This window comes from Hoplias malabaricus, chromosome 8, assembly GCF_029633855.1.
Source record: "Hoplias malabaricus isolate fHopMal1 chromosome 8, fHopMal1.hap1, whole genome shotgun sequence".
Taxonomy (NCBI): domain Eukaryota; kingdom Metazoa; phylum Chordata; class Actinopteri; order Characiformes; family Erythrinidae; genus Hoplias; species Hoplias malabaricus.
Genome location: NC_089807.1, coordinates 28,813,151 through 28,957,329, shown reverse-complemented (window position 1 = coordinate 28,957,329; position 144,179 = coordinate 28,813,151). Strand labels below are relative to the sequence as shown.

The 144,179-nt window shown below is 37.4% G+C and overlaps 5 protein-coding genes and 1 pseudogene across 8 annotated transcripts; 3 read left to right on the top strand and 3 right to left on the bottom strand.

Moving 5' to 3' along the window:
• Positions 1 to 42,652: 42,652 nt before the first annotated feature.
• Positions 42,653 to 44,034, bottom strand: LOC136705051 (uncharacterized; annotated as a pseudogene).
• Positions 44,035 to 67,461: 23,427 nt separating this feature from the next.
• On the top strand, positions 67,462 to 116,838 carry mcph1 (microcephalin 1). Of its 4 annotated transcripts, none has more exons than XM_066679260.1 (15): positions 67,462 to 67,706; positions 68,275 to 68,348; positions 69,644 to 69,735; positions 69,834 to 69,952; positions 70,834 to 70,921; positions 71,021 to 71,123; positions 71,259 to 71,390; positions 71,531 to 71,617; positions 74,630 to 75,622; positions 76,696 to 76,790; positions 84,903 to 84,937; positions 85,559 to 85,721; positions 86,467 to 86,544; positions 115,772 to 116,009; positions 116,705 to 116,838. In XM_066679260.1, the coding sequence occupies exons 2-15, from the start codon at positions 68,312 to 68,314 to the stop codon at positions 116,755 to 116,757; spliced, it is 2,313 nt and encodes a 770-aa protein (XP_066535357.1). In that variant the 5' UTR covers positions 67,462 to 67,706; positions 68,275 to 68,311; the 3' UTR covers positions 116,758 to 116,838. The 4 variants fall into 4 exon arrangements, with proteins under 4 accessions (XP_066535357.1, XP_066535353.1, XP_066535354.1 ...); XM_066679256.1 differs by having other exon boundaries at positions 84,900 to 84,937; XM_066679257.1 differs by having other exon boundaries at positions 67,462 to 67,729; positions 84,900 to 84,937.
• Positions 88,266 to 106,304, bottom strand: angpt2a (angiopoietin 2a). Its single transcript, XM_066679261.1, has 9 exons — positions 105,877 to 106,304; positions 99,216 to 99,371; positions 96,519 to 96,640; positions 95,730 to 95,962; positions 94,753 to 94,880; positions 94,270 to 94,371; positions 93,917 to 94,083; positions 92,877 to 93,007; positions 88,266 to 90,290 (listed from the first exon to the last, which is right to left on the bottom strand). The coding sequence occupies exons 1-9, from the start codon at positions 106,144 to 106,146 to the stop codon at positions 90,130 to 90,132; spliced, it is 1,470 nt and encodes a 489-aa protein (XP_066535358.1). The 5' UTR covers positions 106,147 to 106,304; the 3' UTR covers positions 88,266 to 90,129.
• Positions 116,839 to 118,021: 1,183 nt separating the features above from the next.
• On the top strand, positions 118,022 to 136,436 carry agpat5 (1-acylglycerol-3-phosphate O-acyltransferase 5 (lysophosphatidic acid acyltransferase, epsilon)). Its single transcript, XM_066679390.1, has 8 exons — positions 118,022 to 118,979; positions 122,818 to 122,887; positions 123,079 to 123,194; positions 123,304 to 123,393; positions 123,937 to 124,027; positions 125,242 to 125,403; positions 131,560 to 131,683; positions 131,814 to 136,436. Exons 1-8 carry the CDS (start codon positions 118,758 to 118,760, stop codon positions 132,037 to 132,039), a joined length of 1,101 nt encoding a protein of 366 aa, XP_066535487.1. The 5' UTR covers positions 118,022 to 118,757; the 3' UTR covers positions 132,040 to 136,436.
• Positions 136,437 to 137,581: 1,145 nt separating this feature from the next.
• Positions 137,582 to 139,081, top strand: tmem14a (transmembrane protein 14A). The gene is made up of 5 exons (XM_066678616.1): positions 137,582 to 137,756; positions 137,872 to 137,960; positions 138,157 to 138,258; positions 138,423 to 138,510; positions 138,943 to 139,081. The coding sequence occupies exons 2-5, from the start codon at positions 137,885 to 137,887 to the stop codon at positions 138,974 to 138,976; spliced, it is 300 nt and encodes a 99-aa protein (XP_066534713.1). The 5' UTR covers positions 137,582 to 137,756; positions 137,872 to 137,884; the 3' UTR covers positions 138,977 to 139,081.
• Positions 139,080 to 141,099, bottom strand: gsta.1 (glutathione S-transferase, alpha tandem duplicate 1). Its single transcript, XM_066678614.1, has 6 exons — positions 140,852 to 141,099; positions 140,724 to 140,775; positions 140,464 to 140,596; positions 140,227 to 140,368; positions 139,965 to 140,090; positions 139,080 to 139,684 (listed from the first exon to the last, which is right to left on the bottom strand). Exons 1-6 carry the CDS (start codon positions 140,936 to 140,938, stop codon positions 139,553 to 139,555), a joined length of 672 nt encoding a protein of 223 aa, XP_066534711.1. The 5' UTR covers positions 140,939 to 141,099; the 3' UTR covers positions 139,080 to 139,552.
• Positions 141,100 to 144,179: the final 3,080 nt, after the last annotated feature.

Here is a 144,179-nt window from a genome sequence, read left to right as displayed (position 1 = left end):
TGAGGGCATGAGAAAAAAAGTCAAAGACTAGCCTTTAGGTTACACAGTTTCCAAACAAAACAGTCATTTAGATGAAATGGTTTTTTTTTTTTTTTTTTATGAAGTAGAAAATGCATAATTTGCAAAGCGCTACACAACAGACACAACAAATAAATGAACAAAATCTGTCAGTATATAATGTGTCTATTCTTTACTAATGTGCACCCTACTGCTACTGTAACTTTTCATCCTGCCAGTCTTATTAACCAATTGATTACAGCTGACATTACAGGCGCCTTCAAAGAGACACATACATTAACACAATCAGTGCACTTCATACCTTAGCTGCCCTTCCACATTGCCTTCTCAAAGTAGAAAACATCAATTATAAATAACCCACCAATACAAGAATGTGTGAAAATCAAAGACAAATATGTAACAAACTGCTGGAATTAAGAAACTGATTAAAATATAGAGAGACAAACAATATTACCATTATTGTGGGGCTATAGCTTGATCATTTAACAGCAATTCTGTTGCAGTGTAACACAAAATCAGGGGATAATCCAACGCTACTTCACACTCTGTATCACAGTGTAAAATGTCTGTACTATTAGATATAAAAATAAATATATAAAACCAAAACTACTCATTCTAAAACCTGATTGGTTGGGCCTCATTCTGTAAATTGTGCAAGATCTGAGGTGTATTCCACAAAGCTGGATTTTTGCCAGATACTTAAACCTGTCCAATAGGAAATGTGTTGGGGACATTCTTATTTAACGATACATTGGGTTTAAGTTCTCAGACTAACTTTGTGGAATACCACCCATGTAGATCACCACAGATCTCAATTTTCTGTGAGAAACTAGGAATCCAAGCTGCACTCTCTCTCTGTCCTTCCTTCCAGAGTGAGAGGGCAAATGGGCAATATGGGTCTGAAAAGATGTGAAGCTGTAAATAAATCTTTCTTGTAAGAAAACAAACAGGATGTCTGTAATGTGGAGGTTTTGTGGATTTTTGCTATAGGTATTATTTACTGGTGTGTTATTTTGTGTATGGAGACCTGATTCAGTGTTTTGAGGGTACTCACCTTCCTTGTGTGTGTTTTTCTTGTAACTTTTCCTGCTTTTCTGGTTGTAGTCATGGTCATGGTGGGGACATTATAAAGGCTGTTGGTGGTTGGCAAATAAACCCAATCAGTACATATGTTCAAATCTCTCTCTCTCTCTCTCTCTCTCTCTCTCTCAGCAGGTAGTGTCGCAGTCACACAGCTGGAGGTTGTGGGTTCGATTCCCGCTCCGGGTGACTGTCTGTGAGGAGTTGGTGTGTTCTCCCCGTGTCCGCGTGGGTTTCCTCCGGGTGCTCCGGTTTCCTCCCACAGTCCAAAAACACACGTTGCAGGTGGATTAGGGACTCGAAAGTGTCCGTAGGTGTGAGTGTGTGAGTGAATGTGTGTGTGTCTGTGTTGCCCTGTGAAGGACTGGCGTCCCCTCCAGGGTGTATTCCCGCCTTGCGCCCGATGATTCCAGGTAGGCTCTGGACCACCCGCGTCCCTAAATTGGATAAGCGATTACAGATAATGGATGGATGGATGTACTGTAGTAATGTAGTACTTTATTAATTTATTCTGTTTAACATAAATGTGTATCACATCTCGATCTATTTTATAATAGACAAGCGATGGTCTTTTTATTCAAAGCACAGGCGTGATCAGTAGGGATGGTCTATCATGTTCTCTTCTTGACTTATAGCCAGGAGGGAGTTATTTCATTCTGAGCAGCAAGCCACCAAAGCAATCACATGAAATTTGCAATTAACCGCGAAAGACTTCTGTAAATATGAGATCCGTGACATCCTAAGCTTCTGAACTGAAAGCACATCCTGAATCGTGGCAGCTATAGCTTCCTGAAGAAGGAACCTGTTTGTCTTTCCATTAGCTTCCGAGGTTAGCCATCTTGTTGTACTGAACTGAATTTAGCCTGCTGCCGGTGTGCCGTAGATTTATAGTGCCATTCATTTCATTCAAGGACTGCAGATTAATTAGATGATAATTGCTATTTCACATCATTAAGCACGAGCAGAGCAGTTCTGCAGTGGTCCATAAAACCCCTTTTTTTCAAGGTAGAGGACACTTCTTCTTTCTGAAGAATCAGTAAACATTAATAAAGATGTGATGACTCATTGTCACATGTCAGCAAGCATGTTCTTTGGTGTCTTTTTATCATTGATACTTAGGCTTAAGTCTAAGTCTGCTGAATGCATCTGTCAACATAGCCCGAATGCAAGCAGAAAAACCTAAGGAAATTCAAAGGGAAATCCAATCTAGTAAAGCATGTAGGCTTTTAAAGTGAAAGGAAATGCCTGAAAGTAATGTACCATGCAAGTACTTCTCAATCATTATGACTAGATTCACAATTGATCAGTTAAAGCAAATATATGTAAAATTACATACACTGTGGAAAAATAATCTGTAAAATTTACGGTAAAAAAGCGGGGAGTTGTGGTTGTCAAATTGCATATGACATTACAGTACTATTTTTGGCAAGCGTAAATATTACTACATTCAAGAACTTGTAACTTTGTTTACAGCACTTTTCTGTTAAAAAAAACATATACACCGTAAAAAATCCATGGTATTTACAAAAATAAACCAAGAAACATTGCTTTGTCATACAATTAACATGTAAATAGTGTGACAAATGAGAATGAGAGACCATTCAGAGACTGAAATATAGCCATGCTGCTAATAAACTATATTCAGCCCTTAAAGTATTTATGGTATTTCACTGTTAAAGAAAGTTTTTTCCAACCTTTTTAGCATTTACAGTTATTTACTCTCATGGTTTTACAGTTTTTTACCATAAGATTTGCAGACAATTTTTACAGTGTACAATGCATGCTTGATTTTCTAAATGCTTATTCATAGGTTGAAGTAATCAAGACAAACAGAGTTATGTGCTTCTACCTGATTTATATAATATGACAGATTTATATAATATAACAGAACTAGCATTCTCCTGCAATATGTTGAGCTGTCCAACAACTCTCCATTTATGGAAGTCTGAAAGATGCAGTGGTGCTCCAAATATATTTGAGAATACGTGTTCTAGTCTTTATGCTCCTGGTTTTGTGGTATTGTGTGATTCAGGGAGTCCTAGATGTCAGGCAAAGTCAGCAGTTTTTTCATAAATACTAGCCACACACACAAACAATGCAAATACAATGGCTTCTGTGGGTCCTGATAGGTCCCAGGCCACAGTCAGTTTTATGCTTCAGATGCACAAAAACGTGACACTGACACATTGTGGCACTGCCCTATGTATCACACATTTTCCATGATACTGGGTTGAAGGATGATATACTTATAAGTTAACTTCGTTTAATTATTAGTATTCACAGACCAGGACGTATATACATTTTATAAGCAGTGTAGTTATCCAAACACTCTCTTCACTATATTTCACAAAGTAAGTTGATAGCTACAAGTCAGTGATGGTTAACTGCATGATTTAAGCACAAAGTATCGGTATGAAATGAATTACATCAGAGGAAAACTTGCAGACACATTTTTGTTGCAAATAAAAACCTGCAAATAAAACGGCACACAGGTACCACAGGTAGTGTTACTTTCACACAGCTCCAGGCTTCTGGGTTCTATCCCTGTGTCTTACTGGGTCTCCTCCAGGTGGTCTAGTTTTGTCTAGTATATTTCAAAAACACATGCAGGGTGTGAAATTGCCTATAGGTGTGAGTGTGTGAGTGACTGGGTGAATGTGCAATATCTTATGACAAGACTGGTGTTTTCTGGCTTGTGCCCCATGATTCCAGATAGGTTACAGCAGGTAGGATACAGTACTTACAGAAAAAGAATGAATGAATTAATTCTACAAAGAGTCAGTGTTTGTATGTTCAAGCTGCTCAAAGTTAGGAAATCTTATCACCATGTAAAATATTCTCAAGGCTATCTTTATTGTTGGATGGACATTTTATTTATTTTTATTTTTTTAGTGAGTGTGACAGCTTATTCAGAGCATGGTTTGAATTAGAGCTTATGCCTGTTTTGTTTAATCAAAGTAATTCTAAACAGAATCAATATGTTAATTATATTCTTATATCTGTGTTTTATTGTTCAGAATATTAGTGAAATTTGGTACAAATATGTTCCATAACTAAGGGTGCTGAAGACATATCCCTGAGGTACACCACATTAACCTAGCCTAACCCTTGCCAATTTCTCAGAAGCACTAGAGAAAGCTAGAATAAAACCTACCTTCTTGTGATTAGGCTAAGGTCAGTGCTCATGGGCCACCCTAAAAAAAGACACCAGCCAAAAATAACATAGTAGCAACCTGGAAAATGCTGCTCTTCTACCACAAATGTCACAGAGTTGATGCATTTCTGCACGGAAGCGTGAGGAAATCTCTTTCTGCACCAGTGCAAAAGACCTGAATACATTTCACATCTGTTCATCTGTTTATTTTAAACATAAAAAAGACACGAATGAATGTTGAACTTCATCATCTGTAAGCAAACACACAATGGAACAATGATCAAACATTTTAATGGAATGTAACTACTGAACTCAGTGGCAAGAATCTTAAGGGCAGGAAGCACAGACTGTACAGTGGTAAATTGCAGAGGATGTGTCTTAAAGGGCACAGAAGGACAATGGCAGTCACGCTGGTAGTCTGTAGGCTGTAATGTTCTTGTATCTGTGTACATCTGCTTCAGCTGTGTCCTTCATCAAGTGCACTTAAGCTGCTCCTGCTGCCCTTTATTTACTCAAGCCTAAAAACACTGCAAGTTTTACAATAATATATAAAGCAGCTGAGAGAAAGAATTTACTACACTATGTCCAGAAGTTTGTGGACATCATCTACAAAGACATGGTAGCACCAACGCATCAACTTGAAAAATGACAAAGTATCATTCAATACTATTTTTGTTACAGAACTAGTAATCTAAAGTATGTACATATCCCTACTAAGGTTTTCATAGCCGAAAGTGATCAAATCCCGACTCAGCTGTAAAACCTTCTAAGAGGAATAGAGTACAGCAAGTTGGAACAAGCTCCCATCCATTGACTCCAGAAGAAATGTTGGATGAACAAGTGTCCACAAACCTTTGACCAAGAAAGGAAGAAAGGACATATGGATGAGTAAATTTTACACTTTTAGCCCATGAAAATCTCAGTGCTGCTAAGGCCTGTGCATTTGTGTTTTTACATATGGTCAACTTTCCAGCACTATTTCTTCAGCTTATTTTAGAGCAGCCTGCACTTTCTCTGTATTTATCACCTCCCATATTTATTTTCATTCCTCTCTCAACAAGATGTGTGGAGAAGGAATTAACCCAAGGGAATAGATCTTTAAACATAAATAGATTGATGAATACACAATATTAGTACTAAACCTCACCCCGTGTCTTATCATACAGATGCTGAATGTGATGTGGCTCTTGGGAATAGGAATCTGAGACTTTTTCGATGCACTTTGACACGCTTCATTAGCTCGTGTATTGATTTAGCTAATTATTCCTGATGGGGGTCACTTGAATGAATGTGCGACTGGAGTGATACTGTGTGTGTAGCTCACTTGTCAGCTCTCTTAGCACTCTTTCCTGCTGTTTAAGAACATTAAGGAGAATTTAGATTCTGTCCTTGTTGGATCTGCCAGGCTGTAGGAAATAAACATCTGTTGCTAGGTTTAACGTTGTGGTTAATTGTCTGGTGGAAAGCAGTCTTTCATTAATCAATCTGTATCAAGATGTAGTCACGCTGAGTTGATGTCCAAGCAATGAACAAAAAGATGAGACAGCTGATGTCTACACTGGGGAAAGGAGTAAGAAATACAATTTCAGCGTCAGTAGGCCAACACTAGAGTTAGAAAAGGAAGATCAAGAGCATTTGTGCTACTGTTACCAACTTTTTTTTTCCTCCAGATTGCAAACATGGATCAACTTTTGGAAATAAGGAGATGCAGAAGACTACACTGTACGCTCTTAGAGGGTGTCACCATTGCTCCTTGCACTTGTACGACTAGATACGCTCACAGATGTCATCACAGTTCATTCTTTGGTTTCCACTGCAAACAAACAATTTGTTGTTGGTGGAAAAGCACAAAAGCTCATCCCACATTGGTGGATAAGTGCTAACTAGTTATGAATGCAGCTAAGGGCTTGCAGCAAATACATAAACTGATATTTGCTATTAATCCTGGTAATACCCTGTAAAATCTAACTTACATTATATTTCATTTACATATACAGTAATCCCTCGCTACTTCGCGGTTCATCTTTCGCGGATTCGCCCCTTTCCACTGTTTTTTCAAGGGGGCTTATGGCCGCTTTATCGCCTACAAATATCATTTTCTTATGGTGTGTAAATTAAAAGTATTTTTTTATTATTAACATGTATTAGACTAGGCCTGTAGGTGACAAAATATATCATTTACAAGTATTTCTTATGTACAGTACATATATTGTTCATGTCCACATCCGAGTGAAATTTACTTACGCTAAATCACAGCTTAGGAATTACTCTATTAAAGAAACTGGTAGGATATCACATGTAGTTCCAGCTGAAAAACATTATAGAATGACGGTTTAATACAAAGGGTGGGTTTTTTAACAGTACAGGGAGGGTTTTAAAAGTCCATATACTCGTTAAATACATAAAAAAATATCTTTCCTCTACTTCACGGAAATTCGTTTTTCGCGGGTGGTCTTGGAATGCATCCCCTGCGAAAAACGAGGGATAACTGTATTTAATTAAATTGAACTGTTTAAGTCCAAAAACACACATTGCTAGGTGGATTGGTGGCTAAAATGTGTCTGTAGGTGTGAGTGTGTGAGTGAATGTGTGAGTGTGTGTTGCCCTGTGAAGGACTGGTGCCCCCTCCAGGGTGTGTTCCTGCCGTGCGCCCAGTGATTCCAGGTAGGCTCCGGACCCACCGCGACTTTGAACTGGATAAGTCGTTACAGACAATGAATGAATGAATGAACTGCTTAACCAACAGTTTCTTGCAAAATTATATCCCCAGGTAAGCAGGTAAGTCCCCAGGTAAGCAGGTTCACTACAACCCTCTGTCCAACAGCCCTAGTGCGGCGACACTGACACAGAAATCATATCCAGTATAAAATTATCTTGTTTTTAGCATCCAAATACTGTGCAATTCACTATTTTTACAAGAGCTTATATGGGAGGCCAAATAACTTTTCATGGGGGCTATAGTCACTGCAGAATACAGCATGGTAGCACAACAGGTGGTGTCATTGCCACACAGCTTCAGGGGTTTGGTGTCATGTCTGTAAGGAGTTTACTGTGTTCTCCATGCATCTGCATGGCAAGTGTTCCCTTTTCGTCCCACAATCCAGAAACACATTCTGGAAGGTCAACTTGCTATGGGAAATTGCCCACAGTTTTGAGTGAGTGACTGGGTTATGTTTGTGATACCCAATGATGGAGTGGTGGCCTGTCAAGCGTGTACCCGCATGACTTGTGCTGTCACCTCTCTACCAAATAGCTGATGTGTGTGGAGGGTACTGGTGCGGACTGGCTGCTGTCACATCATCCAGATGAATGCTGCACACTGGTGTTAGTTGAGGTGACTCCTTAATGTTCTAAAGAATGTAAAGTGCTATGAAAGTGGAAGTGTAAACAAGTAAAGAAGGACATGTTGGGCTTCAAGGTGAAGTTAATTTCTAGCCCTGACCATGGCTAGACTTATAAAAGAACACAAGACAATATTGTCCCACAGGGCTGCTCAAGTTTTGAACACCTCAATGTCACTGCTGTACTTGAGGAATGGTATAGTTTACCAAACAAAAATATCCAAACGTGTCCTGTGGTCAGCATCCTGTGACCAGTGATGAAGGACAATATGATAATAACAGATGAGTTACTGTCTCTAACTTCACATCTACATGGTGGACAAACAAGGTATGCGTAGACTGTGAGTGGACATAGTCTTTAAAAACTCCAGCAGCATTGCTGTGTCTGATCCACTCATACCGGTCCAACACAGATTTACACTCCATTGCATAAGTGTCATTGCTGGACCCTGTCGAGGTCCTAATCAGTAACAGTGTGAAAAGAGGCTAACTAAGGGCATAACTACAACATGCTTCAATGAGTGTAGAAACACTGAGGTCATTTTAATGTTTTAGCTCTATTTTAGCAGTAAAATGTATGTATGTATGTAAAATGTAATAGAGGTATGGGGTAAAAATGTGACACACCATGACCTTGTTCCTCTAAAGCATTGTGTTGTTAAGAACTTTGCAGGATTGTAGAGGGACTGTCATTCGAAACCTCTCTCTATTATTAAACCGATCTTAGACCCGGGACACTTTTGAGAGTTGCCCCAATGGATGTTTACTGTGAAACAACATTGTTAAATAGTCTGTTTTGCAAGTGGCAGAAAAAAAAGATGAGAGAAGCACTCTTGTTAAAAGCATTACCCAACACGACAACTGTATAAACCAGTGACTGCAACAATGAAAAATCGCTGGCCCATGAAATGCACAGCATAATAGCCCTGCTATGAAAAAAAGAAGCAAAGAATGCAACTGTCAGCGACTTGTATAACTTTCAAAAAGCTTCTAAAATGGATTGGCTGCATTGACAGAGTTCTGCTATTGAGGAGGAGGAACAGATAACATTCCAAGCCAAATAAGAAGCCACTCAAGGCTGTGTAAAATAGTTTGTTGTTTTCTTACTTCTTTTATGGTGATTGCTAAGGCCATTGTCCACAGCCCCCAATGCACTCTGCACTATGCAAAACACTGATTCATGCTTTGGGATTGGGATCAATGGATTCTACACATAAACCATTGATCCAAAATATTACCAGCAAAAATGCATGTGTTCTGGAAGGAAATTATATTTTATTCTCATCCTAATTAATGCTGCTAAACAGCTGAAAACACACCCTGAATTTTTGATGACATATCCTGATCACTAGCCATACCTACCCTCTTACAGACACACACATACAGCACTATGTTGGGTGAGGTTGTTTGGAAATTTACTCTTTCGAAAATACACTGACCTTTTAGGTAAGGAATTAAATGCAGAGCTGATAAATTCATCATTCCATTACCTGATAAATGCTTCAGGTTCTGATGCTGATGCTAACCTTTAGGGTGGTTAGGAATTAACAATTTCAGCTAACTTACCTCTGTGACAGAATCTGGAGTCGTTTGGAACAGCTAATTTTAATACTCTTATACAATGGAGCAACATGTATTTACAGGGCACTTTTCAGACTGCTAGCAGCTCCAAGAGAAGTATAGTGCTCTGGGTGATGTGTAACCATGAAGAAAGTGAGTGAGGTATGTCAGAGCTCATAAAGATTTAAGCCAAATTTATTGTCATACCTTCTGACAACAAATACGTTTAATAATAAGCTACAAAACAATTTTGTACAAGAGGAATGGTACTATCTTTAGAGGTGACGTTCTCGATATTAATAAAAAAAAAAAACACTTAATAACATTCTGAGAATGTTTCCTCACCATTTGCTAGCTCTCCAAATGTTTTGCACACTCTAAACAGGTCTAATGTGTTTACAAAGTCCAGGTGTTTTTAAATGGGTAAAAACCACAAAATGTATTGGTCTTGGTCTAGAAAAACAGTATCTATAGGTTTTAAAACAATGATTAGACCATAAACATTGAAAAGCATGAACCGAGATGAGAATATTGCTTAATTCCTGCTCTATAGGTGGGTAATAATGATTTTTTTTTTTTGCAGTAGATGGAAATGACTTTTCTTCTTGATTTGGGAGAGCACTAAATGAGTGAAATTAAACATAGACCAAACGTACAACAAAGCTAAACAACTCAAGTGCTAAATGAGATTCTGTGGAAATTGAAACAGTAAATTACTGTGAAATTATATGTTATATTTAAAACAACAGTGATTCCCACTGCATTACTTATCCCAATCCACACACCAGCACACTGCATATTGTATAAGGCATTACAGCACTATTAGTAGGGCAATCAGTAGTTTAGGAAATAAAGTGCAGGAAAGTGGGGTTTGGGACACAGCATTAATCCGCCAGCTCAAAGAGTTCAACCATTTAAGGTGCAATGGAAAATGTGAATAAGTGGCTACTAAATAAATAAGCTTTGCAAATGTAAGCAATGTACATGTTCTGGCCTAGACACAAATAATTAGAAGTTGTAAATATAACATAGTAAAAATGAATCTGTCCATTCAGACACACGCTCCTGAGAAACCCTGAGAAACGGCTGTGCAGAGGGGTATGTGTCAAGCAAATTGGTGACGTTCTGTTGTAATAATTTTACCTCTACCATTCTGAACCAACTGAAATCTGTTAAGAAGCAGTCTGCTCATAGCAGAGAAACAGATCCTGGCGGTGCTTAGACAGCTGAGAGAAGTCCAAATATCCAAGCAACTAAAGACATGAAGATATTTCTCCATTCCTGCCCCATAGGAGGAAATTTTGACTTGCTGTTCCAGATTACTTAAGGTAGAACCGACTCTAAATTCGAAGACCACAATCCAAATGTGCTAAACTAAGTTACAAATGAGTTTCTATGGTATTTCAAATGGTGAAGAAAAATTAGAAGTTAACCTTCAGCCACACACAAACAACAGAATATTTTTTGTCAAACACACTGTTCCACTTTTAAAGGCATGGAACTTCTGAACATAAACAAAACAGAGAGAACAGCAGTTAACCTGAATCACCCACATTGCCTATAAGAGAGTAGGAGTTGAAGTAGCTGTATGCTTGTAAGTGGATATGTAAGCAATCCTGTGTCTTATCAACTTATTTCACCACCACTTCAATATCACTACAGTGGAGAATGATCCAGCACCCAAATAATATCTGCCCTATGGTGGTCCAATGGGGGTCTTGACGTTTAAAGGACAGGGATAAAGTGGGCTATTCAGAGCGACAGATAGAATACAGTCTCTAACTTGTGAAACTATAAAGTGCACTCGTATGGTAAATGGAGTTGATAAAACTTTAACAGAGTTTAGAAAGGCAGTCATTTTAATTTTATTGCTGACTGGTGTATGCATTTGTAGTAGAACAGCTTATCTTTCAGGACAAAACATTTAATTGTCCTTACTCCTCATCTGAGTATCCCCAATCACAGCACTGGACCCACATTTTTGTTGGAGGACAAAGACATGCTTAATCAGAGCAAAACAAAAACAGTGAGTGTGGAGAAATAATATATTTAAAAACAAGCAACCACAGCATCTGCTCCTCACTCCTCACTCCTGGGATCTTGTGCTGTACTGAGCTATGGCCCATTCTTATTTAAAAGAACTAGCAAAGAAACAGGAAAATCTGAACGGGGATGTTCATACATGACAATTTTAACTTATAATATAAATTGAATTTAACTTGTAAAAATTCTGCTTTTTACTACTAGATATACATCTTTGTGCACTGCATGACAAAACAGGCCTACAACTTGTTCCAACATGGCTCTAATTAAACAGAGGAGTGGAGAAAAACCTGTGGAATTGGGAGTGCTTGACAAATCAATTTCAATTCAAGCCTGCCCAACTGAGACACCTTCATCTCTTTAGCTAATAGATTCTTCCTATAAGACGTTGCGTTTTTTTCATTATCGACCTCCGCTCTGATCGTCTTTTGACTGAATGGAGGGAGAGTTTTCATTCCATGAGTATTGAGTGGGAGTGTTTTTCAGATACTGTCTGAAAGTTGATGAACTGGTTAAACCCAGGCCAAAACTACTTGACTGACTTGTTTTGTCATGTGGCAGAGGTCAATTTCCAACTTATTGGGATATAATCTCACTGACCTATCGATCGGTGCCTGGAACATCAGCTGCTCACTAATCCACTCCCTCTGAACAGTCAGGCGCATACAAGATTATGAAAGAGAACGACAGGAATAGGATGGCACTGTATTTTTTACAGCCTAACAAGAAAACAGCAAATCATTTATGCAAATGTAAGTTTTAACTGTGTATTAAAAGGAGAAATAATTAATTTTCTCCAGTGATTTATATTTTTATTTATTGCATTGAAGTCATACTGACACCTAGTGGATGGAATTTACTCAAGATGTTCTACTAAATACATTTAAAACATGGCCAATCTCATACAGGGAGACCCACACTAAACTGGTTCATTTAGTTGCTTCACAGCAAAAGTATTGCAGTTTATAGAAAAATACAAAAGTGCTTTTTGGTGGGAAAAATAACTCAATAAATTGCTTTCATTAAATCTTAAGAAGACACTGCTAGTGAAAATGTGTTTAAGCAGACACATTGTTCAGATAGTTATTGTGCTTCTGGTTTGCTTTGGTTTATTTTATTTTTCCCACTGGCAGATTACTGAATTACAGAACTAAAGCAGCCTCACAAAATGAAATCAAATATTGAAACTTTGCAGCCTCACTTATGTTCACTTATGGCAGTGGTTCCCAAACTTTTTTTCTGCCATGCCCCCCTTTGTAGATGAGAATATATTTGTGCGCCTGGTATGAGCTTGCTCTGAGATATGTCTCATCATATTTTCTTGTTTTCCCCTGTTCTGTTGGAATTTGTGGCTTGAGAAAATTCATCATCTGCTGCACGTTTAGCCTTGCACCGCCCCTCCACAATCCGCCTGCAATAGCTCCACACACCCCACTTTGGGAACTACTGACTTATGGCATTTAGCAGATGCTTTTATCCAGAGAGACTTAGCAAAGTGCTAAGCTTTTGGTTGGACACTGTATTCCGGCTAATACAAATAGGTTAGAGTCTGAATTACCCTTCAGTCCAGACACTGCCAGTGCAAGGCCAATGCTAAAACCTAGAAATAAAAATAGAGAATTAAGACAGAATAAGTGCAATAACAAACAATGCTTATGTGTTCTCACCTAGAAGAAAAATTAAGACAGTAAAACTGGTATAACAGAGGAGGTGTGATTTGCCTCAGTGCTGCAGTGAAGCCGTCGTGGTGGTAGTTTGTTAGTGTGTGTTGTGAAATAATGAGTTAAGAACCTCAAATCACCTACTCTGAGTGTGCTGTTTCAGGCTTAATTTTGTTTCAGGGTTACATAATTTTTTTTTCTGTCATTGATGTCTGAATGAACCCTGAAATGTATTAAGCGGAAAAGAATATGGGGGAGTTGAAGTGCACATTTTTTTAAACTATTGAACACTGCTTTTTCAAACCCTGGTGCAGATCAAGCCACTCTTTAGTTTGCTTGTTAGGGTGATTGGGCAACACACCACTAAAAGGGAAAGGGATTAAATTTTTTCAGTGTCACTCAGTAACACTAAGTGTTTCAGTAGCTGTGCCTGTTCTAGACAAGTTGTCCTGACTCTGAATATCATAGTCAATTCAGCATTATTTTTTTTTTACCTCTACAGTACTGCTCCTTTCAGGTGATTTCAGTACAGTTGAAAATAACCCAGACAGCTATAATATTTAATTGCTGGGATGGAAAAAAACTCTTTATTACTTAATTTTCCAATTTAATGGAAGTCAATGTAAAAATATTTTATTCCAAGTAATTTTGGAGCATTTCTCTTAGTTCATTCTTCATGAATTTTTCACACAGTTCTTAGGAAAGCTACATTTTTCAAATGATGTAGCAAACTAAGATTTGACAAAAATGGAGATACAAGGTTTTCTTTGGACGTGCTTTCATTATACATAACCTGAAGTGTATTTGAAATCACCCCTACTCTCTATAGCATGAATAGGGCACTGTACAGCACAGGGAAAGAGAGATATTTATATTACCATCTAGTGGTTAATGGTGGTAATGCTACATGGGGTGACCAGAAAAATAAAACTGATTCACCACTCTCTTGTGTGATTTGACTGAAATATAAAGGCAAAATGGACAGAGGATGTCTAAAGGGACCAAACACAGATAGAATTGTCATGTCCTCTGTCTTCTGGACAAGAATGTATTTTTTCATCTTTTCAGGAGCTTGTGGGTACTAAAATGGATAGGATTGGATTTAAAATGAGACTGAGATGCATTGATGCTAATTTTCAACATGGTATTCATGTATATGACCACAAACCAATCACAAATCTTACACTGTATTAGTTAAAACTGTAATTCAATTGAGGCCATGCATTATACAACTTTCACCTCACTCTGTGTTGTGTTAAAGCCACAGGGTAATGTATTTTCTCATGGATTATTTCTCAAAATGGGAACAGACAGAAGAAGACAAATTTAAATCCCACAAGCTCAGATAAACCAGAGTAGAGTGTGGTCTCTTCTGCTCTGTGAACGCTCAATGAACCATGAGTAAAAGGGAAGTGTATCAGGTTCTGTTTCAGTTTGGACCAAGGCACCAAGGACACAATGCACAATAAGCACAGACAACTCTGGACACATCTTCTGATACATATGAAGTTTACCAGAATATCTTTGTGACATAGCACTGATAATTACAAAAAGCGTAAGGAAGCACAGAACATTGCACAAAACTTCTATGCTACCATACACAAGTGGCATTCATTAGGATCAGTAGATAATATTGACTAATCCTGCAGGTAATTTATAATTTATAAAGTGAGCCTTTCTGAGAATATATAAAGAAAACATCATCATTAATATTGCAATTGCTCCCAAAACCGATGAAGGTTAACCATGTTAATTCCAAGGAATTAGTCATTATCCCTACAGCCCAGGCTTAGCCCTCAGTGATTTTTACCTGTTCCCAAATCCGAGTAGATTTCTGATGATAGCAATAAATTATCATTTTTCAAGTAAAGATATATTTATTCTTTTGTGAAAATATTGTTGCTGTCCAGTCTCCAAAGAAAGCATGTTTACAGGAGAAGGAAACAAATTCTTACATTTCAATGAAAGTCAGTGTAAAAAGATTTTATTCCTTTTAAGATTTGAATCTTTTATTAAAAAGATTTTATAAGTAATTTTGAAGCAATCCTATTGGTCCATTCATCATGAAATATTTACACAATATGAAGGACAGCTGCTGGGTTCAAAAGCTGTAGTAAATTAAATTTGACTAAAATTGAGATACATGTTTTTGATTGGACAGCAAATCAAAATCAATGGTGTGATTACATAGAAAAATAAAAATATAATACAATTCATGTGTTTTACTTCATACCTAAACTTATTGAACGCCCCTTGAATATCCAAATATTAATAGCTTGAAAACACTTACCAGAAATCCCTCATTGGTAGAGGTGTCTGATTGATAAAATACTGTTTAAAGTCAGAATGCCTGAATTGTTTGACCTGTTTTGATTCACATATGGTATTGTACAATATGGCAAAGGTTGTGGACAGCATGCCATCTTATTAGCAATATATTTTAAGTGGTGACAAATCAAACTAACTTCTGAATATGAGTATTGCAAGTCTTTCGAAATATTTATGAGCAGTGTGTTTAAGGCTCAGTTCATGCATCTGTAATAGATAGGGTTCTAGTGTTATGTTACTTGGGAGGGGACTGGAATTGCCTGAGTGTTAAAAAGGCTGTCTTTGCCTTCTGAGAGCTGAGGAAGCCAGTATAACAAAGTTTTGCAAGTGCTTGGGGATATTCACATTGTTAAAAAGGTGCTTTAATAGAAGTTTTTTTGTATCCAACTTTCAGTCAGAAAAACATGTGAATATTTGAGCTAGGCCTTGGTTTGAGTCCAAAGGACTCTACTTTTAGGGTAAGGCATGTTACAAGCCCTATGGGATTACACATGTGTGATAGTGTTGTTGACATCAACATGAGAGTAAGGACATAATCACACAGACACACAAACACACTTCCTGCTAAGAGCAGGAAGCATGGGGCCAAATAAGTGCAAATACCTAGAATCTTTCACCATGAATCATTTACACCAATTGGTCAGAAATTTAAAATTACCTTCTTATATCTATACTAGTTCATTTCAACTGATCATATAGGTGCATTTTGTAGTTCTACACTGTAGTCCATCTGTTTCCTGCATATTTTATTAGCTACCTTTCCACCTTATTCAGGGCAAAGTTTCCGAAAAATATCTTAAGATTATCTTAAAAGGGAGAGAGAGAGTGTTTGGTGTTATGCTTAATCTATCATTTAAGAATTTTCTTTGTTCAAAGATTCTTTGTGGAATCCCAGCATTGGTCGTTTTTAATTAAATGTTTAAAAAAAAAAAGAGCAGTGTCGCAGACACACAGTTCCTAGGACCTGGAGGTTGTAGGTTCAAGTCCTGCTCTGGGTGACTGTCTGTGAGAAGTTTGGTGTGTTCTCCCCGTGTCCATGTGGGTTTCCCCCGGGTGTTCATGTTTCCTCCCACAGTCCAAAAAAACATACGTTTAGTAGGCAGATTGGTGACTCAAAAGTGTCCTTAGGAGTGAATGTGTGTTGCCCCCTCCAGGGTGTGTTCCTGACTTGCGCCCAGTGATTCTCAGTGGGCTTCAGACCCACTGCGACCCTACACTGGATAACGGTCAAAAAAATTAACATTACTGTTTATTCACTCCCTGCAAACCTTAGCTAACTGATTATTAATCTTAAGTATACAAGGCACCGTTTAAAGGAGAAGGAAAACCAAAGTACCACAGCATGAAAATATGTAAAATACGTAAAAGTTAACACATTAATTATGTGCTAACATAAATATATATTTAACCACACAAATGTTGTAAGCATTAGTTGTTTGTCCCTCTAACAGCAGCCAAAATAAGTGCACTGTTCCTTTAAGACCAATGGGACCTGGCTTTATGTCCTCACTGTAGCTAATAAAGCTTGCAATATTTGGCATCTACAACACATGTTTCATGTCTTTCCTGTTCATTTCACCTCACCAAAGAATTTTATGTTTGTGCTGGGTTTTCTCTGTCCCCGTTAGAAAAGAGCCCCCCTCCCCCAACCCCAACTAACACATCCTCAACAATAAATCTAAAGAATATAAAGGGGTTCCTAAAAGGCCAGTCTGTGTTGCTCTGTAAGGGAACTGTTTTATGTCTTGGAGTTCTGACCCTTCAAACATAAGACAAGTTAAATATAAAGTTACTGAATTATTAAATGTTATGATTAAAATTGCAATTAATTGCTACTTACCTCACAAACCGATGTGATTCATAACACATAATTTTTAATCATTTGAAACCTACAAAATGTTAAAAGTTAACTATTTAACTAAATCATTTATTTTGTTACATAAGGACTGGCGCCCCCTCCAGGGTGTATTCCTGCCTTGTGCCCAATGATTCCAGGTAGGCTCTGGACCCACCGCAACATTGAATTGGATAAGTGCTTACAGATAATGAATGAATGAATGAATTTTATTATATTTCAAACTAATGTAATTAATCCTGTGTCTCTGCATACTTTCCTATCCCCATGTCATGCTGCTCTTCAATGGTCAAGACACATCCACCACAGAACAGGTATGATCATTCTCTGTGATGCAGTCACACTGACATGGTGGTGGTGCGTTGGTGTGTGTTGCACAGGTACGTGTGGATCAGACACAGCAATGCTGCTGGAGGTTTTAATTTAATTTAGCAGTTAATTGACTCTGTTGGAAGCATAATCAAGGAGGTAATGAAAATGTACCTGGCTCCAGGGACCAGATACCAGATTTGGCAAGTGGAAAAGCAAAAGAACCAAGCCAAGTTGAGTCAAGTCAAGTCATGTAGGTTCCGTACAGTGGAAAAGTGATACACCTAAGGTTGAAAAATTCTGGGAATGTTCAAAGTTGGGAAATTTACCATGGGAATTAATGGGAATAATATGGGATTAGTCAAAGCTAATCATAAGAAACTTACATATAGTTGGTAAAAATTATACTGAAGCAGGATCCTGGCTAAAATAATTTGATATGATACCAAAACAGTTGAATAGCAAAGTTGCTCCCCAATCCCAGGCACTTGGCACATTACATACAGAAGGGTTTATTGAGACCACACCCCCTATTAAAACAACACTGCTGATTCTTCTGTAAGATTCTGAGCATGTATGAAGCATCTTCAAAAGCCACCTGTGGTGCAACACTGAATGTTCACAGGCAAAACCAGTTACTGAAATGCTAATCTATTCTTTACGTCTTACATTACATACTGAAGGGTTTATTGAGACCACACCCCCTGCACTGTTCATTCCTCCAACACATGTACAGCTAATGTCCAGAAAATTTCTAGAAAACTGACACATGCCACTACTGAAAGCATATATTTGGACCAAAGGACTACCTTAAGTCAGGTATGTTTTGACAAGGTTCATATTTTTATTGACAGTAATAGCGTTTAACATTTAAGCAACTGTTAAATCAAGGTGTAATCTCACAGTTGCTTGCTATCTGGTAAATCAGAAAAGCTTAATGAGCAATTTAATTTAAGAGACTAATTTACCATGGCTAGCAGGCTAGCAAGAGGTTAGCTTACCAAGGCTAGCTACACAGATTTTTTGCCTCAGTGGGTTTCTGTAACCAAGAATGAATACTATTTAATTATTTATTTAACATTTTGAAGACTATTATCTTTAGTGTTTTTATGTAATTTTATTCAACAGAAGAATGCCACATGCATCAACTGTGACAACACACTGCTGATTCTTCTGTAAGATTCTGAGCATGTATGAAGCATTATTTCCTCCTCTCTTCAAAAGCCACCTGTGGTGCAACACTGAATGTTCACAGGCAAAACCAGTTACTGAAATGCTAATCTATTCTTTACGTCTTACATTACATACTGAAGGGTTTATTGAGACCACACCCCCTGCACTGTTCATTCCTCCAACACATGTACAGCTAATGTCCAGAAAATTTCTAGAAAACTGACACATGCCACTACTGAAAGCATATATTTGGACCAAAGGACTACCTTAAGTCAGGTATGTTTTGACAAGGTTCATATTTTTATTGACAGTAATAGCGTTTAACATTTAAGCAACTGTTAAATCAAGGTGTAATCTCACAGTTGCTTGCTATCTGGTAAATCAGAAAAGCTTAATGAGCAATTTAATTTAAGAGACTAATTTACCATGGCTAGCAGGCTAGCAAGAGGTTAGCTTACCAAGGCTAGCTACACAGATTTTTTGCCTCAGTGGGTTTCTGTAACCAAGAATGAATACTATTTAATTATTTATTTAACATTTTGAAGACTATTATCTTTAGTGTTTTTATGTAATTTTATTCAACAGAAGAATGCCACATGCATCAACTGTGACAACACAGGTGTAATACTGTTGAAAAAAAATGTACACTGATGATAGTGTATGATATAGTTCCTTTAAATTATCCAATATTTACAATTAATTCCAATAAATTACCATAAATTCCCAAAGTTCCCAAAATTTCCATGTAATTTACTGGAAATATATCTGACATTTTCGACCCCTTTGCAACCCTAGACACACCTACCTAGTTAGTCCACCTTGTAGATGTAAAGTCAGAGGCAGTAGCTCATCTGTTTCTGACCAAAGTGTGTTAGCTGTCCTGTAGTCAATCACTGGACACATGGCACTGTTTGCTGGTTATTTTTGGTTGGTGGACTTTTCTCAGTCCAGCAGTGACACTCAGGGCTTTAAAAACACAGCCCTGCTGTGTCTGATCCTTTTGTACCAGCACAACACACACTAACACACCACCATATCACTGCAGCACTGATAATGATCTACCACCCAAATCATACCTGCTCTGTGGTGGTCATGTTGAGGTCCTGAACATTAAAGAGCATGGTGAAATGGGGAAAAGAAAGCATGCAGAGGAACAGGTAAACTACAGTGTGTAATTGTAGAACTACAAAGTGCTCCTGTGTGGTCAGTGGAGCCGATAAAATGTAGATGCTCCTAATCCAGTGATCGTTCAGTGTGTAGTACATAATGTGTTACGTTTCAACACTCTTCTACACAAAAGCAATCATTACAAGGACTGTTGAATGAGGAAAAATAAAAAATATAAACCCATTACACTCAGAAACACTATTATCATTATCATTATCTGTAACCGCTTATCCAATTTAGGGTCGCGGGGGGTCCAGAGCCTACCTGGAATCATTGGGCGCAAGGCGGGAATACACCCTGGAGGGGACGCCAGTCAGAAACACTATTAGAGCTATTAAAACAACACTGCTGATTCTTCTGTAAGATTCTGAGCATGTATGAAGCATTATTTCCTCCTCTCTTCAAAAGCCACCTGTGGTGCAACACTGAATGTTCACAGGCAAAACCAGTTACTGAAATGCTAATCTATTCTTTACGTCTTTGAGCTGAGGAGAGAAATAGACAACATTCGTTTTTGTAGTCACTGTAGCCAACAATGCTAGACACCACTGCTGCAGGGCTGGGAGAAAAAATAATGTTCACCGCAACCTGCTCTGTGATCTCACCCTCAAGTGCTGCACTATTTATGGATTTGGAGGAGGGTGCGATCTCATTTTATCACGTCAGGCACCTTGGGTGACAATACCACGGCAGGTAAACATCCACACAATTATGGGAAGGGAAGGGGAAGTCAAATCAGAATACCAAACACATACAAACAGTGGGACACATTGCTGTGCAAAACAATCAGTCAGCATGATGATCCCCAGACTATGGTACGGGTATAACAGTGATGTTTCTAACGGGCCTCGGGTCAATGACAACTTCTGGGAAGCTCTGCTCAGGGCCCTGAGCCTGTTACCAGCCCTGTTCTCTGATTGGTCACCATTCAAAAACATGAATAAGCCAGAAACACCCATTGGCCAGTATTCCTCAGGCTCCATGTGTACAAATTAGTCTTATACTAACTGACACAAAGCATTAAAGCTAAAAGTATGCTTTCACGATTCTGATCTCCTGCAACAGTCAGAAAGGCAGATTGGATTAATATGCATTAGACATTGTGTGCTCATTTGCATTTTTAATTTGATATTCATTGTACTAGGCCATTTATTTATACTGACACAACTAATTGGTGCTTCTCTCCCAGAAGCCACCTCTAGCTATGCCACTTGAATACATCAGAGAGTTGAGAAGCTTTCTGAAACTTTTTACAAAAGTAAGGGTACACCAGCAAAACATCTGAAGAACAGAATGGATAATGGCTGATAACACTGCACATAGATTGCATGCTTTGTTTGATAAAATGACTGTCTGATCTTTCATTTTTGTGAGAAGAAGGACATTAAGAAGGACATTTTTTGTTTGTTTGTTTGTATGTTTACCCAATTACCTCTTCAATTTAACAATGTCCCAATTCTTCTTGTTAGCTAGGGTCTCCCACATGCATATAATGCCACAAAACTGGGAAGGTAGAAAGCTAACATACTTTCTTCAGGACATGTAAAGCCAGGCAGAGCTTTTTATAAAACTGCTACTAACACGGTGCCGTTGGATGGCTGAGCTTGCTTGGAGGGGAACACTAACTGCCCAGTGTAGCCATGTTGGCTACCAATTGCCCAGGATGGTTAGCATCATGTCGAGTGTTGTGGGAGAGGGCTGGCCAACTCAGTTCCCTTGTATTCATGATCTTGGAAATACCCAAGACAGAACTTGCAGTCTCCTATTGACAAGGCCAACTGTCAGTTGTTGTTTTGAAGAAGAACAATGGATTATGTATTGGCTGATATGTAAGATCTTAGTTGCAGAAATGTGCAGATGCACCTCAGATCTATAAGCACATTCATGTATAAGAAATCCTGTAAAGTTACTATTCTGGAGATACAAGTTTTTAATTGGACAGTGACTATATGCTTTATTGCAGTGGTGTGCTGGAGTGATATGGGACACCAATGTTCTACTCACCAGTATAAGGGAATATTCTCTTCCATAATAATACAGGCCTCAGAACTGTCTTTCAAAAAAGACAAGAAAGAACACCTAGTGGCTCCCACCTCCCCAAAACTGCTGGAGGAATCACCAAAATTAATGAATAATTCAAGGATGTTGAGCCCACCATAAGCAGTCTGAACCCTGCCATCACAGCACACAAATACAAACCACCCTGGCCTTTGAGATGTGTGGCCATCTTTTTGTTTCAATACTCACTGTCCATTCTCTCAGCTCCATACAGTAGCACTTTGTAGTTCTACAATTACAGGCTGTGTTCCATACTTTGTTTGTCTCCTTTCTTGAAGGGTCAGGACCCCCACAGGACCACCACAGAGCAGGTATGATTTGGGTGGTGGATCACTCTCAGGGCTGCGGTGATACTGACATGGTTTTGATGTGTTAATGTGAGTTTTCTTAAGCCCTCAGTGTCACCAAAAATATCCAACCAACAGCATCCTGTTTCCACTGTTAGACTAGAGGACTAGAGGACGACAACACAAACTGTGCAGCAACAGATGAGCTACTGTCTTTGACTTTACATCTACAAGGTGGACCAATGAGATGTCTAACATTATGGACAGTAAGTGGACACAGTGTTTAAAATCACCAGCAGCACTGCTGTGGTGGTCCTGTGGAGGACCTTATTATTTATGGACAGTGTGAAAAGGGGAAGACAAGGTATGCAGAGCAACTGATGGACATTGTAGAACTGCAAAATGCACCTGTATGATCTGTGGAGCTGAGAAAATAGACAGTGAATGTACAGACAAGGAGGTGGCCATAATGTTATGGCTGATGAGTGTGTATTTATAGCATATAACCCACACTAGCAGTGCACAATCCCTAATAATAATGCTGTCTTAGTGCACAATCCCTAAAATTTGCTGGATTAACCACAAAGTCTCAGCAAACAGTTTTTAATTTAGCTGGCGGCTTTGAGAGGGGAGTCAGGAGGAGAGCTGTTTAATCAGCTCCTCTTCTTGTTTCACAGTCACGATGGGTGGCTTAAGCTGAAGACATAAAAAAAAATGATGGAAACTTTTTATGAACTTCATTTATGTGTTGGCTGTTTGATCAGAGGAAGAAGAAGGTAGAGTTAGGGTTGCAAGCCTGGAGTTAAATAACATGTCCATAAAAAGATGTTGAAACGCAGAAAATGCAACCAACTTTTAACTGAAGTTTTGAGGCATAGAAAAGTATCTGCAGATATTTTTTGTACATGTAAAACAGGCTTGCTGAAATGAACAGAAGCTGTACTAAAGTTAAAAGATGCCATGTAAATGCAGGGGACAATTTCTATATTACATAGAGTTCCTATAGATAGAGGCTTTTGTTTGGAAGTGCTAAATATTTTTTAACATTAAAATGAAAATAACAACTTAATGTTTTGTATATGGGAGGAAACCCACGCAAACACAGAGAGAACATGGAAACTCTAACCAGATAGGACATGAACCCAAGTTAAATATATTGATTACAAATTTTCAGTAAAGTATATTTATAACCCTAGTCGGTCACGGTGGCACAGCAGGTAGTGTCACTTTCACACAGCTCCAGGGTTGTGGGGTTGTGGGTTCGATTCCTGCTCCGGGTGACTGTCTGTGAGGAGTTTGGTGTGTTCTCCCTGTGTCCGCGTGGGTTTCCTCTGGCTGCTCCGGTTTCCTCCCACGGTCCAAAAACACATGTTGATAGGTAGATTGTTGACTTAAGTGTCCACTCGCGCCCCATCCACTGTGTTCTCACCTTGCACCCAGTGATTCCGGGTAGACTCCAGACCCACTGTAACCCTGAACTGGATAAGTGGTTACAGAAAATGAATGAATGAAAACTATATTGTTCTGTAAAAAAGGAATAATAAAAAGTAATTGGTGTTGTCCTCTACCCTAAACCCAGCACATATTAGGTTAATAGTGGAAAGAGAGGGTAGAGTTTGTGTTGCAAGCTGCCATTAAAAGTGCATGTCTATCTTCTACTGAAAAGAAAAGGAATACAAATACAAATATTTATACTTTTTTCTCATTGTACGAACCCTCTTCTGAGAAAGATTTACACTAAACAGTTGTTGTGAGAAACATATGGCATTTAGCCATAAGAGCATTAGTGTGGATCTCTTTTTTCCTTTAGGGGAGCTGTAGTCTATTATTTCAGAAGATATATATTTTTTTGTAAAGTATGCAGGCGGGAACAGGAACAGATCGTCGGACAGGAACAGGAGCCGGACAAAGGATGCTTATTTTTGAAGGGAGTGGGATGAAATATAGTGGGAGTTATTGGTTAATCACTGGAATCCACCTAGCTCCATTTCTAGAATACAGTGGCTGTTTTGTTTCTTGGACATTATTTCACTTTAAATTGCTCATACGCAAGGATCAAGGTTGGAAACCACTGGATCGTGGAAATGGCACTCCATTCTGTGGAGTCTCTTCTGCCCTCATCCTAGAGCCTTTTCTTTTCTTTGTTTTATGTTTCACTAAGGCTTTCATATGTGCACTATACCTTTTTTTTGTACTGCTTTTGACCAAGAAAGGTGGAAGGAGGAGATTTGGAGCTTGATACACATTGGCTCTACTCTACAGCCCAATACTACAGACTATACCAGGGAGATTTACACTTGGCATTGGACATAGTGACCTTAAGCTCATTAAGTTTCCTCAAAGGCATTCTATTTTTTTCAGACTAACCTATGGTGATTACAATGGGTTTATAATGGGTGCAATTCACTTATTATTTTAAGTGGTGTCTACAAAACTTATGCTTATAAAGTGTATACACATGCTAACATGTTTAAAGTACAGATAATTAGAAATGTTAAATACAATTAATACAGACAATAATTCTAATTCAATAAATACATGTTGAATGCACCTATAAGTATTCACTCTGTGACAAGTACACATTCTGTATCCTATGAATATACTCCTGTGGTGTTGTATTATCCGTTTGCAGCCTGTACTGTGAGAATGAATAAGGAGTAAACAAGGATGCCTTTGTTTAAGAAGAAAATTTTGGTTTGAACATTTTAGCCAGAGTATTCTATAATCTTTCATGTGAGAACAGTGAGATGTGCTCACCTAGTTCCATGGGACATATATTTTTCAGTTGCATCATGGCAGCTTGGGCTAGTCTGATGATGCATCTTTGATCATTCCGTCAGTCTGGAACTTGAGGCTGGAAGAAGTGCAGGCCTGGGTGAGGAATTACCAACGAACACATCTATATCTGCAGCCAGTAGCAGAGAGAAACGCCTCTCATAAACATTAACTCCATCTGAGCAAACAAGCCTCGACTTCAAAAGAAGAAACCAAAGAGCTGAGGGGAGATCTGAGAAAAACGCAACATCTTCTGCAGCCGGTTTCCATACTTGTGCCTCGTGCAACCGAAGCAGAATCAATATTTCATCTATGGGGGAGACTGGGGAGCGTTGGAACATGGGTGAAATTGGGGTGGGTGTTGGTTTGCAACTTGCCCCATCAGAAATGAGCTATGGGGTATCATTACAGTGCACACCCCGCTGACGTTTTGTTAAAAAGTCACATGTCACCAAATCCAAGCAGTGGCTGTAGACAAGTTGAGTTTCTGGAGTACAGCTTTCATTAGCACTCATTTAAATAGATCTTAAATATTCTAACTGCCATATTCAAACACAGATAATTCATTTGTTAGGAGATGTGTCTGAGGAAGGACGGGAAGGTCAAAGAAAGATCAATATAAAGATTAAAAGATTAGAGAAAATTAGAACTTCTACCAACCATGCAAGAACAGACCCCTCAGGATTATTTGGAAAAACAGAAAGCAAATCTCCCTAAAACTAATGAAGCTGTACGTTTGTAAAGTCAAACTTTGGACACAATTAAGAGTGAAAAATTTGCTACTGGTGTTGTGTGCTCCATGATTCTTGGAGCTTTAGTGTTGAGGCCTGGAAAGCTGTTCCTATCATGCCCTGTGATCCCCCCTTTTTTTTGTGAAGATATTTTAGCAGTTCGCTGTACTCCCACTTGTTTTTTTCCAAACTAGCCCCTGCCAAACCACTCCTCCCCACTATTTTGTGTAATGTAAGCACTGAAAAAAACCTTTCTCTGTTTTTGCAAATAGATTGCCAGAGGAACAAAGGCATTTTATTTGTATCTGTTACGATGCAATTCTCTGACACTTAATTCTTATTTTAATCAGATTTTTTTTAACCAATATAAGAGAAATGGTCCTTATTCATTGTCTGTAACCACTTACCCAGTTCAGGGTCACTGTGGGTCCAGAGCCTACCCAGAATCACTGGGTGCAAGGCAGGAACACACCCTGGAGGGGGTGCCAGTCCTTTTTGAGTTGCCAATCCACCTAACGTAAGTTTTTGGACCATGGAAGGAAACCCACACGCACACAGGAAGAACACACCAAACTCCTTGCAGACAGTCACCCAGAGCAGGACTTGAACCCACAACCTCCAGGACCCTGGAGCTATGTGACTGCAACACTACCTGCTGCGCCACCCTGCCACCCTGTCCTTATTCATCTGTCTCACTGTGTTTAATAAGGTACCAACTATTCATCGTCTGATTCAAGGAAGTAAAACGGAAACAGGCAAAAGTTGGGGCAAAGTTGATGAATCAGGTTCTGTGCTTGAAACCAAGCGACAGCCTAGTAATAAATGAAGCACACACTTATTGTACTGCTGTGATTGCACTACTCCCCCTACTGACCAATCTTTATACTGTCCATTACAAAGACAGGAAATAATCAAATGTGAAATGAAAAAACTAATTGATTTAAGATCATAGAATTATGTGATTGTTTAATATAATTAATACTGTAATATATTTTTTAAAAAGTATTTTTGGGGGAGTTCAGTATTATTATTGTTAAATTATTATTATAGATGTTGATTTTTTTGATTGCTTAACTGCAATAAAACAAGCCTTTATTCATGTTGTTGAAATGTCAACTTTTCATGAATCTATTTTACAGGTATTTCGGAAATGAAACTAGTGAAACTTACACATGTTCATTTTATTTTACAGTCAAATTAAACTGTCTGCAACTTGAAGGACTTTGTACACTATGCAGACTCACATTTGTTACAAGAAAAAACTCAAGTCAGGAAAGTCCATATAAAACGACATCACCAGTAACTTCACCTGTAATTCCTTCCCCTCAAACTGACACACACACACACACACACATACACTCATCCCCATTGTTCTGTAATAACAATGGGGATATATATATATATATATATATATATATATATATATATATATATATATATATATATATATGTGTGTGTGTGTGTGTGTGTGTGTGTGTGTGTGTGTGTGTGTGTGTGTGTGTGTGGTGTGTGTGTGTGTGTGTGTGTGTGTGTGTGTGTGTGTGCTGATGATAGTAATTGTACTTAAAACAATCTGCCCGTAAATTACAAAAAAAAAGTATTATCTCAGGCCTGTAAACTGTAGAATTAATGCTGACTCATTCGGCATACCTAAACATATGGCTTAACGTAGTTATGAGAAATATTTAAATTTAATTTGACAGTACTTCATATTCCCTCTGATTCCCATATCAGTAGACATACTGAGTTTGCTCTAAATGTGTGCGATGCATTACTGCTGCTTCCGTTCTGTTTGTTGTACCTAGAGCTTTGGCAGCGATCCATTAACAAAAGCTCCATGTGAAGTCTAGCATACCATTTTCAGTCTCTGACTTTATTTTCTTTTCATGTCCTTAGCTCTTCCATGAGAATAGCTTCTAGCCCCCCCCCACACACCACCCCCCAACTCCTTCAGTGAAAGCCCCTCGCTCTCCAAGTCTGTCAAGCTCTCTACCTTTGAAAAGATCAAAGCAGCCTCTGCAACTTTTTACATTCAATATATTAGACATTAATATTTCATTATGCCCTTTTAGCGCTGCAGCTTAGGATGCATTGTCTATCTTCATGTAAATATTGTTTTGCCTTGTTTTATCAGTTACTCCACTCTGTAAAGAGTTCTTTTAAAATAAATTAAAAACTTTTTAATAAATCAAATAATTGAAAAGAAATGGCTGAGAATAATCAGATCCTTGGGGATCTGACTCTGTCTTTTCTAGTAGAAGTACAAGTATGTAAGGTTTTCTTTGCTTTCATATTTCCTTTGAATAAAATATCACTGCTTAATCAAGCCTGCTTTAGATTGTGCCACATGGGGTTAGGCCAAAACAACAGACAGAACATTTGAAAAAGCCTGTTGTTTTTGACATACGTAGGTGGGTCCTATTCTACTGAATGCAATTTAGAAGTGTTTATCAATTAATTATTTTTTTATTAATGAGCTTTGGCCATCAAACATATCACAGGCTACTTTTCAAAGTTAATACGAGACAGCAAATTTCCACAAAGCTGTAGTTTTCAAAACATTTCTTTAGCTCCCAGTTATGCCTCAGCTATCCGAGACTGGGATTCAAACAGATCATACTAGCTCTACTAGATCATACTAGATAATCCTCTCTGGGTGGGTTCGGAGGTACTCCCTCTTCCCCTGACATTCACTGCTAATCAAAACAGGCATCAGTTATCCTGTGGTTTAGTCCCACATGGACAACTTCTGTCATTCTTTCCAGAGTGTGTGCTCTTGTTTCAGGAAAGGTTCTGGGTCATTTTGCACACTGTAAAATAAGCCCAGGAGGTTTTTTTTACTGTTTTTCCCCAAGAATGGAGGGGCTGGAGGAGGCATTTAGTGACGTGATGCATGGCGATCTTCGGGTGTTTTGAAAGACTCTCCACACTCAAATCCACAAGGCAACCTAAAGGATCACTCAGAGGACTGAATGTGGGACACTGAGTTGGTGGGCTGTTCTCAGAACTGTAGACAATATGTAAATCATTTACACCAAGGTTTCTCATCTAGTGTGAACCCATCATAAATATTACTGATATATTGTGGTAAAATGACATTACTCCCTCTCCTCATGTAAAAATTAATTCAGTCCAAACTGAGTTTAAACAGAAGCATGTGCTGCCTTCACCCTCCTGGCTTGGAAGTATTGTGTGATAGGAAGAGATGTCTAGTGGTTGCAATTCCAACAAGCATTATAAATAAAAGCTGCTTTACTGAATTCATTCATTGTCTGTAAACATTTATCCAGTTCAGGGTTACACCCTAGAGGGGGCACCAGTCCTTCACAGAGCGACACACACTCTCACGAGTAGCTAATCCACCTACCATCGTGTATTTTTGGACTGTGAGAGGAAACCGAAGCACACCAAACTCCTCATAGACAGTCACCTGGAGCAGGACTTAAACCCACAACCTCCAGAGCTGAGTGACTGCGGCACTACCTGTATGTTTTGTGTAGGCTTATCAACACATATTTAAATTGAAACAGAAAAAATAATAATAACATTAAAATAAACTAGAAAAATATCTAAATATCTTGTTCATTGTCCCAGTACACATCTTGTTTTATCAAGTACTTAAACTATGTTTACATACATGTGGCTTAGAATTCCCAGCAAAATTTTGAAACTTTTTTAAAAGCTGTTTACTTGCCTTTGGTATTCTTTCCACAGCAGTACCTGAACGAAGAAATTACATTTGAAAAGGTCAAGTATAAATGCACTGGCTTGACTGGATAATGATCCCATCATCATAATCAGATCATGACGATCCGTTGTCAGTGTCAAGCTTAAACATGGTCAAGTATGCTTTTGGAAAATAGACCGAATATGTTATTGGAACCACAAGGACTTCCCATCTCAGAGGAGATATTCGATCTGATATTTCCACCTCACCACAACATGCATATGACGGTAAAAAATGTAGTTTACAAACATCTGGAAAGCTCACTGATCAAAAGTGTCATGAAATTAATAATGAATAAATTCACTTTACTCCCTGCAGTTACAGACTGGTGTTTAAAAGAATAAAGGCGATCGATGGGCTCTGTGCTGTTATCTCAGCTGCTGAAATGAATGCAAGAAGAGCGCAAGCACAAAGGAAGTCAGAGCATTTCCTTGCGGTTAAAAAAGGCTGATAAACGTGCTTCTGTATTGATCTCTGAGTGCTCACCTTGGGCTAATGCAGTCCTAGTCCTGGGGGAAATAAAAACTGGAGAAGGCCTGAGATGCTCCTGACAGCAAGCTTCAGCTGGGGAGATGTTGTGGAGATGTGTTGTCTGCTTAAACTTGCCGAGCTGTGCTAGGAACGGGCAAAAGATCAAAATCTGCCTGAGATTTTCCATGTTGCTGGGTGATTTGAGGTCACACACACCTCTCTGATGCTGCCAGTCGCTCAACTCTGCCAGGATGTTTATTTCTTCCCCTACTTCTTCTTCTACTGGAGTCTGACTGAGAGCCTGGAAGCCCTCAGTAATGTTTTATAATAAGCAGGAGAGCAGATTGCATTATGAGATCTAAGATGTGCTAGGCTGAAAGTGATTATCCTGCTCTCAAACTGGGGGAAGAGGCAAGCGGAATTGGGTTAAGTTTAATTACCTTGTTTTTATTCACCAGTAACCTTGAGAAAGTGGGGGGAGGGCTCTGGTACTTAAGGCTATTAGGTAATAAGTTCTCACAACGCGGTCCGTCTGCTTGAAGAAGAACTTTTGTAATGGATTTCTGACGGAGCGAACGCTATGGGTCATGTCCTCGAGATTCAATAAGAGCCATGTACACTTCCTGAAGACCTACTTTAGAGCTTTAGAGAGAAATTTAAGCAGATATGCCTCACAGGCTCAGGACTGTATTTATTAGGCCTTCTGTGGATGCTTGTTTACAGAAATTGACTTTGAAACTCTTCATGACTTGACATTGACTCAAAATGCTTCTTCATAGGTTTATATACATATTGGCCCTGAGAGTCAAAATGCACCCATATTTAGAAAGTAAAGGACATATGAGATCACAGCAACAACAATGCAGAAAACATACATCATCATCATCTGTAACCGATTATCCAGTTCAGGGTCGCGGTGGGTCCAGAGCCTACCTGGAATCATTGGGCGCAAGGCGGGAAAACACCCTGGAGGGGGCGCCAGTCCTTCACAGGGCAAAACAGACACACACTCACTTTTTGAGTCGCCAATCCACCTACCAACGTGTGTTTTTGGACTGTGGGAGGAAACCGGAGCACCCAGAGGAAAGCCACGCGGACACGGGGAGTGTGACTGCGACACTACCTGCTGCACCACCGTGCCGCCCAGAAAACATACATAAAATGTGAAAACAACAACATCAAAAAAAACTGGTACATTAAGGTAGATTATACAACAGTGGGGAACACTGAAGTGTTCTACTTGCTTATATTTTTCAAAACAAATAATTGCTTTGAGACATACAGAAACAATATTTTTTGGCAGAAGAAATTGCATTTATTAGATAAATAGATAGATAGAAAGAAATTTAGCAATTAATTAAATTTTGTACTATATCTTACTTGCTGGGCGGCACGGTGGCGCAGCAGGCAGTGTCGCAGTCACACAGCTCCAGGGACCTGGAGGTTGTGGGTTCGATTCCCGCTCCGGGTGACTGTCTGTGAGGAGTTTGTGTGTTCTCCACGTGTCCATGTGGGTTTCCTCCGGGTGCTCCGGTTTCCTCCCACAGTCCAAAAACACACGTTGGTAGGTAGATTGGCGACTCAAATGTGTGAGTGTGTGTGTCACCCTGAGAAGGACTGGCACCCCCTCCAGGGTGTATTCCTGCCTTGTGCCCAATGATTCCAGGTAGGCTCTGGACCCACCGCAACCCTGGATAAGCGGTAACAGATAATGAATGAGTGAATTAACTTATTTGCTTTTCTTGAATTTTATTAAAATATTTAGTAAAAGCAGCCAAACAAATATCATTCATTTTGCATAACAACTGTTACATTTTTGCTCTGTTTCATGTGTTCTTGAGTTTCCTTTTTGCTTTTCTAAGTTTCCGAGTTGCTTTTGTTTATGAGAGCCCATGTTGCTCTGATAGTGGCCTTCAGCTCTTCTGCATTGTTGGGTCTGGCGTATTGCATCTTCCTTTTCACGATACACCATAGATTTTCTATGGTGTTAAGGTCAAGCGAGTTTGCTGGTCAATGAGCAGAATTTCAACGTCACTAGCTACTTTTCACAACTGCATGCATTCTTGTGTGTTTTTACGTTCTTGTGTTCTTCAGAAACGTCATCAGTCGCAGCCCTAGTACTGTTCGTTTTAAAAGTCTACATCTAGCCAAATACAGTCCAAATAACCAGATGTGTTCTTGCTCGACCCGTATTATTGAGGATGCATTTGAGGACGTGACTTCTGTAGACTCAAGAGAGTCCGATATCCCAGAATGCATTTCACACCAACATCACGTGATTAATTTTTTAGACGGTGACTCATCAAATACGTCAGCATTTCAATTACAGAATGACCACAGCATCCGTGGGAGTTTGTACTCATGAGTTGAACTTGCCAAGTTCATACTACCAAGTACATCAGTTCGAACTTGACATACTTTGTATTGAGAAACAGACATGGTTTACATTTAAGTCCCTTCAACATTCTACTGACCTGTGGTCACTGGAGTCCATTTCATGCTGAAAGGTGATTGGCTGAATCAGTTCTATGATTGACCCCAACATTCCATATTTGGCAATAGGATTCAAACAAACACAACACACACTGAGACAACACACACAAAACTACTGCTCCTCTAAACCCTTCAATACAGCTTTCTACAACTTCAAACAACGACGACTTTCTTCTGGAAACATCTTTTTCAGAAATGGTGAATTTACCTGTTGCTTCAGTTTCATTTAGAGTCATGTTTGTTGTCAAAAATAAAGAGTTTTTGTGTAGCATGTGACTTTAAGATGACGATGTGAGGTGGAAATTGTTGTTTCAGAATCGTGACAGTCACAGCTCTCGGGGTCTTTATGGGATCCGAAGGAAGAGAGAACCCCCAAAGCATCTGAGGGACTACTTCCTTGACGGAGAACTTCCACCTGAGAGTAAATATTCTGATTTTTATGGACAGATGGATGGATAGATGTTGGTGGTTCTACACTCTTTACTGGGCTGTGAAATTAGATTAGATTTAAACATAAACACATTTATTCCAGGACATAATTTTTGTGTTTTAAACATAATAAGAGATATGCAATGAGTAATCAATGTCCCGTAATTATTCTGCAGGTGTATCTAAGGTCATCACAGGTAGCAGGAAGACACGCTCCAAGGCTCGACGAGTGGCCACAGGGACCAGAGGTGAGTAAAGTGGCTTAAAACCACAATCAAAGTATTGCATAGTGTTGTACAGTAAAGAAATACTAGCCAACGATATCCTGCCATTAAAACAGCACAATATCCTATTTTATTGTTATGTACTGGGAGCTGTATTTCGAGCAGTTGCGACAGTGTGCCACAGGGCGGCAGTGTGTGCAGCGCAAAGTATTTCTCTATGGACAAAAGATAAAACAAGGGCGGCAAGGTGGCGCAGTCACACATCTCCAGGGTCCTGGAGGTTGTGGGTTCGATTCCCACTCCGGGTGACTCCGGGTGAGGAGTTGGTGTGTTCTCCCCGTGTCCGCGTGGGTTTCCTCCGGGTGCTCCGGTTTCCTCCCACAGTCCAAAAACACACATTGATAGGTAGATTGGCGACTCAAAATTGTCCGTAGGTGTGTGTGAGTGAATGTGTGTGTGTGTGTGTTGCCCTGTGAAGGACTGGCGCCCCCTCCAGGGTGTATTCCCGCCTTGTGACCAAGGATTCCAGGTAGGCTCTGGACCCACCGCGACCCTGAACTGGATAAGCGGTTGCAGATAATGAATGAATGAAAAAGATAAAACAAGAGTCATGGCTAACATTAACATCCCAGTGCTTTACAGAACTTCCATGGCTTGTAGAGAACATACACAAAGCAGAATATGGAATTATATTATACACAGCCGCCAGTCTCAGCAAGTCTGGAGAAAATGTTTAATATTTCCTCTAGGACATATTTTTTTCAGCAGCAGGCTGTTCCTCTCCCTATGGAGAGCAGTGTGTGTGTGCGTGCGTGTGTGTGTGTGTGTGTAAGCACTGATGCCTAGAAGTGCAGGGAGCCAGTTCTGTGACCGCCATGAGTTGTTCTACTGTAAGATTTTCCCTTGCGTTTCTGAACTGGAGCTCGCCACCTATGGAGAGAGATTAGTCTCAAAATACTTTACAAATGCGTAAATATTAATCCACAAATTAAAAAAATATGTCACAAATATGTTTCACTATTCACAAATGAACACATCCCAATCTGTGTCTCACGGTCTGCAATTTGTACAAATACAGTTACATTTATAAATTCATGTTTTTGGGTTTCATAGATATATCATAATTTTATGAGAAAATAAAAATATTTGTTTAAATGTACATTGCATATATTTCAGACTTTCCTTTCACATTTCAGCCGATCCAAATACAAACGTATGGAAGCAAAGCTGTCTCATCAGACTTTGAAATATTACCACCTTTGAATTTGTAGGACTGAATGTTTTTTTGCACTGAAATTATCTGAATTTTGTTGCTTTTGAATTTAAGTCTTCAGATTTCCACGTCTGAATATTTTGCTTCGCTTTGACACTTTGAAAATAAAGAGATAATATCCGCGGAAGGAAGCTAAACGTGTATTTTTTCCAAGGTATGGAAGTTGTGTTTGTATTTCGCCATCTAGCGGCAACAGTATGTAACTAGTGCACCATTTAAGGTGAAACAGAAAATCCAAATGAGTCGATTGCTTATCCTTTGTATCCCGGATGTGTATCTGAATTTTTTAACTCCTATTTTGGAATCTGAATTTGGGCTATCGAATTTGAGCAACTTCAAAATATATTGTCTTTTTAAGTTTGAATTTTTTAGCTGCATTTATTAACCTTGAATAATAACAGTGAAAACGTGTTCTTCAAAATTCACGAGTTCAATTCAAGAGCAATTATATTCAGATGCATAATTGCAAAGCCAAATATTCAGACGTGGACATCTGAAGACTTTAATTCAAATTCAGTTGCATAATTCCATTGCAAAAAAATTCAGTGCTACAAATTCAAAGGTGGTAATATTTCAAAATCTGATGAGTAAGATTTGCTTCCATACAAACGCAGCCTGATCGACAAATGTAGAGGTTCGAGCAAAAATAAAAACACCCAATAAGCTGCTGAATTCAGCTTCGTATCACAGACGATTACTGTGAAACCCTTCTAAAAGTGCCCTAAATTTAACGACGTTAAAATCCTGAGGTACTTCCCTAATTTCGCTGCAGACTAGGATTGTCAAATAAAATACTTTTAAACAATCCCGTATTTGGAAACTAAACGCTGTGTTCCATATTGGACAGATATGGGACGCGTTGTGTTCTGTATTTTTGAGATCGGACTGGTAAAGCGGGTGGTTTGTTTCAGACAGGTGCTTGCCCTCAGCTGGAATGAGAGGCAGACACCCCACGGCTCCTAAACAGAAAATGTGCTTCTCATTGGTCATCGCCTTTATTTAGCCAATCAGCAGTGACAGTTAACTGTCAATCATTTAGTGCCGTAGCCAATGGAGTCACAGTCCCGCCTACAGGGGGTTGTTTTGCTGCGGCCCTTAGAGCAACAGGTCAGTCCTGAAACACTAGGGAAAACAACAGTGACACCTGGCGGTGGCTTGTTCGCCTGCTGGCCACATTTGTGGATCAGGCTGCATTTGTATTTGGATTGGGTGAGATGCGAAAGGAAAGTCTCAAAATCCAAAAACGCGCGAAAAGAAATGAACAAATGCACGTCACAGAAAACATGTGAGTGACTAGATTAACAAAAGCAGATTTAGCAGAAAACTGATTTAAACATACGCAGACCAAGGAGCCAACACAAACAACTTGGAAAAGCATAAGCATGTGTGATGGCATACACGTTTTCTTTTTGCCTGTTTGTTGTTTTATTAATAAAATAATTGAATAACACTTTATAAAAATAAATTCAGCACAACTGCAGTTATAAGAAGTAAATTATAAAATACAAAAGATTTGTAACCAGAATTTTAATCCTAATATTAATTAAAGTGAAGATAGGACAAAAAGTAAATAAACAGGAAAAACATTTTTATTAGATTTTATGTGATTTAATTCTGTTATCGTGACAACACTGTTGTATCTGTACCTCTATTTCTGTGCAGACATATGGGATTTACTATGTTACGCTAGTTTCAAGCCTCTGATAAGTTGGTTTGTACACAGTTGTGATATTTGAAAGTTGTAAGACATAAAGTGTCTCACTGGCATTTGCAGCCAACTTTATTCACTGACCCTTGTCTGTAATACACAGTAATGTATAAAATAGATGATTGTCTCCCAAATACTTGAGTATATTGGAACTGATATTGTTTTAATTTGTTACTCATCAAATGCAACGTAAATGTAAATCAATGTAACAAGCTCATCTCCTGTAACAGGGACAGAGGGCTCTCTGCAGGATCTGGAGGGAAGACCTGTCTGTGACAGGGCTGAAGGACAGAGGAACCCTTCAGACACCAGCATCCCCCAGTTTCCTCACTCCTCCTCCAAGGTACATTCATTCTCACCAGCATCCACCATAAATACTGATTACTAATATATATATATATATATATATATATATATATATATATATATATATATATATATATATATATATATATATATAGAGAGAGAGAGAGAGAGAGAGAGAGAGAGAGAGAGAGAGAGAGAGAGAGAGAGAGAACTATAGGCAAGCCTAGTTCAGCCAGACTGTCATTAGCCATACAACCATTGTCACAGAGGGTTTTTCTGGCATTTCGAAAACAGGAAAGCCCAAAGTACATGCACTTGCCATTGAAAAGTCTGGAGAAGATTTGGTGCTTCATATCAATATCTTTGTTTAAAATAACAACAAATAATAATAAACTATAAAAATAGTTCATCTTGTCAGTTTCTGACAGTGTGTGTATGATCATGGAAAGCCTGTTATTGTCAGGAATCGCGGGACGGACTGACGGAGGCGGACGCACACGCTAAAACACAGTGAACTTTAATTTACAGACAAACATGGACTGAGATGAATAAACAGACAGAGAAAGCTAAGCAAAATAACCTTGACACAGAGATCTAAACCTGAACACGGAGAGCTAAACAGACTGTACGGTATTGACAACGAGAGACACAAGGAAGGAAACAGACAGAGAACAAACTGAAGCGAGGGACAGACAGATTGGACTGAGCAACATGACAACGGAAGCAAAACAGCATGACTAGGGAGAATGAAACGACAAGAGGAAGTGAGACAAGGGGACTTAAATACATAACACAGACGAGATGCACCTGAGACAGATAACGAGGGGGAGGAAGAAAGGCAGGACATGGGCGGAGACATGGACAACAACAAACAGAGCCATGTGCTAAGAGACCATATGGCGGGGAAAACAGACATGACAGGACGAGGGCGTGACAGATGCCCCCCGCCCTGAACGCGCAACTCCCGGGGCGCATACACCTAAACCCCCCAGGAGCTGGCGCAGGAGAGAGCATGGAAACAAGACAGACCAAGACAAGACAACTAACAAAGGGTGACAGGACTCAGGACAAGACAGGAACAGACACAGAAGCTGGGGACAAGACAGGACCGGATATAGGACACTGGACTCGGGACAGGACAGGAGACTGACAAAGGGGTGCAATGGGAGACCAGACAGGGGACTGAACAAGAGACTGGAAGGGAGATTGAACAGTGGACAGGAGACTAGACTGAAATGGACACTGGACCGGACTAGAAACAACAGACGGGACTCGGGACAAGACAGAGGACAGAACTGGAGACTGAACTGGAGACAAGGCAGGAGTAGTTACACGTGACTGGACAGAGGACAAGATAGGGTGCTGAACATTGGATGGGGATCGAGATTGGACAGGCGTAGACAATGGAGACAAGACTGGGGACAGAACGGGACTAGAGACAGAAGGCTGGACAGAAGAAGGTGACAGAACAGGGGACAGGACAGTGGACCGGAAGGGAGACAAGACAGGTGACTGAACAGGGGACAGGACATTAGATTGAACACTGGATGGATACGGGGACTGGACATGATTAAATACTGGGGACTGGAATGGAGACTGGACTTAAGACAGGACAGAGGGTTGAAATGGGGACTGGACAGAGCTAACAGGGGACTGGACAGGACTTGGCAGGGGAACAGGGACCAGGACGTTCACGGGGAGAGACACAAACACAGTGACAGGGACAGGAACAGATACCAAGGCAGACAGAGTTACAGGGACGAAGACAGAGACAGGAACTAGGACAGGAACAGACAGAGGAATCAAAACAGGGGGGTGCCCAGGACTGGCCAAAGTCTGTGGGGAGGTCCGAGAAGCTAGTCTGAGCACAAACTGGAATGTGAAATACGGCTGAACTAACAACATACGGTGTAGTGGTGCCACCTTAAGTTCTCTTTGTGAAATATGGCTGAATTAGCAGTTCCTATTGTGCTTGCATATTTCAACATTAGATGTCAGTCAGTCAGTAAGCACATATGCCTCTTCTAGGCTGGCCTGGCAAATATTGCCTCTAATGGTACAGTACAATCAGCTAGCAGGCTATTGGATGTACTAATGTTATGTAAACAAAGTTGAGACACTTTGGTTTGGCCCTGAATCTAATGCCTTTTTGACAACAACATAGAGAAGGTCCTTCACATGTGGGCGGACATGTTTAAAATGAGTTTAGTACAGAATCTTTGATACATCGTGATGCTGAAAGTTGCTGTTGTGCATATTTATTCAGACTGCAGAGAGGAAGAGGAAGATAGAAGAACTGCAGGAGAGTGAGCAGGACCTGAAGGAGTCTCTGGAGGAAAATAAGACCAACACTGCTCCTCCACTCCTGAGCACAGGTGAGTGGAGAAGTCTAAACCTAATCTGATAACATTGTTGTTACTGGGCTAAAATAATTACTCCAGTAAAAGTAAGAGTAACAGACTTGCCGAAAAGCAGCTTAAGTCAGAGTACAATATTATCCACTCCAGAACAATATCAGCACTGAGTAACTTCCAGAACAGTGGCGATCAGCATGTGTAACAGATGTTTAATTTTAATGTGACATTTTGAACTTACAACTGACTCTGTACTTGAGTAAATGTGACTCTTCTTTTCTTCCAGCTCCTACTCCTGCCTCAGACACAGAGAAGAGCTTCCTTCCTCTTCTGACTCTGGGACACACCAAGGAGGATTACCAGAAGATATTCCATTCTGTGGTGGACCCTATGGTCCGATCGCCCTCTGGCCGCCCTCGTCCCTGGAGCTTGGAGCTCAGCCTGAGCGTTAAGCAGCGTCTGTGGGAGACACTTCGCTGTCCCACTATCACAGAGAAAGTGCTACCTGATGGCAGGGTCACTTTCACCGAGACCTACACTGACCCAGGCTTCAAAACTTTTGCTCCTCGTTATGAGCTGGACATCAGTTACGAGCCCCTGCCCAAGAAGCCAAGAGTGTGACCTCAGACAGACCCTCTACAGGCAGTGTTTACCATCACTGTGACTGCTGTTTTTTACTATTCTTCTTCTTCTTCTTCTTCTTCTTCTTATTATTATTATTATTTTTTTTTTTTTTATTATTATTATTATTGCTAAGTTTCATTTTGTTTCATTGGTAAAAGTTTCATTTTCTTTTTTAGAATAAGTTTCCTTTTGTTTTATTAGAATAAGTTTCATTCTGTTTTATTAGAATAAGTTTCATATGGCATTATTAGAAAAAGTTTCATTTTGTTTCATTAGAATAAGTTTAGATTAGTTTTATTAGAATAAGTTTCATTTTGTTTTATTAGAATAAGTTTAGATTAGTTTTATTAGAATAAGTTTCGTTTTGTTTTATTAGAATAAGTTTAGATTAGTTTTATTACAATAAGTTTCATTTTGTTTTATTAGAATAAGTTTAGATTAGTTTTATTACAATAAGTTTCATTTTGTTTTATTAGAATAAGTTTAGATTAGTTTTATTAGAATAAGTTTCATTTCATTTTATTAAAATAAGTTTCATTTTGTTTCATTAGAATAAGTTTAGATTAGTTTTATTAGAAAAAGTTTCATTTTGTTTTATTAGAATAAGTTTAGATTAGTTTTATTAGAATAAGTTTCATTCTGTTTTATTAGAATAAGTTTCATTTAGTTTTTTTAGAATAAGTTTCATTTCATTTTATTAAAATAAGTTTCATTTTGTTTCATTAGAATAAGTTTCATTATGTTTTATTAGAATAAGTTTCATTTACTCCTCCTAGGATCACCACCTTAACGTGGTGGAGGGGTTTGCGTGCCTGCGTGAGCCTAGGAGCTATGTTGTCGGGGGCAATAGCCCCTGGTAGGGTCTCCCAAGGCAAATTGGTCCTAGGTGATGGGCCAGACAAAGAGTGATCCATAAAGACAAGGATGAATAAGTCAAGAACACGGCCACAGCCTCCCTTGCTCAGAGTAGGGTTACCGGGGCCTCACCCTGGAGCCAGGCCTGGGGGAGGGGCTCCTTGGCGAGCGCCTGGTGCCTGGACTTTCAGTCATGTGGTCCGGCCGGGCTTAGCCCGAAGGAGTTACATGGGTCCACTCTCCCATGGGCCCACCACCTGTGGGAGAGGTAGTAATCCGGGTCTGGTGCATTGAGGATCGGGTGGCGGTCGGGGTCGGGGGCCCTGGCGTTCTGATCCTCAGTTACTGAAACTGGCTTTTGGAACATGGAACGTAACCTCTCTGGTGGGAAAAGAGCCTGAGCTGGTGCGTGAGGTTGAGAGGTACCGGCTAGATATATTTGGGCTCACCTCGACACACAGTATGGGCTCTGGAAACAATCTCCTTGAGAGGGGCTGGATGCTCTTTCACTCTGGAGTTGCCGACGGTGAGAGGCGTAAGGCAGGAGTGGGCTTACTCATAGCCCCCCAGCTTAGCGCCTGTACGTTGGGGTTTACCCCAGTGGACGAGAGGATAATTTCCCTGTGTCTTCAGGTTGGGGAAAGGGCTATGACTGTTGTTTGTGCTTATGCACCAAACAGCAGTTCAGAGTACCATACCTTCTTGGAGACCCTAGAGGGGGTGCTGGAGAACACTCATTCTGGGGACTCCATTGTTCTGCTGGGGGACTTCAATGCTCACGTGGGTAATGACAGTGAGACCTGGAGGGGCGTGATTGGGATGAACGGCCCCGGTGAGAACATGGAAAACGACTTTCGGTCGGCTCCGAGAAGTTTCTGGCAAACCATCAGGCGACTCAGGAGGGGAAAGCAGTTTTCCACCAACACTGTATATGGTGGGGGAGGGGAACTCTTGACCTCGACTACGTTTAATACGTTTCATTCTGTTTTATTAGAATTAGTTTCATTTTGTTTCATTAGAATAAATTTTGGTTAGTTTTATTGGAATAAGTTTCACTCTGTTTTATTAGCATAAGTTTCATTTTGTTTTATTGGAATAAGTTTCGTTTTGTTTAAATAGAATAAGTTTCATTTAGTTTTATTATTCTGTTTATTAGAATATGTCTCATTCTGTTTTATTAGAATAAGTTAGGTCGAGCTAAGTAAAGTATCCTTATACTTGAATAAAATTTTTATGTTAAGCTAAGTAGTGTTATTTTGTGTTAAGGGATGCTAAATTATGCTAAATATGTATATTTGTATTTGCAGTGCCTTTCCACAGTTTGTTCTTTTCTTTGCAGGTCTCCCACATTTTTTGTTGTCTCCTATTTGTTGGATGTGCTGTAAGTGAGCTACTGAACTTTAAAGTACTGTGTGTGGATTTATGCTCTGACCCCACATTTCTCTTTTCTCATTCTATCTCGTCACGTCTGTACACATCTTTGTGACTGAGCCTCAACACTGCTGTTCACTTTGAGCCAGTGGACAGGAAAGCATAATGGAGACCTGCAGACCATAAGGTACAACAACATCTGTGTATCTATCAGTGTCACTATCTGTCATTACAGTGTCATCTGCTGGAATTGCTGCAGGTCTCCGTGTCCATTGTCTATATGATAATCAGGAAGTTTCCACACTTCTGAAGCATATTCTGAATTCACTTTCTTTACTCCCTTCTTTTAGCCTCAGGAGTAAAGGAGCTTCACAACTGGCAAAAAAGGCTTTTCTTGCTGTCAAAAGAAGAGAGGTGAGCTATTTCTAAAAAGATCAAAAACACAAGTAACTTCTTGGATATTGATATTGGACTGGTACATGTGAGAATTCAACGTGATGTACTGATTGAAACCTTCTTCACTGTTTGTTTTTAGATGGGAAGCACCTCATGGACTTGGATTGTAACAAACTGACTGACTGACTGACAAACTGACATCAAACTGAATGACTGACTTACTGGCAGATCAACAAACTGACCTACAAGTGGAGGTGGCAAAAATGCACGCCCTTACTTAAGGAAATAAGAATATTGTTGTGGAAATACATCTGATGATGCATGTGGACACATCGTCAGTGATGTTCCTGGAATCACTGGGTGTTTTGGGTCTTCAACATAATACACCCTCACCCAGGTGACCTTGCCAGGATTGATCAGACCCCAGCTTGTGTCTAGCTGGCTAACTACCTACCACACCCCCTTGGTTCTCCTCTCTTGAGCCACAGCCTTCTTGAGGCCCTCTCTACTGTTTTGATGGTATTGCGGATGGTTCTCCTCTTTTGCTGTCCTCTTTCACCGTGAAACCTCTGCATCCAACATCCACTGGGAGGCACGAGAACAATGTCTAGTCGAAGGGTGGTAACAGCAACGTGGCTGGGGAATTTCAGCTGCTGTTCAAGATCCACCAACTGCTGCCAGTGTCTAGCCGAGGTTTTCTTGGAGGGACGCATCCACATTCCCTTACAAGTCCAGTGCTGGTAGCTTCAGCCAAGCCCCAAGTGCTTCTCCAAGTGCTGTAGTACAGCAGCTGAGGATGTGCTCTAGGGTACATCCATTGGAACACAATGGACATGCTGGTGTTTCTGCTAAGCCCCAAGTATGCAGGTTAGATGGGTTTGGAAGTGCATCATAAACTGCCTGGATGAGAAACTTAATGCAGTGAGGCTCTGCTTTCCAGATCTCAAACCAGGTCACTTTCCAATCATCCACCTTCTCTCATCTTGTCCAAGCTCCTTGTTGCCTCATTCCCACTTCTTTACATTAACTTGTCTCCTCCACAGGTGCTCTCACCTACTCTTGAACAAGGCGCTGCCATTCCTTCCCTCTGGTGTTCAATTGGAAATTTGGAAAGAATCCTAACCCTGCTGAGCCTCTTGAGGCCACTCCCACCTGGCTCCTGTGACGCAGCCTTGCCTCAGCCTCTTGGACAGCATCCTCCACCCTCCACTTCCTGCTGTGCTCTTCCAGCTTTTGCCACCTTCGGTTCACTAGAGTCCCTGTACTGCACCACTTCTCTAGCTCTTGTAAACTTGAATTCTCTGTAATCATTGGAATGGCAATGCCTGCGATGTTAAATCTGAACTTGTCCTTTACCATACCTACCCTCAGCACCATGGATCTTGATTTGGCAGGTTTAAAGCTCATCAATGCTCACTCCATAAGCTTCTCGCGTCTCTTCAGAATCCACTGGCAGCCTGGGACTGATTCTGTTGTGACTGTAAGGTCATTCATGAATGCCCTGATGGGTGGCTGCCATTGTCTGGAAATCGTTCTGGGCCCTCTACACTTGGCTCAGCAGACTTACTGAGAATATTCATGGCCAGGGAGAACAGAGTCACAGAGATAGTACCCCCTGTGATGATATGATCTCCACCATATGCCAACCAGATGTAGTTGCTCCAGAAGAGACCCTCATCCTGATATTGGCCTATCCATCCAGTAATCAGCGATGAGGTCTCTACACCTACTAGGGACATGATATTTTATCAGAGTGAGCTGGATTAACTTATGTGGTATAGAGCCGAATGCATTTGCCAGGACAAGCCATAAAACTGACAAGTTGCCTTTGTTCTCTCTGGCCTCACAAATTAGCGGTGTGTCACCACACCAGTATGCTCCACGCAGCCCAGCATTCCTGAAATGCTGCCGTTCTGGACTGATCTATCAATATAGGTGTTCCTTGTCGAATAGGTGCACAGCTTCTTGAAAATAACACTGAGGAAGATCTTTGCCTCGACACACAGCAGGGAGATGATGCGTAACTGGGTGGAGTTTTCCTCCTTGGTGTTACAAACCCCTTCAGCCACTCACTGTTGTTGTGGGGTCTTCCCCTTTCTCCAGTAGACTCACAGGATTTTCCACAAACACAGTTGGGGTTTGGGACATTTTTATACACTTTATATGAAGTGCCACTTGTTCCTGGAGCAGATCTCGCCCTTGTGAGATCTCGCCTTCTCTGACTTCCTTCAGCTGCAGCCCCTACAAGTCGATCTTCTTCCATCTTCCTGATCTTCTTCCATAGGACATACATTAACTGCGCTAGGCCAATGCGTTCCTCTACTCCTGCCACCTTGTGTTGGGACTTTCAAACAGAATTGCGGTTTGAACCTCATTAGGTGCATGAATAAAATTGCCAGAGTTAAAAATACATGAATAAATAGAGATAAAGTAGATAAAGAGATTGTTAAACCTATAGTAACAAACCTGTATGGAAAATGTAGTGAGTAAAAAGAAAATATTAACTAACAAATATAAGTAAAATACAGATAGCTAAAAAAGTACTTAAAGGGGATGTCTAAGATGGTGGGCAAACACTGTTCTCTCTGGTTTACACTGGGGCTTTATAAACACATAAGACCAGTACTGAGCATGCAAATAGATGGTAGAGCAAACAAATGGTGAGAAGAAACTTCTTCAGAATTTTATAAAAGAGTTTTGGATTAAAATTGTAAATGTCACCTTTAACTACAGTAATGAACTACATGTCATTTGTTATTTACCACCTCTGCCTATAGACCGAGTGTCTTAAACAGACCAACTGACTGACTCTCTCATTGATCAACTGAAAATCTTGTTTCGGATTATTCTAACAACATCAGTTATTAAATAAAAATTTTACATAAGAAACATTTCTGTTTAAATATAGTATAACCTCCATTTAATTGATATTTTTCATATTCATAGCCAAACAATTTTTTACACAGTAACCACACAATAAATAAATAAATTATTAATGAACACAGATTGTTTCTTTGTTCAGTGTTGTGATGTTTATTTCTGTGTATTCAGATAAACATGGAGGGGTAAATGGCACTGGTAGCTGTAGATATTCAACCCTATAAACCCTATTCCGGACTAGGAGAGAGAAAATATGGATGAAACAGTATACAATCACTTCCCCCATCCTGTCTTTCTGCTATCCCTTCACTCAGATGAAAAGCACAGGATAAAAATAATACTGATCTTTAATTAAATTAGACACAAGGAGAACACACAAAACTCCTCACAGACAGTGACCTGAGGTGAGGCTCAAATTCTAACCCCAGGACCCTGGAGCAGAACAAATCACAAACAAATGACTTAGTAGATTATTATCCAAAACCAGTACTTGAGTTAAGCTTTACTGGAAGATAAATGTTAAACTTTAATCTACAATTATACAGCACCCTGCCCTTGCCTTAACTGAAAGAATCCCTAAAAATAAATCTGTGTGTGTGTCACGCCCTTGTCCTGTCGTGTCTGTTGTCCCTGCAATGTGCTCACTTGGCACATGGCTCTGTTTGTTATTGTCCATGTCGCCGCCCATGTCCCGCCTTTCTTCCTCCTCCTTCTAAGTGTCATTTGTCATCCTGCCCCCTCGTTATCAGTCCAGGTGTCCTTTGTCTGTGGTGTTCATTTAAGTTCCCTTGTCTCTGTGCTTCTTGGTTGGACATTCCACCTTTAGTTTGCTTTCTCCAGTCTGTCTGTCTTGTCTGTTACTCATTCCCTTTAAGTCAGTCTTTGTATCTCTCTCTTGTCTCAGGTCTGTTTGTGCCTTTAGTCTGTTTAGCTTTCTGTGTTCAAGTTTATTCTGTTTAACTTCTTTGTCTAGGCCCTTGTTAAGCTCTCCATGTATTGTCCTTCTGTTGAAGTCTCTCTGTCCAGGTCATTCTGTTCAGGTTTCTCTGTCTTGGTCTTTCTTTGTTTCAGTATCCTGTCTCATTATCCTAGTCTGTCTATCTGTTTTTTATCTTTTGTAGGAATAAAAGTATTCTGTGTGTCCGCCTCCGTCAGTCGCCCTGCGTTCCTGACAGTGTGCACTAATTACATTCTTAGACCTGGGCTTCATTATACAGGATCATATGAGTGCATAGAGACTAACCACAACAGGTGAATACATATAAATGTTTACAACAGACTTCAAAATACATGTCATGTGTTACTCATTTGTGATTCTAGATGCTAAGTACTAATGTCAGTATGTCATATAAACACTTTAATACAGGCAAACCAATATGTTCCTGCTTAAACTGCAGAGAGCTGAATGCAGTTAAAAATGTTTAATATAGAGCATTAACATTTCTTTTATTAACTCTTAATACATCAAAGGGTCCAATTTGGTGTCTAACAATGTCATTTTCTTTAGTTCATGAGTCATTTAGGAGCCTAAGCACTGGGTTTAGAGCAGTGCAAATGATGGTGTATTCAGTATATTTGATGATTTTGAGAGGCATGTTTGATAAATAATCTAATATTTGATACTAGACCTAATCATACAACACCAACACCAGTTTTCAGTTTTGTTGATGAAGGTTACTATAACAAAGGGTAGTAAACTCCTTATTAACATGATCGATATCTAAAGGAACACTAGAAAACAATATTGTTCTGTGCTAATAGTCCTATGATAAGACGTTTGTGTTTTTGTATGATAGAGGCAGTTACTTCATTTATTAAAGAGCTGTTTACTTTTTACACATAAATACCTGTGCAGAAAGGCACCTGTGCAAAAGTGAAATAATGCAGAACGATTTGCTTCCCACTGTTATAAAGTCGTTTACTATAGAAGAATGACCACCAGACATTTTTTTCATCAACAACAACATTCAGACTGCAAGGACCAATGAGAAGACACCTGAGCACAATTTCTTCAGGATCATGTTCTGTTTAGTTTGAATACAAATTGAAGTCCCAAAGACACTTGTGGGAATTTAAATCAAATAGGTATTTAGTTTCATTCAGCGTAACATAAATTGGTTTAAACAAGAATGGAATACTTTTTAACTCATCAGCTGTTAGGTCCAGTTCCTTACCTGGTATTAATGAGTCCTGTGTAACGTGATCTTACTGGGAAGCCCTAAGTACAAGTTTGAACATGGTTGATGGTTACAAGTAAACATGCTAAAAATCATTATTAATCATTTATAACACAATATAGTGTTATTTGGCAAGTAGTGAACCCAGAGTTGGAATGTCCTGTCACTACACATGCTGCGCAGGGCGCCACACTGCACATCGCGTCGACAAAGACCGTGACGGCTGTGATTGGTCAGTAGCCGGACAGACATTATTTATGCTGAACCAAAGCAGTACAAAATCATGAACTCCTCTCCACACTCAGAGATGCAGACAACAGCAAATGTGTAGTGAGAGATTTCCTCAGACATGTGTGTCAGGGATGTAAATTTTGAACAAATGAAATATTTGAAGGTCTCCGGGAAAATAACTCAGTGAGCGATACAACCGCAATAAAAATTTGCCGGGTTTGTATTAGTTACATTCCTGGCTGTCCCAATCAACAACTTACTCATTAAATAGTGCATTTTAAAGATTTATAAAAGTAATTCTACTACACTGCATTGTGTACTACATAGAGAGGAAGATGTTTAAGATTCAGCCCTAGTGGTGTGGCGGTGTAAATGCAGAGCAACACAGACACCAATGCAGAAGTATAAAAGCTCACAATGGCATAGCCTCTGCATCAAGTCATTGCAGAAGTATAGTCCCCATATTGAAATATTAATTATGTATTTATACTAGTTTAAACTTTAAAGCAGAAAAGTGAACATATACTGATGTTTTATACTGTCTAGTACTTGTTTAAACTTCCCAAATACTCTAGAGCCAGTATTCTGTAGAGTTGTGCTACCTTGTCAAAATGTGCTACTTTGCAGCTCTGCACAGGCTCAGACCCAAAATTTTGATGTTTTCATTTGTTTTTCGAGTTACATCTTTTTTTCACAATCTAAGTGTACTGCTATCATGTGCTTGAGTGTACCCAAACTGTACACAACAAATTAAATGTAAAAAAAAAAATCTTTTCACCGTAATAATCTTATCATTTCTTTAATAAGGGGATTTGAGCTGTTCATACCTCCCACTTATATTTCTGTAGGCAGCATTTTCTGATAAACTACATTCATCTCACCTACAGTCTTACTTAAACAAATGTATGTATAAATGTACTGTATGCCAGCACATTTCGACAAGGTAGCACAACTAGTTAGAACACCGGTTCTAGAGGGGAGCAGTTTTCCCACCCAAACTCAAAGCCAGCTCAACCAGCCAAAAAACATCTTTTTCCTTTGCTTATTTCTGATCAACTAAGCACCCTATTTCTGAGGGCTTTTATACAGCGCTTGTAACGATAATTTATAATCCCTCTCTCCCTCTCACTGTGTGCTGTCTCAGTAACTTGTGTTGAGTCTCTCTTTTTATTAGGATCCTTTCTGTTTAAAAAGCTGGTAAACTGTCCAGACGGTCTAATAAGAGTTATTCTGTTGCCCTATTATTTCGAGTTTTTTACTCTGAATTATGTAGCTAAATGACATTGTGTGATGTTATTTTGTAAAGAAAACTCCAAATGAGTTTAGATAGTGCTAGCTAAAGAAATGTTTATGTGGAAATTTTAATGTTGAAAGACATTCAAACTGCTTACGAGCAAATGAAATATATATATTCATTCATTCATTCATTCATTCATTCATTCATTCGTTATCTGTAACTGCTTATCCAGTTCAGGGTCATGGTGCATATATATATATATATAGACAAATATATATATATATAGACAAAACATTCGATTCAGTTTTTAGATGTTGCTAACAGGCCTAAGTGTCTGCCCAGATTAGTGTTGTGGCCCAGATTGATTCATTGTTTATTTCGAATTGAATGTGCTTTAAGTACAGCATTATTAAACATAGTGCTGCATCGTGCATTTTGTTTTTTTTTTCCTTTTACAAAAAATTAACGGACTCCGCAGAGCCAAGAAGCCGAGTTGAGAACTACAAGAAAGAAAAAGGAAAACATGGTCAAAATCAAAGAAACTTGGAAATGTTTCTATTGGAGTTGGTTATGCATATTGCTTTTCATGCTTGTTCTGATTTAACCGTCCAGAATTCAGCCTATTCTGGACGTGTTTGTTGGCCACTTACGAAGGAGTCTTGGAAATTGGACAGCATAATTGTACTGCTGGGATGTAATCAACCTATAAATGTGTCCTTCAAAGTATGCAGTCCCTGAATTGAACTGGCATCTCTTCTCAATTCAAACCCAGACTTGCCCACACATTATGTTTTACTGCCCCCCAACCAAAGCAGTCTAGAACTGGGCATGCCATACATTCTCAAATTTCCTTAGTACTCCATTCCATATAAAAAAAAAATAATGTAGTTACTTCCAAATGCTAAGTTGAGTTCTTCAAAGTTTCAATTCCAACTTTAATGCTGCCGCGATAATTTACACAATCTCACTAACACCTGGATATCTGACATTTTTTCGTTACACCCTATAACAGTGAAGCAGTTACAGGTGCCTGGGCAAAACTACTGCATCATTTAATGTGACACAAACCTGCAAGCTGGAGAATAAAGAGCCATTTGCTTCTTTTGCTCCAGCTGTTACAGAACCAGACTAATGCTGCCTTGGAGGGCATATCACAAAATTATCTATATTAAAACGGTTTATTTATATATTGTTTATTGAATAAATATTGTTTGCTTACAATTGTTTGCTTATTCTTAAGCTAAAAAAGGAGGGAGAATACTAGTGGAGAGTCAAGTGCAAGTGTCAAAAAATTGACATATTTTGACCGGCTATGAGTAAACCTACTTCCATCCATCTACACTGCTAAGTTTTAGATTTCTGTATTCTTACCTTTGTCGTCTCCATCTGTCGAAATTAACTCTGTCAGCTTCAGCACAAATTTGTTAATATGTTTAATCATTTAAATATAAACTTTAATCAAATGACCATGAAAAGAAATGTCTTATTAGACATTGATGATGATTGCAACACCCAAAAAAAACAGTTATGAAGTTAAGTTATGGGAAGTTATGGGGCTTACCTGCACAGCAAATTCGCCAGTGTTAAATCAACACCATTAGTGTAAAACTGTAAACTTGTCAACACTCTCAGTGTTAATTTAAAACTAATAAGGTTGATTTAACACTGGTGAATTTGCTTGTATGGAAACATTGGGCACAAGGCAGGAAGCAATTGATTTTTAGTGTCTGGACAGTGATCAATAGTTCACTTGATCCTCAACTAGTTGGGGGAAGTTGAAAGAAAGTCAAATTGAAAAAGAGTTCCCCAAATTCAAATCTTAATAAAATGTATGAAGTGAATGCGACTCCCACGCAACCACACAAAACCTGAGGGACCAGCAAAACGGTTATCATCATATTAAGAAAATCAAGTTCTTGCTTCAAATCAGATACATTTCTTTCCACTGTGAGAAAACAATCAGAACCATGGGTCTGAAAGGAAGTAGAGCGTCCATGAAGTCATTACTGAAAAATAAAAATAGATGGAACACTGTACAAATAAAAAAGTTCCCAGATAGGATGGCCAATCCAGAGTTCAGCTCTCAATATCAATGAACATGAATTGAATTGAATTATGAGTGTTGAAGCAAAACTTGCCTGCAAATTCAGTTTAAGAGGTAAAAGCATGTCACTAAAATGGAATGCACTGAGAATGGAAAATGAATGTCAAAAATGAGGAATTTACCATGTGTAACACATTTGCCCTGTCATATGCTCACCATTTCCTGTGTTCCTAATGTCACATATCTTGATTAAATCCCAGGTGTGTCTTTAGGTGTCTTTATAATACTGTGTTGCCTGGTTGTACACCATTGATGTTCCTATCTCTGTCTGATGTTTTATGTGCTTCCCTTTCTGTGTATTCAAAGTCTCTGTAAATGTTTCATATACCTCTAGTTCTGTGCTTAACCAGCTTGCCTCATGTCCAGCCATCTAGTTTTGTGTCTAGCCATTCAGTCCTATGTTTAGTTATTGTTCTCAACCATTAGTTATTTTGGTGTTGTAGTTTGTAGTGTTCCTTTGTGTAATATCAGATATTGAGCGCCTACCAAACCACAACCCAGTCGGTTTTGTGATCTGTCTAAAGGCCTTTTCACACCAAGTACAATTTTTTCGCAAGAGAAAAACAGATGCATTCTTTTTAACGTAGTGAAACCTTCACACCAAGTCTGGCGCATGTTTTCCTAGCGCTCTGAAATCACGGGAAGACGATGGAAGAGGAAGAAAAAAATGGATGCATTGAGTAGGAGTGATGATGAATTTATCATTTTACTTTGAACCCCGTAACTATTTGACACACATTGACTTCCCTCAGTAGTGAAAATATTCCCTCGGTACTGAAATATTGATATATTCGATACCAGACCTTTATGCTCTAAAATCGATTCTCAAATGAAAATATCGATACTTCAGTCATTTGAGGTAATGTATTTTATTAACAGGAACACAGTGGAAAGTAAGTAAACTATTGAGATCTTATGTAAATGATACATGGTTGTTGGGAACTACTTTTTCTTCCGCCTGGGTAAGTGCACAAAGTGTTAGTGCTGTGGCACGCTGCTCAGTCAGTCAGTCACTCAGTCTGTAGACAAACATGATGGCAGACTGCAAACGGAGCTCTACAAACAGCCAAGACCCAGTTTGTGATGATACCAGCCTGAATTTTACTCAGTATCCGCTCTGGAAGTAAATCGGTGGTATCGAACATCACTATCCCTCAGTCTACAGAACATTACGGAGTGTTCTGTAGATCCCTGGGGGAGTTTGAGGTTCTTCTTCTGTGTTGCTCCTCTCATTAAAATAGATTATGTAACCACAGATATACTGTCAGTGTGTTGCTGTTCTTTAAACTTTTGTGTTCTGCCATGAACAAGACGATCTGTTTAGCCGCCATCTTCCTACTCATTTGTTTGGGCTGTAACCATGACAACTGCAGTCTGATTGGTCAGCCTGATTTTAACACCTCCCTAAAAGCAAAGAAAATAAAAGTTCTATTTCAAAATCTGGATCCTTCAGTTTTGGACTCTGTGAAAAAGACACAGTTAATATACCTGTGTTTGTTTTCAAAACCTTGTGCATTTTTTTTTTCATCCAAAAATATCGGAGTCTGTGTGAAAAGGCTTTAATTTTGAAAACAGAACCTAGCAAAAGTGGCTAAAAACCAGAGCTTCTGCTCTTCATTCTATACTCTGGGCTCTCGTGCTCAACTGAGTTGTTGTTCATATCTCATGTACAGAAACAAGTGCTTAAAAGGATCATTCTAAACAGGGCTGTTTAGACAGAGGGAGAATGGCGCAGTATTATTTGAATCTTGTGCTACTTTGACCAAAACATGCTTAAGCTGTGTCATTAAGAGTCCATGGAGTTGTTTTAACTTAGGGAAAAGGGGTAGAATTTGTCTACATTAGCTATATTTTTGTGTTGTTGTTTTTTTTTAAACTTACAAACAAAAAAGTCAGAAATTAATTCTAAGATTCTTAAAGCATGGTACTGAATTTCCTTTTTGACTGGAAATGCAATAAATGAAGGCTGGTCTCTGATTTTAAGTTTTTACAGTGTGCCTGTGTGTACAGAAAAAATGTTAACAGTACAGAAGTAATACAATGTGAATAATAATCTGTATTGTATTTCAAGATGAAGGATAAGAATAAGCGAACATAGACTTGGGCAAGAGGCTGTAAACCACAAAGAGTGCACAGATGCATCTGGTTTAAAAATGAAAAAGGAAGGTGTTGATATTTTTTCCTCAGTTTGAATAATGTTGAGGTATGGTCGACCAAGGTGCAGAATGTACCAGACATTGTGTGTTGATATTTAGGGTAGGAAGCTTTCTCATAACTCATTTAGTTGGCCCCTCATAACTCTTTCAGCCTCCACAGTTTTGTGCGAGTCCTGTATTACAGAAGCCCAATCTGAAGCCCTGCTCTCTGAGATAAACCAGTCAGCCAAAACATTAAGTAAGAGTAAGAGTGGATCAGACACAGCAGTGATGCTGGCGTCTTTAAACCCCTCAGTGTCACTGCTGCACTGAGAATAGTCCACCAACCAAAAGTATCCAACCAACAGCGTTCCTTGTCCACTGATGAAGGACTGGAGGACAATCAACACAAACCCAGCAACAGATGGGCTGTTTCTGACTTTACATCTTCAAGATAGACCAATAATGTAAGCATGTTTAACAGAATGGACAGTGAGTGGACAATGTTTAAAATCTCCAGCAGCACTTCTGTGTTTGATCCACTCATACAACACTAATACACCACCACTAGGTCAGTGTCACAGCAGCACAGAGATCTCACCACCTAAATCATACCTGCTCTATAGTGGTGGGGCTGAAGAACAGGGTGAAGGGAGCAAAAGAGGTCTACAATCTGTAAAATTTCATTCTACCAAGTGAACCTCAGTGGTAAGAGGAGTTTAGAAAATGGACAAGGAGTGTAGAAACAAACAGGTAATTTTAAAATTATGACTGATCGACAAAGTTCTCCTTAGCTTTGAAAAGTTTAGTTCATGACTCACCTCCACGCCTAACCTCTCAACTAATCACTTTTCTTTGAAATTCAGTGGCATGCATTAAAACAGCTTAAATGACTGGGTCTTATTATTTTTTTTATTCCACTTGCCATTTTATGTTTTATTTATTTAAGACACTTGGGAAGAATATGGTCTGAGCATGCTAATGAGGGGATTAATTTACACCGCAACGTCTTGAAATCACCTCATTAACTTTGAAATGTCTTCCCATCCCAGTTTAGACAATAGAGAGTTTTGGTTTTGAGGAAATTGTTCCAAGACCATCATTAAAATGACTATTTGAATTCTGATACACTGCACCATATTAAGATTTGCTATATGGTAAAAAGTTTGTGGACACATGCTCACCTAAAATTTCTTCTGAAATGAAGAGCATTTCTCAACCTTTGCTCATCCTCAGGCTTTGTATGTTGTAACATTTCTGTGAGGTATTGGATTGAGCTCCATCACTCCAGAGAGTGTAGTCCCACTGCTCCAGCTTTATACCCCCTTGTCCACACTAGGTATTGGGCATTGTGTCCAAAGTCAACAATTATGGGGAACTGCTGTTCTGTCGTTCTTTTATATTCATAAGTCTTTTAAGATGAAACAGTATTTAAAGGAGAAAATGACTAGTGTCTGTACGTGGCTGAAGTTGAACTTGTCTGTAAGTTTTTAATTCACTGTCTGAATTAAAAGAAACTCAAACTTAACTTAAACTGTTTAGTTTTTTAGTTTTTAGCATTTTTGGTCAGTAATTATTTTCATTCAGTTAGCAGTCTGACGAATTTGGAGTCAATTCCACTGTAAAGGAACTCTAGGTAAGATTTGGACTTTTTGCTGCTGGGGCTCCCCCTAGTGTAATTCCTTGTTACAGCACTGCACTGAAATCAGTTTCCTTGCCTTCTCCAAAAGTTACATAGTGCAGTTCTGCAGTCCTGAGCTGAGTACCAATGGCAGGTGCTTTACTTTCTCTATTAAAGTTCCGTAAAACATCACAATGATTCATTCATTCATTATCTGTAACCACTTATCCAGTTCAGGGTGCGTTGGGTCCAGAGCCTACCTGGAATCATTGGGCGCAAGGCACCCTGGACCAGTCCTTCACAGGGCACCAGTCCTTCACATGGCAACACAGACACACAGATACACATTCACTTACACCTATGGACACTTTTGAGTCACCAATCCACTTACCAATGTGTTTTTGGACTGTCTCCTCACAGACAGTCACCCGGAACAGGAATCAAACCCACAACCTCCAGGCCCCTGGAGCTGTGTGACGCGACACTACCTGCTGCACCACCGTGCCACCCCATCACAATGATTTTGAAGCTGTAATTGTAAGGTAAAAATATTAGGTAATGTTACTTTAAGTAATAACTACAATAAAAATAAGTCAACATACTGAGCAGAAATAGAGCAACATTCTCATCTCTTTACATGCTTTAAGTTCTGAGGTCTCTCCATTGTCCAATACCTTTTCTTCAGATATCGTTTTTTGTAGTGATTCACTAAGAGCCATGTTAGAGCGAGCCACTTTCTTTGTTTTACCATTTACAGATTTAGGGATGTGTACAACCATCTGAGCACTTTTCAGCATGAGAACTGAGCAGAGAGCTATCAAATGGTGAAAAAATATCCTCAGAATTTAATAAAACAAAATGTTTTATGATTAAAATCATGAACATCACTTTTAAGATCACGTGCAGTGTCTCATTTGATTTCATGTTTTCTCCTGAGATTATACTAGCAGTGTGTGGACAGTTGAAAATGTCTGTGTGTGTGTGTATATATATATATATATATATGACCCAAGCCTTTAAAAAGTAATCCTACCTTTGTAAGTGTTAGGCTTAACTGATTTGTGAGGAAGCCAAATGTGATTGTGGTGAAGTGTTTCCTCTTCTCTTCTCCCTCATTAAGTCAGATGCTTGGACAGTCAGTGGTCCAGCGTATCAATAATTAATTGGCATGCATATTCAGTGAAAGAGTTCTAGACAGCTGCACAGGGACGGTAGACAGAGCCTGACCAGAAAAAAAATAAGAAGAGATCATCTGTCGCTCAGTTCATGTGTAACCCTACTGCCCCCCATGTCCACACTCCAGCTTTCCTCTGGTTATCCCTCACACCGACCCTTTCCAAATTCTCACTGATTTCAGACTCTTGTAACACACTATCAATATGCCATACGTTCTACAAGATCAGGAGTAGTGGGACTATTCAAACCAGTGCACACTGTACCCCTCAGAGAGCTGACAACCACAGGTCAGATTCGTGAAGTACTTTCACCGCTGGGGTCTCTACTGTGCTGAACTTTCTACTGAACCGGAATTTTTAAATCACTGACTGAACAACACTATCAGAAATGTATTTAAATCTAAAGTATCTCTTGGAACTATATTGATAGGGCAAATTCTGGGGAAATTGGTTGAACTTGCTTGAATTTGGGCTGGTACATTCCTGAATTTCGCTTGGGTTCATTCATGGAAATTTCACTCAGGGTCATTCCAGCCTAAGACTATGTAATGTAATATTTAACATGATTTTTCATGTTATACAGTGTTCCTCGGTCTTAGTTTTTGTAATTTCTTCCTTCAGTATTCACACTATAGTACACAGCATGCTTTGCACAAATACTCCCAGTGACAAAGGCACTATGTTGGTGCTAATAATTTCCTCCATAAACAATCAAACATTATTTTATAAATTCATATCTGGCTTTGTAGCATGTTATAGCTATAGCTATTTGGTTTCCTTCTGCCTTCATGTATCTGCCTTAAATGCTGTTTTTAGAAACTTTACCCCACCTTCACACTATATCATAAGATGTCGTACATTGTAACATTTTAACAGCAAATACTTAGGTGCATAATATGTTAAGTTTTTTTTTTTTTTTATCTGCGTGTGTTATTTTCACTCCAGAGCCTAAGCTGGGACATTTTGGGATGCTATTCGGCTCACCACTCTTGTAAACAAAGGCAAAGTGGCTATGCCACAAATACAGGGAGGGGTGCAGCTGTGCAGGAGAGCTGTAGCCAGATGGTGAGAGCTTTCTCTAGCCGCATTGTTCACTGTTCAGTCGGTTCTGCCAACTGTAGAGGAGATAGGAGGGAGGAAAAAAATGAAAAAGCAAAACTAGAGAGGGTCCCGCTCTTGCGTTCCTTCCTCTCAGACCCTGTGCCATGCACCTAAGTACCAGTGTGTCAAACCGTCTCTGAGCAGCTGGACACTTGTGCCTAGCCAAAGCCCACCTCTCGCCTGGCTTAATTGGATTACAGGTAGATGCCAGTACATGCCGACATGGGCAGGAGAAAACCAGCTGCCAGCTTCCTGAGAGTGCCCTGGCCTACAGCGGAATTCAAAGGCATTGATAATCAAAGTATCATGAACTCTGTGTGTAAAGATGAAGGCCGCTCCCTTGATATAGCCCCACGCCTTCATATCATAGCATGCTACAAATGTTCTTGCGTGTATAAATGAAAGTTGATATTGACTGGGAGACTGACTGATTACGTTAGTTATATTGTTGTTTTGTTGTTCGAGCCATTCCCTTTCGACCTGGCTCGTGTGGGTCCTGAATGCAGAACATTAGGCCACAGGCATCAAAGGGGCGTTCCACTTTCTTCCCACGTCCAAGCCCCTTCACTTCACCTACTGGGCTGAAGACATCTCATGAAGTTATTAAAGCCCTGTGCTGCATGGAATATTAGATTATACTATCTGAGGATTTAAAGTCCCATTCAGTTTCAAAGCCTATTTACAAGCCAGTCTTTTTAAGCCTATTTTATAGTGCAAATGTGAAACCTACATTCATTCTTTTTTTTTATTTTATTTTATTTTTCAGCTTTTTAACATAAGACAAAATAGGTAACCTCTTCAGAAGTCCCCCCCTGCCACACACACACACACATTCTTTCAAGACCTAGCAGACCTAGACTACTCCAGACACCATCAGATAAACAGCATGTTAAGCTTCTGTGAGAAGAAAGGGAAGAGTTTGCAAATCAAACAAAAGCTATGGGTTTTTCTCAGAACAATGGCCAGACTACCCCAGACCTCAGCATCAATGAATGTGTTTGGGACTACATGGATTGTGAAATACAAAATGCAACCAACTTTTAAGACTGTTTAAAAGCTTTCCTGTAGATTCATGAAAATAATGGAGCTGTAATAGATTCTGAGGTTTTCTGCTAAAACATTCATTCATTCATTCATTGTCCGTAACTGCTTATCCAGTTCAGGGTCGCAGTGGGTCTGGAGCCTACACAGAAACTCTGGAGAGCAAGGCAGGAACATACCCTGGAGGGGGTGCCAGACCATCGCAGGGTGACACACACTCACACATTCACTCACACCTAGGGACACATTTCAGTAGCCAATACACTTACCCACGTGTGTTTTTGGACCATTAAAGGAAACCAGAGAACCCAGATGAAACCCACATGGACACTGGGAGAACACACCAAGCTCATCACAGACAGTCTCTCGGAGCAGGGCTCGAACCTACAACCCAAGACCCTACCCATTGCACTTATATGCTCTTTATTAGAGAGATGTAAAATACCTGTTTTGTAGGTATGAATGATTTAGGGAAAAGCATGTATCTCTATTATAGTGGATTTTTATTTTACTACATAATTTGAACACAGCAGCTGTCCTTCACACTGTGTGAACATGTCATGATTAATGAACCAATATAAATGCTTAAAAATGATTTGGAATAAAATCATTTTACGATGACTTCCACAGAAAGTTAAGAAGGTTTTTGGAGATAAACGTTTTTCTTTGGACAGAGACGAGATCTAATTATAATTTTTCATTTGGCAATTATTTTGGATCAATGAAGGTCCAGGCAAGTGTTTATAACAAAGGCATCCAAAAGGATCTGTCTTTAAATTTGAGCACTGAATTCAGAGTACCACGTGTATAGTTTTGTTTGTTGTCATGGACACAGTGTTTGGTTTGCTCTTATTGGTTTATCTCTGTTACGTATATGTTCAGTATTCCAGATTAAAATTAAAAGCTATTGTATTAGATTATGCAGGCTAGCATTATGCTGGCATTAAAAGTGCATTTTAGGGATTTGAAAATTAACTTCTTTCAAGTTGTGATTTGTTTGGACTGAAAATTAAATTCATAGAATGATTTTGATCCCCCAGTTATTTGCACAGGATAATATTTACTTCCTTCATGAGTTGAATGGTCTTGACATTCAGCATTCTATCCATACCTGAGATTGCACAGAAAACGATTTAATTACTTCTATCTATCTATTTATCTATCTATCTATCAATATATATATGTATATATATATATATATATATATATATATATATATATATATATATATATTATGGCAAGCCAAACAGGAAATATTTAATGAACTTTGATATATATAGAATGAACGCTGATATATATAGAATGAACTTTGATATATATAGAATGAACTTTGATATATATAGAATGAAAGTTGATATATATAGAATGAAAGTTGATATATATAGAATGAACTTTGATATATATAGAATGAACGCTGATATATATAGAATGAAAGCTGACATACAGGGGTTGGACAATGAAACTAAAACACCTGGTTTTAGACAACAATAATGTATTAGTGTGGTGTAGGGCCTCCTTTTGCGGCCAATACAGCAGCAATTTGTCTTGAGAAAGTCCTGTACAGTGGTCAGAGGGATTTTAAGCCATTTTTCTTGCAGGATAGTGGCCAGGTCACTACGTGATGCTGGTGGAGAAAAACGTTTCCTGATTCGCTCCTCCAAAACACCCCAAAGTGGCTCAATAATATTTATATCTGGTGACTGTGCAGGCTATGGGAGATGTTCAACTTCACTTTCGTGTTCAACAAACCAATCTTTCACCAGTCTTGCTGTGTGTATTCGTGAATTGTTATCCTGATACACAGAATCGCCTTCAGGATACAATGTTTGAACCATTGAATGCACATGATCCTCCAGAATGGTTCGGAAGTCCTTGGCCATGATCATTCTATATATATCAGCGTTCATTCTATATCCCCCATACTCAAATAGCGGCCTCCATTGGGCATCTAGTTCTGGCACGAGAGCTGTTTTGAATTTTTTTTTTTTTTTTTTTTTAATTGTGATTTTTTTTTTCAATCGCGCTGTCCGCTCTTATTTAGAAATCGCGCACCGCGAGGCTGGTGATTGCCTCCATGGCAACAATAAACAGATAGCAGTAAAGCCTTCGGAAACGAGACAGTCAATGCTCATTCTATATATATCAGCGTTCATTCTATATATAACAACTTTCATTCTTTATATATCAAAGTTCATTCTATATATAACAACTTTCATTCTATATATATCAAAGTTCATTCTATATATATCAACTTTCATTCTATATATATCAAAGTTCATTCTATATATAACAACTTTCATTCTATATATATCAAAGTTCATTCTATATATATCAAAGTTCATTCTATATATATCAACTTTCATTCTATATATATCAAAGTTCATTCTATATATATCAACTTTCATTCTATATATATCAAAGTTCATTCTATATATATCAACTTTCATTCTATATATATCAAAGTTCATTCTATATATAACAACTTTCATTCTATATATATCAGCGTTCATTCTATATATATCAACTTTCATTCTATATATATCAAAGTTCATTCTATATATAACAACTTTCATTCTATATATATCAAAGTTCATTCTATATATAACAACTTTCATTCTATATATATCAAAGTTCATTCTATATATATCAGCGTTCATTCTATATATATCAAAGTTCATTCTATATATATCAACTTTCATTCTATATATATCAAAGTTCATTCTATATATATCAACTTTCATTCTATATATATCAAAGTTCATTCTATATATAACAACTTTAATTCTATATATATCAAAGTTCATTCTATATATATCAAAGTTCATTCTATATATATCAGCGTTCATTCTATATATATCAAAGTTCATTCTATATATATCAGCGTTCATTCTATATATATCAACTTTCATTCTATATATATCAGCGTTCATTCTATATATATCAACTTTCATTCTATATATATCAAAGTTCATTCTATATATAACAACTTTCATTCTATATATATCAAAGTTCATTCTATATATAACAACTTTCATTCTATATATATCAAAGTTCATTCTATATATATCAAAGTTCATTCTATATATATCAGCATTCATTCTATATATATCAGCGTTCATTCTATATATATCAAAGTTCATTCTATATATATCAGCGTTCATTCTATATATATCAAAGTTCATTCTATATATATCAGCGTTCATTCTATATATATCAACTTTCATTCTATATATATCAGCGTTCATTCTATATATATCAACTTTCATTCTATATATATCAAAGTTCATTCTATATATAACAACTTTCATTCTATATATATCAAAGTTCATTCTATATATAACAACTTTCATTCTATATATATCAAAGTTCATTCTATATATATCAAAGTTCATTCTATATATATCAGCGTTCATTCTATATATATCAAAGTTCATTCTATATATATCAGTGTTCATTCTATATATATCAGCGTTCATTCTATATATATCAACTTTCATTCTATATATATCAAAGTTCATTCTATATATATCAACTTTCATTCTATATATATTAACTTTCATTCTATATATATCAGCGTTCATTCTATATATATCAACTTTCATTCTATATATATCAAAGTTCATTCTATATATATCAACTTTCATTCTATATATATATATATCAACTTTCATTCTATATATATCAAAGTTCATTCTATATATATCAAAGTTCATTAAATATTTCCTGTTTGGCTTGCCATAATATATATATATATATATATATATATATATATATATATATATATATATATATATATATATATATATATATATATATATATGTTTTCGTTAAGAATAAATATTAGGTAACAGAATTTTATTATTCATGCCTGTAAACGTTGAAAAATCAGTCTCTAAACTGACTGCATTCTAGATCAAGAGGGACCTCTACTGGTGAAGTGAAGTGCTGGATTCTAAAACTCACATTTATTCAATTAGTTGTTCTCCAGAACCACTTACTGGAAGCTTCCATCCGCAGATGGCACAATAACACAAGAATACTGAAGGGGCTCATAACTGAAAGGACAACTGTATAGTGCAATAACTAAATAGAAGGAGTGCCACAGAGATAAATACGATTAAGACATAATAATATAGAAACATTTCCACACCGTGAAAGTTCTGAGGAATAAAAGAACAAGAGATGAGGGGTATTGTCTGAAGACATTAATTTTTAAACTTTGCCAGAAGGGAGAGAGGGAATGAGCTGTCCCAGCTGAAACGGGAAGCAGAACACCAAAGCTGTGGGAATTTGCCCTTTGAATTTGCTTTGTTCTCAAGGAAAGGACTGCCAGATATCCTGATATGAAAGATCTTGGCTGTCATGAAGTGCTGTAATTGTACACATATGGTTTGGAGCTACAGAGACTCAGCAGGCTACTTTTTCACACCTGTAAGCCAAGGATCAGGGATCTGTCTTCATGCGCTTAGTTGGACCCTGTGTTTTTTTTTTTTTTTTTGAGCCATGTTTAACTTGCAAAATCATACTGAAGATATCAATTTGTTTTTATCAAAGCAATATACTCTGATCAGACATATAAAAATACCTAATTGTTTCTACATTCAAAGTCCATTTTATCAGGCCAACTTGCCATATATGTGCACATTTGTAAATGTTCTACAATTACAGACTGGGGCTTATATGTTGCTCTGCATACTTTTTAATAGCCACTTTTCATCTTGTCCTTCAATAGTCAGGGCCTCCAAAGGGCCACTACATAGTAGGTATTATCTGGGTGATGGGTCATTGTCAACAGTGCATTGACATTGAGGTGGCTGTGGTGTGTTAGTGTGTGTTGTACTGGTAAGTGTAGACTAGACACAGCAGAGTTTTTGGAGTTTTTAAACACCTCAATGTCATTGCCGGAGTTTCCAGCAACAAAGCAAGCTGACAGCATCCTGGGAGCAGTGTTCTGGGACCACTGATGAAAGATTAAAGGATGCCTAACACAAACTTAAATGATGAATTATGTGTGTGTCTATTTGAGTGGACAGTGAGTGGACACACACCATGTCGCCACTACTTCAGTGTCACTGCAGTGCTTATTCGCATACAAAATACAAACAGTTAGCATATTGCCATTTCTTCACAGAGGAGAAAAAAGACAGGGAAAACATCATTTTTAAAATGATAGCAAATCACACACAGCCATGTTGCTGTTTAGTTTTTGTCTATTAACAGGTTTTACCAGCTGGAATAATAACAAAATATACATGAAAATGTCATTAATATATATATAAGTCTGTATATTGCAAGATAGAGCTGGATTTCTTCTTACCGTATAGAGTCACAAATATATGCATTTTTTTCAAAGGCTACACATTGAGTAATCCAGATTATCCCATGGGGATTAGCACAAATTTACACAGGTACACATATATAATTTTGAAGGAGAGTCTTTTCTAATTGTTAGTGAATGAGAGTCATTGAGATCCTGGAGAAGCACACTGACTATCATCCAGTGCAGCACAAGGTCTATTCCATTGTTGCACGGCTGGACTTTCATTACTTTTGAGGACAAGTCTGGCCTCTTGATGAGAACCAGCATCTGCCCATTACAGGATTTTAGATTTGAAGCTCAATTTATTGAGCTCAATTTATTACCTTAACTAATATAAGATAAGGAAAGGAGTAAGAGAGAACCATCGTAACTAAACAAAACATCTTACACACAGTCCTAACATTAGCAATTATGTGGATAAAAGGGTTTTAAACCAACTGTGATCAGCAGTAAAATAATAATAATAATAATTAATTAATTAATATTTACACTATAACTAGCAAAATTATATTTATTTGTACTGATTTCTCTCAAATGGCAGCATGGTGGTGCTACAGGTAGTGTCACTGCCACCCAGCTTCGGGGTGTTGGGTGCTGGGTTAGATTGTTGCCTTTGGTCATTGTCAGTGTAGAGTTTGATGTGGTTTCTTCATTTCTACATGGTTTTTCTCTAGGGGCTCAGTTAAATTGGTTTTGTAAAATTACCCACAGGCGTGAGAGTGTGAGGGACTGGGTGGGTATGTGATGCCCTGCCAAGGCCTGGTGCTCTGTCCAGGTGTTATACTGCCAGGTGCCCAGTAATTCTGAGTAGGATCCAGACCCACCATGAATTACATTTAAAAGGCTAAAGCTTTGGGGAAAAGAAAGTGAAATCTCAAAACAGTGGTGCTGCTTCAAACAGCAAGAAGAAAATTAACACGACAATTTGTTTACCTTATTTTCATTCTATGTATACATTTTAGGTGTTCATTTATTGGCAGGTGATTTGTAACAGATTAAGTATTTTAGTATTTTAGAGTCTGATAGATACTAAATGCCATATTAAAAATAAATTATATATACAGTATGTATGTATATATATATATATACATACATGTGTGTGTGTGTGTATGTATGTATGTATGTATGTATTTGTATTTGAAGGTAGGCATTTATTAGACCTGATCAGGGTTTAAAGGGGATATATTATTATGAAAAAAATGCATTTGCTCATGTGGACATTAATTAAGGGATCTAGAGCTTCCACCAACCCACAAATTGTGAGAGTCAGACTGTTGTGTTCTGATTAAACATTACAAAAATGAGTAGAGAAAAAGAACCAAGTGAAAATGCATAAAACCCAGAGTTTCTGTACCTCACTCCCAATGCCTGAGTGTCTGCTCTAAACTGTGCTGCAGCTCATCCTCGTTTAAAGAAATAGGGTGAGAAAGTTGCTATATTGTTTTGTCCTTTTTTGAGCAATGACTCAAATGCATTTTATTAGGACCCCAGAGAACATTACTTTGAATTAATGTATTTAATTTTTACACAATGAAAACAGCTGCTGTATTCAAATCATATAGTGAACTAAAAGTCAACAAAAATAGAGATGTGAGAGGATGTCGCCCTGTGAAGGACTGGCGCCCCCTTCAGGGTGTGTTTCCCCCTTGCCCCCAATAATTCCAGGTAGGCTCTGGACCCACCACGAGTCCTGAACTGGATAAGCGGTTACAGACAATGAACAAATGAATGAATGAATGAATGAATGAATGCATTATCACGTACTGCTCTTCTATGTGAAATATAGAACTGTCCTGTTATGCTCTTCACACATCTGTGGTGAGAAGAAATGACAGTAAAGTGGATTTTTTATTCGAAAACCCCAAGCTTTAAATGTACTGAAATAAACATTGTTCTAGACTTCATTTGCATGAGGACATTATGGAGTCAGCTCACTAAAATCATGCTCCAGATTCACTGACCTCTGGAGTAGATATCCCTCAGGCTTGGATCATTACCTTCATGCTGCACCTGAGCCATGATATTGGTTTTTCGTCTTGCCACCGTACCAAGCATACAACTGTGTCTAGCATGATTACTGCTTTTATTGACATGCTCTCAGTTAACTGACTGATGAGTTTCCCACCTGCCCTTACAGATACTTTATGTAAGCTTAGATTAAATAAGGTCCTAACTGTTAATGCACTGCATGGAAGGGAAAATAAAAATGGATATAAGACATAAATCACTAATTCTATTGTACTTATGCTTTCTCTTAACCTTATCACCCAATGATGGATGTACAGATATAATAAGCCCAGGGTCACAAAATACATGACTTTGTGAGAGGATTATATAAGAGATATCAAGGAATGAATCATGAGATCTATGAATTTGGAAATCATACTATTAAAGGAAACATTCAATTCAATTCTCTTTTCAACTGCGTGTAGTTTATTATATTTGAAAAATATCTGGGTCATCATTACTTCCAATTAACTCCAAACACCCATACATACATATTGTATGTAACACTCAGAGCTTCTTACAGATGTTTCTGTTCATATAAAAAAACACATTTAAAACAAATGTTGTTTAAATGGCTGAGATGGCTGGCCAAAGTCTCATAACAACATCTTTTCAGTGAGTTTTTGCTGGGTGGGATGTTAAACTGAAGTATATTTTTCTACAAATCAAAAATGTTCCAAGTTCCTGGTGCATAACTGAGCAAAATGTACACTTATAGCTACAATAAAAATGATTTAACACTCATGGCAAATTGGGTTTATTAGCAAAATTAACAGTAATTTCTGTAAAGCAATCAAACAAGAAAAATTTAAGTAGCTCTACACAACTAATAATACAAATGATTTCTCCAGACTCAGCGCAAAATTCCAGTTTTAATGACTACTGCAGTCTCAGAAGTATTTAGTCACATGAATATACTCCCTCATAAGACCACACATTTGCAAATCAGGTGCTGTCTAAGGCACACCAGATGTAACTAATCAAAGGCTTCATCAGTTGCATCAGGTGTGCTTGAGATAAAACGCATCAAACACTTGGACCTGTAAGAGGGTAGCTGAATATGCCTTTTGATTATGTTAGTAAGAAGTCAAGAGAGCTGAATAAAAGGTGAAGAAAAGAAATCATGGCCTTGCACAAACAAGGAAACTTATATGATACCAAAGACACTGATGTACAGTTGGAAGCATAGTTGACATTTTTAAATTTAAAGGACACTAGCTACACAAAACTGGACACGACAGAAAGAGAAGTCTATCACTGACTTCCACCAGTTTCCAGAGGAGGCAGGTAGTCAGAAACTACTGAGTGACTGTAAAAGACCAGCAGCAAGATTTAGTGGCAGCAGAGGTTCCAATTTGCACAGTAAGGCACGTCCTAAACGTTGAATGTTTCCAAGTTCACCTCTTACTCATTCAAAAGCAAAAGTAAGCTGCAATAAGCTCAAAAACATGAATAAACCACAGAAGTGTCTGGATTCTGTGCAAAACTGATGGATGAGCTGTATGTTTGGAGTATGAAGAATGAAGCATACACTAAGAAGAACACCCTGCCTATAGTGAAACATGGCAGTGGCTCTATGGTGCTACCTACAGCATGTAGAAGGCAAAATGAATTAAATCAAGTAACAGGAAATCCTAAGAAAAATCCTCTTGCCTTCTGTTTGAAAGCTGAAGCATCACTGGACCAATGATCCCAAACATACCTCAAGGTTCATTCATTCTTATCCAGTTCAGGGTCGCAGTGGGTCCAGAGCCTACCTGGAATCATTGGGCACAAGGCAGGAATACAACCTGGAGGAGGCACCAGTCCTACAGACACTTTTGAGTCACCAATCCACCTACCAACGTGTGTTTTGGACTGTGGAAGGAAACCCATGGAGAACACATCAACTCTTCACAGACAGTCACCCGGAGCAGGACTCAAACCCACAACCTCCAAGTCCTTCCCTGGAGCTGTGTGACTGCGACACAACCTGCTGTGCCACCGTGCCGCCCACCTCAAGGTTCACCAAGGATTTATTTCAGAAGAAATCCTGGAAAACCCTGGACTCTGTCACAGTGTCCTGACTTGAACCCCATAGAAAATCATTGATGCCCATTCCTCCCTGATACAAGACTTAAGCTTCTCAGCATGGTCACTGTTGTCTCTAAGAGTTCTCTGTATTCCCTAAATCTTTTTATAATATTCTGTATGGCACAAAGACATACATTCTCTGTAATCTTGCACTTTGACAGGTTCTCATGAGCATTGGCTTAAAGTTCAAAGCCATGACCCTATTTGCTTGCAAAACCAAGCCTTGGTCATTGAAAATAACTTAAACTTTTCTTTGCACTTTTGTCAGTAAAACAAAGCTGTGAGAGAATCAACAAATCACACTTACATTTTTTACCTACAATTACTGAATTTCCTGCTCATCATTATTGTACAAACTCACTGTTCTTGGCAGAGGCGTGTTTTTTTCTTTCCATATTCTATAAAAACAAATTAAAATATTGTCAAATATGTCAGAATTACCTAAAAAAACAGCAGACCTTGGTGAGACCATGAAAACAATGAGTTTGTGACGAGATCGTGACTATATACTTTTGGCCACACAGTGGACTGTGTGTCTCCTGAAAGCAAGTTGTCCAGTAGGTTGTAGTAAAGAGCTTTATTGCTTCTCAAGATCCCGAAGAAGAAGAAATGCGATCTCTGCCGCGAAAACTTTGCACTATGAGAGCAGATGAAAAAAATAACTCGCTGTTTTAATGAACGTGTCAGTCGGTTTTACTGACAATTTCAGAAGATTAGCTGTGTGTCAGCATTTAAGGGATATGGTACCTGGGAGTTTTCGCAGTTATAACAGTGGTAAACGTGGACCTACAACATTTCAGCGTTGAAGTTACTTGCTGAGCTCGGGTTATCGGGTATGTTTTGCCCCTCGCTCTGTGTACGTATCGCTAGTTTTGTTAATGTGTCGATTTATGCTTTGCTCCTTATACCAAATTTCCACCGAACCTTAAACGGGGCAGCATCCAGCTTTCGCAACACTTCGCACACAAACACACACACAATACTACAACGTTTAATGTGGTACGAATAGGGCACATTTCGTCCCGTCGAACTGGATGAGATTTAAAAATTCATAAATGTCATTAAATGTCCGGTCATGTCGTGAATTTTACAACACGGTATTCTATTTTTATAGAAATAATTTGTTTGTGAGAAATGACTGTGTTCCTTGCAGCATGCTACCTGATGTTACCAAGTAACTGATTAGCAACAAATAACGTTAGCTATAGCTAAAACTTGCCCACACGAAAAACGACATCACAGCTACTCATGAATAGGTTACAAGCAGCAGAGTTACACATTAGTTTGTGTAACTATGTTATTAAACATAAGAAAAGCTTCGACTGTGGGTGATGCAATTTACTTTGTTTGTTGTATTCGGCAGTTAAAAAGCATAAACTTTATGTTGTTTACATGTTTCAGGGACAAAGAGAACTCTCCAAGCCCTCTCTGTTCAACCATGACAACCAAGCTGATTTCTGCAACAGTCCTGAAAGGTAATTTTTTGTACAAACATTTATAAAATTTTAATCATAATTATAAAACATTTTTTTTTCTGAAAATAAAATGCAATAAAAACAGATATCTGTGATTTAATAATTCTTTTGTAGCTTTAACTGGGGGGGAAAGCCTAAAGTAACTGTATCCAGTGTTTTAACTGGATAACGTGATTGTATGTTGTAAATCTGAACACATTTGATGCCTGCGACACACTCCAAAGATGTTGTAACAAAGGCATGTTTACCTATGTAATACATCAGATTTACTGTTAATTACTCTTACATTGAGAACAGAGGATATTAATTTTGGCTTTGCAAGTGGAATTGTTTGCCTATTCTGACTTGATACAAAACTTCAGTAGCTGAACAGTCCTTGGTCAGTACTGTCTGATTCTCCACTTCGTGATGTGCCATATGAGACAGATCTGGATTTTTTGAACATTCTCTTCTTAAATTTGGTGTACAATGAGGAGCAACAATGTGTTCTTGCTTGAAGAGATTTGCCTTTGGTGAATGCCCCATGAAATACCTTTTATTTTCACCCGTTTATAGTGTAATTCTTCAAAACAGTGTGAAATTAAGTTTCTATAAACTTCTGTCTTATTCTTTTTTTGTCCCAACTTTATTGGCATGTATTGCTGATATCAAATTCATAGTTTGTTTATATTTACGAAACACAGCTTTTGTCATTGAACACATTGTCAAGGGAGTTTATTAATATCAGATTCTTGTATTTGTTGCATTTTACAAAATGTCACAACACAGACAAACATAAGACAACATAAGGAGGTATTAAGGATAATAATTTCCTACAATTTTTTTCCTGATATCTACTTGTAGTTTAAATACCAAGAATATTGTTACGTTTCTAAAACAGTTTTCAAAACCTTTCTAAGCCCTGGACTGTACTTACATGATTTTGAATTTTTGAGGTACTCAATTAATATTCAACTTAAACATTCAGTAACTTGAATAAAATGCAGACACTTGGAGCAATAGTACAGAACTGCCTAACCATAATAATCTATCAGTTATTAGTCAAATTTATAAAACATTCTGCCAGTATGTTTTATTTTCCCATAAATGTCTGCTAATAATGATTTGATTCCAATTAAATACTGTTTCTCTAATCTTTTTCTTATGCAACGAGAGTTAAAGTTTAGGGAAGATATTATGTGCTTTTCATCATATCCATTTTAGATGCAGTTTGTCAAATTAAAAATATAAATATATGATTATAGTCTCATTGCCTCTTGGTTTTGTGATTTTGTTTTTGATCTCATTTTCTGCAGGTGTTGTGGCATATGTTGATGTGTGGTCAACAAGTAAAACAGAGAATTATTCTGATCCTTTTATTCAGCAGCTTCAAGACCTGGGTGCACAGGTGAGGTCACAGACTTACCTCTTCGCACGTTTTATGATGTAACTTAATTTAATTTAGTTTAAAGTATAAATGTATATAATTTTACCTTGCAATTTTAGGTATCAAAAACTTTGAACAAACAAGTTACCCATGTCGTTTTTAAACATGGTCATGAGTCTACATGGAATAAAGCGAAGAAAATGGGTGTGAAGATTGTGTCTGTCCACTGGGTGGCGAGGTAATCTTTAACAAGAATTTTAATCCTCACATCAGATTTTTGTGCCTTTTTTGTCTGTGTCCATATTAAATGTTAGTTACCTACTCAACCCACAACAATAATGAATTTTGGCCTATATTAATCCAGAGCTTGAAACACTCATTATTACTGAGCAACAAGCACCCACCCTGTACCTTCTTTTGAATTTAATACACAATGTAACAAAAAAAAAAAAACATATCATGGAGATCACTCTCAGCATGTTCTGAGCTTGAATCTTTGTATAATTGTTGTAGAATAATAATTTAAACCAATGAAGACTCTTTCATAAAAGATATATATTATAATCAAACCTACAGACATTTTAAATATTGCTTTCAGAAACTAGGAAGAACAGAAATATACAAATATTTAGATGATTAAAAATTAATAGGGCTTCAGATTGGATTTGAATTATATTAAGATTGCTTCACATTTAACGTCTTGATCTCAACTGTAAGAAAAATTGGACCTATATAATGTAATCAATATTTATAAATTGAACTTGTCTATTTCCTCAATCAGTATAATGAAATCTGGCTTGATTTAACTATATAACAAAATGTATATAACGTACACTTTTCATGCCAAAATATTTTTACCCATTCCAGAAGCACATCAGTGATGGATTAGTATGATTACACAAAAATAAAAATACATTTTTTGAGCAAAATATTCTTATATATTAACGTTCCTGTTAATAAAAAAATCCCACTGTTAATATAGCTAGTAATTTTATATACAATTTTGTTCTGTTTATATACAGTTTTAGTCTGTATCTTACTTTGACCAGTAGATGTCTCTAGTGCTCTAGGTTAAGTTGCTTGGGTGAAATTGTAACATCCCATAACATATCTTCTTAGGTGTAAAGAAAATGCTGAGCATGTTGATGAGGACCTTTACCCTGGTCAACATGAGGAGTCCAAGCTCAGTCATTTAAAAAAGAGAACAGTAAGCTGGTTGATCTAGTTTCTTAAACAGAAAGTTTTACCTTGAACGTATTTGCTGTCAACATATGTTAATTCCTGTTTATTGTTCTTGGATGTATAGCATCGTTGCATGCAGCCAAGGGATGTTCCTTTGAGCACCCCTAAACGATTGAAAAGAAAGCTGGACAAAATGATGGAAGGACTGGTCCGTTCATCCCCCATAGGCAAGAAAATTATTTTGCCACTTTAGCCCTTTGGGTTTTTTGTTTGTTTTCCGTTTTATTTTGTGTGTTATTTTTTTTTCTTCTTCCATTCATTCTTTCTCATTAGTGTCTTGAACAAAATGTCTGTGTGTACAGTTTCAGATACATCTCCATTGATTATCGATGAGGAGAATGGAATAGTCTACAGTCCTTCCTCAAGAAGGGCTGACACCATGGCTCAGCGGCTGAAGGAAATGAGAGCCCAGCGTGAAAATCTCTCACCTACCGGTACGTCATCTTAGTTGTAGGTTTAGCTGAGCACATGGGAGAGTTTCTCAAAAGTACTATATGCAATGAATATCTTCACAGATGAAAATGAAGCTCATTTTGTAAGTGCACAGACTTTTTAAAATTATATTTATTCTCAGCTTCACAGATACAGGACTTGGAAGTCGATGACTCCCCAAGGCCTTCTCTTGGGGGCACTCCCACAGACCTCTCCAAACAGCTCCTAGGTCAGCATTTTCTTGTCCATGTGGTTAATATTTACATGGTGAATAATGTTCACCCAAACACCAGAGCACTTGCTAATTAGGGCACAGCTATAAAGATTGGTATAGCTTCCACTGTATTTTAAACAAACTATAAAATAACCCAAATATTGGCAAATAGAACCTGAACATGCTGGTTTTAGAAACTATATATATTTTATATTTTGAGTATATTTCCTGGATTTTGTGCGTTTAAAACCAGCTACATGTTGTGGCTGGTTGGTACAAATAATCGTTATGAATTGGACATGGACTGTGGGCATGGTTGATACAGTCTTACCCTATTAGTGGAATATAGCATTTGTGAACCATATAAAGTTATACGTAGTCATGAAATCATATTAAATGCCAATTCTAACCAAAGAATACCAAAGTGGACATAGGGGAAAATTTGTTTTTCAGTGCATTAGTACATTAATGTGGGTATCTGGAACTCCTACGAACCCACAAACTATCAAAACAAAAAACTGTTTTTGTGATATGCCTAATATAGATAAAAGATAAAACAATCTTACCTAGAGTGCAGACACTTTAGGATTGTCCTGCTCCCAATTCTGAATATTTCCATTCACAGAGTAGGATCCATGTTTATGTGAGTGAGGTTAAACAGAGCAAAACAAACAGTGAGTGTGAAGAAATGTGTACTGACTAAATAGCCAAAACAAGAAACAAATATTGCAAAAAAAAAAAAACACAACACAACCCACCCCAACAGCTTTTGCTCTTCACTCTGCACTCCTGGGCTCTCATGCTGAAGAAACAGGCTGTTTTGTTTGATCCTTCTGGTATTTTGACCAAAGCATGACTCATAGTGTTTTTCCACCAACGAGGAACCAGAACAATTCCAGTTCACAAACTAAATTTGGAACCGTTAGTGCATTTCCACCGACACAAACTGGTTCACGAACCAGAAAAGTTTGTCCCCAGCTGGAACCAAAAAAAGTTGTTTTTTCAGTACAAACTGTGACGTTATCTGTGGGCATGTCAAGGTTCAGTAACTCAAGAAAGAGCTCATTCATTCATTGTCTGAAATTGCTTATCCAGTTCAGGGTCGCTGTGTGTCAGGAGCCTACCCAGAATCACTGGGTGCAAGGCAGGAACACACCCTCTAGGTGGCGCAAGTCCTTCAGAGGGCAACACACACACTCACTCACTCACTCCCACACTCTCCCCTATGGACACACTTGAGCAGCCAACCTACCAGCTTATGTTTTTGGACCATGGGGGGAAACCTGAGCCCCCATGTGGACACGGGGAGAACACACCAAACTCCTCACAGACACCCGTAGTTGAACCCACAACTTCCAGGTCCCTGGAGCTGTGTGACTGCAAGACTACCTGCTACACCACTGTGAACTTCAAATACAGCATTAACACCCAGTGGAACTGGACTAAGTAATTTACAATGTTTCATATAAATAAATAAAAAGAAATAAAGCAGGAAAATATATATTATACATGGCCTGATCCTGTCATAATTCTAACAGTGAATCTGAGGCTCTGGCACTGCATTATACTACAGTGATACCCCTCTCCCACCGCTGATGACGTATTCCTGGTTCCCCTCTAAACCTGTAGAAATGTGGGCTGATTCACTTGGAAAGAACCAAGGTTCCAAGAATCAGGAATGGAACTTTTTTTTGGTGGAAAAGCTCTATGATTTATTAGGACCCCTGGTAACTGTGTTAACTTGTGGGGGGGGGCAGCATTTCTTGTCTTTAATATAAAAAAAAAAAAAAAACAATGGTAATGTTTTAAACCTCTTGACAGATTGGTTACAAAGGCAATAATTTGTTACATATTTGTATCTGTTACATGTTTGTGAGAGTTTAGTTTATTGTTCCATAAATTAATATAGGTTATGTTCACAGAGCAGGTAAAAGTTTCTTCATATGTGACACGTTAGTGGTTGTGTGAACACAAATTTGATATTTTTGCTTACTATTTGCTTACTATTTGGGACACTTCGTGTTGTACTGAAATCTGTTATGTATTTGATACATGGCAATGCAATCCAGCCAGATTGGACTGGAGATGAGATATTTACATAAATTCTACTCCATATTTCTGAATCACTTCATTTTTAAAGATGCTATATTTGACATGTTAAACTGTAAAATCATTAAAATGTCAGCAAGAAACTAATTTCTGTGTAAATATATAGTGGAGTAAAGGCATTTGGAGCTGAGAATGAACACACACTCTGTGTGTGCTGTTCTCTGCTCTTTGGTGTTATAGCTGATCTGGCCTACATTTTAGTCCCGCCGTATGGAAGTATTTGCCCTCACCAAGAGATGACACAGTGACCGAGTGACCGGCCACATAGCTTTGTACGTGCAAAATGGGATAATTCCAAATGTTCAGGTGAAAGCAACCATCACAGTCCAAATATCCCACCTCCAAAAAAAAAAAAACACTTCAGCTAAACCGCCTCAATGGTTCAGGGGAAGGGCGTGGTGAACTTGAAGCATTTGTTTTGGTCCGAGATACTGGTGTTCTAGTGTGATATCTAGTGGCAGAATTTTGTATGTATCACCATTGAAAAGTATTAATTTTTTACTTGAATTTTCACAAAGAAAAGTTATTTTGCATTACAAAACACTGCAAAGGAAAACACTAGTTCTTCCTTTGAAAATATTTCAGAAAGAATATACACAGACTTTTACCTCTGGATGAGCTTGTCACATGAAACGAGGGTAATTTTGTACATGTGGCTTATTTCGAGAGCATGAACTTTTCAGACTAATGACAGATATTGGCCTAACAAAATCATCAGATTTGGTCAGAAAACCAGATTTTAGCCACTTTCACCTGCTGTGTGAACATTGCTTCTGATGACCATGTGCCACTGCTAAACAAACCCAATATGTCACTCAGCCCAGTTTTAGTTTATTTCAAAATATTGTAATCAAATCAGTTTGGGATGAAAAAGACAAATTAATTGTTTATTTTATTTTAATTTCTTTATTTTTTCAGAGGAAGAAGAGGGGCCTCATTTTTCAGATGTCCCCTGGAGCTTCAATAGTGATGAAAGAGATAAAGAGTGCCATGACCTGCCATCAACCAAGATGCCGTCTATAGGCTCTAATAAGGTGGCTTCTAGTCCCTCAAATGACACCTTTAACTTTGCAGAAACTGCAAAAGAACCTGTTAAAGCCCCAAGAGCTCCACAAAGTAAATGTTCAAGAAGGACACGTTCTGGAATGACCAATCAATCCTCTTTAGACCTTTATGTTTATAAAACTGTCCCATCAAAATCTGACTCTCATATGAACCCTGAAGGGAGTGCATCTGAAAAATCTAGAATATCATATAATAGTAAGAAATCCAAAAGCAGGTCATCCCTTACTGGTGTGGAATCTGGAATAAGTGAAGTTCCACTAAACATGAAAGAGTCACAGACCAATGTGGCTGGCTCTAGAAAACAACCTTCTGTGGATATGTTTTCAGAATATGATAATTTAGCACGGGATATGAAGAATACAAAATCTGCCCAAAAAGTGTTGAATAAAAAAAAGCAAACTGCTGTGTTGACGAGCAGTAGTAACAGTTATGACCCAATCACTAGTATTGAGGATGACAGTGTGTTTGAGGACTATTTCTCTTCAGTGAAAAACACACCAGGGCGCAAAGTCATCTTAGACTTGTCTTCTAAATCTGTGAACTTACCCTCATTTGACCTGGAGCCTCCAAATCGAAATAGACGTAAAAGCATTGCCCTGGAGACCAGCACTGGGAACAGAAAATCTATGATTTTCAGTAGCAAAGGTGCATCTGAAGCATCAAGCCCAGTAAGGGTTCCCAGTAAAGAAACCTCTGATGAAGTGGCCCAGAAGACCTCTGTCCCGGTGCATGTGTTCAAGTCATCTGCAAAACCTGAGCTGCCCAAATCCGAGGAGCCAGAACTGGAGCCTGCAGCAAAGAAACAGAGGAGAAGGACCCAGCAGAACCCGGTCACTATTTCAGAAAGTAAGAATGGGTGAAGGCCCTAGGAAAAAGAATTGCTGCTAACAAGAACACATAGACCTTTTAAGAAGTTAAAACCACATATGAATCTTTCAGAGTGACTTAAAATTGATCAAAGTCATTTAGAAATATGGAATTAGCCATATTAATCTAGCAATGTGTGACTTCTAAAAGAAAGAAATGTCAGTGTTTAATGTTACTGTCTGCGTAATGGGGGCAGTCTACCAAGTTTAATGTTTTGTGTGGAGTGTTTTTTTTTTTTTTTTTAGACAATCATAATCATCTGTGTGCATATAATTAAAAATAAACAAAACACAAACCTTGAATTTACAAGTCCCTTAAAAATCAATTTGTGATGTTAATCATTAAGTGTAAACTAACTCCAGCATAATTTGAGACCTTTGTTTTGCATGGAAATGGTATGATGATCAGATCAGTAGAAACGTGCTTGCGAGCATGTTTTTACATGAGCATCCATTAAATGCACACTATTTTCACTATTTCCATTTACCATTTTCATCTCCAGATCTGAGAGTAAAATTCCAGTTTTATAACTAACATCTCCACCTTAAATGGATTTTAAATGTATATTTAAGGTCAAAATTTTATTTTAAAACCCAATCAGCATCTTGGATGTCTGGTGCCAGTTCATTTCATATAATAACGTTTGACTGTGTTCCCATTGCCACTGAGAATAATTCAAGTTTTTCTAAAATTGAGCATTTTTTTAATGATACTGTGCTGAAGGACTGTTTACATATTAATGATTGAAATGTTCCCCTTTGGAAACTACTGTTTGCTGCTTATGGAAATGTGAAAATACAGTATTCTGGTTGCAATCTCATAATCGCTTATGTACTTACAAGTATGAAATATTTACGTTTATAATCCTAAAATAAATATATTGTTGACCTGATGTCTGATGTATTTTGTATCCTAGACTAAAGCAACACATTTAAAAAAGGTTTTAGGAAAAGCTCAGCTGCATAGATAGTCTGGTGCACTGCTCTAGTCTGAGTTGTTTTTTTTTTTTTTTTTTTTTCTTTCTTTCTTTCTTTGCATGTTTTCGTTTGTAGGCCAAGAGATTAAAAGCAACTTAGATGGGCCCACTGACAGCTGTTCTGAGATGTGTAGCAAGCAAGGGAGTGTGAAAACGGACAAATATATGAAGGTAAAAATCAGTCAAGCTTTTGTTCTTCATATTTGTATTTTTGATTAGGAAGATATGTTGGGTTATTTGGTTTAGTTCCTTTACCAAATGATGGGAACACATTCTCATCCAGTCATTTATGCATGCAGATGATGAAAAATATGATTAAATTGTTAGCAGGTTGTTTGACATTACTTATTTAAACAATGAACATGTAAAGGGAATGTTATCTGATGTAGTCAGAGGAGGGAGTTTACATCTTGGCAGAACTCCATTTGTTAGTAATTGTCATGAGAGGGATAATATAGTGTGGTGTTGTGGACAAGTACTTTCTTGCCTTATGTTGGCTTCAGAAAGTTTACCCTTTACAACCAAAAAAAAAAATGAAGCATTTGTTTGAATGTAACTTTGAAGTGGAATATGGTTTCTTCCCTTGATTCTAACTGACATTCTCTTCATGAAGTCGTGTACTTCGACTCTGTAACGGAGAGTCTTAATTGGTTTTGAAGCAGTGGCTGTTTGCTTGGTTCTTACTTTTAGTCTTCGCTTCCTGCATCAGTATTCTTCACATCTGCATCATCGCACCTGGCCGAGTCTGCTTTTTACGTTTCTTCAGCCTTGACGGAACTCCCTTCTTTAGTGTGGTTGTGCTTTCATCTCTCGAGGATCTCTTGTTTGATTTCACTTCCATGCGACCTGTGTCCCAAAACACATTCAGCCTTGTCATAAGCCGAGAGCATTTCATTGTGTGGAGGTCTCAAGAGATGGGCGTATGTCGTCATCTAAGCTCTCAATCTCACCTCCAGAAGACCAGCACTAAATAGGTTTATCTACAATGGCAGCTATTCTGTTCACTTGTATCAGCAAAAGATCAAAACAACAGCCTGGTGACCTCACATCGGACCCTGATGTCAGGTGTGATAAGTAATGTAAGGGTTGCTGTCTGTCCTAACTAGGATGAAGACTCTCTTTAGGGACTTAGAAGACAGTGGAGCCCACAAAAGATTTCTTGGAAACAGCAGTGAATCATAGTAATAGTCTCTTTCACTTTGTGTCCTTGGTCAAATGAAATGTGTTATGGATTTTCTAAGTGGCCATGTACTTTGTGCACCCATAGTAGATTCAGATGTTCAATTTCACACCCACAGCTTATATGGTCTCCATAGACAGGAATGAAATAAAATGTGCAGCAGCTGCACATTAGCCCAATGTCAGGTTGTCAGCCCCACACAATGGGAAAATCGAATAGTGTTCCAGTACATTTGGGAAAAATTAGTGTTGTTTATGATCTAATTATTCAAAATTAATACCTGACCAAACAAATGCTCTTTTGAATGCCATCAAATTCTCACAGAAATATTCAGATATCTAGACAAAATTCCTTTGGAAATATAGAAACTCTTGTTGCATCAGTTGGGTTCAAATTTCCCATTAATTTAGCCACTTGCAAAATGTTAGAAAAGCAAATACTGAGAAAACTTAGGACAAATGTTGTGTGCGCATAAATTTCTACGGTAAACATAATTCTGTATATCTGAATGCTTTTTTTCTGCCCATTTAAGGGAAAAAACAAAAAAATGTGTCCTGTGTAAATGCAACATTTTTTGCATATTTACCATAAATGAGTATGTTTGCACTAAAATGTAGGTCCTATAGAAAACATTCAAAATCATCGAAGCATATTTGGAAGGAGAAATTCAAACTTTTCATATGCTTGTGTCCTCCTATACTACTGGTGACAAAGCTTTTAGATTACTTGAATAAAATTACATTTTTGTTTTCATATTGACATTTTGGCACTGCCTTCCAGATTCCAGAAGTTTCTTCTTATTCAGGTATACTCTTGAGCATGTCCACGTAGGATTTTGTTTTAAGTTTAAGAGGGTTTGTTGAATGCAACAGACTGAGCAGGTGCTCTTGATTGGTTACATCCTGACAGTTAGGCCTGTGATCTCATGGGTGATTCTACAGCTTATGCACAGGCTGAGGAACCGAACCACAGCTGTGAGAGTGTAGCATGATCTAGAGTGTCAAAGCTTGACATACAAGAACAGGGAGAGATTACAAACTTAATTCCAAAAATGTTAGGACTGTGTTCAGTGTGCATATTCACTTTGACCTATAATTAAAACACTTCAAATACAAATTATTTAATATATGTATTATCAGGTTTAGTTTTTTGTTGATATACACTCATTTTAAATTTGATACTGGCAGCATGTTGATTATAGTCAGTATAGTACTATAATCAGACTGGACATTTTTTCAAAAATCAGTCAAGCTTTTGTTCTTCATATTTGTATTTTTGATTAGGAAGATATGTTGGGTTATTTGGTTTAGTTCCTTTACCAAATGACAAACAACTTAAACAGAATCATGCTTAGGTACTTGGATAGATGCTATTACAGATAATAATAATAATAATAATTATAAACAAATAAACAATTAAATAAATTAATTACTTTATTCACACTCTACAGTTTATATCATCATCAACTGACTGAGGCAATATGGAGAATATGTAAATTCAAAGAACAAATGATGAAAACAAATGGTATGGTACAGTTATGCAGCTAAAGACGTATAATATACGAAAGTCAAAACATCAACTTTTAAAACGGAATTCAGTTGAAGTCAGTTGATTATATAATCTTGAGTTAAAAAAAAAAAAAAAAAGATGTGTGTGTGTGTGTTGCCCTGTGAAGGACTGGCGCTCCCTCCAGGGTGTATTCCTGCCTTGCGCCCAATGATTCCAGGTAGGCTCTGGACCCACCGTGACCCTGAACTGGATAAGCGGTTACAGATAATGGATGGATGGAATATGTAGAAGGTGAAATGCTTTCCAGGCTTTGTATTTGGGACACTGCAAAATTGTGCAAAGACAAAATACTATAACAGAGACATTTACTGTTTAGCTGTGGAAATCTTGTATCATGCAAGAATGAGAAAATATTTCACTTTCAAAATTACAATTGTTCTCCTCAGTTCCCATTAAGTTAGTAAGTTGTAGATGTTTTTATCCTTTGTTATACTGCTTCTGCCATGGCTTCCCTTTACTGAATAACTGCAGTGTAGGAGCAATACAGCTTTTCAATCGCCCTTTTTGATTAGCTTTAGTTGTGTTTTTTTTTTTAGACAGGCATTGTAACTGGAAAGACTGTTCTCTTATTCCTAGGGCTGGCTCTGAATTTTCGGCTATTCGGATATTCATTTGTTGGGTAGGAATACTGTTTATAATTTTGAGATTTGGATATTTTTTTTTTTTTTTTTTGGGTAAATGTGGCTATCAATAAAGGCTCCACTCCTCATGTATTCAGCTTAATATGTGTATGTTGGGTATGTATTCGGTTTCTAATTTTGAGATTCTGATATTCAACGCTCCACTCAACCCACATTCAGGCTCTAGCAGTAGTGCTCTCCCCACTCCACCCATATTCAGGCTCATCAACATAAAAGTCTTTGTGCAAGTGAAGCCTAAAACTCAGTCATATAAAATAGTCTAACTAAAACAACACATTTACAGTGAAGTGAATACTCATTCATTACACACAGACTGATATATTTCAAGTGTTTATTTCTTTTAATTTGATTATTATGACAACAAATGAAAAAAGGATCTTTAGAAATGCTGGCCGACTGAAAAGTATGAACATGAAAAGTATGAGCATGTACAGCACTCAATTCTTGATTGGGGCTTCTTTTGCCTGAATTACTGCAGCATGGAGTCGATCGGTCTGTGGCACTGCTCAGGAGTTATGAGAACCCAGGTTGCTCTGATAGTGGCCTTCAGTTCTTCTGCACTGTTGGGTCTGGCGTATTGCGTCTTCCTCTTTACAATACCCCAGAGATTTCACTTTTTGTATGGAATTAGTGAAATAAATCAACTTTTTCATGATATTCTAATTTTATGACCAGCACCTGTACACTACCCCACTCCCCAAATATTAGAATATTCACCAGATATCCAGGCTGAAGCTCCCAAGTTTTTTCACCTAAATGAGTGGAAGAAATAACAAGCATCAGTATATTACGTTGAAATCCAGCAAATTCGATTACAATGAGCAAAGCTTTAAATAGGTTGTTGTTGCTTGTACAGTGTTTGAGCAGCCGCTCTGTGTGAATAGAAGTCTCAATCATATCAGAGTGCATGAACTGCCCACTGAGAATGTTGTGTCATACCCTAAAGAATTTCCTTCATTTGTGCTGGGTGTATTGGAAAAAAGCGCTTGAAGGAGTTCACACCAACATTTGGGTTCAAGCCTGCCTTATGTTTTAGCTCTGTTGCTGGAGAAATGCTGAAGAACCTTCATCGCTAACATTTTTCCAGTCAGGGTTTGACATTGCCTATGCTTAATGCCTCTAAATACATTTTCAAATTTGGAAGAGTAGCTTGTATACTGCTTGTTTCTCAAAGAAATCCTTGAAGACTTATGAATCCATGAATGTTTGTTTATTATAAATACACTGTATACTATATGGTCAAAAGTGTGGCCACATCCTCATTTAACATTTTTAGAAATCTTAGAATTTCTAACGTTTTAGAAAAGGCTATTATTGATAGTTTCTCCCGCTTTGCTGTTCTAACTACTTCTACTCATTTGGGAATACTTTGCTTTAAATCTTGTGTGTGGAGGACACACATAAGCTTAAGGTTAAAAGGGTCAATACTAACAGTGGGTTAAAATGATATTAATGGGCCATGGAGCTATGGAAATGTGTTTTCTGGTGTGACAACAATACTAATAATCTTGTTCCAGAACTAAACATTCAACCTCAGTAACTGATTTCAATCTTCAATCGTACCTTCAAATCATCACAGATACAGTTGCTGTCCAATTAAATCTCCAAAACCACAGCTTTACAGGAGAAGGAAAAAGCCTTCTCAACTTTCAATGGAAGTCAGTAAAAAAATATTTTGGAGCATTCCTCATGAAACTTTCACACATCGGGAAAGACAGCTGTATTCAAATGACGTAGTCTGGTAAAAATCCACAAAAATAGAGATACATTTTTTCCAATGTACAGTGAATATGTGTAATGATTTGTAGGCAAGATTGAAGACTGAAGTCAGTTACTGAGGTTGAATGTTTAGTTCTGGAACAAGATTATTAGTATTGTTGGTTGTAACTCTTTCACACCAAAACATACAGTTCCACCGCACCATGGCTCCTTAATATCACTTTAACCTACTATTAGTATTGACAGTTTTAACCTTAAGCTTATGTGTGTCCTCCAGGGCATCTTATTTCATTTTTAAGCTTTTCTATGGAGATTACATGAGCTGTGCCTACAGTGGGTGCATATTAAAGTAGTTGCAATCACTCAAGTTTTTCTAAAACATACAAACATTTGAACATGTAACATTTACATTAAAGGTATAAGTTTATGTTGACCCCAGGATCGAGTCTGCACCTTATTTTTGTCTGATATCTTTTCTTAAGAATTAACATGTCTCCACTTTATTCTGAAAGTGCCTGGATGTTTTAAAAACAGTTTACATTTACACAATGTTTTTGCCCTTATCCACATCATGTACAATCTGTGTGTGTTTTGTTACTTTTTGTTCAGTTTTCTAGTTCTGTTGTTGCCTTTTCATGTTAAACCCTAAACCACGAGGGAGATGGTTCAGATTTTTCCGGTTGTAGGAATAACCTCAGTTAGAAATCTTTTGAAGAGAAATCCTGCATAACTTGATCAAGACTTCATCTTGTACTCAGCTCTCTGACGTTCTTCTGGGTTCACTGAAGAAAAGCAAAAGGATTAGTTGAGTGTGTGCTGTGCAGAATGCAGCCTCTTCCGATGAGTGATGAACATATTGACTTGGGCCCAGAAACTAAAGCTATACTCAGTCATAACACTTAGAGTTGTGAATTGGGTCTGAACAATGCACCAACATTCAGTTACTCATGTTTTTATAAGAGAGAATTTCCTGCAAAACTGATGATTGATAAATGGAGCAAAAGTTGGGAAAGGTATTTGAGCGTGGTGTTTGGGAATTGGTTGATGAATAGATTATTTTCAAGTCCATCTGGTCTTTTGATTTTAAAGAAGAGGTTCAGGTGAACTGCTTGCTTTCACATCCAACCCAGACTCTGTATATAGTAGGATATTAGCCAAAGATGTGATTCATTTAGAGAACTGGTGAAATTAAAACTAGAGAGACCATTAAATGCTTTTTGATAATTTTGTTGATTGATTTCTTTATTGTCATGCAACATGTCTGTTTAAATTGTTTATCAACGTATAAAATGTAATAAAACTCTGATCTATAAAATATGTGCATATAGTTTTTAGGCTCCTTAGTGACCATCAGATTGAAACATACATATATATTTATAATAATCACATATTATACAATTGTGTTCACAATTGATTACTCTGTCCACTGTGGGTGCCCTTTACTGTAGCAGAACTCATTAATGAACTTAGTTCATTAGTGTCTAAACATATGAAGAGTGTCAGACATTTAGAAATCATCATCATCATAATCCTTTCTGCTTTATCCAGATTCAGGGTGGGGGTGGTAAAAGGGTAAGCAACTAAGCCCAGGCTTCTTTGTCCTCAACTGCTTCCTCCAACTTTTTCAGAGGATCCCTATGCACTCTCAGGCCAGCCGGAAGACATAATCTCTCTCATGGGTCTGCCGTGTGTAGACCACTTCACTGGCCATGCCTGGTATGTCCCCCGCAGGAGGTGACCAAGGGCAAGCATATCAGATGCCTGAACCACCACAATAGCACTGTATATTGTACATAAAATAAGTTAACAATACAAAAATAATTAAATTCCAAGATAAAGGCTTATGCAAAATTGCTCAATACAAGTATTTCTTGAAAACATAACTTCTCACATCTGATGAATTTCCTAGAGAGCAGTAATTATTAATCAGTGAAAAGGTGTCTTTTACAAACTTTTATTTTATATTCATTATAGCAGATCAAGTAATAGCAGTCACATGTCACACCTTTTTTCATGAAGCCTGTTTCCATCTTTGCAGACAGCTTCATCTTGCATAGATGTAACGGCTAGAAGGGCCTACACCTGGCTGCACGTTGTCACAATATCCAATAAAGCATATCTATAAACATGTTATGTACTACTGAGCTGTTTTTGCTTGTCGGTGTGCTGATGGACCTGAACCCCTGACTTCCTGTGGTGGGAGCAGAGAGGAAGTGGTGTGTGTGTGTATGTGTTTAACTGGCACTTGTGTGCTTGTGCGGAGGACCCGCTGTCCTGGGGCCAGAGTACAGGGGACGGATGGAGCGCTGGGACATGTTGCTGTGCTTAAACAACACTAACGGCTTTTCCCTCTTAATGGCCTTGGACTTGTGTTTCCTCTCCACTCTCCAAATATGCAGATACATCCGGCATGTGTTTCTCATGCGAGCGTGTGTTATGTCGTCAAACTTGTTTCTTACCACTGCATCCCTCATCAAAATTGCTGTGTTATTTTAGTAAGAAAGGTGTTCTTGTGGGAGAAATCTTTGCCTTGTTCACTTGTAGTGTACTATTGCACAAAAGTCAGTACCATTCATTTCCAGTGTAAATGGCTGTAAGCTACAAGCCATTACTTTTCTCAAATGTTTCTCAAACTTTAGTGCCTTAAAATGTGCCTCCTACCAAACATGGAAGATCTGATAAACCATCACTTCCACCACAGAAGTTAAAGCTTTCATTTTGGAGATGGAGAATATCAAGCCACACTCTCGCTCCAGGCTGGAAAAAAATCCACATTTCTCTCCATTCTTCCACTGTGGAATGATGGCTCGATGCTATTGATTTAAAAGGATGTGTAACTGTGCAGAAACCTCTCAGAGCTATGTCTTACCAGGTTGTTACAATTTTGCTCATTTTCTCCATTTATGTGCTGTTCTGTGACGTTAAAAATTATTTGTAAATTTGGTTGGGAAGGCTGAAAAATGTGATTAAGTGACACCTATATTCACTTTAATATTGTTTAATAACATGTTACATTTTTATGTATGGCCAAAATATTAGGCCTACATGGACAAAATGAAATATACAAAGTAGAGTTCCATGATCTCTGTGGCCACCACTTTGGGAACTCTTACTTTGTATAACCCTAATGATATCCTTTGTTTTTTTTTTTGTTTTTTTTTCTTGTTTCAGAAGAATAGGACATTAGTGATGACTAGCATGCCTACTGAGTAAGTATGTCCAGAAAACGTTGTGTTTTAAAATGCTATAAAACAAACAATTCTTGATTCATCTGTGTAGTTTTGCAGCAAATTGTTTGGCATTATTCAGGTCAATAGTAGTTGAGAAATAATTTCTGGACAATTTTGCGTTTGTTCATAGTGAGAAAAATCTTCCGGATTAGGGATTTCCCCATTCATTTTAATAAGACTCAATTTTCTCACTAAAAGTATAAACAGTTCCTCTTTCTCCTGTTTTTGAACTAAACGCACAACATCCTATACTATGCTTCAGAAATCTAAGCTATTCATTGTACGCATTTGTATGTGATTTTTTTTTTTTTTTTTAATATGATATGCTTTCCCATAGGAAATGAATCACAGGGTGTTTGACATTCTAATTTAACTGCCACAAACGGAATTGTGCATATCTCAAAGCCTAGCAACAGCCTTGTAGGATGTGAGAACAATTTTAAGCTGCGCAATCTTTCCGCGTTTCCTTCAGGAAATACAATTTTCTAGTTTAAACGTTGTTTCTGTTATGATGTTTCTTTTTCACATATAGGTATATGAATGTATAAAATGTTATTTTTGCATTGTTATCATTGTTTACATTTCTTCTTGATGTTTTAGGAAGCAGCAGACAGTGTTCCAGGTGGTCAACTGTTTAGGGGGCTTTACTGTGGTGGACACAGTGTGTGAGACTACCACACATGTGGTATCAGGAAGCCCCAGACGTACCCTCAACATTCTGCTGGGCATTGCTCGAGGCTGTTGGATTCTCTCCTTTGAATGGGTGTGTTCTTTTTCCATGACACATTGCTCTACATTACTTAACAGATACAGAACCTGTGCAGGAATGTGCAAAGAAGCCTTGTCAAATGTTTTCCTTTTTTAAGTAAAGGTAACACCACACACACTTTACAGAAAAGAGAATAAGCACAATTACCATTTATGAGTTTAAAACTTTGGGAAAATATGAAGAAGTATGTTCTTTTTAGAAAAACATATGATTTCACCAAGGGTACTTGTGCTTACAGCTCTATTCATTCCAAATATAAATGATAATGGTAATACTTCGAAGCGATAAATGTCTCATATAAATAAATGTCTAATAAAGTGTTTTTCCCAAAACCAAGGTAGCCAACAATATGCAAAAACATCATTAACATATATATTTTTAAAAATTGCAGGTTTTGATTTGCATTTATTTTGATTGTAGTATGTCACAATATGTGGCATTTGTAACAGTGGTAATGCAGCAAAATACTATGAGTAAATTAGATGTTTTAAAAGATGACAAAGTAAATGAAATACTGGTTATTATACCAGTTATACATTGGGTGTTGTGAACAGGGGTGTTCACACTTTTGCATATTTGAGTTCTGGAAATATTGGTGATGTACTCAGAAATATGCATATTTAAAAAATTATCAGACTACAAAGGACATATTCCTTTTCAACTCTGTATTACAGTATATGAAGTATTTAGTATTAATGTAGTTTTCATGACGCACCCATGCATTTTGTTTTCTTCCTAGATCTTGTGGTGTTTGGAGCACAGGCAGTGGGTTCCTGAGGAGCCTTATGAACTGTCTGATCACTTTCCTGCTGCACCGGTAGGTGTATGAAACGTTATTGATTTGCAAAATATTTCACATAAACAATGCTTTTCAAAAGTCTTTTAAAAAAGGAAAATTAAGTTATAAGGAGTGCTTCTCTTTATAACTTCACATTGGATGGTGGATCACTCTCGTGGGTGAGTGGGAGCAAACAAAGTATGCAGAGCAACAGGTGGACTACAGTCTGTAATTGTAGAACTACAAAGTGCTCGTGTATGGTCAGTGGAACTGAGAGAATAGACTGTGGAAATATTCATAATATTTTGATATGACTGTGAATCCCCCAACCCCAATTTTGTAAAGGTGCAAATGGCAAGCGATGGAGCAGTGGAGCTGTTTTCTCTTAAGTGCTGGAGCGTTGTCCTATAATTTTGGAATGAACTGGAGTGGAGATTGTAATGCAGAACTAATCATTAGTACCTGACCTCACGTCACCAGAGGACCCGATTTTTTATTTTTATTTTTTATTTTATTTATTTATTTTTTTATTTTTCTGAATGCCATCTAATCCTCAGAGCAATTCAGTATTTAGTCTCAGCCACAGATGCTCCGCCCACAAGTAGATGGAGATTTTGATACTTTCAGTGCTGAAGGTTGGCCTCACTGCCAGATGCATTCTGATTGGCTATCTGCCACTTTCTACTTGTCATGCCAATAATAGGAGACTTGTGATTGGTCACTTGCATGCCAGTCAGAATACTTTTCCTGCAGTGATAGGCAGTTCTTGGCCAATGTTATCTGGTGGAAGGTACCAGTCAGTCCCTAGAGAGTCTGGAAATGCAAGACTATTCGATATCTATAGAACACTCTTCCCAAAATTAATAATTTCTGCAGCAAAATGGGGGCAAACAATTTTAAAACCTTTGATTTCAGAAGAATTATTGAATGAACATCTGTCCACAATACAATATAATGTATTTGAATCATATATATATATTTTTTTTTTGCTAGATTGTTGCACAAATTTGCACTTCATTAAGTAAATACTGACATTTTACACTTCAGTATAACATGTTAACATACCCTTATTCTCGCATGAGTACAACATAATAATGACTATCAAAAGCAAGCCCATCTCCTGAAGTTAAAAAATAGACATGTCTTGGTGCTTAAAATGTTGAATGAAAGTTTATTGAATATTAATGAATATTTTCTTCTAGGGAGGTATTCTTGATTTTTTTTTTCTTTATAGTCAGTATCCATATAATTAACCACAAGGCAAAATGGCTCTCTCAAAGAGGCTTTTTACCTGACATGGTTTGAAAAGCCTCATACTAAAGTCTTTGTATGTGTGTGTGAAGGCTGAGTGGTTTAAAATGAGATTTGTCTGAAACGTTGACTTCCGGCATGGTGGAAAGTAAAAGGGGTGCAATAAGGTTCCTGTTTGTTTTGCCTTCACTGCACTGGGCTTTTCTGTTGGAAAGATCTGGCGTAGTGGTTTACTGCATTCCACTTATGCCAGTGTTTCTCTGTGCTCGGCAGTCATCATCAATGCCACAAAAGCCTTTGTGACAGTTGCAGTCATGGATTTTTCTTAAACTATATGACATGTACAACAAATCCTTTGATAACTGGCTAGCAAACTTTTTTGTAATTTCCACCCCTGTCCATTTTAGAGTTGAATGATTAACCAAATTTGAAAGAGCTCATGAGCTGAGCTCCTGAGCTGCAACTATGCACACAAGAAACAACAAACATATTTGATAATTGCCCTTTAATGTCCTTATTTATAATTATGAAGAAATGAAAATACAGGCAAAATCATTCACGGTAGTTATATTTTTATGTCATTTTGACATAGAATAAATTTACACCCTTTAACACAATTTTATGCATGTGTAATACAAACAAATAAATATCCCTACAATCCTCACTGACATATCCCATATACCATTCAATGTTTATTAAATGAACCTTAACTTACATGAGTCAATCACTTTTAGGACACTACAAACAAAATAATTTATTTTCTTATAAAAAAAAAAAAGCAAACTCTTCTTCATAATTTAATAGCTAACATGATCTCTATCTTCTTCCATAAAGATAGCGCAGTAAGAAATGTTCTGAGGATGCAATGTGGTGGTCCATGTATTGCACCGTCATCTTTACAGTACTGTTCAAAGTTTACTTGTAATACATTGGAAAATTTTTCATGAAGGAAACATATAAAACAGACAATTAGATGTTTTATTGAGTAATTTGGAGTAATGTGGGACTTCTGGATGATAGATCTTTGGCAGCCTAGCTGAATATTTGTTCATTTGGTCAGTCAACTGTCATCAGCTGGAGAGAAGAGCTGCTCTTTTTTTCCAGAGTATTCTAATTTTATTCTGTCCTCTAACAGGCCAGTAACTTCAAACAGTTATTAGTATGTTTTTAAATGTTTAAGGGGCTAATCACTTTTTCTTAAGATTTGTCTTCACATTACAAAACACACCTTATAATATCTCTTAATGGGCTGAATGTTTCGAAGAAACTTATTTTTAAATAGGCTGTCGCCACCAAATTTTTTGGAACATAAACTTGTTCATTTAATAACGCTAAAAAGCTGATACATCATCTTGTGCAAGTTGAATTTTGCATTAGTAAAACAATAACAACGAACAATCACTTTTATAAACACTGATCACTACATTTAGTAATTAAAATGACTTATTTCTCCTTTTAATCAAACTGAAAAACTTACATGTTAAAATCCCTGAAGCCACCAAACATTAGTGATTAGGCCTCAGTGGTATGTCAGTGGTATAATTAAATATCTTAGGTATTTTAGTCAGCTCTAGAATATAAACGTTTAGGGAATTGTAGGCATTTCATGACATATTTGGATAGTACTCCATGACCATCCATACCTTAACTATTGTTTATTTCTTCCCTAAATGAGAAGCTGGCATTATCTTTTGTGTCCTCTACAAGTTCTATATGTCAGACGAGTCTAAGTATGTTAGTTTTGGATAATCAGATATGGAAATTTCTTTATAAGTTCTAAACTTCTGATTCTAGAAAAACATTTGAATGTTTAAATATACAAGTTAACAACTGTAAACAAAATCACATTTTATTTTTATATATCTTTTCTCCTATTCTAACACGTCAACACTGATGTCAAGGACACTTCTGCATAGTTTTCATTTGACTTTAATTTTGTACCATAGTTGCCACTAACAAGCATCCTCATAGTAAGTAACTGTGTGGTATTTACAATATGTTCATAAATATATAGATACTCTTTAAAAGAAAAAAAAAAAAGAAATTCTGATTGCATGTGGAATAATGGTAATCCAATCAAGCATTCAGTCCATAAGTGCATGTCCAGTGTAAAGCAGCTAAGTGGCCTGTAACACTTAGATTTTAATGGCCTCTCGATAATGTACTAACAGTTTCTTCTTAGGCCCATTACTCTGTACATGTTTCGCACATGTGCCTACTGATTTAACATTTAGTTTAAATCTGTAGGTTTTTTCTTTCAAGTGCGTATCTAAACAAAGGCCTTGCTTGTTGCTGAACATCTGAATCAATGTTAAGCAATTTGTCCTCCAAACACATGGTTCCATTATTGGATTTACAATTTGCAGTTGTTGATTAGAAGTCTGCTGGTCTCATCATTATACTTGTTGCTCTTAATGAATAGCCCGAGCCTTTCCAGTAGTACCATTTAATACCGTTGAAGCGATTGGTGTTCTGCCCTTGCTGATAGTAAACCCCATTGAGATTGGAAGGGCCGCAGGCATCAAACCACCACCCTGTAGATATCAAACAAACATCAATCAGTCAAACCATACATATGTTTACTGGACTTTCATAAGCTTTCTTTTCTTTTCTTTTTTGTGAGTTGTGGTGCATTCAATGTTAGTACTAAAATCTAACCTTCATTGAAAGGTTGAAAATTGGAGATATCATGGCTGTCACAATCATGACATTGTTAGAATATGTTAAAAATATTTATAAAGCTACAATATAGGTGGAAATGTTTCCAACGCAATTATATTTAAGTGAACTTTAAGCAACATTTCTTAATAATATCAAAGAAAATAAACAATGAATTATTATTAGCACTATGTCAACATGTGCTGTCCTGGCATGTGTTTTGTAGGGATTCTGTATCATTTGACTATTTGACATAGGGAAAATCACATTTGGTTTCTTTAGGAAATTCCTTAAAATGCCTTATTGCTTTATCTGTATCCAAGGGATGATTAGTTAAACAAACCAACAAGCAATGGACAGACGGACTGAGAGATATCAGACTAGTTTAGCATGTACAAGTTGAGTAAAATATGTCAAATTGCTGTATGTTGAAAAAGTATTTTCAAGACATTCTACATAAATATAGCCCACAAGAGAAGGAAATAACAAATCTCCATCTAAACTACTAAATAGTCTTTAAATAATGTAACAGCAATATAAACTCTACTATACAACATCTGTCAATAACTATTTAAGGACATGTATTTCTAATTATTGCAAATGTTTATGATATATATTTAATGATGAGTTATTGTAAGAATATTTCATCAATATTTCACTTTGATACTTACAGACAACTTAGAAATACAAATCATGATACATTATAAAAAGCAGAGACAATCAAATTCTGGGCAAAATCTATGCTTCTTATGTGCTGTCATTACATACATCCAGAGAGAACATTGTTCACATAAAAAAAATCTTGAAAAGGGTGTCATATTTTCCACCTCTAAACAGTAAATACATTGGTAGCTTTTTGCTGCAGTATAATAAAACAGAAGCCATTCCATCTTTGCCTTGTTGAGCTCGGTAATTTCTGTTTAACATAACTTTCTAAAATGTACTGTTAAACAAGTTAGACCCCAGTTATGATCTCCAACTTTTCCCCAAGGTTTATTGACCCCCTTATGCCTGCTCCTGAGGTCTAGTGTTTTGCAGTGTGGTTGACAGAAAGGCTGAGGTAGCAGAAGGCCACGAACAGGAGGCAGCCACAAGACAGTTTGAGAATAACAGAGCCAAAGAGCAGAGAACCTCCACTCGAGGCTCTGTGAGTGTGCTGTTCCCAGACTATTAATGTCAGCTTTCACAAGGGCTCAATTCCCAAATGAGCTGATCAGTGATTAACTCCCAGCTAATTTTGCTGGAGAGTCATGACCCAGACACAAAAAATGCAAGGAGCCTTTCAACTTCTGTGCTGAGTTCTTTGGGGGACATGCCAAGTGCCAAAGTTCAGAACTTAAACAAACCAGTGTTTTAAATCAGTTTGGATACACCCAGGGCATTCATGAACGGAGGTGTTTAGAGTAACCTACAAGTACAAGTATTGTTACCTTTGCAAAATACTGAGTTGAATAAAATCACTTTCAAAAGTCAGCTCTAGTGGGACAACATAAGTGGCTGCTTCAAACATATTTAAGTAACATCTAGAACTGCTGTGGAAGTAAGGAAATATTTTAAAAATATTTTAATTCTTTTTATTTATTTATTTATTTATTTATTACAACTTAATGTGGCATTTGTATCTACTACAAGATGCATCATCTGCAAAATACATCATCAATGCCTTTAGTGAGCATTCTGGAATTAAAATTAAGCCACTTTTTGAAGTCACATAAAGCCACAGAGAGGCATTATGCATTCTCAGAAAAAAAGGTACGGTAGAAGTACATTATTAGTCACTAAAGGTACAATCAGTGTAAATGTACCTTTAAAGGTAAAACAGTGGTCTAGTTGGGTTCCCCAAACGTACAATACATTCCCTTCAACAATAATTTTAATATTTTATTAGAAAACTATGTAAAATAAAAGAACAATGTAAGGCCTGGAAATTAAAAACTACAATTATTATACAATTAAGTACAAATATATTCCCTGATTAAATGTACTGAATATGTAACCTTAAGGGTACCACCACATTGACAGTTTTTTCTGACAGTGTGAGTTTTTTCCCTTGAAAATGACTAAATAACATGTCATTTTGATGAACAGAGAGGAGTTTTAACGGGTTTAATTAACTTGATGGACATTTCTAATACATTTGACATCTATTAGCTTAGAAACGGAAGCCTGTGCTGTACTAATCTTCTTTTTATGATCAGTGTGTGATCAGATTCAAAGCAACATTAATGCTTTTGCAAATGTTATGTAATAAGATTTAACATAACATAGGAATTAGTACCTAAATAATAATGCTAAAAATGTTATTTAGTACAAAGACACATTTGCGTTAAGCTCTTTGAGAGGAAAGTAAAAATTTGTGGATTTGAAAATATAAAGGGAAATACAAATCCATTTATGATCATCAGTTCATAAGCTGGTAAAGACCAGAGAGGAGGAGGTATTCAAAATCAACCTGATCTTACCTCCTGAGGTCAGTTGTGAGCACTTGCAAACACATTTGTCGTTGTCTACATCCTTTGTGCTAAAATCACTTCCTGGCTGGGCAAGGCTACTGATTTTGCCTGCTGTTCCACTGTAGCCTTTAAAGCTTATCCTGTGTGATTGGAAATGCAGAAATACACAATGTCAGAAGGAAGTTCATAATTACTGTTACAGTATAGTTGGGTGTGGGGGGTGAAGTTAGCCAGGTCGTGCTGAAACAAACAAACAAAAGAATTGTTGTGCTATCTACCGGTGATTTATCTGTTAAGAATCTGATCAGATTTTGTTTTTAAGCCTGTCAGCCCCTCCAAGGTTCATTTTTGCTGGTCCTTGAAAGGATGAAAGTCATTTCCTTTGTTGCAATAAAGGAGCCAGGTGATGCATGAAATCAGCTTACAGATTCTGACTGACCAAGATATTCACCTTCTCTCTAGTTCCATCTGTTCTATGCTTTAGAACAGGAAGCTCTTGTTGTCCAGTGTGTCTATCCTTACAGTAACATTGACATAGTAAAATTTAAACAGCTCCTTGATAACAATCATTGTTGTGTTTTTGAAGGCAAGCAATAACAGTGTAGGGACAGCTCTGGGCTGTTGTTGTCCTGTGTCTGTATCTCATAGGCCATAACCATTTCCAGATGCCAAAATATTTACACTGGAATGGTGACAAGTGTGTGGCACCTCTCATGAGATTTCATGGCAGTATGATGTGGAATGAAAATGGTTATGAACAATGTGTTTTATAAAAGTGGCCTACAATACTATATATCCTAATAGAAATCTCATATCTCCAGAATACTAACTTTACAGAAGAAGGAACACTCTGTACTTAGAATTTAAGTATTAACATGGCTTTTAACAATATAATAGACAGCTGGCATTTTCAGGTTGTGTCAAAACATACAACAAAATTGGAGATATAATGTTTTGTTTAAACAGTGACAGTATACTCTCTTGTTCAACTTTTATCATGACAACCAAAGATAGTAAACAAATTTTTTTTCACATTATGAACTTCTCACCTGTACTTTTGCTCTTCATTGCTAAGGGAAAACTGGTCAAAGTGAGAGAAAGCCGAATTCCCCTCCCAGTCCATAAGCTGTATTCTGAGGCTGTATCGCTGGTCATTGGTCAACTTGGAGACGTACTCATTCCCCAACCAATATTCACCTGAAGCATCTCCAAATCCCTGTATTAAAAAAATAATAATAATAATTTTAATTATTTAATTTTAACATTTATGTTTTAAGATTTAAATAAGGTGTTGCACTTTGTAAAGCGTTTTAGTTAACGTTAGCCCTAGAATTTAATGCTTTCATTAACCGGATGCTCAAGCAAATCTTTGGTATTGACCATTGCTTAACACAAAGCTTACCATTTTGTACTCTTTCCACGTCCGATGAAAGTCAACAAGGCCATTGAATCTCTTCTGCAGTATTGTCCATCCACCTCCCTCTGTTTCCATGTCACAGTATGCCTGGAAAATGAAATCAGTTTCTGTAGCATTTTGTTTAAAATCATTTATGTACTTTCTGGCAGCCTTTTTTTCTATCTTTTAATTTAAACTCTTTTTTAGAACAGTAAGATCAGTTACAAGGCTGTTAAATTGGCAAACTTAAAATAGTTGCCATGAAAAGTAACTTAGGAGATGGCTCTGTCTGCAGAGGCATGTAGAAAACTAACTTTATCAAAGGGGCTCTAGCTTTCTTGGTATGTAGTTAAAGAAATTCCTCAAAGTCACTGGATTTTTATCTTCCATATGTTAATGCTGATCTAGTTGTCAGGGATCTTTTTTTTGTTAGTGTGCATTACAAAAGCATATAGGAATAAGTTTTTGATATAAAAATGTTTTTCATACCTTTATTTGCTCTTTTGTATCAGGTATAGTCAGTGTATAGACTCCACTTTCTTTGTTTCCTGACTTGAAGACTGCAGCACAATCTTTGTACTGTGATGGAGTGTCCTGCATCATGGCTGATTTACCAGCTAAGAACAAAGAAAGTTAATGCAGTTAATGCTTTAGAATCTGGACATATTCTTACAGTACTGTTCATTTTCCAGTGGAAATTAAGAAAATCTATTTAAAACATCATACAGTAGCCTCACCAACTAAGTATAAGATGATTTGTTTCTGTTTTTGTCCATCCACCCTTGCTTTCAGTATAGTAAATACATCTGTAGGCTTATTTAAAGTTCAGCTTTAGAACCTCCTTGGATTGGATTGCTTGGATTTTCTAATTCTCATTCTTCAAAAAATAAAACCTAATGACTCATCAGTTCATAAAACATTTCTCCACATATATTCCAATATGTGTCTAGTGGAAATTTTATTCATCAGTTGACTTCTCACAGTGTAAGTTTGGACAGAACCACACTTTTAGACCTGGTATTTGTTTTTAGATCTGAATTGAAAATTGATTTCTGTATAAAATCATATTTAAATGCTTGTTTTTCTCTATTGCTTTCAATAATCCTTTGAAAAGTCTGCTTATTTTACACTCCCCTTCCTCCTTAGAAGTGAATTATCCTGTATTTAATTATATCTGTTTATCCTTGATCTATTATAAATTAAGTAAAGAAAGGTGGTTTCTGCCTTTTGCAATATGACTGCAGGTTAAAGTGTATTCTGGCAGCGTTTACATTGTGTACTGACCATTTTATGCGGATCACTTTGGCTGTTAGATTTGACCTTTTACTCTTTTGTATCTTTTTAATCCAAATTATGCAAGCATACTCTTCCCAAACATTTGAACAGGTGGAACGGCATAATATTGTTCTGGGATTTGTTTTCCTCCCTATTCCCTTGTGTGATGGTTAGCTGATGCAGTCACTCACAGCTGGGGACAGACATGGTGTGAATGAGGCTGTTGACGGTCTCCACCAGTTCTTGTTGTTGCCGCTGCATGACAGAGTTTTCTGCTGAAGCCCGCACCAGTTGTTGCTCCAACTCCTTGATGATGCTGGTTTGCTTTTCCACCAGAAGCTTGAGCTGCTCCTTCTCCTCCTGGAGACTCAATAACTCCGCCTGTCTCTGTGTCTCCATCTCTTCCACACGCTTCTCTAGGAAGCTAGAAAAGCCAAAAGGGAGCCTGTTTAGACACCCTCATAATCCTTTTCATATTAAATCTTAAAAGGAGCTTAAGTATATTATGAAACAACCATACTAGTGGCCTGGATGTGTCAAAGATTTTGTTCTAAAGCTATTTTAATCATGTTGTTGAAACACACTGGAGCATTCACTAGTTCAAGCAGGAATTATACAGCATTTTGAATCTTCATTTGTGTGAGAATAATAAAGAAATTCTTATCACTTAAAAATATTGATTGATTGATTTGATTGCTCACTATATTGATCTCAGAGAGAAAATCAAATAAAGATGATAAACGTGAAGAATATAAAAGAGAAAAGATCATTACAGATATAAGTGTATAAGTGAGGTAGGTAATTCTGCAAGGAACTAATTGTAAACAATATGTACATTAAGAGTTTGAGATAGTAATTATCATAATTTCAGAAACTAAGTTTAATTATGTTCAGAAACTTAATTACAGAAAGACACTAATATTACAAATAATTATTGTTCCTTTAACATACATTTATTTATTTAACAAAAACAAACTCACCTATTTTTCTCATTCAGTGTGCTGATTTGATTTGTCTGCAAGAGAATCTCTTTCTCTAGCTTGTTTGTGAAGATCGAATTCTCAAGAAGCTGACGCTCAAGCCGAGTGGTTTGGTTTATAACCTAAATATGAAAAAGACATTGAGAGTTTCCCACAGAAAGTATTCCAGATAAGCCCCTAGCTTTAATTGTAACAGTCTTGAAGAGATGTGCTATTATGTGAACTATTTGGCAGAGCTCAAACTCCTGAAAGGTTATATAATTAAGGTCATGAGATCTTCTGGGATTTATTTTTGTTTTCACTTCTCATTTACTTTCATTTGGTTCAATATGACACTGTCTTGAAAGTGTTCAAGTCGTGGAAGATGCGGTACGATTGCATAAAATGTCAAGTTTTCTTAGTTGCAAAAAAATAAGCCATTATTATGTAATGAATTCTGACAATTGCACTTTTTCTACAATAATCGGTGTCAGGGTCTGCTCAAATGCTTAGTCTAATGCTCCTGAGTGTGCTGGAGTTGATAACACACACCAGTGTATGGGATAACATGATGCCCTTGCCATTCACTGGTTACACACTATGTGATGAACATTTACATAAGTCAAATTATTGTGTGCCATGTGATTTGGGACATGTGAAAGACTTTAATTGTGGGCAGGGAATGTTCACACATCGCTTGGTGTCTAAGCACAGGGTGTCCTAGCATTTGATGAGTGGAAAAAAAAGTCTGTTTTCACCACAGGAAAAAACAGGACAATCAAATTCCAATAAAGGAAAGAAACCAGGCAGGGGATGTTGGGGCTACTGTGACTGAAAGGGGGGTCTGCACACAGGCCTCATTACTGAGTTCTTAGGCAGGATTATTCTTTCTGGTTATACTGTTAAAGGAAGTGAACTCAGCAAAAAAGCCAGTGCAATTTTTATGGAGCATATGTCTGTCGAGAACCTTTGGAGAATTAGGATGAATAATTGTTTTATTTGCATACTTTTCACAAACATGAAAGTCTTGTGCATGTCTCAGATTTTACCATGAGTTCTGTAGCTCATAGACTCTTGAGGTCAAATAAATGAGCATATATTATTATGAATTAACACTGCTCATAGGTATGGTCATTAGAAATCAAGTTTGTTTTTTAAAGCAGGACTTAGTTGGCCATAAAATATAGTATATAAAAGTAAAAGAGCTAGGGAATAGATCATTTTATAGACAATCCACCCTTTTTATATTAAGTGATCAAGTAAACATGTAATTGGTTTTATACCAGGAACCTGTATCAAGCCAATATTATCAGAAATGCTAGATTATTTAACAGACTGTTAAAGTTATTACTTAAGCTCATTGCATACCCTGCTAGTACAGATTTAAAGGAATTGCACATTCATTATTTTGTTACTTTAACATGTTGATCAGTATGTCTTCAGAAACTCACTGTTTTCTACTGTACATTTAGTTTTCTACTGTGTTACATAAAATTGGTTAAGTTTACAAACCAGTAGCATATGGCTGTTTATATTAAATGTGATTTGTTGTTTGGATGGGGACATTACCTACATATTTTCTGAATAATTCCAAACACATTCTCTTATTCATTCTTACTGTGTTGTGTTAGCTGTGTATTTCTCTGTATTGGGCTGTAAAATATTCCCAGCCAGAAAACCAACTTTAACATGCCTATTATAAGTGAAGTGGATAAATTACAGACAGCTCACTGTAAAACTTAGTAGTCTTGATAGGCAAATCACGTCCTGCAACCGGCTTGAAACTAACTCATGCTCTCTCATATATTCACTCTACTTTCTCAACTCACTCATTCACATTAGACATATTTCTCCACAAGGGACTCGTTTAAGTTGTTTGAATCAGTGACACAGTGTGTCCTTGTAAAAGAAATAACAGTTCGGACTGAATTTGGAAGGACAGCTTTTAGTTCCAGTGTACCTTTGACATAGAATGATCTTCAGAAACAGTAGATTAGATTGGCTCAGTTTATACCTTTGAATGTCTTTAAAGTATCTGCCGTAAGTATTTATACTTATATTTGTACTTGTTAATGTGTATCTCTATATATGTGTATTTTATTTTTGTTTGTTGTTTTTTAGGGTGTAGTATTTCTGTTGGTGCTGCTGTCTTGGCCAGGGCTTATAAATGAGATTGTTGAACTCAATGTGACTAAAATAAAAATGCATAATTGGTATCAGTATCAGCTAATACGTGGGGTTTTACAAATTTTAAGCCTTGAATACTCTATTCATTTAATCATTCATTCAATCATAAGTATTCATTTTCTGTATACGTTTTATCCTGTTGAGTGGCATGATGTGTCCCATAAAATCACTGGACACATGGCACGAACACACCGTGGACCAGTGTGCTAGTCCATCAAACGGCATCACACACTCAAAGCTATGGACACCTTGGAATAATGAATCTGCCTACAGATGGGTGATTTTAGGTCTGTTGGGGGAGAAAAAAAAAAAAAAAAAGAAAGCAACCAGAGGAAACCCACACAGACACAGGGAGAACACACAAATATCTTCACAGACAGTGGCCTGAGGCAGGGATTGAACCCACAACCCCTGAACCCTGGATCTGTGTGACAGTAACACTAACAGTTGTGCCACTGTGCTGCCCCGTCTGGGTTTATAACATAATGAATGATACTGATACGTAAACCAAGCTTGCATGAGGACACTCACCTGAGCTTCGACGTTCGTAAGTTTCCGTGCATGTTCTACTGTTTGGTTCAGGAAGCTTGTGCCAATCTCAAGCATGGTGGCTGTGTGGTTGTGCACCGCGTCATGCTGAAATAGAGCCATGTCTTGCCTCAGGTTCTCTTGGATGTAGTTCTCCAGCTGTGGAAAGTATCAGATGCATGGTGTGTGGTCAGATGCAGTAAATCCTGGTGTGGACGTGCTGAGATGTACTGTGGCTGGTTCATGAGCTTAATGTCATCTGTTGTGGTTGTTGTGGATTTTTTTTTTCTTTTTAAATCCACCATGTCTTTGTCCTGTCTAATGCAAGTGATGCACTGCTATTGTATTTAGTTGTTAAGCTAGAATTTTGCAGATGGGGTTAGGTCACCAAAAGTTATTTAAAGACTCAACAACATATATAGAAAACACAGTCACTGTAAGACATCTGGCAAGAGCATACAAAGACAATGTTCTCATCACTGCTGTTGATTGGAGAGGTTCTGTTTTAACAGCTGGAATCACTTCCCGAAATTAATACAACAAACAGGCATTTTATATAGTGTATAGCCAGAGTTTTTTTGTTAATTTATTTATTTTTAAAAATAAGGATATTATTATGGAGTTTGACTGCCTTTGCTGCAGTAACAGTCTGCTATTCTGAGAAGGCATTACACCAGATGTTAGAACATTTGCTCTGAATATTTAATGGAATTTATCCACAAAAACAATAGGGAGTGTATTAATGTCCTATGATTATTTGCAGATTTGTTTTTTTATGATTATTACTAATACTGTTGCTCCATCCCTCCAAAGAATTGAGTTCTACTGCTTCACAGCACAGTGCTTTATACACCCATTGTCAAAACTTGGCACTGAACATATGGACAAGCTGTTGTTCAGATGCTTCAGAACATCCCATCTCATTTTATTCTTTTCATTGTAGGTTATATGAGCTGTGCATGCACCACTGAACATGTGTTTCCACAAAGGAACTATTTGAAGTACCTTAAAAATATTTTCTCACTATTCACTAATACTTAGGTGTGTCTTTTGTCTAAATGTTTGGACATTTAATGTACTTATTATAATTGTAAGAACCAAAAAAATGTAGACAAATGAAACAAGATTTCTGACAAAGTGATTTAGAAGAATATCTACTGGTCCATTACATTTGTAATTTTTGGGCAAGTGCCAATTTGTGATACAAAGGTTTCTTCTGAGAGTGATAACGCATGTCTTTGAGGGGGTTAAATTTGTAGACCCGTTCCTTTTTTGAACACTGGAGTCTGGATGTCAGTTGTTGTGTTGGCATGATTAAAGCGTAGATTTGTTTGAGCTTTAATGAGTCTTTTATGCATGCAATTTGGGCACTCATTGAAGACTGTGCCAGGTGTGTTCTGGTCCAAAGGGCTTTTAATATACTGTTGGGTAAATTCATTTTCAGAGCTCATTGGGAAGTGGTAATTGGATCTTGTCATAAAAAGGTTACAACCCCTTTCAAACCGACCCAACAGGCTAAATGTATCGTGACTTTCAGTATGCATAATAATCTCAGCTAAACAGAAATATGTACTCTTGGCAGAGACTTTGTTCCTTTTTGGCTGATGGAGATCTAATGTCCTTTGGTTTGTTGAGGCCTTTAATATAAACTTCATAAGCTGTCATGATGTGCACAGGTGGTCTTGTTATCATAAGTGTCTCAAATAGTTAACTTTGTGGTTAACCATAAATATTTCAAGTATTACTGGACAATTTTTGACTGAGATCTGACCTTCAGGGCGGAAATGGACTCCCATCTAATGTATATTATCATAGCAGCACATGATAACCGCTGTCAATTTTTTATCTTTTAGCGCATAGTAACTGGATTCTTTAAACAAATCCTGGAACCCATTGAGAGTTTTTGAATCCTCGCACTTTCAGTTGAAACACTGCACTTTTTTTGGATTCAGCTGCTTATTCTAGCAGTTTTTACACTAAAAGAAATAATCATACAGTGAATGGAAGTTCTGATTTAGTTCATTGCTGTTTAAGAAGTTTCTGAAACTCAGCTACACTCTCATGTAATTGCTTTGGAATCACATCTACGTCTGAATTTACTAAGGCTGAAACCTCACCTGTTTTTCCAATAAAAAAAACCTTATGGCATGTAAATATACTACAGTTCTAGTCTTTGTATCATATTTTATGTATAAATATATATTTTTGAACTAAAAATGACAATTTAGTCATCTTTCCTCATTAAACGCACATGCAACAACATTGCAACTTTCTGTATTAATTGTTGCAAACTCATTACAAATATTCCGTTACTTAGGAGAAAATATCATTGCTATCCAATGAAAAATATATATCTTTCAACAGGAGATGGAAAAAACCTTCTTAAATTTTAAGGGAAGTCCAGGTTAAAAGATTGTATTCCAGGTTATTTTGGAGGATTTTTATCAGTCAATCATGATTTTTTTACACAATGTGAAGGACAGTTGTTATGTTAATAATGCTGTATTAAACTAAAATACAAAAATTGAGATAAATGTTTTAATTGGACAACAACTATATATAATTTTGTATAAACTGCGTAAACAAAAGTTAAAATTGATCCATATCATCACTGTCAGAACATTTTGAAGAGAATTAGTTGGTAGTTTATGTACTGATACTATCTGTCTGTAATTTAATCCTGATTCTGTTGGTTTGATTTTGAAAGTGTAATAAGCCTGTGCTCTGTAAAAATAAAAATAAATAAATAAAAGCTTTACAACATTTATTCATATGTAACGATGCATATTACCAGAGCAGCTTAATATGTAGTTAAGCCAACAATTTCTACCACTTTACCATGTTTTCACAGTTGAGAATTTTGTTTTTATCTTTGTTTTTTGATTAATAAATTGTGTCTGTTATAATAAAAAAAGTGCTTTTTACAAGCACTGCTTAATCATAAAATGAAACATATCAAAACAAATCCACCAGGCTGCTGTTTGAATCCCAGCTGAAAGGACCATATTTAACACTTGACTAGGGCTCGTGCTCTCTTTCCTGCTCCGAGTTCCTGGACGGCAGACAGGTCAGCACTCAAACAAACAGGATGGACATGATGAGTGACAAGTTGCATCCTCAATGAAAATATTTCTAGAATGTGACGGGGGAAAAACATGAGTGGCCTTCGCTGTCTACTGTCAGCCTGGTGTTTTTTGGTGTATATATATTTTTTTATAAATGCCCTCGAAGTCCGGAAGCCAAGAGTCAAGCTACAGTATTGAAGTCAGGATATATTTAACTTGTTAATGAATGATAAATACAACAGCTTTGGCAATCAGGACTAATTTTGTTTGTCTTCCTTTCGGACTTCCTTCTGGGTTGTTTTGCGGGATGCCGGGGCGCACTTGGAGGGTGTTGCGATGTGTCATCGGAACTGCGACCAGGACGTTCCATTGATGGCCAATGATCTTATCAGTTGTTTACTCTATTTGCGCCCCTAAGGGTTCCTCGAGGAAAGGCTGTTTGTTCACTCCATTCACACGAAAGCATCAACACAATCTGACACACTCTTCTAGTGTCCAACCAGCCAAATATGCCTTGGCTGCTAATGAATCAGATATGCCAACTGTGGCATGAACTTACGGCCAGATGAGGTCCAGTGCTTTCCTCTGACCTCAACTTGCTGACCTCGAAAGTGCTGCTCAGAGGAAGAGCCTTTCCTCTGAGTTTATAGATGATGCCGGCATAGTGTCAGACCATTAAAGACAGAGAGGAAACTATGCTATAAAAACTGTTTATGTTGTTTTTGACCCGTCATGAACTTTTACATAATAGTTTGACACCAGCATTTCATACCAATATCTGAGAGACAATAATTTGGTTTCCTGGATTTAACCATAAGAAATGGAAGCCACAAACTTTTGAGCAAACCTAAAATCTTCTTCCTAAAGTCTGTGGTAATTCATCTGATTTTAACCAGTCAATCATATTTGTGATTGCAGATATGCCACTAAACTTCAGACATTCTTCAGTGGGTATAAAATTAATTGGAATGTGATTTACATTACATTAAGTTGCATTAATTTTTTGGATCATTGTTGTATTGTAAGTAACCATTCCAATGCACTGCTGTGGTTTATTAATTTAAAAGGATTTTAACTATTAATATTTTTGCCATGAGCTATCTAAAACAATGCTGCAAGAGGTTTGGTGCTCATTCTTTGAGTTTGCAAAATGTTATTTTAATCACAAGAAAGGTTTACTTTTTCCCCCTCTCTCTCTACAACAGTAGATGCAGAGAAGTATTTAGGTTCAGAGGCATAACCATCTAATATGGACCTAGCTCCAAATCTCTGCCTCTAAAGGGTTTACTTGTGCCTTCAATTGTTTTTATAAGTTGATGATAAATATCAAAGCTTGTTTATTATATTTTGGTTAATTCAAGGCTAACGAGTTCATTCAAGTGCCATTACAAGTGTATGTTTCTGTACGTTTGTCAAAAGTCTAAGATGATCATGTCTCTTGATTGAAAAATGTCTCCTGTTTATAACTTCTAAAGTAATGTGTACATTTCTAAACAGGAAATTGAGCACTATTATTAGTTAAAACTTGATTAGCACAAATGCTATATTCATTTAGAAGTACAACATGCCTGCACTTTATATAGCAATAAAGAGATATTTTTGGTTGGTATTAAACACTTTGTAAAATATCAGGCTATGACTTAAAGGAACACTAAGTAACATTCTGCTCCTGGGGCCCCCTCCTATTGTAATTCATATTTACAGCACTGTACTGAAATCAATTGGGAGGGGGGTTCCTACCCTCCTCCAAAAGTTACAAAGACCAGTTTCTGCAGTTCTGAGCCCTGAATACTAATAACAAGGGCTCTGTCCTCCCTATTACAGGTCAGTGGAGTATCACAATGATTTTGAAGCCGTAATTTTAAAGTACAGATATTATGTAGTGTTGCTTTTAATTCAAGTGCATAATATTTAGTGGCTCTTACATTTCTGTAAATACAGCATTGGCTTGAAACTTCAAACAGCAAATATAGTAAATTTTTATATATATATATATATATATATATATATATATATATATTTGAATTGTTAGTCCTGGACCTACACTTCATCCCAAATGGCATTTGATAGTGATCAGTCCAGAGAATGCAGGTCTATTGTTCCACAGCATAATTACTATCTACTTATCTACTTTAGATAGACTGGTCATGGTTGGGACTTTATGCCTCTGGGTACCTCTGTGGTATTGGGCATGCTGAATTTAAGCTCACACGCGGCTGCTCCACAGAGTCCTTCTCTAATTCTAACAGGATTTTCATTAGGAGGCTTTACTAGATATGTGTGCATCACCTGTGGATTTTAAAGTAGATAAACTGACTGAATAGAAGGAGAAATAGTTGGACATATTGTGTACCACATCTAAGGCTGTACATTTTTAGGTGTTTTTGCCCTGAACTTTGCTTCTCTGTTTCATGTGTTATAGTACTGGTAAAGTACTCCTAAACAAGTTACTCATTTTCCTACTATTCAGACTGCCCATTTTACATTATAAAATGCTTGGCATCTACATCTTCCAATTACATCACATAAGCTGCTATAACAGTTTCATATGAGCTGAAAAAAATATATATATATATATGCATTTCCTTCCTTCCTGGCATTAAGAATCCACAATGAACATCATTGGCATCCGTCCAGCATTAAGAAACGGACTGAGCTTCTGTTGTGTGACTTCTGAAACTGTGTACCCTCACTTAGCAGGTGCAACCGCTGCCAGGCCTCAGAGTTTTAACTATTTATCAGCTGATCATGAATTACTGTAGTAAACTAGCTGGATAAAACAAGTGAGAGTAGTAGACAAAAGTATCGTTGTCCAAACGAAAACATCTATGTCCAAAATAGTGACTTTATAGGAGAAGGATAAAACCTTCTTAATATTAAATGGAATTCAGTGTAAAAAAGATTTTTGTCCTTTCATGAACTTTGAAGCACAGCTTCTCCTGTGTTCAAATGTTGTAGTGAACTAATAATTTAAAAAACAGAGAGACTTTTTTTTGACATAGATTACTTACTACTTACTACTGAATACTGATACGTTGGAACAGCCAGAAAAGCATAAAAATATATCACAAATATTATGAATACAATGGCTTTAGTTGACATCTATGTCACTAAATCCAATTAATCAGGACTAGTTATCATTATATATTATATAGCTCTCATTATAATGAATCATTACTGAAGATCCACAGTATGTCCAGAAAGGGTGCTTTTTGGTGTTATTTATCACAGTAACCATAAATAATCATATTGCCCAACTCCAAGAGGGCATTTTTCAGTTACAAATACAAGCACTTATACTGATATTTACAGTATAAATAACATTTGACTAAACTTAACATAAAAAAAACATTAAAAAAAAAATAGTAATTATCTGAACATGTGATATAAATGCAATTGTCCTCATCACATGTGACCCTCTCTATGGATTATAGAACTGCATCCACCCAAGATGTTTTCATCTTGAAATCAGATATTAGATAATTATATATAATATATATATATATATATATATATATATATATATATATATATATATATATATATATATATATATATATACATATAATTATACATTATATATAATAATGAGATATTACCTTGAGCAACCACTGCGTGTTGTTCTCCATGATGCTCTCCAACTGCTCCAGTCTTTGAACAGACTGTTCGTAGTCAGCTGGCTCATCCCTCTGGGCCAGGCTGCTGTAGCTGCTGGGGGGACAGTTGTCTTGCTCCGGTAGCAGGAAGGTGTAGCTGCATGGCCCGTTCTGGATCTGATACTGTTTCTTGCCTGTTGAGAACCCTGGTCCCAGAATGAAGCAGAAGCTCAAGACCAGAGCTCGAGTGTTCAACATTTCGTTTTGAAACATTCAGCTTTTCTCTGGGCTTGAGATGTCGAAGAATTGCTGGAGTTTTGTCGTCAAGTCGGGTCGTGTCAGGGCTCCAAGGGCTTAAGTGCTTCTGTCTCTTGAACCTCTCTTGCCAGGATTGACTCCTCAAAGTACATGAGCTTCATTTATAAGTCTGTCAAAAGCAGGAGGTGGAGACAAATGCAAGCGTGTATTAATGGAGCGTCACTCAGCAGGTCCCCGGTCTCAGCTTCTGTCCCCCCACTCACTGATCTCCCACACTCTGCTGCGGTCTGAGGCTCTGTGCTCCTTTGGACAGGGAGTGAGAATAAAGCCCCTCCCATCATCCGACACCCTTCACTAAGCAGAACAGCCTGAGGAGCTTCTCAGCCAGAGCAGGACCAAGAGGGCACTAATTAAACACTTCCCGCTGGAAGCTCCTTCTGCTTCCAGAGAAAGCCCAAACAGTTGGGGTCAGTGCCGGTGGAAGAGGACAGGACAACAATAGCAGTATTTGTGTTTTTCTTCGAGACTGCCACTCCAAAAAAGCCTTTCAGGATGCAGCTGTGTTGCTCAAGCAACTTCAGCTTCAGCACTGGCCGTGTTAACCCATGATTGGATGCAACATGTGCCCCCAGCCCCATTTCCCATTTTTTGAGACCACAGATCTTAATCGTTGGCATTTTGGTAAAGCTACAATATTCATGTAGTCACACATCATTTTGATGTTTTTAAGCACCATCAACAATTAATTTCCGTTTCCCATTCTAAGAGGGCCGTCTTGAACTTCTTGCAAAAACTGAAAAGCTCTGTTTATAAAAGGAGACAACTATTTGGCTTTGATTCAAGATCCATTTATTAAGGACCTCTCATGTCATCTTAAGATTCTTCAGCTGTATTAATGCGGCAACTAAAAATATTCATGTGAAGTTCACATGGACACTATCATTATCATAACTGCTCGTTCTTTTTCTATGTTTCATACCAGCTTCTCATGTTGACCATAACTCAGCACTCTGTATTCAAGATGCTCTGATCATTAATAAACATTATGGACTATTTATGAGTGATTGAAGTGGCCAATTTAGTATATTTAAAATTGTTTTGGTGGATCTTGGCTTTCACTGTTACACTCACACTTTTTTTTCTTTTTTTTTTTCATTATTTAAAGATGTTTACTCACTAGCTCTCAGGTCTCTTTGCATGCTTGAAACCAATCTTATGTGTTTGCAAGAACCAAGTGTCTCAGTCCGGTAGGCGAGGCTCATTGTCACTGCCATGAGCAGAGAGAAAGAGCCTAGTATACCAGACTGAGACACTTGTTTTTTTTTTTATTTTATTTATTTTTTTTTTATTTTATTTATTTATTTATTTTTTTTGGGCTATTTACTGACACCAAGTAAAAAAAACTCCAAGCATTAATAAAAAGGAACGAAGATGAGGATATTGATGCTCTATATGTTGGCATATTTAGCTGGATTACTTAAGTTGGATATATCTCCAAATGTGGAAGTCTGACTGCATAAAAGTAAACAGATCAAAAGTGTTATAAAACTAAGCAACTCGAGTAACATATGAGTTTCTGTGGTAGTCCAAACAGTGAATAAAAACAGGTTAACCTTAGCCATGTACAGACAAATGTTGATTTTTTCCCTCAAACATATTGTTTCACCTGAAAAGACATGGAGCTTCTGAATTTAAACAAACCAGAGCGAACAGCGTTTCCCCACAATTATAGACGTTCCGTTTAAAGGCAAGCTGAAAGGTCTTATGTAAGTCGCTTTGGATAAAAGCGTCTGCGAAATGCGTAAATGTAAATTTAAATGAAAGGTACATTTAATGTAACATATATCCAAGTGAAAGTTGGGTGGTAATATGGGGATGACAATTTTATCCATCAAGGTTGGATTGGATGGTGAAAAGCCAGTGTTTCAAAATTGTTTGACTAATTGTCCTGAACTGATTTGTACTCTTTCTTTAAACGAATCATCAGGTTCAGTTTCATTGTTTCTATTGTGGGTAACTTTTAAAACGTTCTCTGTTAACTTGTAATATGTTAGTTTAGGCATAATCTTTCCTATTACATTCAGCCTACAGGGTGCAGTGAGGGACTGTCGTATCTGTCAGACACAGAGTTTGGGAGAATCCCGTATCAGGTTCAAAATGATTCTTGAATTAAACTGGCCTGATCTTGGACATAACTGTGTAGCTACAGTATTTTATTAGAAGGGGTCAATAAAATAAAGTGTGGTAATTGTTAGCACAATATCAAATACACATTTCCTGCCCATGTTTCTGACTTTGTTGACAAGTCACCTCCAGAGTAATTCACTGTATATACTGTGAACTAATAGTGACCTCACTAGCCCCTTTGACATATAAACTCTGGAGAAATTCCAGAAAACTCCAGAGTATCTGGTCTTGAGATATCCCGGAGTTGTCCTTTCACATTTGCGGCACAAAGTGGGAGATTTTCAGATGCGTTCTCCGAAATGTTCAAGACTGAAAATATGTAGGAGAACAGTAACAATGAACAACTTGTCATCTATAGCATTTGTAACAAGACTCAAATTAATAAATAACGCTTGGCCGCAATAGAGGGAACATATTGGAAACTTCAGTCAAAAGTTTTTTTCTTATTTATTTATTTTTGTTAGATCCTATGTTAAAACACTCTTGTTCTGTATTGGAGACAATACAGATCCCATAAAATATTTTTTGGAGCTTAGAATATCAGAGGCAGAAATCCAACAAAAAAATTCCCTGATATTGACAGTGATAGCGCATGGTCTATAATGCTGACCTGACGGATGAGGAAAGCAGGTGCTGGAGGGAGGAAGTAATTCCGCTTAGAGGATGTTTTGTCCTTAACCCCTTTGGGGGTCTCTCCAGAACAGACATCACTACAGTGCTCCTGTGGCTTTAGCCGTCACTTCCATTTACACCTGAGAGGACATTTCTCTGTGATCAGCATCAACACTTTCCACATGATGTACGTCATAGATTTTATCAAGGACTTTGGTATAAACATGTTGTTTTACAGTAAATAATTTCCTGTATGAGCTGTAGAAAGATTTTCTTTGCTGTGCAAAAAAAAACATATCTAAATTTTTGTGAATTTTTAATTTACTACATCATTTGAACACAGCAGATGCCCTTCACGTTGTGTGATAATTTCAAGAAGAATGGATCTGTAGAAATGTTCCAGAGTAGCTCGGAATAAAATATTTTTTATATTGACTTCCATTGAAAGTTAAGAAGGTTTCTTTTTCTTCTGTAAAGTTTTTCCTTTTTGGATATGCATGGTTTTCTTTTGGGCAGCACAGTTGCACAACCGGTAGTGTCACTGTCACACTGCTCCAGGGTCCTGGGTTTGTGGGTTAGTGTCCCACTCCGAGTGACTATCCGTAAGGAGTTTGGTGTGTTCTCCCCGTATCCAAAAACACACGTTGGTAGGTGTGAATATGTGTTGCCCTGCGATGAACTGGCGCCGCTTCCATAGTGTGTTCCCACCTTGCACCCAGTGATTGGCCCAGTGCAGGCTCCAGACCCACCGGGATTTCTTTTACTGATACTGATACGGTTCTTGCACAGTTATAAAAGATGCTACGAGTTTGGGGTTGGAAATATAGCAGAAAAGTTGGTATAGAGCTAAGGGGTGGAATACTCCATTAAAATTAATAATCCATTAAAAATGCTCACTGCTTATAAGTGGAGTAATGTCATAAAACATATTTTCTGAAAATCAAAGTTTTTAAAAAGCAGATTTTTAGTAAATATATCCTAAAATCTGTTTTTTTTTTCTTTAATTAATAGCTGAGATTTATTTCTCTGCAATAACAAGGTACACAAACACTGCTTAAAATTTGAAAACATTTTTCCAAATTGTCAACAAGTTGTCAAAATAAACTTTTTACTATTGATCCATTCCACATTTACAGTGCACCTTGGTTTAACTCTGCTATATGTGCAGATGACATGTCATCGCCCCAAAGTACAATGACATGTCACATTCTGCAAATCAGTCAATGTTACCAGCCCTGATTACGCCCACCCATACAACCCTGGAGCTGTGTGAAAGTGACACTACCTGCTGTGCAACCGTGCCACCCACAAGAAAACCATACATAAATGTTTTTTGTTTTTTTTTGTGTCTCTACGTATTGTATTGTTTTTTGAACATTTTTCCAACTAGGGATGGGGTTAGCTAAAACCAGTGGGTGCAGTTACTCTTTAAGGTTTTAAGAAATTTTTTATTCTTGTTTTATTCTGGTTTAAATTTTTATTCTTGTATTTTTTACTTTATATTGAGGCTCCTAAATTTTCACAAAAATATCTCCCACTACACACACACACACCCTTTCCGGCACGTTTATTTTTAGGAGCATGGTGCTAAAAATATGATGTAATAAGATAAACGCTATGTGTTTCCTTGTTTGTTTTTATTCAGTGCAATAAAAATATTAAGAGGTCAAGAGACAAAGTTAAAAATATGCTTGAATATGTTTGAAAGGGGGCAGCACTGTGGCACAGCAGGTAGTGTCACAGTCACAAAGCTCCATATAATATATATATATACATCTATACATACACATTTACTACAAAGGTTTAATTTGTTAAAATATTTTTGTTGCTAATTGACCTTCACATGGTTCTCTTGTTATATAAAAATGTTCAGAGCAATCACAGCTCTCTCTCTCTCTCTCAGTAATGATTCCCAGTTTGACCCAGAACTCTGAAAAAAGATCATTTTGCCCCAAAGCTGAAAGGTTAAAGTCTGATTTGAGAAATTTATCATATCTCTTCGTGTAAACATTACTCATGAGTATCCATTGGTCATTTTCACACAAAATTGTAGTCGGACACACAAATTCACCAATGACACACAGGGGGCAGATGACATGTGTCTTGTGTATCTTTTGCCCTGTTCAATGCCTCATAATTGTCAACATGTACACTTTTGTAATATGAATTTTTAAGGGTAGACTGTACGGATTTGGGAAATGTTTGAACAGCATTTCTGTGCTGTATTATCCCAAAGATATGAATAACCCCATTATGGATTTCCCTAACTAACTTTGTGTTTGAAGCGCAGGTGCATTCTTCAACTATGGAGAATTTGACCTACTTTTTACCTTACTGTGGAGTTTTAGTTTGATTGTATGGTCCCTACTGGATGCTATTTAATCTAAATATATTATTTATGAATCATGCACTCATTAATTGATATAATAACATAGTTTGCAAATGTTTGACTGCCAGTGCTCAAAGAACATATTTTATTAGATTTTAAATGCGGCTCTTCTGCATATTTTAATGCAGCTTTTTTTATTTGCTGGGCCTAACCTATTCATAAAGTAAGATAAATGTGCTGTAAATTTTTTTCAAATCCCAAATATTTTAAATGTATTTATTTGTACTCATTTGAAATTTGAATTTCAGCAAATATTAAATGTATGTTAAAATGTGCAGAATTGCAATACATGTTTTAACTAATTTTTTTTTTACTTAGAAAGACAATAATTTATTTGATCAGAAATGACCAAACAATACATTAAACTGTACCTACAGCAAGCTCAGAAAAGGTCGGGACGTGGTCTGTCTCAATAAAGCTAGCTCATTGTCATATCGCCCACCACTCTGAAAGGAGAGGAAGGTGGTTAGACAGAGGCACTGATGCAGCCACGTCCTGGAAGTGTGCTGAAAAAATCAGATGAACACAGAGGGAGATGCTGGTATCAAAGCAGAACTGTGGATCAGGTGTCGGCCTGAATCACCTTCCGCCACCACGTGCGGGGGAGGCTTGTGTTTGCTTCGTTTCATGGCAAAAGGAAGCTACATGAGGAAGGAAATGATCCAATGTCCTCGTTTTCTTAAACAGAGTTTACAACATTCAACGCTTGATCCTCGTTTCATTTGGATGAGGGGGAATTTGTTCAGGAATCTAGTTTTTTCCTGTGATTTGGCAGGAGGTTTATGCAACAACCACAGAGTGGTGGCTTTAGGCTCTGAATTGATTTTTCTTAATGAAAATACCATTTGGAAATTATACATACGGATATAATTAGACCTATGAAAAGACTTTATGGAAATATATATATATATATATATATATATATATATAATGTGTCTGTGTGTGTATGTTTTTTTTTTGTGGCGAGGCAAAAGCAACCACAGAATGTCATAAATGTTTGTAGGTTTATATGCAATAAGATATTTGGCTGTAACAAGTTATATAGTGGTTAGTACGGATATTAATGTGCTGATAAGGTGTTGTTTATAAGGGAATGAACTGTAATAGTGCACACAATTGTACTGCAGATTTTATTTACCTATTTTATTTACACATTTTTCACATAGGGTTAATTAGGGTGAGAGAAGCCCCAAGTGTGTAAGATGCCCAACTCTTTATATCATTTTTTTTTCTTCCGACCTTTGTAAATATACTAAATGTGTATGTGTATCCAGATGTGGACTCCATTTAAATTGAAAGTGATGATTCACAATAATAAGCACCCCATGCAGACATGGGGAGAACACACTGAAATCCTCACCAACAGTGACCCAAGACAGGGATTGATTCCATGATCACAAGATTATATATATATATATATATATATACACACACACATACACACGAACACACAAAATATTTCGCCCCAGATTTAAATATTTAGTTATGAAGCCTAAATCATCTGCAGGTACATATCGAGTTAAGCTTATGATCTATTACAGTAAATGAAAGTTGTTTTTTTCAGGGTATTGTTTTTGCAGGGGAAACAAACCTAATGTGCAGGAATTGCAGAAGAATGCCCTACTTGTGGACAGGCCGGTGTTTATTATATTTTATTTCAGTGGTTTATCTGTTGGGAACTGTGCTCATTAATATCAACATGTAAATGTTAATGAGCCAAAACTGACACAATAGGCTCATTTTAGGCTGTTGGCCACAAAAATAGTTACAAGGCATCCTAAAATAGCTTACATTGACATCCATAAATTAATACAAGAAATTATGTAGCTTCATTTAAGAGTTTTGAGTTGATATCATGCAGTAAACAATAAGTTTAACAGTTTAAATCCCTGCCATAACTGTCCCCCAGCCTTGATTCCTGAGTGTTTTAAACTGTTGCATGCAGTCCTGCACTCAGGCATTTTTGTTAACCGGAGCAGATTGTCCCTTTCAGCCTTGTCAATGACCCATGATGGTCATGGAGCACATCCAAGCTCCCCCGAGCCCCCTCGGTGGCAGTGTGAATGTGCACAATCCGCCTGTGGGTGCCTGCACTATTCATAGCACTCAGACAGGGAGAATAGCTGCTCCAACCCAAAGCCTAAGGAGTGCAAACGAGGCGCAGAGGACGCCATTGTGTGTAATCTTTGATGTATTACCCCGAGCAGCTTCAGCCTCAGAGCTGTGTCACAAAAACCCCTGTCATGCACATCCCCAGCACAATGAAGTTCCCATCATTCACTATCTGCACTGGGTATGTTTAGGGGATTTTAAAATACTTTTGATATATGCTAAGTAGCTGCTATGTACACTTGAATGTACATATGTACAAATGAAACATTAATAGTGGCAGATGCAGATATATTTAAGAGAATTTTGCATACTCAGAATTAAGTATAATAAATGGCTTTTTACATGAAAATAAATCTTTACATTAAAATTTTTATATAAGGGCTCTTCAGTGGTTTAATTCTTTTAGCATGGGCTCTCTCTCATCGGATAGGGCAAATTTGATCCCCAATGATGGCTCAGTCATCCGTGGTCATGAGTCCAACAGAGTACAATTGGCCTCACTTTGAGTGGGTAGGATGGCCCTCCCATGTCCCTCATCACTCAGCATGGTGCTAGCCCATGTTGGCATCTGTAAGGCAACAGAACAGAATTAAGCATTTTGTGTGCTCTCCAAGTTTATTAAGTTGTCCAGCCTTGAACAATTTCTCTGCCACTTGAGATTTGACTTCACAGATGTCCAGGAGTCATAACCTTTATCCGTAACAATTCAAATATGTTTTTGTCTTCTTTCCTTCAGTATCCAATCCTGCTGGAATTTCCTGAATACCAGTATTGGTTAGAAGGGTAACTAGGATGTGATTTTTGGGTGGGCATTAGGATTATTCGTGTGGGCAAACAAATTTTGAGAACAGTCGGGTGTAGTGCAGGGTAGTTCCATAGTCTGGGGAAGACAATGATGACAGCTGTGACATTTTTCCTTTTATGTTATTTATTTTGTTTCACTGAATGGGCAGATGATTCCTCTACCTTGGCAATGCCTACCACATCCCAAATATAGAAAAACCCCCTTATACTAGTGCAATCTATAGTTAATGTTATAAAACAAATTATTTGAGCTTGGTTTTGGCATCATTAGTTTTGAATCAGGTTTGAATTTTCAGTGAAGTGTTTCATATAAACCCTAATGCCAGAAACCTAAACAATTTTATAGCCATGTGGTTAGGTTTCTTTCCAGTTCTCAGAAATCAGCAATACTTACAAAATTGACTAACCACTTATCATCTGTGACTAATGGCAGGTCTGATACAGGGCAGTGTGTGTGGTTGTGTTTCATTTGTGAGTTTTAAATTAGGAAATTACATTTTGGAAGGTGTTATATACACTGAAAAATCACTGGATTAGGAACACCTGCCTTGTATCCATCACCAATTTCAATTTTATCAGTTCCACTGACCACACAGGACCACTTTGTAGTTCTACAATTACAGAATTTAGTCCGCCTGCTCCTCTACAGCCTTTTTAACCCCCATTTCACCCTGGTTTTCAGTGGTCAGGACCTCAACAAGACCACCACAGAGCAGGTATATTTTGGGTGGTGAATCATTCTCAATGTTTCAGTGACACTTATGTTGTGGCTGTGTGTTAGTGTGTGTTGCACTGGTATGAGTGGTTCAGACACGGCAGTGCTGTTTGAGTTTTTAAAAGTTTTGTCCACTCACTATCTACTATATCAGACACTCCTAACTTGTTGGTTCACTTTGTAGATGTAAAGAGACCATATGTTGCTGCAGTCCTCGAGTTCTTCATCTCTGGTCACTGCACGATGCCCACAGGATGCTGTTGGCTGGATATTATTGGTTGGTGGACTATTGTCAATCCAGCAGGGAGACAGGGATTTAAAAACTTGAGTAGCACTGCTCTGTCTGATTCAGTCGTACCAGCGAAACACACACTAACTCACCACCATCACATCAGTGTAATTGCAGAGCTGAGAATGATGTACCACCCAAATCATACCTGCTCTGTGGTGGTGGCCCTGTGGGGGTCCTGACCACTACAGGAAAGGGAGATAAAGATTGCAGAATAACAGATTATGTACAACATTATGTAACTATAGAACTACAAAGTGCTCCTGTATGGTCAGTGGAGCTAAGAATATGAATGAATGAATGTAGATACATAGGAGGTGTAGAATGTGTCCTCTTACATTGACCTTTTTGGAAAGTGCTACTGTATCTCAAGGAAGACAACTATTTAAAAGGTAGAGATACAAATATAAAAAGCATGGTAAGCTAAGTAGCAAAGCTCATATCCCCCTAGAACTACACTGGACTTCCAAAACTTCCCAATGTATTACGTATTTGACCTAACACCATTAACTCTCTGTTATATATACTTCAGATATGCCGGCTGCAGCAGCATCTATCAGCAGGGGAACACCAGCAGGACCTGTTCCAGGATCAGCCACTCATGTTTGTGTCTCCACTCTCTAAGCCACCCTGCCGCAATCTGATGGAGCTCATTCAGCTCTGTGGGGGGAGTGTGAGCCGGAGTATTCGGCAGTCTGCACTCTGCATCGGAGAATACAAGGGCAGAAAGCCTGAGGGGACCAAGTATCTCTCAGAACAGTGGATTTTAGGTAAGGTCATTTGAGTCCCAATTAACATAATAAAGTTTTGATTAACCAAACTAGGCACTGGGTGATAACCATGCATAATACTGGACTGTGCAATATTTAAGGCACTTGAGAAAATTAGATTTTAAAAGATGTCTATCTGGGCAGTAAACTCTGACAGTAAAATCAAATAAAATGAATAGAGGATATAATGATTTTCTATATATGAATGTGTTGATTTAACCCTTCCCAAGTCTCTACTGATGGCAATCCACCATTATCATGAACTGGATATTTTTTTTGTGTTAAAAATTATATTTATAATATCGTGAACAATATGATATGACACAACACTAGTAGAAATATTCCAGTATTGGACAATGAAACTGCATTTGGTGAGTGACTGAGCACTATTTGGGATAGCTGAATAAGTGTTTGTTATCCTGATCTAATCATCTAACACCAGTCCATGACTTCACTAAAGTTCTTGTGGCTGTATGCATTCAGATGCTCGCAGCAATGTTCCAATATCTACTGCAAAAACCTTCCCAGAAGAGCAGAGGGTGCAAAGTCTTCAACTAAAGGGAAAATAATCCTAATTAATGCCCTTCACTTCAGATAAAAATATTGGACAGATGTATATTTTAGTGTATATTGTTATTTCTAATATTAATTAATTTATTTAGCAAATAACATTCTTATTTTTGTTTCTTATCCAGATTGTGTTACGCATCTTGTACTACTCCCATATGACAACTACATTTTGGAGTGATGTGACCTGTGCATCTGACTGTAATTTTTTTTTTTTTTAATATCAACTTATTTTTAATGGTTCGTTTTGATGTAAATTTTGTAAGACATTGTTAAATAAAAGAGTAAAATAAGTTTAGTGGTGACTGTTCTTTCCAGTTTGTTCAGACAGGTGTAGACCAGAGCTAAGACCAGGAATGTGTGGAACATGCTCAAGGTCACAGCAGTCTCTCGCCTCTGATTCTCCCTCTGATCCAGAGGGAGAACTGACCTTGGAGCACATCATGTAACAATTTAATCTTCAGATTCTCTAAATACAGAAGGAAAGGTGAATGTTTTTGCGTGTGTTAAGGAGACTAAAATGAAAAGCCTGGTTTTACTGGGGATCTCCCCTTCACGAGCTTGCTCTATCACAGAGGCGTCGTCCTCGCCCTGGTAACCGTTACCGCAGAAACTAATGCAACAGCCAATCAGCGGCCACCATACTACTATGTGACAGATCCCTACAAATGTTCGATTCGAGGAAGCTTTGAGTCGATTCAGATTCTGGTTCAAAATGATGTGCATCAATGGTGTCGATTCCATATAATAAACCCAGACACTCCAAGACAACGTAAAAAAGAAAAAATGTACTATTTGAATTATATTTCAACATAGAAAAGACATAACATAAATTATGGCTGGCCAATTTGTATATGGTTCTCCTTTCCATGGCAGATCAGTAGATATTTAAAAAATTATATGAAATACACAGCCAAAAAAAAACACTAATGTGCAAAATAATTTGCTATTTATTATATTTTTTTCAGTGTATTGAAAGCTGTATTGACACTCAGGTATAGTGGTGGAGAATCTACTTTTCAGTTTCATTTTAGGGGTTAACATTATTACTGATTACAGCTTATGTTTAATTTTAATTGTTTTGCCACAGATACTGTCTTAGCTGCTATTATTGTACTTCTCGATTCATTTTCTTCTTGAGTATTTTTTTTTTATTTGATACCAACCAGCAATAATGTAGACTACTCTGACAACAAACTGCCTGATTACAGTTTGCATTATGTTAAGACATTCTGACGCCTCAAAATCAGTTAGAGATTATGAATAATAGATATCATATCTACTTTGTCTCTGGGTAGAATATGAGTAGTATATAGAGCAGAGATATATTCAGAAAAAGCTGAAAATGTTAAAGGGATCAGGAATGTCACAAAATCTCTCCCGAACCGAGTCCATATCTTCAGAGTCGGCTCTTCATACCCGACGGCTCATACTCAACGAGTCGATTCTTTTTCAGCTCTCTTGATGTCACTTCTTGCAACATGGTTTCTCAAAGGAAAGAGTGGTGGCGGTGAGTTCAGCGCAGAGAGAGCGGACACAGAACTAAACTTACAATTGTTATACTTCCGTAGCCGCTTCGATTTCTCAGGTCTCTTCATTCTGAACTCCGCGGGTTCACAGTGTAGCTTTAAAAACTGTTTGCTACATAAGGCGGCTAGCTAACGCAGAGGTTGAGTTGGTTCTTGTGGAAACCTCGTTTACTGAACGTTGAAAAAGTTAGCATTTAGCTGCACATTTTAAGTGCAGCCGCACTTTTGCACTTTTGTAAAACTGGATACAGATATAACACATTTATTTCCGCTTCTGTGAAGTTGTTATAAATGAGCAGAACGATTTTTGAGACTTTGCAGTGAATGTAAGGTTGAAGTATTTTGCTATGACAGGGATATCAGAGATAAAGCCACAGAAACTTCCAGAATATATCAGGCTCAGTTTGGCTCACTTTTCCGGCCGTGTGAATACTGGGCTTTTTCCTTGGCAGTTAGACTCCAGTCTGTAACCCGACATACGCTTCACCTCACCTACTTAGTCACTGACAGACTGACCGATTTACTGTGTCACTGAGTAGGTGAATTTCACACCAGCTCCAAACACCCCGTGCCTCTCTTTGCAGTAAATTAGTTACTGAACAATATAAACGACACACTCTCTTTCTCCGGAGTTGTTTTCTGTCTGTGCTTCATGATGTTGCTGTCTCTGGTGGTTCACTCGTACTCCATGAGGTACTGGTTTCCAGCGGCCGTGATGATCGGCACTGCTCCCGCCTATCTACTGTCCTGGGGCGCCTGGCGTTTACTGTCTACCGTCTTACCGTCCAAACTCTACCACATAGTGGACGACCACATCTACACAGTCTACCAGAGCATGGTCCTATTCTTCTTTGAGAACTACACCGGGGTCGAGGTGAGCCTGCTCAATATTAGGACATGGTTCCCCACACAATTTAAAAAAAATTGCGATATTTCGACATTTTGTGATCATTGATCACACCGTTAAAAATCCATCTCTTTTACTTTCATTCATTGTATATGGAGCTATAAACATTGTCAGTCCCTGTCACTATTTCCACCCACCCTTCTGCCACTAGACTGCAGTTTGAAAGCCCTGCTCCTCTTATGGTTGATAGGATTGGTTCTTTGGGTTTATGATGTAAGAAACCCTGGCTGTTTGAATTCACCAATTTGAGTCAATCTTGGAACATTGCTTTTTCAAAGTGGAAATGTTCAGTTGTGGCTTTGACAGCTTATGCCATGCATAATAAACTTTCCAGAGTACACACACAAAAAAAATCTACAATGGACAGCTTATCAAGATAAAAATTTTCACTGGAAGGGACAGCCTAATGGTTAGAGGACCAAGTTTGGGACCACAAGTTTCTACCCACATGATGTGCAGGAAAATTGGGGGTGGTGTGAGTGAAGGAACAGTATGAGTGCCCTTGAGCAAGGTTCCTAACCCCCAAATGCTCTCAGGACGCTGGTGATGGCCACCTGCAGTTTCGGGTGTGTGTTCACTGCCACGGATGGGTTAAATGAGGAAGATGCATTTCATTGTTGGTTTTACAATGACCAGTAATTACACATTTAATTTTATTTTTGAACATCCTGTATGCATTTATCTTCCTATATTTAGTTTTCTCATGTAGTTTACACATGCCTTGAGTTCATATGCAAATTACTCAGTCAGATTATAAATATTCAAATTTTACTCAGAATCTGTAGACCATGTGCTTTCAGCATTTATCCTGCATATTTTATTTTTAGCCCTAGTCTAGATAAATACTCACCTGGTATGCAATGACATTATTAAATGTGTGGGTTATATTAAAATCTAACTCATTCTTACAAGAAAAATCACAAACTAAATATATTTCTTCTAGCTTTGATTACATTGGACTCATGTTGTCCTTTGTGAATGTACATCCAGCACAAATTCTGAACTGATTTTGCACTTTACCTTTTCAAACACTGTAGGTAGATTATTTGTACACTCCCTTGGTTGCAAAATGTAGACTGTCTTGGCTGACCTGCAGAGCAAGTTCAATGAAGTTGTAAAACACCCACACAACCGAACGGATGTAAACTCTCAATGTGGTATACCTCTGATACAGCACCACTAGTTAGGTATAGTCTTGTCACTGTAAGTTAGAGATATGGTGCAACGACTGCATCAATATATCAACATTGTTTAAGCCTACCTGATAAAGCACTGCAATTTAGTGTTCAAAAGCCAGTGTATGTGCTACCATACTTATCGTGATTGTGGTATTGATAGGTTTCATTCAGGTATGACTACTCTTTTTGTAAATGTGTTAATTGTACTAATAAGCTATATATTTAGATTTAAGAGGTCACCAAGGCACATTTCATGTTTAAATATAACAGCTTTACTTTGTTAATATATAGTATTCACAAGTTCATACACATAAATATATGGTAATACTTAGCTGATTTGAGACAGATGCCTTTACCCAGTCCTAATCTACAGACTTCAGACATATTTTGTGGTGTTTGGACAGTCTGAAAGGCAATAGAACTGTAAGCATTCATCACAAAAGCTTGGGATGAAATGGGATGGAAACAACAACATTAAACATTAATCGGTTATTAATTGCAATGATGGCTTTTGTTAGTTTTTCCTGCTGAGGTGATTTTTGGTTATAAAATCTACTCATTATCTATGCTGCCCCATCCTGTTGCTAGGAATGTAGTCTGTTGAGTAAAGCCTTGTTAAAATCTGCAGAAAATGTATGCGTAACAAACGGATTTTCTACACTTTCCCTGAGCAATGTCCTGATGACCTTTACAGATATTCAGCAAGCTATTTACTTCAAGACCTTTTTTTGTACCAAGAAAATATTTTTTTTAAATTAATGAGATATGTTAAATGTCTTTGTTGCCGCACCTATATGAAATTTTAATTTCAGTGACAGGTGTGGCTTTTATTGTTCCTCCATGCAGAACCACTTCAGCTCATTGATGTTGGTGGGCTTTCTTGCAGCTGTAAGTTTCAGGTCCTGCCATAATATTTCTTTGGAAATGAAGGGAACATATACAATTGTGGGGAAATGCAGTTCTAAGTGCTGTGTCTTTTAAGGTGGCACCGTATGTTTGGGGGGACTATAACGACAGTTGTTTGTATGTAGCTGAAGTTTAAATTGTCTAAGTTATTTAAGTTTTTATTAACTGTTTGAATTACCACAGATACTCATATGTAACTGGAGTTGTTTAGTTTTATAGCACGTTCGGTAATGCAGTTAGCTGTGTCCAGCTTAAGTGATCTGAAACAATAAAAATACGTCAGTGTTACCCACCTATAGAGCAGTTACAGAGCAATACTCATTTTGGTTCATGATTTTCAATGTTGGGAGTTCTCTCCATTGTCTTAAACTCCATACGCCTCTGCCATAATCAGAGAATGCTAGAGAAAGCCTATCATATTGGACTGAGATTCATCTCTACTCGTTTACAGACACTGGGGCTTCATAAACGCATTAGACCCGTTTTGAGCACACAGACTTGAGAGCTAGCAAATGGCGAGGAAACAACATCTGAATTTTATAAAAAATGTTTTTGATTACAATTGTGATCTACGCCTTAATGGTCTGGAATAAAGCACTGCCATGTCTTTGTAGAATAATTGTGTTTTTTTCCTGACACTAATTACATCCGAAACCAACTTGATAATTGTAGTTCACATTCCTGCCATTAAAGACTTTTAGAGTGGTTTGTATTTCTGCTAAGTCTATTGCATTCTGACTGTTACTGAAAATTGACTACATTCTCAATCATAATCTGAAGATGATTTGGGGGTGCAGTGTAGTAGTATAGATGTAAAGTTTCAGATTAGTACACAGTTCCCAGAGAAACAGGATGTTAAAAATGGTTGTCTTTTATTACCTTTGTGTGTGTGTATATGTATGTGTGTGTGTTGGGCTGGCACAAGTGGATCAGCAGTGCTTCTTAAGTTCTCCACAGTATCCACTCACTGTCCACTATATTGAAGAAGGAGCTATTTTTTCCAACCAGTCACCTACAAAGTATACCAACAAGGCACAGCAGTGCTTCTGAAGTTCTCCACAGTATCCACTCACCGTCCACTACATTATTCCTACTATAATGTAGTGAACAGTGAGTGGATACTGTGGAGAACTTCAGAAGCACTGCTGTGCCTTGTTGGTGTACTTTGTAGGTGAATGGTCGGAAAAAATAGCTCCTTCTTCAATGATCACAGGAATATTGATTTCATGTTTTTGGTTTGTGGACGTACTGGCTGATTGGTTTTATTTTACTGTGTGTAAGAATATTTTGGTTTAAAACAACCCAGAATTGCAATGACTTAACTCTGTTTGCATCAATTTAGTAGTGATTTTACTTGCATCATGCATTTTGTAACACTACTCTGGTATGGTGTCAAAGTAGTATATGTTACGCTGTTGCACAACAATAAAATAGCCGGTTCTGTATTGCACAGATCCAGTACAAGTTAGCAATCAAAAGTGTACACTGATCACTCAATCCAGGACCTGTGCTATTGGAGTTTAGTGATCTACTGTGGTGCAGGATGAGCACTTGTTATTTAATTATTTATTTATTTTTTTATTTGATATTTTGATTTTATCTAAATGTAACATATAATGTAGTTTTCATCCAACAATTCCTACATCAATTTGAAGAAAATGGATTTATTTATTTTTCTTTACGTTGTTTACTGAAATAAAATACTCTTATTTGTTACTCAGATAATAATTTATGGAGACATACCAAAGAAAAAGGAGAATGTGGTCTATCTTTCCAACCATCAATGCACAGGCAAGTCTAAGTGTAACAAGCTCTTATTTTCAGTTAATGTAACAGTAGATTTAAATCATTATGTGCATTTAGAGACTGGCAGCTGATTAGGCCCTGCCTGTAATATAATTCTCAGAAAGATTGAGTATGAGAAACAACATTTTAAAATCTGTCTCTCTTTTTTTTTTTTGTTTTTTTTTTTTTGTTTAAAGCGGATTGGATCATAGCTGACATGCTAGCTATTCGTCAAAATGCGCTTGGTCATGTACGATATGTCTTAAAAGATGGCCTGAAATGGCTTCCACTATATGGCTGGTATTTCTCCCAGGTACTGACAACTTTACTTTTTTTTCCTAGCTTAAAAAGAACATATTTTTTATTATTAGCCTATGTATATGTTATGAAGCATAATCAGTGATGTATTTGTATCTCTAAAGCATGGTGGTGTGTACGTCAAGAGGAGCGCCAAATTTGACGAAAAGAGGATGAGAAGGAAAATCCTGTCTCAGGCTAATTTAGGAGCACCTGTAAGTGTGCAACATGGTTAAGCATTTTCTAATAAAAACAGCACTTTAACCTAAAGATATAGATAGCTAATGTATTATTCACATGAATTTTGTCATGTTCATTAAAACACATCTTGTATCCTCTAAAAGCTCACAACAATTGATTCATGGTGGCATTTCTTGGCTTTTACCCCTTAAGGTCGCTTTATTGGGTGTAAAGTGTGAGCCTACTTTGCAGACATTTAAAATGCTCCCTCTGCATTTTTGCTTGTCTATGTGAAATAAGGGTATTTATTGCTAAATTATTTTTCCCATGACACCCCTTAAGCCTTCCAGCTGGCACATAAGATACTTCAGTCTCTCTACATGCTGGAGTAAAGCCTTTCTTCTTAAGATCCTTTTTTTTCTATGACGGTGATGTTTGATATTTCCAAGTTATGCTTATAATGTTCGAAGGCTTTGATTTACACTCACCTAAAATTGCCATGTCCCACGGTTGGTGCAGACACATAAATATCCTAACAGTACTTTGTGCTGTGTTCCACTATTTTTTTTTCTCTACAGATGTATCTTGTCATCTTCCCAGAGGGAACACGATACAATCCTGAATTTAAAGGCGTGATAAGTGACAGTCAAGCTTTTGCTGCTAAAGAAGGTAATTTTAGTACACAGTTCCTGTCTGTTGGTTGAGTATACAGTATATATGACACAACTTTTGAATATGACTATATACAATATATGTACATATCTCTGTGTATACACTTTTTGGCAAATTTAAGTCCTTGTAAAAGGAAATGTGAGAATTGATACCTACGTGAGAAAATACCTAAAGTGTCCGTCTAGTGTATATAACCACTACTGTTACAAAGTTCAGAAACTTTGAAAGACATGAAGTTGTAACAAAAACCAAAACACAGAATGAAACATATTTGAAACATAGTGATAAAATCATGAGACAGATACCTTTTCTGGAAATGGCTGCAAACAATAATTACATCATATTATTTATTACATAAAAACGTCTTGGAATGCTTGAAATATTAAATAATATTTATCTGTATCTAAACTGAATTTATTATTCAATAAAATTACTAATTTTATATGTGTAATCTAACTTTTGAACTCTGGCATGTGTGTATGCTAAAGCTTAGGTATTTAAAGGTTTTGGTCTCAAGGTTTATTGCAGTGTGTCATAAATGTTAAATGAATTAAGCATAAAATGGCTTTTTTTATTATTATTTATTTTATTTATTTATTAAAAGCGCATTTTAAACTGATGTTTATTTACAAAATTAAAACATGCACTTTGACCAGGTTTATTCAGACTTTTGGGTATGACTGTATAATGTCTTCTAAAAGTCTTCATTGATTTCAGTAGAGACTCAAACTGATTGGAATGATGTCACAGTAAGATTCTGTCAGTTGTATGTGATATGAGTGAATTATGGTGTGTCTGCCTTATGCACAACAGGATATGACAGCCAAGTAGCGATGTCCTTGGTTTAAAATCCTGCAGTGCTTGGACAGTTTCCAACTGTGATTCCATCAATGAAAAATTGCCTCAACCTAACTGGTATAATCAGTGTTAAAGTTCTTTAAAATAGAAATAGATGTTATTGAAGCACCAAACATTAATTGCACAGTAGCATCAGTCATTTCAAACAGTTTAACACAGATAGATCATTATTCTCCTTTTTCCCCCTTCCCCCATTATTATGGAAGGACGTGTTATATACTTGGTGTCAGTGTATTTTTAAAGTTGGAAAAGAAATCTCTTGTACTACTCTTATCCCTCAAATTGGTATAGTTGAAGTATGTGTAGGAAATGGTTACCTTGTAACCAACTGTTTGTTTTTATGCCCTGCATAGGCCTTGCTGTACTGAAACATGTTCTGACACCAAGAATGAAAGCATCACATGTAGCCATACAGACTATGAAGGAACATCTGGATGCAGTTTACGACATTACTGTAGCTTATGAGGGAACACTGAGAGCAGATGGACAAAGACTCACAGCCCCATCAATGCCAGGTACAATAATATAATTAATTTTACATTTACAGGCACCATAAGTTTGTCTTCAATCAAATGTTATTTACTGCTAGTTAACTAATTGTACATGTAAAACCATTTAAAATGTTTTTTAATTGTTTCCTGCTATTTATATTGAATCATTTCGAACCATCATATAGAATCATTCGCGCTATTATCGTCATTATTTTAAAGCTATTAAAAAGGAAAAAAATATTGTGATAATAGTGATATTCTGTAGTGACTTCAGTAGTGATGAGGCTGCAGTGGTGGACAAAGTACACAACCCATGTACTTGAGCACGGATACTCAAGGTAAAATATTTCTCCAGTAAAAGTGGAACAAGACTCATGTTTAACACATTATAGGTGAAAAGACTCTAATGTCACTCTTGGTTCCCCAGTTTTTTAATAGATTGTCATTAATCAGTCTGACACTTCTGACAATTCTGAGAAACATGTTTTGTAAACAGGCTACGGTTTCGATTTACTGACTTCTTGTCTGACACTTGTTTCTTTTGGACTTGTTTATCTCTCTGTACTGATTTCTGGGTTTTGGAATATTTCACGTACTGTGTTTAATAAATCTCCAAATGACTCTCACCCTCGGTGAGTGATATGTGACATCTACAGATCCATAAATCTAGTTACTGATGACTCAAATACAGCCAAATACTTCATTCATTCATTATCTGTAACCGCGTATCCAATTCAGGGTTGCGGTGGGTCCAGAGCCTACCTGGAATCATTGGGCGCAAGGCGGGAATACACCCTGGAGGGGGCGCCAGTCCTTCACAGGGCAACACAGACACACAAACATTCACACTTTTTTTTTTTTCTTTTTTTTTTTGAGCCAATCCAGCTATTAACGTGTGTTTTTGGACTGTGGGAGGAAACCAGAGCACCCGGAGGAAACCCATGCGGACACGAGGAGAACACACCAACTCCTCACAGACAGTCACCCGGAGCGGGAATCGAACCCACAACCTCCAGGTCCCTGGAGCTGTGTCACTGCGACACTACCTGCTGCACCACCATGCCGCCCCAGCCAAATACTAAACGGTCCAAATCATATTGTTAATTCATAACGGTTCTAAGAACTGAAAGTTATTACTTAGTCTCAAATTCACAACACATTTTTTTTTTTTTACGCAGAGAAACATTTTCACTTGTTTTAGCACATAGGCTGTGTTCTCCTAGCAACGAGAGCTATGTGGATTGGGGAGATTAATTCAGATGCACATGAAGCAAAAAGTCACGGCAGATTTACATAATATAGTGGAGTAAAAAGTAAGATATTTGTCTTTGAAATGTAGTGGAGTAAAAGGAAAAGGTCACAGAAAAAATGGAAATACTTCAGTAAAGTACAGATTAGTGATTGAGCAATATGGGTTTTTTGATTGCCGATGCCGTTTTTTAGACAGCAGTAGTGGCCGATGGCCGAAGTGTAAAGCCGATATTCCCATTCCTCAGGCAGTGAATAAACTAGAGACATTATCATTTATTTTTACAGAAAACTCCTCAAATTTGTAAAAGAAACCTTTTAGAGGTCCTGAAATATATATGAAGTGGTCAACAGGTTATGAAAACCACAAAAAAAAAATTAGGTGCTTGTCTTATTTTTAAAAAAAAAATAAAAGTAATGAAGAGTTCATGAGTCCCATTTACTTTTTTTCTTTTTAAAATGTGTGTCTCCAGGGGTCTACTTTCATCAGGTATAATATGGAGTTGATACCTCCTGCTGATTTGAAGTTATTCAAGCTGGAGCAGACAGTGGACAGATGGCCTTTCTCTCTAGACACCAAGCTCTCCATAAGGAAAATGATTACTTTTACTGCAAAAATACAGTGTATATATCTTATCAAGACCTAATGTCTACATTTTAGTGTTTTTCTTTACTTTCAATGAGAAACTAGTCTCCTGTCCCTCACCAAGTGGCCATTTACCCCTCACCAAACAGTTAAAAACCCTTAGGTATGGTGTGATTTATTCTGATGTACTGAGTTTATTTCTGATGTTTACACTTGTTTCTCACCGAGTACAGTGTTCCTTTAAATGACTGATGTGTTAAAAGGCAAGTGCTGCACTATGATTGGCTGTAGAGCAAGGCAACCTTCCCCACACCCCCTGCTGCATTTAAATGTTCTCAGTGGGGGAAATGTAACTAGTAAAAGAAATCTACGCTTTGAAACATGTTTATTGACTTGATTACTGTTTGTGGAGCTTGTGGCTGCCAAACAGAACCGTTTGAGTCTCTCTCGCCGTGTCTGGGTCTGTTAGGCGCTTAAAACATATCCGCTCTGCTGCATGTTTGTCCCTCCTCCTTGGGTGCGCATCGCCATAACTCTGCCCCTGATTGGTCTACAGACTTGATTGTTATGTCGTTGGAAAGCTGAGAGCCTAAGCAACGCGGCAGTAGGTGTGACAAGGGTCCACAGGGATCATATTTTAATTATTTTTTGAAAAGGTCTATTTTTTTGGCCAGTACTCTTGACATAAACATGAGGATTACTCGCGAATGATTTGATGGAGAAGTTTGACTCAGATTTAGTCTCGTTTTGAAGGGGCTTATCTAAGGTAAGCGCTGCTGTGCTAACTGTGTGTGAGCCACTTGTGGGCTCTTCAGACTCCGAGAAGCAGCGGTTTTGTCATTAATGAGGAAGAAACCTGAAGTTTGGATTATCTTATTTTTTGGCTTTAATTCCTTAGTCCTATATTTTAGTGTATATCCTCATGATCCCGAGAGTCTGACCGTTCAATTGGTGTATGATATGTACACGTTACACAAATATGGCGCCGTGAAAAATCTGAAAATCTGTACTGTCACTAATGTTTTTTCATAACAATTTCCAATATCATAGAAAAAATACTTATTTATCAGTGAGATTATATATAAAATGATTAAATCAATGAAAATCAGTGACTTTAATTTGGTACATTAACTGTCGACTTTGGACCTGTAGTACTTGAGATATACGGACGGTTACAACAATGAGTGTTATTTATTTATTTATTTATTTATTTATTATTTTTTTAATATAGGTGCTGCCGACCAATGAGCTAAATAGCAGAGTTTCTAGGTTACAACTATCAGCTCATTCATTTATGATGCAGATTATTGAGTTTATGTTACAAAGAGCAGCCAGTAACAAATAGTGAGAGCTGAAGAAGAGAAAATAATTCATACCGTTTTCTCTGATGAGACAGCATGCAGCTACAGGTTGGAGACTTGTACTCCTGTACTGGTGCTCTGCCTGTAAGATGACAAAATGGATGCAAGGGGTGCTCTAACAGCCAGGATGATGGAGCTGCCCACAGCATTGCCTGTGTGCATTATGTAAATATCGGCCTCTTGTGCTAATATATCGGCCGATGCCGATTATATAAAACATGCCAAAAATCGGCCTGATATATCAGTCGCTCACTAGTACAGATACACAAAAAAAGTACAGTAACAAATTACATTTACTTCATTACTGTCCACCACTGGGAGGTTGTTTGGTTACAAAATATCAGATGTACAATAAACCATGGGGTTATGTAAGAAAAAAGCCTTTAAGAACAGAAGGTGCAGGGACAACTAATTTATTTCACCACCTCAAGCATAAGCACCAGGTTGAAGACAAGGAAAATGATTCCACAGCCAATGAACTTTTACCCAAGGAGACTATGCTGAATCAGCACAGCAATTATTTTGTATTTCTTTTATTTATTGTAAAGCTATAAGGTTATTATAAGTAATTATACTTTTTATAGTTGTTTATGTTTGCTGCTTATATGCACACACAATTTTCTGCACTTTAGTAGTGTGGTGTGTGTATATATATATATATATATATATATCTATGTGTGTATATATATATGTGTGTGTGTATATATATATATATATATATATATATATATATATATATATATATATATATATATATATATTATGCTACATCATTTTTAATCCATTAATTTCTGTAATTATTTGGTGTTATACACACTGAACTGCTGCATTTTGTTTTGAACTTTTAACAGATGAATTAGATTATATGAAATAAATACGTAATGGTGCAGAAGTTGAAACAATTTCAAATTAAACTTTTTAGAAACCATATATAAATATGATATAAAGTTTGCCTGGATCTGCATTGACCTTGAGCACTAGACCGTATATCAGTCTGTTCTCACTGTTATAATTACAGATGATCATTCCATAAGCTTAAAAAATTAAGTAAAACAAATTTTAAACTAATGTTCAGACTAGATAAATGTAGATTACAATGTTTCTCTGCAAGTAAACACAATTGTTCAGTCAAAGTCTAAGTCTAATCACTGGATCAGTTTTTCCAGAGAGGTGTGCATTACCATTTGAGAATTCTAATTACAAACATGTTACTAGAATACATAAATATGAATTTCCTGTCACTTCCTGTAAACAGCATGTGTTGTGACGTGCTATTTTCCAGTACTTTGGTGCTCCCGAAAAAAACATTAAAGCAGCAGTTGTCATGCAAAAAAACATCCTGTTTTTCACAGGAATAAACAGCAAAGGCATCTAAGTAGTTTTATTGATATTATGACTACATTCTTGACACAATATTGAAGAATGTCTTTAGCCGTTGCTTAAGTGTGAGTCAGATTCCATGATTTGTTTGTATGTACATTTATGGAAATTTGTATAGTATTACTCATTTGAGAAAATTGCCATGGACTTAGTAGGATGTATCTATAGGACGTAAGCAGTAGGATGTAACTATTCATCCAATATTGTAACAGTAGCATGCCATGGTTTTTCAGATTTAAGAACATAATGTTTTAACATCTTTCTGACATCTCTCCTATCATTTTCCTAAAATATAGTTGCACTGGGGCTTAAAACAAAATTTAACGGAAATACGAGAATTTTAAGATTTTAATTTAACCTATTTCCTACCTAAGCTGGGTTTACACTACACAATTTTTATCCATATTTTAAGCCCAGTTTCCAGTGTGGCAGTGTCTGTGCTGTAGTTCACAGACTCTTGTGCAGTTATCAGTTGGAGGAAAAGGTACAGTGGCTTGCCTTGTATTTTTTGTCACCTTACAGCCACAAACTTAAATGCATTTTGTTCAGATTTTAAGTGATAGACCTAGTAGCATATAATTGTGAAGTGGAATGAAAATGATACATGGTTTTCAAAAGTTTAATCAAATAAAAATCTGAAAAGTGTGACATGCAAAAGGATTCAGCACCCTAGAGTCCAGCAGTGTGTAATTTATTCTCAGTATGAATGTTCAATCTTGATATTATCACAATATTAATAGTAAGAATATAGATTGAATACACTGAGACGTATACAGTGTGTGCGTGTGTGTATATGTGTGTGTGTGTGTGTGTGTGTATATATATATATATATAATATATACACACACACACACACACACACACACACACACACATACACAAACCGGATTCCAAAAAAGTTGGGACACTAAACAAATTCTGAATAAAAACTGAATATAATCATGTGGAGCAAATGTCAATATTTTATTCGTAATAGAACATAGATGACAGATCAAAAGTTTAATCTGAGTAAATGTAACAATTTAAAGGAAAAAATGTTGATTCAAAATTTCATGGCATCAACAAATCCCAAAAAAGTGTATATATATGAGAGAGAGAAGCACTTGAACTAAACCTATAGTCTTGTTTACATTCTCAATTTAATGCCGTCTCCAATGTTCATTTACTGTAATAGCAGGAGTATATGCGCCTGATAGCATGCAGCTGGCAGGGCTAACCAGGAATAGAAATGAAGGTTTATTGAGCTCTATTACTCAAAGCTTAGCATCGTTATCAAGCATCCATGTTTATCTGTGCCTCCTAGGGAATGCAGGTTGTGTGTTTGGTTCACAAGTTTGGGGTCATGTAGTGTATTATCCACAGTCGTGTAGTGTGTATTTATAATCTTACCTAACTTTAAAAGCCGTTTAGTGTATCCAAGACTCTAAGAATCTTTGAATAACCTTGAAACATGGAAAATTAATTTCTCTGTAATCCATCATATTCATCAAAGTGTAACTACACATTTTGCCAGCTAATTACTAGAATCCATGGTTACACGCTTAAAAAATTAGTTATGAACATTTAAATATTTAAAAAATTTTCTTCTCACTTCTTTTTCGACAGAGTTCCTGTGTAAGGAGTGTCCTAGAGTGCATATCTACTTTGAGCGTGTGGACATGAGGGAAATTCCCCCAGAGTCTCTCTTTTTTCGCAGATGGCTTCATAAAAGATTTGAGATCAAGGATAAGTGAGTATTCCTGAATAAGCAGTTATTCTGTGAATGTGATTCCATGCATGATGACATTAAATTATTTTTGTTAGTAAAACAAAAATGAAGCAGACATAATCTCAGAACATGCCCATCCCTTTTTCTGTAGGCTGCTGACCACTTTCTATGAGTCAGATGAGCCTGACAAAAGGTGCAGGTTCCCAGGAGAAGGTCGGAGGTCACCACTTAGCCTGACAAAGACGTTGCCTCCACTGTTGGTTCTGGGTGGCCTTACATTGCCAATGCTGTTAACTGAACCAGGTAGAAAACTGTATGTCCGAACCTGGGTCTGTGGGACTCTGTTGGGATGGTTGTGGGTGTGTATAAGTCCATAAGACAAAGAAAACTGCTGACATCCTGCCAACTCAGATCACCATGGAGAGACATTTAGCTACCGACTAGATGCTTGGTTTCAACCATTTTATTATGTCTTGGAAATTTGCCCCGCCCCACAGAAAAGCATCTCACAAAAATGATTTAAGTTAAATATATTCACTGTAAGAAAAAGCACATTTTTCTCAGTCCCATCTTTCATCTTAATAATTTTCTTGGGTCTTACACTTTACACTTACAAATTTGATTTGCTTTGTGTGTTTCCTTACCTGTACTAAGACTCATCTGGAATGCAAAATCATATTCATTGCCCTGTGAAGTGGAAAGAGGAAAAGGAAAGGAGACAAAAAAATGCTAAGGTTACTAATGATGAGGATATTGATGAGGTTTTTTTTTGGTTATTTTGTTTTGTTTCCAGTACTAGTGTTGTTTTTAGGGCTTCAGTTCTAATAATGAGGGTTTTGTCCTTCTTTTTCTAATTCATTAATAATGTTGTTTTTGATGATTTTGCTAAATGTATTACATATGAAAATGTTTATTTCTTTAGTTACATTGAAAAGGTCCACTTAAATGGGCATATTCTTCTACCATTTTGCACAACTGATAATTATATCTTCAAATATTGCCAAACCTGCAGGATGTAGGGGTCTTCGTTTTATAAATTTACAACTTGAGAGCAAGGTATTGTTAAAGTAAATGCTATGTTTTTATTAGGTACAGTATAATGGGGCATTACAATGTAATCTGCCTTTACCAAGCAAAGCTAACCCATTTACCTCTGTAGCTAATAAGTTATCGGTCTTTGTTTATGAAACATAAGTATATAAACCTGTCAGCCAAAATATTAAACAGACTACTTGTTTTTGTACTTGGTTTCCATTTTAATTGCTCAATTTGCCATATAGATACACTTTGTAGTTCAACAGACTGTAGGTCATTTGTTGCTTGGTATGATTTTTTAGCCCCCTTTCACCCAGGACCTCTAAAGAGCAGGTATGATTTTTGTTTTTAGATCGTTCTCATCGCTACAGTTACACTGACGTAGTGGTGTGCTATTGTGTGTTATGTTGTGTGGATCAGACACAGCAGTGTCCCTGGAGTAAGAATTGTCCACCAATTAAAAATATCCAGTATAACAGGTATGATTTGGGTGGTGGATCATTCTCAGGGCTGCAGTGATACTGCCATGGTTTGGTGTGGTAATGTAAGTTTTAAAGCCCCCAGTGTCACCAAAAATATCCAGCCAACAGCGTCCTGTGTCCACTGATGGACTAGAGGACGACCAACACAAACTGTGCAGCAACACAGAAATTGATCCTCTGCATGTAACGCATTTGTAGTAGTGAACACTCAGATGCACACTAGTAAGTCATTTTTAGCCTCTCACGAGGGGCAGTGAGCACACACACTGCCTGAGCAGTAGGGTGCCAGCGAGGGATGCAGTTTGGGGTTTAGGTACCATGCATGAGGGCACTTCAGCCATGGATGAATATTTCCTGCAGATTCTGGGACTTGAAACCTCCTGTCTCACGCTTGCCTCTCTAACCTTAATGGTCCTGTGGAGTTTCTAATCAATGAAGACTAGGGTGATAGAGGGCAAACAAAGTAGGCACAGCAACAGATTGACTACAATCTGTAATTGTAGATCTACATAGCATAGTGGTCAGTGGAACTGATAAAATGAACAATGAGTGTAGAAGCAAGGGTGTCTTTTAAGGGTTTTTGGCTGATAGATGTATATTGCATCTCTGTTGTGCAGACTAATTAATGCACATTTTTACACACGTTTTTTTTTTTCCCCACAAACATTTTCACTGGCACAGTAGACTACTATTTTCTTTTCTCAACATATAATAGATCAAGTCTGAAAAGACAAACTACAAAGGTTCTGTTAATGCAAACAATGCTTTGTGCCATTTGCTTGAATCAGTGTGTGCCTTTATCATACAGACTTGAGCTTCCTCTACTGTGCTGCTCTGGCACATTTGACTTCCACAACATTTTTTTTCTAAGTCCACTCACCTAATCTGGCTCTAATTTAAAGTATAAAAAAATGCTTTTAAGATGTCTTGTACACAACATACCATGGGCATCAAATTCTTTCTTATGAGAATAAGATTGCAAGTCTGTCCTCACACACAAAGCTGACATATTACGATCTTCAAGTATGGGAATTTCCTAAAATACATCCACTGCAGACTAGCAATGACAGTCTGTATAAAGTGAAATTGACTTAAAGCCTTTGAAACTTCCTGTCTAACACTGACTTTTTAGTATTTCTGCAGTGCAGTTACATTCATATGTTTAAGCCATTTATCATACAAAGAATTCCCATTATGTATTGCTTTTCTCCAGTGAAAATGTTTCTACCATGCTAGCCAAATGTTGTGGCTCATTTCTTAGCACTAAACGGGGTGATTTTATGAGAATTTATTTTCCAAATTTCTGCATATTTAATTTGAAAACTGTTCTACCTAAAAGTCGTTCAGATGTATTTAAAACTACATTTGGACCGTGTAAGCTTTATGAATGGGGTGTTGTTCGACTGTAGTCGTTTTTCTCCTTTTGGTTTAATTTCTTTGGTTTTTGGGTGTTTTCTCTTATGGTTGCTTCTGGTGTCTGTTTACGTTGCTGAATTTAAGTGATTGAGTGGAATGATTACACAAATGCTACAAATTATAACCAGCATATTCCTGTATATGAATGACTGTATTATATTAACACGATCACCTTGCGTGTCCTCAGATTATGGAACCTGTTGTGTGATTGGTGCAAAGTTAAAGTTGTTATTTTTTCACCAGTGTGGCAGTGTTCCTTTTACACTTTTTTTTCTTTGACAAACAAGCAATTCTGAAAACAGATTATTTTTTTCAATGGTTTAAATAAAGTATTTGAAATTAATATCCCAGTAGCAAATATGTTAAAAGGGCTCAAAAACTGTTTGGTTGGTTGGTTTGATTGTTTTTAAAATGTTATGCAAAATTGTGTAGCTTTTAAATGTTATTTGTTTTACCTTAGTGCTCTGTTCTTGAACTTAAAATTGAGCTGGCAATTTAAACCGATTTGCACTGTAGATCTTTGCTGGTATCAGCTTTTTTAGTTGTTTGAGCATGGATGCATTCTGCTTGCACCTGTCCCATCTGCAGTGTTTTGTTGTGATTGCATTTAAGATCTTGGTTCTAAAATGTGTTTATAAATTTATGACATAATGAAAACATGAGATGCACTGATATGACTGTCTAAGGCAGAATAAGACTCTAGAATTTGATATTTAAACAGTAAATTAAAGATGTTACAAATTGAAATATTAACTGTAAATCTAAAATATACTATGAATGCATATGTCAAATATTTGGGGCCTTGTTTCTAAATTATTACTTTTGGAACCGTTCAAATATCACATATCAGACTGGAAAATTCTATGCATATTTTTGTTTTAAAAAACTATCTAAATCTTATTTCACTTTTAACCCTTTCAAGATCAAATGTGAGTATACGTCCTTTTACAAATGAGGTCGCTTATGTCATCACGTATCTCATGGTCTAGTTTCAGCCTCCATTATGTGTTTATAATAACCAAGTTTTTTGTTCTTGTTTGTTCTGTTCCTGTTTGTGGAAGCCAGTGTTTATGATAACTGGTTCAGAATGCTTTAAATCTGTGTTCAGTTCAATAGGCCACTGGGCCTATAGGTAATCAATGATTCATTTAAATACTTTCTGGACAGTGCCACTTTTTTATAAATGCTTTTGTTATTGTATAATTTAAAGTTAATATATAATAGCATTACATTTTAAGATGTATGATTTTTAAGATTAAGACAAAGATAACAAATATGATGTTGAAGGTATCCTTCCACTGAACATAAAATTGAGTCACAATATTGAAATAACACACTTATTTTAATTTTTTTTTATTATTATTAACATTACCAGTATATCCCAACACATTGAGGATGACATTGGCTCATTTCCCCAGAAATTTTGTTAAAATTAAAAGCCCACATTACTTTGCACATTCAGCGTAAAACAAAAAGTGAACTTAGTGGGAAATTATTAAATGTCGTTTTTTGTTTGATTTTTTTATTTTTATTTGAGCTTTCATGAATTGCACTGAGCATATTTTTAGCTTGTGTTAAGACCTGAAGACCTTTGGAGTTATTGACAACTCTATTTATTTTTGTGTCTTTCCTCAACATCACTCAAGTGTGAAATCACTGAATTTAGTGCTATGTTTATTCCTGACATTTACATCTTTGCAGTATTGCTGAAATAGCCATATTAGTGTCAAACAACACATATCAGACTTTCAGAGTCAGCTGAAGGCCATATAAATTTATATATATTTTAGTTTTTTTTTTCTGCTTTTATCATTATAACCATTCAATAAATGAAATTTTTATTGCCACAGGTCTTGTCTTGGTCTTTTTTGAATACACCAATGCTAGCACATGGTTGATCTGCTAATTCTGTACTATTACTATTGGGTAATTCTTGAAGAAAGTAATTTCCATTGACATTAGATCTGGTGCTGGCTTTTTCTAAGTTTGCAAACATAGATCTGTAATATTCCTGGGCACTCAGTCAGTAATGTGATATTTCTTTCTCTCATTTATTTATTTATTTATTTATATTAATATATATATATATATATATATATAAACACACACACACAAATCAGATTCCAAAAAAGTTGGGACACTAAAACAAATGTCACATGAGTAACTACACTCAAAATGAAGATTATGGAACTGTATGACAACCTCAATTGAGTTCAGCAGATCTCTACCATCTGGGTAGGCATTGTTATCAGGTATTAGTATTGTTATTAGGTATTATTATTATTATTTTACTGCTCTTAACTGAAGGGCTGCACGGTGGCGCAGCAGGTAGTGTCGCAGTCACACAGCTCTAGGGACCTGGAGGTCCCCTCCAGGGTGTATTCCTGCCTTGTGCCTAATAATTCCAGGTAGGCTCTAGACCCACCAGGACCCTGAATTGGATAAGCGGTTACAGATAATGAATGAATGCTCTTAACTGCAAACATAATTATTCTTCATACCTATAGCTACCTATATACACTAGAGCCTTTAAAGATCCAAGAAAAAAGCACCGGAGGGAGCAGTTATTCACTGTTCAGTGGCAAGCTGAGGTTTTACATGCAGGATGGTACAGCACTGTCTGACCACTTAGACCCAAAACATGGGAAAATCAGGAAAAAAAATGAAAAATTGAGTAGTACAAACAAAAAAAATTTAGATACATATTTAATATAAATAAAATAAATTTTACAGTATTCACTTTACGGATTTAGCCTCAAACATTCAGAAAATTGAACTGATACATTTTTGACGGACTGCGTGTGCAACATTTAAGAAAATTATGTTTCACTTAAATCGCAATCTCCAGTTTGTCAGCTATTTCTCATTTTCATTGTAATCTAACCATGCTAATAGCACCCTCTTCTGGAAAGTGTTTAAATCTACAAGCAGTTACAGAATATGAATGACTGTACCACTAGACTGAAAGCTGCAGTGCTTGGACCCCGTCATTGCCTTTACAGTGTTACTTCCTTCATGACGTAACGAAGAGTCGTTGTTTGATTAAAGCGAGTTTCGATAATGAAACACTTCTGTGTTTATTAAATTAACATAGACCATATTTTGTGGTTTTGCTTGTTTGCAACACCCTTTTATCCATTGCTTTTTGACTGTGGTGTTTGGTAAGTCTTTCATAGTCTGTCGTTTAGCTGCTAACTAGCTAAGTGCTCTCTCTGAGAATGTCTGGGCTTTAGACGCTTTTAAACAAAATTCCTATGAACTGCTGCTGTGTTTCAGTTTGTAGGAAAACATGGCGGTTGACTGGGTGGGCTTCGGATATGCAGCAGCTATCGTCTTTGGAGGCTTTATGGGCTACAAAAGGAAAGGTAGTAGTCTTAGCTTTTTAATTAACTTTACTAATGTAGATAACTGCAAATGTTAGCTACATTTTGACGCTATCGGTATGTGACCTGTTAAAAGTTAAGTAACATTTTGTACTGAAGTATATGACAAATGCATTATGTATATTTTATATACGCCATATTAAGGCTTCAGATGTCATTATTCATTGTTTCTTCTCAGGAAGCTTGGTGTCTTTAATAGCAGGACTGTTTTTTGGAACCATTTCTGCATACGGAGCCTATAGGATAAGTGCTGACCCCGGGGATATATGGACTTCTCTTGGTATCTAATTATCAGAATTAGCCCCCTGATTTATCCTTAAATTATTTTTGAATATACATGCACATAAATGCTGGTATATTTAATTATTAAATTAATATACATGCAGTTGTGTTAATGTTTTCTGACACATTAATGTGAATATACTGTTTTCTTTGTTTATGTAGCTGCCTCTGGTGTCCTTGCAGCTGTAATGGGAATGAGATTCAAAAAATCTGGGAAATTAATGCCCGCAGGTATTATGACTGGGCTAAGGTGAGTATTTGGATTTAAGAGCTCTTAACTTGGCTAAAGACCTTTAAACAGGATGACATTCTTTAGTGTGGAAAAATGTTGAGGTTGCCTGTGATAAACTCTTATCCAATAGAAAAATTAATGTTTAGTTTTTAAACAGAGTTTTCCTCAAATGTTTTCAGTGTTGAACTTTTTATAGAAGTACATTTATATGGTTCATTTTATCAAAAGTAAAAAATCTTAAGATTTTCTAAAAACATGTTCATGATATTATTTTTTCAAGAATAATCATACTCTCACCAGTACATTCTGGTATCTAAACACTTTTGGTTATATAGATTTTATGAGCAAGTGCAGATCACTGACCAATCTGATGCACTTTTGCAGACTTTTAACCTACATGTTTCTGTGTAATGGCAGTGTACCAAAGGTCATTTTGTGCTCTGATTTCAGCCTCCTGATGGTTGTGCGACTTCTTATCTTCTGAAAATTGCCATGATAGGAGTGGCACTTATCAGACCTTTCCTGATTGTACAAGTTTGATTTCATATGTACTAGCACTACTATTGTATAAGATCCAGAACACTTACCTTTACCTTGTACATTCCAAATAAAACATTTATTTTCATGTTTTTAATCTTTGCTTTTTTCCCCATTTTTCCAGGGTCAGAAATAGAGAAAAATTAAAACAATTTTCACCCAACAAACCAAATACATGCCTTGTTCTAATTATATTATATTATATAAAAGTTCTTTGAAGTACATTTCTTGACCAAAAAAAAAAAAAAGTGGCATATATAAATGCACAAGCACTGTAAATAGAAACTTGTATTGCAAACCAACTACCCCTCATTTCCTGTTATATTCCCTATCTTTTTGAATGCTGTATGAAATTTGTGAATGAATATGATATGAAATTTTAGCAATTAGCTACGTGCAAAATGACAAATGCTGAAAAACATGATTTTTTCTTTCTGCAGCCTCACAACAATCCCTTTTCCACATAAATCACAATGATATATTTAAGTGCTTTGAATATTTAAAGACTGGGCTCTATAATTTCCTACTTGAAAATATGGCTCAATACATCCATCACAGTTTTTACATAGACTTCATCAGGCTGAGACTTTCTCTGGCTGCCAGGCTGCAGAAACTTGCTGATTGCTGGAATAGCTTTCATCCTCCTTTGGAATGCCTGCAAAGTTGAAATATAGCAATATTTGCATAATGCAATTTCTGGCCTTAATTCAAACACACATCAAATTTCTCAACTCCCCATTGTCCCAATTAGGTTATAACTGCTTACATGTAATGCATTTTACTACATTTTCCACTTGATACACCATTGTATACATTCAACAACTCTCTGGGATCCTTATTCTTATAACAACGGCCTTTTTCTGATTTCACTATGGAAAATGGGCTATATTAAAAGTATGTTCTACAAATACCAAAGTATTCTTTACACAGCTCACCTGGATACAGGGGAACGTTGAAAGTATTGTGGGGAAGAGTTCTTCCAACATCAGACTGGCTTCAAATAAACTGACATCTGCACAGCTCAGCTTGTTCCCCACAAGGAATTCAGAATCAGTGAGGGCCTGAAAATGTCACAGCACACACATGGTCAAACCCATTTAAACAGTCAATCGGAATACAGGCCTTTAGGAAGATATATTGTACGTACAGAAAGCCCTAATGTATAAAATAAAAAGCCAACTGTCAAGATTTCCACACCTTTTCAAAAGCTGGGAGACTGCGGACTTTTGCTCTGGTTTGCAAATTGTCCAGCTGCTTCTGCTTTTTCTCTGAGGGTGTAAATGGCAATATCATGATCATGTCCATGATATCCCGAGCACCTTCAGCATACATATCAATCCTAAATGAGAGGAAGAAAACACATTAAAGAGGACTGTTGGATTTGAAGGAGTCTTGCTAATAGTTTCCTTGTAAATAATATAAAATCTTTCTCACAGAAGCCGTTCTTTAAGATCCTTTCCATGAAGATCGTATTTCCCAGCTATGTAATTTAAGATCGCCTTTGTCTGAATGAGTTTCATCCCGTCAATTTCAACCAGGGGAACTTGATGAAACATTAGAGCTCCGTCTGCAGTTCAGAGAAGAAAGGCTTTAGAGCTGTACGCTGAAGCCCCATTTAGGACTAATACCGAGTTTATTCAGTAGTTTTAACCCAAGAGAAGAAGAGACCCCAATACTAGACCACTGAAACCTACCGTTTACCAGTTTTTCGTACTGCTCCCTGGTTGTCAAATGTACTTCTTCCCACTGTGAATGCAATCATAAAAGTTATACATGACTTTACAAAATCTAATCATTAAAACTGTTTTAGACTTTAACAAACCTCAACACCAGCAACAGCCAGAAGCCACCGTATCGACTCCATTTTCCCTCGCCCGTTGAAGTAATACAGCACGACCTTTCCTGACATTTTCCACAAAGTAATGCTTAGTGGGAAGCAAAATATGAAGTCTCTGCAGCCGAAACGCGAACTAGTCGCAAAATGTTTAACAAATGCAGGCAGAAATCCAAGAGCCTTACATAAACACCAAACAGCCTTCTCACCAATCCAAAGCTTGGCTATGAAGAGGAATAAACTTTTAACCAATGAGAACTGTCACTTCATGGATATGAATGAAGCTAACCAATGGGTAGGCAGTGAAGCGTGCATGTGATTTTGTACGAGTCAGAGTCAAAGTTCAGTATCACTGGGGTCTATATATATATATATATATGAAGAGGTTTGACTGAATCAGTAGCATTGGTAAAGCTGAGTTTCATAAAACTACACAATTTTATACGTTACTTCTAATTTTTCTCCACACGAGGCTCTTCTCCAGCAGAGGTTAAGCAGTGTGCTGTGCAAAAAGAAGCTTAAATTTGTATTTCAGCTGCAAAGTATAGGGTTCATTTTATTCATCAAATAATCTGAATGGTGCTGCACACCATTTTGGGATCACGACAGTGAATAAGTCTGCGTATTTGATTGGATTGGTAAAATCTAAAATGTAACTGCTTAATACTGTATAGTCAAGCAGACTCCACATCTTATCCAGTGTGTCATTTGAAACTCAGTGTCAAAGGCATCATCCTTTTTTACATGTAGAAGCAAAAAGTATATTTGGACGTCTACAAGTGGAAAATTTGGCATTTATTTCTTAAGTTTGAATTATCTTTCCACCTTAAAAACCTAACAATTTGTTGTGGATATTTTACAATAATTAGCTGAAATTAATTAACTCATACATTCATGTTCTGTAACTTCTTCATCCTACTGTGGTTCTGCAATTTGACTATCTTTTATCCCTCAAAGGCAGTTTACAATTGTAATAAAAAGACTCTATAAAATTCAGATGTTTCCACAGCATTCAAACATCCAATCTAATGTGCTTTCAATGCCACAGTGTCTATGAATTAATGATAAAACAAACAAATCTTGGTCTGGTATGCTAGTCTCTCTGCTCATGGCAGAGGCATCTGATTTTAGACAACAAACAGAAATCCAAACATTGAAACTCATGAACTGAAATGAGGATTGCTCAGTTTCTGCTCCATATGTGGGTAGTATTGACTTGTTTTTTACAATGCTGAAGTTTTTTGGCAGCTTCTTATTTGGATATTCTGTTTCACATTAAATGGTGCAGAAGTTGCATTCTGTCGTCACTACATGGCAAAATAAGAACATGACTTCAATACAGTGGAAAAACTACACATTCCTAGAAAGTTACCTCTTTATTTTCAAAGTGTCTCAAAAATCTGAAAAAACACATTTAAGATACATTTTAACAGATGATCAAAAACCTGAAAATGAAGAAATTTTACAGTGAATGTTTTTGTAATGGCACTGAAAATAGCATGTTTGGCTTTATTTAATATTCTGGTAATCCTCCTTGGTGTGTCCCAGGGTCAGAAGAGGAAGGGAGCTCTTCTCTGTATCTGAGGCAGGAGTAGGAGCTGGAAGAAGAGAAGAGTCACGTTTACTCAAGTACAGAGTCAGTTGTAGGTTCAAAATGTCACATTAAAATTAAACATGTGTTACACATGCTGATCGCCACTGTTCTGGAAGTTACTCAGTGCTAATATTGTTCTGGAGTGGATAATATTGTACTCTGACTTAAGCTGCTTTTAGCCAAGTCTGTTACTCTTACTTTTACTGAGTAATTATTTTAGCCCAGTAACAACAATGTTATCAGATTAGGTTTAGACTTCTCCACTCACCTGTGCTCAGGAGTGGAGGAGCAGTGTTGGTCTTATTTTCCTCCAGAGACTCCTTCAGCTTCTGCTCACTCTCCTGCAGTTCTTCTATCTTCCTCTTCCTCTCTGCAGTCTGAATGAATAAGCAAAACAACAACTTTCAGCATTGCGATGTATCAGAGACTCTGTACTATACTCATTTTAAACATGTCCGCCCACATGTGAAGGACCGTCTCTATGAAGCACAAATTTCATACATAACAGGACTGTAATGTTGTTGTCAAAAAGGCATTAGATTCAGGGCCAAACCAAAATGTCACAACTTTGTTTACATAACATTAGTACATCCGTTAGCTTGCTAGCTGATTGTATGGTGCCATTAGAGGCTAACTACACATCTAGCACACATTTCTGAAATTATTTACATTTATAATTAATAACTGGCTCATCAATGGATTCTCTCTTCCTGCTTCCTGTTTAACAACTTAAAATATTTACATCAAACATGGGGACAATTGTAAATGTTAGTTACCAGTATTTGTAATGGATTTATGGTGGATGTTGGTGAGAATGAATGTACTTCTGAGGAGGAGTAAGGAAACTGGGGGATGCTGGTGTCTGCAGGGTTCCTTGGTCCTTCAGCCCTATCACAGAGAGGTCTTCCCTCCACATCCTGCAGAGAGCCCTCTGTCCCTGTTACAGGAGAGGAGCTTGTTACATTGATTTACCTTTACATTGTATTTGAGTAACAAATTAAAACGATAGGGGGCAGCACGGTGGCGCAGCAGGTAGTGTTGCAGTCACACAGCTCCAGGGACCTGGAGGTTGTGGGTTCGATTCCTGCTCTGGGTGACTGTCTGTGAGGAGTTGGTGTGTTCTCCCCGTGTCTGTGTGGGTTTCCTCCGGGTGCTCCGGTTTCCTCCCACAGCCCAAAAACACACGTTGCAGGTGGATTGGCGACTCGAAAGTGTCCGTAGGTGTAGGTGTGAGTGAATGTGTGTGTGTCTGTGTTGCCCTGTGAAGGACTGGCGTCCCCTCCAGGGTGTATTCCCGCCTTGCGCCCAATGATTCCAAGTAGGCTCTGGACCCCCCGCGACCCTAAATTGGATAAGCGGTTACAGATAATGGATGGATGGATGGATGGATTAAAACAATATCAGTTCCAATATACTCATGTATTTGGGAGATAGCCATCTACTTTTATTCAGTTCCACGTATTAAAGGCAAGGGTCAGTGAATAAAGTCAGCTACATATGCAAATAAGACGCTTTATGTCTTACAACTTTCAAATATCATAACTGCCACAACTCTGTACAAACCACCTCATCATAATCTTGATAATAGCTAGCATAACATAGATAATCCCATGTGTGCACAGAAATGCAGAGGTAAAGATATAATACTAGTGTTGTCACGATACCAGAATTATGACTTAGATACATTAAATATCTCAATACTGAAATTCATTCATTATCTGT

What these genes read in the sequence shown, in the direction of transcription:
- mcph1 (XM_066679256.1), top strand. Translation starts at nt 68,312, where the DNA reads ATGACAACCAAGCTGATTTCTGCAACAGTCCTGAAAG. An exon ending in GGATTCTCTCCTTTGAATGG is followed by an intron (nt 85,722 to 86,466) that starts GTGTGTTCTTTT and finishes TTTTCTTCCTAG; the next exon opens with ATCTTGTGGTGTTTGGAGCA. An exon ending in CTCAGAACAGTGGATTTTAG is followed by an intron (nt 116,010 to 116,704) that starts GTAAGGTCATTT and finishes TTTCTTATCCAG; the next exon opens with ATTGTGTTACGCATCTTGTA.
- angpt2a (XM_066679261.1), bottom strand. Translation starts at nt 106,146, where the DNA reads ATGTTTCAAAACGAAATGTTGAACACTCGAGCTCTGGTCTTGAGCTTC. An exon ending in ACACGCAGTGGTTGCTCAAG is followed by an intron (nt 99,372 to 105,876) that starts GTAATATCTCAT and finishes TACTTTCCACAG; the next exon opens with CTGGAGAACTACATCCAAGA. An exon ending in ATACAAAAGAGCAAATAAAG is followed by an intron (nt 94,372 to 94,752) that starts GTATGAAAAACA and finishes TTCATTTTCCAG; the next exon opens with GCATACTGTGACATGGAAAC.
- agpat5 (XM_066679390.1), top strand. Translation starts at nt 118,758, where the DNA reads ATGATGTTGCTGTCTCTGGTGGTTCACTCGTACTCCATGAGGTACTGG. An exon ending in AGCTTTTGCTGCTAAAGAAG is followed by an intron (nt 124,028 to 125,241) that starts GTAATTTTAGTA and finishes TGCCCTGCATAG; the next exon opens with GCCTTGCTGTACTGAAACAT. An exon ending in AGATTTGAGATCAAGGATAA is followed by an intron (nt 131,684 to 131,813) that starts GTGAGTATTCCT and finishes CTTTTTCTGTAG; the next exon opens with GCTGCTGACCACTTTCTATG.
- tmem14a (XM_066678616.1), top strand. Translation starts at nt 137,885, where the DNA reads ATGGCGGTTGACTGGGTGGGCTTCGGATATGCAGCAGCTATCGTCTTT. An exon ending in GGATATATGGACTTCTCTTG is followed by an intron (nt 138,259 to 138,422) that starts GTATCTAATTAT and finishes TTGTTTATGTAG; the next exon opens with CTGCCTCTGGTGTCCTTGCA. An exon ending in GGTATTATGACTGGGCTAAG is followed by an intron (nt 138,511 to 138,942) that starts GTGAGTATTTGG and finishes CTCTGATTTCAG; the next exon opens with CCTCCTGATGGTTGTGCGAC.
- gsta.1 (XM_066678614.1), bottom strand. Translation starts at nt 140,938, where the DNA reads ATGTCAGGAAAGGTCGTGCTGTATTACTTCAACGGGCGAGGGAAAATG. An exon ending in GTCTCCCAGCTTTTGAAAAG is followed by an intron (nt 140,091 to 140,226) that starts GTGTGGAAATCT and finishes TGACATTTTCAG; the next exon opens with GCCCTCACTGATTCTGAATT. An exon ending in CAACGTTCCCCTGTATCCAG is followed by an intron (nt 139,685 to 139,964) that starts GTGAGCTGTGTA and finishes TCAACTTTGCAG; the next exon opens with GCATTCCAAAGGAGGATGAA.